This window comes from Rhodamnia argentea, chromosome 2 (genome assembly GCF_020921035.1).
Source record: "Rhodamnia argentea isolate NSW1041297 chromosome 2, ASM2092103v1, whole genome shotgun sequence".
Taxonomy (NCBI): domain Eukaryota; kingdom Viridiplantae; phylum Streptophyta; class Magnoliopsida; order Myrtales; family Myrtaceae; genus Rhodamnia; species Rhodamnia argentea.
The window spans coordinates 31,707,435-31,839,137 of record NC_063151.1 but is presented as its reverse complement, the minus strand read 5'-3'; the positions used below and the strand labels follow the sequence as shown (position 1 = coordinate 31,839,137).

General features: G+C 39.9%; 8 protein-coding genes, 1 long non-coding RNA gene and 2 pseudogenes across 13 annotated transcripts; 4 read left to right on the top strand and 7 right to left on the bottom strand.

The window, feature by feature from the left end:
- Positions 1-46,365: 46,365 nt before the first annotated feature.
- LOC115738239 lies at positions 46,366-48,562 on the top strand. The gene is made up of 2 exons (XR_004015112.1): positions 46,366-46,423; positions 48,084-48,562. It is a non-coding gene; the product is annotated as an uncharacterized LOC115738239 (long non-coding RNA).
- Positions 48,563-49,731: 1,169 nt separating this feature from the next.
- Positions 49,732-53,392, top strand: LOC115738210 (tetratricopeptide repeat protein 33). The gene is made up of 5 exons (XM_030670766.2): positions 49,732-50,098; positions 51,178-51,316; positions 51,639-51,670; positions 52,700-52,786; positions 52,861-53,392. The coding sequence occupies exons 1-5, from the start codon at positions 49,844-49,846 to the stop codon at positions 52,984-52,986; spliced, it is 639 nt and encodes a 212-aa protein (XP_030526626.1). The 5' UTR covers positions 49,732-49,843; the 3' UTR covers positions 52,987-53,392.
- A 685-nt stretch (positions 53,393-54,077) lies between these two features.
- Positions 54,078-59,460, bottom strand: LOC115738193. Of its 2 annotated transcripts, none has more exons than XM_030670737.2 (8): positions 59,250-59,460; positions 59,078-59,171; positions 58,067-58,134; positions 57,064-57,136; positions 55,658-55,770; positions 55,413-55,529; positions 54,581-54,680; positions 54,078-54,394 (listed from the first exon to the last, which is right to left on the bottom strand). In XM_030670737.2, exons 2-8 carry the CDS (start codon positions 59,159-59,161, stop codon positions 54,218-54,220), a joined length of 732 nt encoding a protein of 243 aa, XP_030526597.1. In that variant the 5' UTR covers positions 59,162-59,171; positions 59,250-59,460; the 3' UTR covers positions 54,078-54,217. The 2 variants fall into 2 exon arrangements, with proteins under 2 accessions (XP_030526597.1, XP_030526615.1); XM_030670755.2 differs by having other exon boundaries at positions 55,413-55,517.
- Positions 59,461-62,495: 3,035 nt separating this feature from the next.
- LOC115738219 (transmembrane protein 230-like) lies at positions 62,496-72,184 on the top strand. Its single transcript, XM_048273887.1, has 5 exons — positions 62,496-62,695; positions 63,463-63,635; positions 63,986-64,229; positions 64,333-64,550; positions 72,068-72,184. Exons 3-4 carry the CDS (start codon positions 64,040-64,042, stop codon positions 64,452-64,454), a joined length of 312 nt encoding a protein of 103 aa, XP_048129844.1. The 5' UTR covers positions 62,496-62,695; positions 63,463-63,635; positions 63,986-64,039; the 3' UTR covers positions 64,455-64,550; positions 72,068-72,184.
- LOC115732729 (transmembrane protein 230-like) lies at positions 71,510-72,184 on the top strand. The gene is made up of 2 exons (XM_030663414.2): positions 71,510-71,753; positions 71,857-72,184. Exons 1-2 carry the CDS (start codon positions 71,564-71,566, stop codon positions 71,976-71,978), a joined length of 312 nt encoding a protein of 103 aa, XP_030519274.1. The 5' UTR covers positions 71,510-71,563; the 3' UTR covers positions 71,979-72,184.
- A 5,235-nt stretch (positions 72,185-77,419) lies between these two features.
- LOC115738167 (UDP-sugar pyrophosphorylase) lies at positions 77,420-86,336 on the bottom strand. Its single transcript, XM_030670700.2, has 17 exons — positions 86,077-86,336; positions 85,837-85,941; positions 85,057-85,173; positions 83,848-83,988; positions 83,647-83,746; positions 82,482-82,609; positions 82,317-82,388; positions 82,152-82,216; positions 81,690-81,750; positions 81,415-81,532; positions 80,449-80,573; positions 79,815-79,891; positions 79,142-79,247; positions 78,967-79,026; positions 78,741-78,821; positions 78,136-78,375; positions 77,420-77,767 (listed from the first exon to the last, which is right to left on the bottom strand). The coding sequence occupies exons 1-17, from the start codon at positions 86,182-86,184 to the stop codon at positions 77,600-77,602; spliced, it is 1,872 nt and encodes a 623-aa protein (XP_030526560.1). The 5' UTR covers positions 86,185-86,336; the 3' UTR covers positions 77,420-77,599.
- A 2,247-nt stretch (positions 86,337-88,583) lies between these two features.
- Positions 88,584-95,973, bottom strand: LOC115738117 (ent-kaurene synthase, chloroplastic). 3 transcript variants are annotated; one of them, XM_048274762.1, is made up of 17 exons: positions 95,508-95,973; positions 95,011-95,125; positions 94,758-94,809; positions 94,436-94,515; positions 93,522-93,586; positions 93,139-93,424; positions 92,884-93,064; positions 92,460-92,668; positions 92,260-92,380; positions 92,014-92,111; positions 91,705-91,931; positions 91,479-91,591; positions 91,286-91,384; positions 89,781-89,996; positions 89,559-89,700; positions 89,092-89,337; positions 88,584-88,984 (listed from the first exon to the last, which is right to left on the bottom strand). In XM_048274762.1, exons 4-17 carry the CDS (start codon positions 94,482-94,484, stop codon positions 88,682-88,684), a joined length of 2,355 nt encoding a protein of 784 aa, XP_048130719.1. In that variant the 5' UTR covers positions 94,485-94,515; positions 94,758-94,809; positions 95,011-95,125; positions 95,508-95,973; the 3' UTR covers positions 88,584-88,681. The 3 variants fall into 3 exon arrangements, with proteins under 3 accessions (XP_048130719.1, XP_048130720.1, XP_048130718.1); XM_048274763.1 differs by having other exon boundaries at positions 95,702-95,973; XM_048274761.1 differs by lacking the exons at positions 94,436-94,515; positions 94,758-94,809; positions 95,011-95,125; positions 95,508-95,973 and adding an exon at positions 93,730-93,821.
- Positions 95,974-97,670: 1,697 nt separating this feature from the next.
- On the bottom strand, positions 97,671-100,314 carry LOC125313703 (annotated as a pseudogene).
- A 7,283-nt stretch (positions 100,315-107,597) lies between these two features.
- Positions 107,598-111,024, bottom strand: LOC115738186 (annotated as a pseudogene).
- A 1,330-nt stretch (positions 111,025-112,354) lies between these two features.
- On the bottom strand, positions 112,355-113,863 carry LOC115740165 (NAD(P)H-quinone oxidoreductase subunit M, chloroplastic). 2 transcript variants are annotated; one of them, XM_030673602.2, is made up of 3 exons: positions 113,740-113,863; positions 113,187-113,686; positions 112,355-112,822 (listed from the first exon to the last, which is right to left on the bottom strand). In XM_030673602.2, exons 2-3 carry the CDS (start codon positions 113,655-113,657, stop codon positions 112,634-112,636), a joined length of 660 nt encoding a protein of 219 aa, XP_030529462.1. In that variant the 5' UTR covers positions 113,658-113,686; positions 113,740-113,863; the 3' UTR covers positions 112,355-112,633. The 2 variants fall into 2 exon arrangements, with proteins under 2 accessions (XP_030529462.1, XP_048130551.1); XM_048274594.1 differs by lacking the exon at positions 113,740-113,863 and having other exon boundaries at positions 113,187-113,728.
- Positions 113,864-117,192: 3,329 nt separating this feature from the next.
- Positions 117,193-131,029, bottom strand: LOC115748732 (histone-lysine N-methyltransferase ASHH2). Its single transcript, XM_030685374.2, has 17 exons — positions 127,881-131,029; positions 127,500-127,716; positions 126,705-126,871; positions 126,111-126,190; positions 125,542-125,673; positions 125,339-125,455; positions 124,517-124,609; positions 123,359-123,436; positions 122,115-122,171; positions 120,692-121,391; positions 120,551-120,606; positions 119,996-120,072; positions 119,810-119,892; positions 119,502-119,581; positions 119,018-119,097; positions 118,641-118,686; positions 117,193-118,457 (listed from the first exon to the last, which is right to left on the bottom strand). Exons 1-17 carry the CDS (start codon positions 130,687-130,689, stop codon positions 117,336-117,338), a joined length of 5,994 nt encoding a protein of 1,997 aa, XP_030541234.1. The 5' UTR covers positions 130,690-131,029; the 3' UTR covers positions 117,193-117,335.
- Positions 131,030-131,703: the final 674 nt, after the last annotated feature.

Here is a 131,703-nt window from a genome sequence, read left to right as displayed (position 1 = left end):
ATGCAACCATGGGCTGTTGGGTGAAGAGACCATGGGCTTACCCAAGGATTTGGCCTCTTGCTGAGAGAAGACGATGGCATTGATGGCCCTCTCCTTGAACCTCTCGATCCGTAGTGGCCGCCGCGATTGAGGTTTGGCGGCTGCAATCGGGCGTTCGCATCACTACTCCACGACATTTAATTGAGCCCACACAACTCCAGCAAATAGAGCCAAAACAAGAAAAGGAGAAGCATCCAAAAGCGATTGCTCCCGTACCTCTGCGATCAAGGAGCGAAGATAGCAGAATATGGAGTCTAAGTGGGGAGTTCTGGTCGGTCGCGTACCAAGGACGCGCCGCCAGATTGTTCCCGATTAGCCTCGATCCAAGGCCGCCGAAGCACCTCAAACCTATATGGAGTGCTTCGGCGACCATGAATCGAGCTCGTTCCTTGGTCAAGCACTTTCTGGTCGGCCTCAAATCGAGGCCGCAGAGGCGCAACATTGAAGCAAGAGGCGGGGAGGATCTGTGGTCGAGGCTAGAGGGAGACGATGAAGAAGACCGAGACGGGAAAAAAAAAAACGAAGACAGGGAGATGGACATAGCTTTACTTAGATCAAATATACCTGGTTTAAAAAATATTTTCATAAAGGAACAAAAATAATTTTCATTAAATATGAAATAATTTAAATATAAATTATTATCGATAATTATTTTAAACCGCACGTGCCATCATTCTTAAAGAAATACTTTTTAAGGCTTTGTCTTCAATTAGTTTTTTTTTTTTTTTTAATTTTGCTTAAAAGGGAACGTAACCCATTCACGTGAAGAAGGATAAAGGAATATTCTACTGACAGCTCGGGAAAATTTTCAATTATCAATTGCCATTTCAACAGAGAGAGAGAGAGAGAGAGAGAGCTAATAAGCAAACGTTGGGGGAGCATGTCAGCAGCACCATAGATCAATCGGAAAGGAACTTGCACAATTGAGTTGAACTCTTACATATCGTATCGCCTGTTTTTCTTAATTAACGAGTGGAATCTTCCCCACCTCTCTCTCTCTCTCTCTCTCTCTCTATATATATTCCCTCACATTTTGCGCACGATGAGCCATCTCCATATCCAGAACCGACCAACTTCAACAGCTAGTCAAAACGACATCGCCAACCTCTGCCCTGAGAAAGAAAAACGACACCAACTCTCTCTCCTTCTCTCTCTCTCTCGTCTCTGTGAGTTCCGAGGAAGAGCACGAAGTTGTTTCCTTTTTTCATTTGCAGATGAATAAACACCAACCCAGGTTCATTTCTTTTTTTGCCATAGCCTAAATTCGGGTTCAAAAGTACTGAACTTGAGGAGGATGAGGCGGAGGATGACGATTTAACTGTCACAACCGAATGCTCTGTTTTATCTCTTTGTGCGTGCTCTGTTTCTGCATGTTAACTAGTCCCATGAACGATGGCAAAGAGGGAATCATAACAACAAAAAAGAAAAAAGAAAAATTGAAAGTGCTGAAAGTTGAACAAAACTAGAGTCGTGGGACGAGAGTGGCACTGGAAATGAAACTGAGATCGGACATGAAATCTGTAACCCCCGGGAAAAGGATCACAAGAGAAGGAAATTGGAAACAGGAAAAGCAGCGAAGTAACACTGAGATGAGATCCCCTGAAAGCGAATTCTACAGCTACACAGCAGCAGCAGCAGCAGCAACAAGAAACTCGAAAACAACAAACATTCACAAAGCGTAGAACCGCGAGCAGGGCGATTACTAATTGGGTAGGGGAACGATCCTCTTGGTTGGCGGTGGAACCACAGCCTTCTTCTTGTCTTCCTGGGTCGGAAACGCTTGAGGAGGAGACGAAATGCGAGAAGCGGCGAGACAACTCAGAGCGCGATCCCACATCATCCTCTTCACTGATCTCTGCTTCGGCGGGATCACCCCTCCAGTTTTCCGGAGCTTCTCCAACTCGGGCTCTTCATATTCCTTCGTCTTTTCTCCCATCCCCTCCTCCTGATCTCGTTGCTTCTCCCTCTGCACCTGCTATCTCTCTGCACCAAAACCCCGCTTTTTATCCGTGGAGTGGAGGACAAATTTGGGAAGAGAGCGTGCTTTTTTCTAACTTGGCTTCTCCTTTCCTTATCCCACACGCTTGAAGACAAATCTGCCCACGAAGAAATGACATCACGATAAAGGGCTTAAGGCCGAGGCCACGAGCTCAGCATATAATTCAGAAGATTTTAAGGATCTTATGTTGGTTATCTTATGCCCATTCGACGTCGTTTAGCATCTGACGGGCGACGGCAATAAATTTTCGGATTTTGCCCTACAAGTCATGAGTGATAAAATGTAGTTATGACTTGAATGAATATTAGGTAACTTGGTGAAAAATTCTCACGACGACACCCAAAATACTGACTCGCAGTCACTACATGCATGCGATGATATCTAGATAAGGAGGTCTCTCATCACCTCTTGGACTGGAGTGAAAGTGTGTCAAGCAACTTGAGAGTAATTCAAGATCAGCTTACATAATTTCGAGTCAAGTATTTCGACAATTCAAACTTGACAAGCTGGCAAGAGCCTAATTAAGCTTAATCGAGTTTAGTTTTTGATAACAATACAAATAGGTAAAACTACATAGGATTTAGGGCTTTCAAACTCAAACCTTAAGCTCGAGCTTTTTTCTAAGTCTAGTCGAGCAGGAAATTTAATATTCAATCCATCTTGAGTTGAATTTTCAGCAACAACTTTTTCAATTAAGTCGAGCAGGAAATTTGATATTCAATCCATCTTGAGTTGAATTTTCAGCAACAACTTTTTCAATTAAGTCGAGCAGGAAATTTAATATTCAATCCATCATGAGTTGAATTTTCAGCAACAACTTTTTCAATTAAGTCAAGTTTGAGTAGAGCAGTGTGTCGACTCGACTCGATTACACAGGTATTTCCAACCTATTTTTTGTCACGTAATCGACATAACTTGTGCTTTGTTAAATTTTATTGTCAAATTGCTGAATTAGATAACACGTGGCAGTTGATGGATGTACCAGTTTATGATTTTTACCCTCTTTTTGTCACATGTGTATCGGTTTATAATTTTTTGTGGTATTAATCCAATTTAAGTAAATGAATGGATGATAAATTTGTCACAAGTGTACTAGTTAGGATTTCTGGAGGTCAAGAAATTAGTTTGGGTAAATTTATCGTAAGTGTATTAATTTGAAGTTTTTTGTAGTAAAAAAATTAGTCTGGAGTAAAATTTTCATAGGTATACCAATTTGGGGTTTTTTTGTTCATAATTTAATTTGGGATAATGTTATCACAATGTACCAATTTTGGATTTTTCGTGAAATTAATCCAAAAGAAAAATGGGGGGAAATGTTGTCTTATTAGTTACTGTTCAGCTAAGAGGAGGCACAAGTGAAGTGTTTTTTTTTTATTATTATTTGTTTGAGTTTGAGCTTCAGCAAAAGAATTTTTTTTTTTTAAGTTTCCTGTATAAATTTACAAAATCAATTAAATTCCCAAAAAATATGAGAAAATTGTGCGTGAATTTATGTGTCAGCCTCGGTATTTTGTGAAAATTTCAAGTGTTCCAGCTCTAGAAAAGTTCGAGTGCATGTGCCGCAGACTTTTGATTAAGTGAAAAGAACAAATGTAAAACTCCTTAAATATTTTCCCTTCACCCCCTTCTCCCACTCTCACCCCTTTTCCCATGACGTCATCAAACCTTCGACAGCGGATTTGTCTTCAATCGTCTTCATAATGCGTAGATATGTTTTCATAATGCGTAGATATGTTAAACGTGTGGATTGAGTCGAGTCATAAATGGTTCGGCCCATATTGATTCGACCCGTATTGATTCATCTAACTCGTTTATAATCCATTTATTACAATGCAAATTTCTCGACTCATACCCGACCCAAACTAAATTGCTAAAACACAAACATTTCCATGTTTATTCCAATATGGGAAATAAGATATAAATCTTTTAAAAAAATTATATTGCTAAAACGTTTTGGACAATTTAATGTTTTTTTAAAAGCACTTTCCGGTCAGCCTCAAATCGAGGCCGCAGAGGCGCAACATTGAAGCAAGAGGCGGGGAGGATCTGCGGTCCGAGGCTAGAGGGAGACGATGAAGACCGAGACAGGGAAAAAAAAAAACAAATGCAGGGAGATGGAGATAGCTTTACTTAGATCAAACATATCACGCATCGGAAAAATAAAATGATTCAAAAAATATTTTCATAAACTAACAAAAATAATTTTCAAAATAATTTGAATATAAATTATTGTCGATAATTATTTTAAACCGCACGTGCAATCATTATTAGAGAAATACTTTTTAAGGCTTTGTCTTCAATTAGTTTTTTTTTTTTTAATTTTGCTTAAAAGGGAACGTAACCCAATTCACGTGAAGAAGGATAAAGGTATATTCTACTGACCGCTCGGGAAAATTTTCAATTATCAATTGGCATTTCACTATAGAGAGAGAGAGAGAGAGAGAGAGAGAGAGAGAGCTAATAAAGGAATTTGCACAGTTGAGTTGAACTCTTGCATATCGTATCGCCGGTTTTTCTTAATTAACGAGTGGAATCTTCCGCACCTCTCTCTCTCTCTCTCTCTCTCTATATTCGATCACATTGTGCGCACGATAAGCCATCTCCATATCCAGAACCGACGAACTTCAACAGCTAGTCAAACCGACATCGCCAACCTCTGCCCTGAGAGAGAAAAACGACACCAACTCTCTCTCTCTCTCTCTCTCTCTCTCTTCTGTGTGAGTTCCCAGGAAGAGCACCAAGTTGTCTCCTTTTTTCACTCGCAGATGCATAAACCCCAACCCAGGTTCATTTCTTTTTTGCCATAGCGTAAATTCAGGTTCAAAAGTACCGAACTTGAGGAGGATGACGCGGAGGATGACGATTTAACTGTCACAGCCCAATGCTCTGTTTTATCTCTTTGTGCGTGCTCTGTTTCTGCATGTTAACTAGTCCCACGAACGATGGCAAAGAGGGAATCATAACAACAATAAAAAAAAAAAAAAAATTGAAAGTGCTGAAAATTGAACAAAACTAGAGTCGTGGGACGACAGTGGCACTGGAAATGAAACTGAGATCGGACATGAAATCTGTAACCCCCGGGAAAAGGATCACAAGAGAAGGAAATGGAAACAGGAAAAGCAGCGAAGCAAAACTGAGATGAGATCCCCTGAAAGCGAATTCTACAGCTACACAGCAGCAGCAGCAGCAACAAGAAACTCGAAAACAACAAACATTCACAAAGCGTAGAACCGCGAGCAGGGCGATTACTAATTGGGTAGGGGAACGATCCTCTTGGTTGGCGGTGGAACCACAGCCTTCTTCTTGTCTTCCTGGGTCGGAAACGCTTGAGGAGGAGACGAAATGCGAGAAGCGGCGAGACAACTCAGAGCGCGATCCCACATCATCCTCTTCACTGATCTCTGCTTCGGTGGGATCACCCCTCCAGTTTTCCTGAGCTTCTCCAACTCGGGCTCTTCATATTCCTTCGTCTTTTCTCCCATCCCCTCCTCCTGATCTCGTCGCTTCTCCCTCTGCACCTGCTATCTCTCTGCACCAAAACCCCGCTTTTTATCCGTGGAGTGGAGGGAACGACAAATTGGGAAGAGAGCGTGCTTTTTTCTAACCTTGCTGCTCCTTCCCTTATCCTAAAACGAGACGGAAGATGACTCATGCTCATTGCTCCACAAGACGATGCAATGGGACGGCGTCGTCGAATCTAGATTTCGTACCTACCTACAACATTTTCGACGTCATAAAAAATATTTCCATGTGGTCCCCTTTTACTCATTTGTTTGTTGTTCGTTCTTTTTGCTTTCTCCCGACATGACCGGTGAATTATTTGGGCGCGCCCTCGTTTGATTCCCCTGCGCCCCCTTCACTTTTTGTTTTCTTCATCACTACAAGGGCGAGGGGGGCGGCGATCAGCACTAAAGATTTATTCTTGTCGCCGTCTCAAGAATCTTGTATCCACGCCGGAACGTTTTGTTTTGTGCCATAACTAGTCCATGCCACCCGCGATGCAAACGTCTGAGGTTGGCGAGCATGTCTGTGATAGACCAGACGTTTTCAAGGTATGATAAGCCAAGAAGGTGGCCAAGTTGATTCCCATACCTTGAAGTTTCTAGGTATTTAGGTTGCGTTTAGTGGGCCGAATAAAACTCTGTATCTTATTCATTATTTAGAGTTACACGAACTCTCGATATGACTGGATATAGACCGAACATAGTCCGAATAAAAAAATCCCACCTAGGAAGTGGGATAAATCCATATATAATATGTGAAATTTGAAAAACTAAACAAATTAAAAGCCACGCTTGTGGAATGCAACCCAGAGAAGCCTTCTAAAGCGTTCATGAGCGGACTCCATTGACCACCACTCCTCCCACCAAAGATGACCTACTTCCCGCATTCAGCCGCCAGGAAAAGCGGCGGCGGAGCTAGCCTGCCCCCTCTCTTCCTTTCTAGAAGGTATCCCTTCGAATCTTCTCCTCCTTCTCGTTCCTTCACTCTTCCTCCTCCATCTCCAATATCTTCCCCCATCTCTCTCTCTCTCTCTCTCTCTCCCAAAACCCCCACGTGGCAGCACTAAGAAGTGAGACGCAAATCGCAGAAGACGGCAAATTTTAGTGCTTGACTAGGGATGAGTGTTTTGTCAGTTGGTCAAGGACAGCGAAACGGAGGCGCAGAAGGACATGGCATCCTCGTCGGCAAAGTCAAGGGGAAGAGGGGCTATTCTATTTTCATGGTTTATTTTTAATTTTAATCCAGCAAGTCAAATATTTATCTGAGTTAACGCCACGATAAATTTCAGACCGATACAATCTGTGATAAATTTATATAAAGTTACTTTTTTTACCACAACAAACTCTAGTTTGATACACCTGCGATAAATTTACTTAAAATTATTTTTTTGACCACAAAAACCCCAACCCGGTACTCCGGTGATAAATTTATCCCAAATTATTTTTTTGACCACTAAAAATTCTAAAATGGTACACTTGTAATAAATTTATCTCAAACCGATACTCTTGTGGCAGATTTACCATCCGTTAGTTTTCGTTAAATTAAATTAACACCAAGAAAAATCTCAAATTGATACACGTGTGAAAAACAGATGGTAAAAATTCCAAATTAATACATTCGTCAATGGCAACGTGTCATCCAACTCAGTAATTTCAAGGTAAAATTTAAAGAAAATTAATGAGGGATAAATTTGTCGCAAGTATACCAATTTGGGGTAAATATATCACAGGTGTATCGATTTGGATTTTTTGTGGTTAAAAAAATAGTTTTGAATAAATTTATTACATGTGTACTAGTTTGATATTTTAGGTGATATTAATCCTATTTATTTAGAAAAAAATTATTTGAAATCCAATGTATATCCAGACCGTAACAAACATTGGATAGGATATTTAAAAATCTTATCCGATTTGACATCATCCTATCCAGCAAAATCGTCTGGACGACCAAACCCAACGTTAAGGTTTTCAATAGTATTCTAGTGATGTGGTTTGACTTTTCTTTAACTTGAAACACACGAAATTTACATAATGTGGATGCCAGCATGTAGATTAACATACGATTATTTTTACATATTTTAGATTTTGTTGCTAAAGTAAAAAGTTGCATATTATTCTTTTAAAAGGAGAATTACCATAAAAGTCCTAAAATTATTGAGATCGTGTCAATTAAGTCTTAAACCTTTTTTTTTTTACCAATTGAGTCATAAACCTTTTGCATTGTCTGGATTCAGCCTTTCTAGCTAACTTTAGTCGATCGGTGCTGACGTGGATGCTAGTCGGCGCTAATGTGGCAATTTCTATTTTTTTATTTTTTTCTCTTTTCTTCTTTTTCCTTCTCCTTTTTTCTACATCCAGTTGCCGGATCAACGACCGGCCATAGGCGAGTGGCACTAGAGAGGTTGGTCCTTGCCATGGCCGCGGTGTCGCCGAGTGAAGGTGAGGCTCGACCTTGCCCGCCCCTGGCAAGGTTGCGAGCATGGGCAAGCCTCGCTGTCACTAGGAGAGGTTGGCCTCCTCATCACATGGCGAGGCCCAATTTGGTTGAGGTTGGCTTTCTCTTTTGGCTGGTCGCCGAGGTCCGACAATCTGTTGGAGGGAAAAGAAGGAAGGGAAGAAAATAAATGATAAAAAATTGGAAAGTATTATAATATTATTAAATACTGTCTATGTCGTTGTTGGTTGGCTAAAGTAAGCCGGATGGACTAAATTGACACCAATACAAAAGGTTTATGATTTTTTTGATAATTTTTCCCTATGTCAAGAAGCCCAAATAATTAAGCCTTTAGATTAGATGTTCATGCTAACTTGGCTCACCCTTAATTCTGACCAATTCAACGAATTTTGGCCGGGACATCAACGTAATACGTCTATGTGATTTGAACTTGGTCAACAAGTGTTTCGAGGGCAACCGACAACAAAATTCATGAGATCTTATAGAAACCCGAGAGCGAGATGATTTGCCCTCTTGATCATCCATTAAATGATCTCACAATTCGATTCAACATGACCATTAGCCGCCGGTGCCTATTGAAGATCCACATGGGGTTGGCTTCTGTTTCACGCACCATTGTCTCCCATGAAGTTTTTGACTTTTCCAACCCCTAGTCTACGATAAAGTTCAATAATATAGAGATAGCTTAGTACATGTTACGTCTCACAGGACCCCACTTTTCTTCTTATCTTCTTCCTCTCTCTCTTTTATTTTGGAAAAGTTAGGTCATGGTTGTCCTCCACTGGAAAGAAACTAGAGGCCAGCAAAGGGGATGCGTCCGTGGGGAGTCCAAACTCGAAGATGATGTAACTTATGTCGAGTCGAGTTCCAAATCTCCAAAATTGGAAATTTCTTGCCAAAAAAAGAGGGGTCTGCAATTCTTTTCCTTTTGCCAACAGTGATTAGGGTTTTAGTTGACAACACATTTATTGCATTCACTTTTTTGGGACCAACTTGTAACGAGCAGTGAAACCTAAGAGATTTAACAAGATCATCAATATTAAAGTCTAAAGATATATGGTATGCACATAACACCGACCTATTTCGCTCCACCCATGAGACACTGGTCGGGTAATTCGATTTTCAAATATCCCAATAGGAATAGGACCACCCTCCTCTCTCGGGCTGTCTTAATTGACTTGTGGGTCAGTGATAATCACACGTGCTATCAATTTTCATAAAATGAGGATACAATGTGATCTAACGACCATCAGTATGTCGAGAAAATCATAGCTGACAGATGTGACAATCCTGATACGAATTCATCCACGAAGTAGGTCAGGTTAATGTAAGTTTTATGCGAGGTGGGGTTCTACGACGACATCGAAAGAATGCCAGAAGGGCCCACCTTGTCCCATTTCCAAAATCAATATCTAGATTTTGTGGGGACAGTTGTCGCGCCGTTTTCCAGGAATTTTCTTTGGAATAAAGCTTTTTAATGGATTGGACCCAAGAGATTAGCATAAATAACTCGTTCCAGAAAGTAAGCTTAGTAAGAGGCCGACAGCCAAAGCTAAAAGTGCATATTATAAAAAGGATCTATTTCGATCATTCGGATAACGAAAGCCAAATTAAAGATCCTTCTGTATTCATGTAACCATTTCCATTTATGAACTATTTCGTGGTTGCTCCACCGTTTTGGTGATAAGAAAGCTTTCATGGTTGGCTTTCAATTGTAGCTGGAAAAGGGTGCTTCTCTTTCTGCTCACCTCACGTTTTCTTTCCCTTTCTGGCTTTGAAAAACCAGGCATTCGACCAACTAAAGACAGAAAAAAAAAACGAAGAGAAAAAGTCACGATCCGATCGGACGTAGCTTTTGTACTAAAAGGAAATGTTCTGCTTAAGAAGAAATTATTCGAGAGCATTTATCTGAATCCAGAATTCAAATGCATCGGCGTTTCTGCATCCAATGTGTGGAACTCACTTCGTTTTTCCAAGTTCTCTATTAAATGAGAAGGAATATTGGAAAATTTTTTTAAAATTACAAAACGAATTCTCTTCAGCTGACGAAGATACGCAATTTCAAGCGCCAATCTCACGGAAAGGGGAAAGGAAAAGAAGGGGAAATTAAATGCTCTGCTCTGCTCTGCTTTGCCCCGCTTATGAAAGTAGATGAATTTCCAGGCACCACCGGTTCGTGTCTTTATTTTGAAAATTTTTTACACATTCAGACCCAAAATCAAAATCATTCGGTTGATTCGTGAGGAATTCTTCTCCCAGAATTTGACAGAGACACACACCAAACAGTAAACAAAACCTCGACTGAACATGACTCCGAGATTCACGAAGTTGCAGATGGAAGAGTTGACAGAGACAGCCTTCAGTTTCCTTCCTCAGCGACGCTAACGCTTTCCGGGCAGAGGAAGGACTCGTGCAACTCCCACCATCGTCTTCTTGGCTAGAACCGGTTCAGGAGAAGTGGCCGAGCCGCAAAAGCAGATGCAACTCGCAACGCAGTCCCACATCATTCTCTTCACCAGCCTTCTCTTGGCCGGAATCAATCCTCCTCTCTTGGCTCTGAAAGCCGCCTCTGTTTTCGTCTTTGCCTCCTCCGTCTTCGTGATGCACGGCACCTTCCCTTTAGCGTCGCCGTGACTTTCGCTCTTCTTCATCACTCTCGATCACAGTCCTCTGCGATCAATCTTTTTCTGTTCTCGAGAAATTCGAGCGCCGTAAAACTCTCTCTCTCTCTTTCTGATCTCTGCTCTTTGGATTGGTCATATAAAGAAAATAGCGACAAGCCGCTTTGCTTGGGACCAGAAAGAGGAGAGAAGCACGTTGCTTTCTGACATCTTTTGATGGGATATTGTCGGCTCCTCGTCACTCCCCAGAATGCTTCCTTTGGGCCCACTTCCCGTGGACGTGTCCCGTAAGAATTGAAATAAATTTAGATTGCCTATCATTGAGATTTTCGTGAGATATTTATCAAATTAAACCGTCCAAATGAAAATAGATGGCTTGATTTGAGCCACATCATGTGTTGAAAGAGAAGGAAAAAATGTGGGTGATAATTTTTTTGAGATTTAAAAAATTTTGAATCCTAAACGTAGTTCAAATCAAGCCGTCCATTTTTATTTAGACGGCTTGATTTGAGTAATGTCATGCATATCACGAAAATTTCAATATTAGGCGATTCGGATCCTCGTTGGAGACTCTCAAAACCTGAACAGAGTTGGTGGTGGGGACCACTTGTTCGAAAGTATAATGAAGTACAATGAAGGAAATACATGCTTCTTTTTTTCTTTTCTTTTTTTTTATATTACTCATTCATTCTGACCAAAAAAGGAAAAAAAAAAAAATACACTACTCAGTCATAATTTCACTGGTTCATCGTGCCAACAAGATGTTAGATACACTCACAAATTATAAAAATTAATCGGTCTGATTGAACTAAGTTTTACTTTTGTTCTTTTCACTTAATCGAAAATTTGCGGCATATGCACCCGAACTTTTTTAGAGCTGGAACACTAGAAATTTTCACAAAATACCAAAGCTGACACGTAAATTCATGTACAATTTTCTCATATTTTTTTTTTTGGGAATTTAAATGATTTTGTAAATTTATACAGGAAACTTGCAAAAAAAAAAAAAATCTTTTGCTGACCCTCAAACACAAAAAACAAATTTAAAAAAAGCACTTCACTTGTGCCTCCTCTTAGCTGAACAGTAACGAATAACACAACATTTCCCCCCCATTTTTCTTTTGGATTGATTTCACAAAAAATCCAAAATTGGTACATTGTGATAACATTATCCCAAATCAAATTATGGACAAAAAAATCTCAAACCAATATATCTATGAAAATTTTACCCCGGACTAATTTTTTTACTACAAAAAATTTCAAATTAATACGCTTATGATAAATTTACCCAAATTAATTTCTTGACCTCCATAAATCATAATTGATATACTTGTGACAAATTTACCATCCATTAATTTATTTAAATTGGATTAATACCATGAAAAATCATAAACCGATACACATGTGACAAACATAGGGTAAAAATCCTAAACTAGTATATCCATCAACTGCCATGTGTCATTTAACTCAGCAATTTGACAAGAAAATTTAACAGAGCACAAGTTATATCGATTACGTGACAAAAAATGGGTTGGAAATACCTGTGTAATCGAGTCGAGTCGACGCACTACTCAACTCAAACTTGACTTAATTGAAAAAGTTGTTGCTCAAAATTCAACTCAAGCTAGATTGAATATTAAATTTCCTGCTCGACTAGACTTAGAAAAAAGCTCGAGCTTGAACTATGAGTTTGAAAGCCTTAAATACTACGTAGTTTTACCTATTTGTATTGTTATCAAATACTAAACTCAATTGAGCTTAATTAGGCTCTCGCCAACTTGTCAAGCTCGAATTGTCGAAATACTTTAACTCGAAATTATGTAAGTCGATCTCGAATTACTAGCGAGTTGCTTGACACACTTTCACCCTAGTCCAAGAGGTGGTGAGAGACCTCCTTATCTAGATATTATCGCATGCATCCAGTGACTGCAAGTCAGTGCTTTGGGTGTCATTGCGAGAATTTTTCACCAAGTTACCTAATATTCATTCAAATCATAACTACTTTTTATCACTCGTGACTTGTAGGGCAAAATCCGAAAATTTATAGCCGCCCCCCGTCAGATGCTAAACGACGTCGAATCGACATAAGATAACCAACATAAGATCCTTAAAATCTTATGAATTATATGCTGAGCTCGTGGTCTCGGCCGTAATCTCTTTATCGTGACGTCATTTCTTCCGTCACCGGATTTGTCTTCAAGCGTGTGTCGGCCCACGCACTTCGCACGTTTCAAATATGCTGCGCATTAAAAGAATAATTCCAGCTGTTAGATACACTCACAAATTATAAAAATTAATCATTCTGATTGAATTAACTATTACTATTCACATACAATCATCTTAGCCGGACAGTAACTACTAATACAACATTTTCCCCCGTTTTCCTTTTGGATTAATTCCATGAAAAATCTCAAACCGGTACAATGTGACAAATTTACTATAAATTAATTTTTTGACAAACAAAATTACCCCAAACTAATTTTTTGATCATAAAAAACTTCAAACTGGTACACTTATAATAAATTTACCTCAAACTAATTTATTGACCATCAAAAATCCTAAATCGATGCACTTGTGATAAATTTACATTTCGTTAATTTTTGTTAAATTAGATTAATACCATGAAAAATCGTAAACCGATACACATGTGACGAACAAAAAGTAAAAATTATAAACTTGTACATCGGTCAACTGTCACGTGTCATCCGATTCAGTAATTTGACGGTAAAATTTAACGTAACGTAAGTCATATGGAATTTGTGAACAAAAATGAGTTGGAAATATAGGTGTAATCGGGTCGAGTCGACACACCGTTAAGCTCAAGCTTCGAAAAGTCGTTGCTCAAAATTTCAACTCAAGCTCGATCGAATACTCAATTTCCCGCTTGACTAGACTTAAAAAAAAAAAAACTCGAGCTTCAGCTTCGAGTTTAAAAGCTTTGAATCCTACGTAGTTTTACTTATTTGTATTATTATCAAATACTCAATTCGATTGAGCTTAATTAGGCTTTCACTAGCTTATCAAGCTCGAATTGTCAAAATACTTGACTCCAAATTATGTAAGCTGATCTCAAATTACATGCGAGTTGCTTGACAAACTTTCATCCCGGTCCAAGAGGTGGTGATGGACCTCATTATCCGGCTATTATCGCATACATCCAATGGCTGCGAGAAAATACTTGGAGTGATATCGCAAGGGGTTTTTTTTTTATACCACGGTGCCTGATGTTCATTCATTCAAGTCATAACTACTTTTTATCACTAGACGACTTGTGGGGCAAAAATCGGAAAATTCATTGGCCCCTCCGTTCAGATGCTAGATGACGGCGAATCAACGTAAGACAATATGACGAATTATACGCTCACCTCAGCGTCTAAACCTTAACCCTTTATTCGCGACGTCATCGCTCTTCCGTCAGCGTCAGCAGATGTGTCTTCAAGCGTGTGTCGGCCCACGCACTTCGCACGTTCCAAATTTGCTGCGCACGAAAAGAATATTTTTTTTTCAGTCGAAAATCAAAAGAATAATTCAAGACTTTCTTTTTGATTTTCTCATTTTTGGAGTAAATGTCGTCCACACGTTTATGCCATCAGCCCAGGTTAATTTCTTCGTTCTTTTTTTTGCCATAGCGTAAATTCGATGCTCTGTTTTGACCGTCGCAGCCCGATGCTCTGTTTTTACTTTTACCCCACTCCCAATACCGCTGTTCCTTTTTTCCTTTTCCCCTCTTTCACGTGCTCGGTTTCTGCATTTTAACTTAGACCCATGTGCGATGGCAAAAGAGTTACCGTGGGGGAGACTCCAAAAGGTAAATTGGAAGTCCCATATTTTTCGCACGTGGAAATGAAGCTGAGCTAGGAGATGAAATCTGTAACCTCCGGAAAAGGTAAAAAGGCCGGGGGGGATTCACAAGAGAGGAAAAAGGAAAGAGGGGAAAAAGCGGCGAATTAATTAATTTGCAGTAAGATTGAGATTCCCTGAAAGTGAATTGTACACCCAACAACAACAACAATAAGAAATTTAAAAGTTTGTAATCTCAAAGCGTGGAATCGTGAGCAGACGATTTAATAATTTGGTAGGGCGAAGATCTTCCTGGTTGACGATGGTGGAACCAACCACTCTTTTACTTCGCTTTCTGGGTCCGAACCGCTCGAGAAGGCCATGGAAAGCAAGAAGCAGTGAAGCAGTGAACAACGCGATTCCATATCATTCTCTTCACCGATATCTTCTTTGGCGGGATCACCCCTCCAACTTTATGGTGCTTCTCGAGCTCCGTCTCTGCATCTTCCTCCGTGGTCTCTCCCATCTCCTCTTCCTTCTTCGTCATCGCCCGAGCTCCTCGCTTCTCCTCTGCTCCTCCTTTGAATTGCCCTTTTCGAATGTCTTGACGAACGGTGCCGGTCTCTTCAGCTCCGGTCGCTCTCTGCATCAAAATGTGTTGGTTGATGAAACTGACGAAGCCTTCCCTCCTTTCTTTATACGCGGAGGGAGGGAAGGGGAAATTGGGAAGAGAATGTTCTTTTCCTTTTAACCTTCCTTTTCTAGGATGCAACGAAGAAGGTGCGCTCTCACTCATGATGTTCAACGCGACAGGGTCTGTCCCGTCTAGATTTTGGACCAACCTGTAGCCCCAGCAGTTCTTCACGTTTTCAGCATCGTCAAAATATTCCATCCCCTTTACCTTTTTTTTTTTAATCTTTTCTTTGCTTAGCATGGTGAATTATTTGGACGCCCTCTGTCAGATTCGTTTGAGTACTTAAAAGTTCTTTTTTTTTAATAAAGGGGAAAAGAAACGTTTAGCTCTAACTATGCTCATTTTGGAATTTTTTTAAGAGTCTCTTGCTCGTTCGTCATTACGGAATGTTCGATTTGTGTCACATATTATTTATGACAAAAAGAAATTCGAGTTTGGCGAGGTCTGTCACCTCTTGTCACATACCAGAGTTTTTTAATGCGCAAAAAGGCTAAGTAGGTGGTCAAAATGATTGGGTGTGTCTCGAAATTTCTAAGTACCTAGGGTTTTTTTGGGGATACCGTATAATATTTATATAGATGTTATGGAATCGTATACTCGTATTCTAAAGCATTCTAACTGACGAGAGTAGGTGGTAGATGGATACATTTAGAAATTCCTGTTGGCCTAAAGTTGTGGTTAACGACAAGATGACAAAGACACCTCCAAAGAGGAGGGGCTTGTGGTTAAACGCTTAAAACTGTGTCGTATCGCTTCCAAGCTCTGAGTGCCAAAGTTACACAAATATTTTGGTGCTCCCAAAAGACCAAGGATAGTTGCGAAACACCAAATTCTTTCTTTTTCACGATCGTTAGTTCTAATTCTTTTCTTTTCTTTGCTTGGCTACCGTTAGATTTATAATTGGTTATACGGCTCTGTTTGTTTCGCGAAAAATTAATGATTCGAAATTTTTTTTCTTAAAAACAATCCCTTGCAATGCTTAGAAAGATGAATGAACGAGAAATGCTTTTATCGTCCGAGAAAATGTTTAGGACATAATTTATTATGATAATGAGAATATTTTTCATTGACTCATTATTTCAACCAATACAAACGATCATTTTTAAAAAAATCGTCTTTCGAATTATGCGTTTATCGCGAATCATAATGCATGACCCTTGAAACGCTCATTTGTAAATATACGGCATAGATCTGGATAATTGATGGAAATAGATAATTGTGTTACTTAGACAGAACCGATTGTCCTACGTGGCCGCATGCTATCAGAGAGAGAGAACAATGAGAAGTTCGGTCAAAAGTAATTAGCACGCACTCACTTCAATGATCAAGTAAGAAAAAACTCCTTGTCTTTCCAAATGCAATTTCGAAAAGCATTAGCTCTTCGGTGGAAGTTTGTAATTCAATTTGTTCTCAGGGGATCGGGGCGGTAGATTATGTTATTATAGTCTTTATAATTTAGGTCTCAGTAGACGCAAGGAGTGTGGTAAAGCTCTTGTGGCCAGCTCTTGGTCTGCGAAGATGTGTACTATCTAGATAGATGATCTCCAATCGTTAGCTCTGATTCACGGGTAAACGTTTAGGCTTAAGTGTAGTTGTCACTCTCGCAGTCAAAATTCTGTTGTACAAACTTCCCACGCTTCAAAGATCGTGTGGACACTAGCCATTTTAAAATCCATCGAAATGATATAAAATGGTGAGAATCCGACATAAAAAAAAACCCTTTAACCACATGACTTTTATAGACCCAGCTCAACGCACCTCCTGCTCTTCTGTTGACGTCATGCCTTCCCCGTGACGTCACCACTCTTTTTCGTCAGCAGTTGTGTCTTAAGGCTCGGGTCGGCTTAACGACATTACTAAGCAGGTTCCAAATATGCTGCGCATCGAATAATAATGCAAGACTTCTTATTTATTTATTTATTTTTGCTTCTTCTTTTTGTTTTTTGTAGAAACGTCGTCCCCAAGTTTTGCCCAAGAAGGTCATTTCCGGCTTTGTCCTGAAAGTAGATTTTTTACCCTTAATTTTATTTTTCCGTTTAAAAATAAGGAAGGCATTCCCACCTTAAAAAAAAAAAAAACAGAATCGATTGATGTGGAACCTTGTCTCTCTTTTCCCTCATTTATTGCAAACCGGATAAAGGTTTCTGTATTATTAACAAACTCCAACAACTAGTCAAAACGACATCACCAACCTCAGCCCAGAGAAAGAAAAACGACACCGTCTCTCTCTGTCTCTCTCTCTGTTGTCTCTGCTGGTTCCGCGCGAGAGCACCAAGCTGTTTCGTTTTTTTCGTGCTGGAAGCGGATCAAAACCAGAATTGTGGGACGAGAGTCACACCTGGGAATGAAACCGAGCTAGGAGATGAGAAATCTTTAACACCCCCTCTCCGGTAAAAGGGAAAAACCTGAGGCGATTCACAAGAGAAGATAAAGGAAACAGGAAGAGCGGCGAATTGATTTTAAGTAATACTGAGATTCACCGAAAGGGAACTCTGCACACAGCATCAGCAGCAGCAAACGAGAAATTTGGAAGGACGAAAAGCGAAAGAGCTTGGAATCGCGAGCGGGGCGATTACTAATTTGGTAGGGGAACGATCCTCTTGGTTGGTGTCGGAACCGCCATCTTCTTCTTCCTTGTCTGGGCCTGAAGCGCTCCGGGAGGAGATGAAAAGCAAGAAGCAATAAGACCACTCGCCGCGCGATCCCACATCATTCTCTTCACCGATCTCTTCTTTGCGGGGATCACTCCTCCGGCTTTCCTGAGCTTCTTGAACTCCGGCTCTGCTAATTCCTTCGCCGTCTCTTCCATCTCCTCCTCCTCTGCTTCACCTCCGAGTTGCCCTTTTCGAATGCCGTGGCGGGTGAAGCTGATCTCTCTGATTCCGATCACCCTCCGCCCTGAAAATGTGGTGGTTGGAAATTGGCGAAGCCTTCCCCCACTTCTTATACGCGGAGGGAAGGGCAAACCGGGAAGAGAATGTGCTTTGGTTGAAACTTTGGGACGCCCGAGTGTCGATCTAGATGTCGGGCCTACCTAAGCACTTAGCGGCTCGTTAAGATGTGTTTCCATGTGGTCCCTTTACTCATTTGCTTTGACTTTTCTCATGCCATGCACGGTAAATTATTTGAACCCCCTCGTCAGATTGGTTTGCTTCCGCTACATTCATTTAATTAAATATAAATGCGACAAGTGGCCACATTCTTCTTTTGGAATCGTTTCTTTGGATAGTATCATTAGAGTTTCACGCTAATGATTGATTTGTGTCATAACTATTCTGCACCACCTGTAAACAAAAAGCCTGAGGTTGTCGAGCCCGTCACGAACTAGGTAAACACTATCTATATAACATTAGTTCGTGTCGCTCCACAAACGGGCAATGGCTTGGTAGTTGGGCTTCAATTGGTCGATCTTCAAGTATCGCCGAGAATATGACCACCTTCCTCTCTCAGGTGGTCTTAATCTACTTGAGGATCAGTGCAAAACGAATGTATTTTCAATTTACCTAAAGTAGGGATACAATCTTATCTAATCATTGCTAGTATATTGAGAAAGCTATAGTTGACGACATGGCACAATCAATTTACAATGTCTATTTATCAATGAAGTAGCTAGCTAAGTAGCATCGACATTGACACGCAACACGACACGACACGATACGATACGACACGCAAGTTGGAGTTGGCGAATACTTCGAGGACCATTGTTTCTCACATCGAGCACGCCCACTTGAGTTTATAAAAACTGAAGTATGATCCGACGACATGTGACCCATGCGCACGGAATGTGGGAGTTCAAGGGCAGCACCCCTGACACGGATGTCCTGCCGCCCGATCAGAGGGCGGGGGTTTCGCTCCCCGGTGAGGAATGGCTGCCCCGCTCGTTGGTGAGCGGGCGGGGGTTCGGGGGTAGCGCCCCCGAAACAACAACGGTTTTGAGCTTTTGTTTAAGTTGGCCCATTTGTTGAGATATTAAAGGGGTTTCGGATAAGTTTAGGTTTTGGGCCCGTTTAAAGCATATATATTTACTCGTTTTTGGTTGATTATTGTAACGAGTTGTGCGATTGTAAACCTAAATCATAGTGAAATCTCTTTGCGGAACGTAACCCTATTCTGGGGTAAACCTGGGTAGACCGTGCGTCCTCTAATTTTCTTCTATTATTTGTGTGATCGTTTTCAATCGATTTGCGATACAACCCTTCAACGCCGATACGCCATTTCTCAAAAATAAAAAAATCTGACACGTCGGGGACACATTGTATTAAATATATATTTTTAAATATAAAAATAATAAACGAAGCCAAAACAGGTGTCATATGCACTAATTCGAATCGTAGAGGGCGAGCTTCTACTTATGTCAACAATTTGATAAACTCGAGAATTGTAACAAGAAAGAATGGCTAGAAAAAAAAAAGGGTTACGAAGACTTTGTCCAACCTGCAACCTCAGTTCACATCCAGTAAGCTTATAGAGATTAGAGACCTTGTCCACAAATAAATAAAGATTGCATAGAGAGCCATATGAATCGAATTCTGCCAACATCCAAAGAGCCATATGAATCAAAGTCTCATAAAGTTCACATCCAGTAAGGTTTTAGAGATTTAGTCCAAAAACAAATAAAGGTTACATAGAGAGCCATGTGAATCAAAGTCTGCCAACATCCAAAGAGCCATGTGAATCAAAGTCTCACAAAACTTTAATTCTTTAGGCACAATTTCTGCTGCTTCCACAGGTCTTACTAGGCAAAAAAAGGGATGAGCCTGCATGAGAGAGAAGACAGTTTTTTTCACACAATGATAAGATACAACCTCTTTAAAAAGCATCAGAAAAGCAATATTTTGATCTAATCGCACACAAATTTTTCTCAAGTCCAAAAAACAGGCAGTGTGACTTGACCATATTAACTTCAGCAAACTGAGTCTTAAGTCTGGGAAATAATAGTTCAAGCATTTCCTTCATTATGTCCTCTGATCAACAAGATCACCAAAAATAGAGAAACAGAAACCATTACAAAAGGAGATGACATGAAATCCTTCAAGAATCCTAAAGACATCTCTTCTAGCTGACAAGATTAGCTTTCACAAGAACAACATGAAAATCAAGAAGCCAATGGGTGACTCACCAGTTCTTTTAAGAGGCAGTTCTACTGCACTTTGTGAAGAAATGCTCTCAAGATGTCATTCTTCTACATCTACATTATCCACTTCTTCTAAAAAGACAACAGACTCAATCTCCGTCTCATCAAGTGAAAAACTTGCAACTTCAAGCACCCTAACATATTCAAACGTGTCAAATGCATCTCCGCCAATATCTCACATTTTGGTCTCTCCTTCTGCATATTATGGGCTTTTCTTGATAGAAGACGAAGGTTGTTGTGAATGTAAACCAAATCTTCCGCACGTTTTAGGGTCATTCTATTTCTTTTCACTGAATTCACAAAAGAGTAAGTACTTCAATTCCTCTCAGCACATGATAAAGAAGAAGGTTGTGCAAGAAGTTTTAAGGCTATGCTTTGCGGCATAGGTGCACATGCACCATGAATAACCCATCAAGCCTTAGGATCCATAGCATACCGATTATGAATGAAATCGAATTCTCTAAAATCGCCATAACTACTATGCACCACCCGTAATCATAAAGTCTGAGGTTTTCAAGCCCGTCATCGCCCGTCACGGACTAGGTTAACGCTATCTATATAACATGAGTTCATGTCGCTCCACAAACGGGCAATGGCTTGTTAGTTGGGCTTCAATTGGTCGATCTTCAAGTATTACCGAGAATAGGACCACCTTCCTCTGGAAAAAGTGTCCAAAAAGTCCTAAACCTATTAAATTGATGCCAATTTAGTCCTAAACCTTTTTTTTTTATGCCAATTAAGTCCTAAATCTTTTACATTAGTGCCAACTCAGTCCTAAACCTTTTGTTGGTGCCATTGAGTTCTAAATCTTTTGGGTTAGTGCCAATTTAGTCCTAAGAGTTTTTGCATTTGTACAAGTTGAGTTAATCCGGTCAATTTTGACGTAAAATCGCTAATGTGGACGTCAATTGTCCTACGTCGCACAACCGGCACTAACGTGGATTTTTTTAAAATGTTATTTAAATTATTTTAATGATTTTTTAAAAAATTATATAAAAATATTTAAAAATACTAAAATAATATTAAAAATATCCATGTTAGCGTTGGCTGTTTCACTTAGGACAACCGAAGTCCACGTCGGCGATTTTCAACCAAAATTGACCGGATTAACTCAATTTGTACAAATGCAAAAAGTTTTAGGGCTGAATTGGCACCAACTCAAAAGATTTAGAACTCAATTGGCACCAATGCAATAGGTTTAGGACTTTTTAGATACTTTTCCCTCTTCCTCCCTCGGGTGGTCTTAATCTACTCGAGGACCAATGCAAATCGAATGTATTTTCAATTTACCTAAAATTGGTGATACAATCTTATATAATCATTGCTACTATGTTGAGAAAATTATAGTGATGATATGACACAATCAATCTAAAATGTCTATTTATCAATGAAGTAGCTTTTGTTAATGTTAGGTGGAAGCGTGGAGCTTGTGATGACATGAAAACAATGCTTCAGGAGTCCTAATTTGGTGCCGTCTGCATCACCATCTAGATTTGGGTTGCACCTCCTCATCATGGAGACACTCTTTTGTGCTATTTCCAGGAATTTTCTTAGGAAGAAAGCTTTTCAATGGACTGGAACGAAGAGATTATCATAGAAAATTGTCAAAGAAAGTAAGTTTAGGCTTTGCTTGTTTCACGAAAAATGCGAGTTTTTGGGAAAATGTTTTCTAGAAAGTTATTTTTCATGAAAATGACAATGTTTTTTGGTATTTGGCTAAACTATGAAAAAGTCCCCGAAAATATTTTCCATCATTTGTTACGAAAAGCTAGATTTGATTTTCCTCAATGGACTCCTTTTGAAAAAAAAATCTTTTTCTATTTTTTTTCATTTTTATTTTTAATTTGAATTTTTTTAATTATTTATCTTTATCTTTTTCTCTTGAATTTCTTTTTTATAATTTTTTTATTCTGGTTTCGGCCACAAGCGAGCTCAACGCTCGATCGGTCTTGACAATCTTGGGCTCGTCGGATCTAGGTGAGCTCGAGCTCGCCCAAGGCCGGTGCTCGGGGCTCACCAAATCGGCGAGCTTCGCGCTCAACCGAGGAAGGCGAGCTCAAGCCTCGCAATCCCCAGCATCGGCATCCATAGTCACCATCTTCTGTCGATGGTTCCTACTTCCTAAGGAATAAAGCCAAACGGGAAAAAGATCAGAAGGGCCAAAGCAATTGCTGAAGCAAAATAAAAATCTTATATGCACGTCGATGCATCTATGGACAAAGAAATTAACGCAGGTCAATATCAAACACTATTAGGAGACAATGTCGCGGCTAATTAAAACATGGAAAAATTCCAGACAGATCCCTATTTTCTGATCAGAAAGAAGAAAAAATGGGCAAGAATGTCACTATATGTAGAGCTCATAATTCTGAGTAAAGTTACACTTCGAGTCTTGGACAACAGTTCCAGATTTAGAAAGATGAGGAGGCCATAGTTTTGATATAGACCCAGATGGATCTTATCGAGAGTTACGTTTATGGAAAGATTAGAATTTTAACATACTTCAAATGATATCGGCAAATACAGCATTATCCAAAAAAATCTAAAATTTACCAGCTTCTTGGAGAAAGGACTCCATTCTGTCAGTGCCCACACTTCTTTAAACCATTCTTGGGCGAGCTCGTGCCTGGACTGGCCGAGTCTCGAGCTTGTCGGCCCATGTCATGGCTGATCACTTGGTGGCTAGCCGTCGTTGAGGTCTGCGATAGGCGGAGGAAGGAGTGGAGAAAGGAGGAAGAAGGAGAAAAGAAAAAACGAAAAGACAAAGAAAAAAGAAAAGAGAAGGAAGGAAAAAAAAAGGAAAAAAATTGATAAATTTTTTTTAAAAATAATAAAAATTTAAAAATAAATAAGAAATGAAAAGAAAGTAAAATAATAATAATAAAGAATGAAAGTGTGAAAGAGAGGATGAAGGAAAAATGAGGAAAACATTTTCGTTACTTTTGAAGAGGTTTTTTTCATGGGTGAAAAATGCTGAAAAATGTGAAAAACATTTTCTAGAAAGTTATTTTCCGCGAAACAAACAGAACATTAATATGTGGCTAACAGCTAAGAGAGCGTATTATAAGGACAATCAATTTAGATCATTCATCTAATGAAGCCAAATTAAAGCTACTTAACCCTCCTTCGGAGAGTTAATCATATTTTGTTATCTCTTGGGGGTACTCTTGAAATGGTCTAGTAGTTGGAGTCCTAATTGGAAATTACTTGAATACATTGCACATAATTCTTAGGAACTTGGAAGTAGACAAGGCCACGGGCCGGTTTGGGCCTGGAACCGGCCCGTGGAATAATCGGAACCAACCTGGCCCCTCACAGGCCGGTTACGATTTAAAAAGTTCGGAACCAGGCGGTTCGGAACCGCCAAAAATAAAATAAAATAAAAGGGGAAACGGCTCTTCCCCCCCCCAAACAGCCCAAAATTGAGCTGAATCGGAACCGGCCCTTGAACCGGCGGTTCCGAACCGGAACTGGGACCGCCCATTCAAGGGCCGATTTTTGTTCAAGCATGGCCATGAACCGGAACCGCCGATTCATAAATCGGAACCAGCGGTTCACGGCCCGTGGCCATGTCTACTAGAAAGGCTCACCGTGAGATCGACCAATTAATTTATTTTCCGACGGAACGCTCGATTAACCTTTCGACTAAATCACTTCTCCTTTTAATTTTCGAGCAAAGTTTGCCAACCGCAACAAAGTTAAGATTCCACCACTTCTTGTGGAAGAATTATATAGTCCAAAGGAATAACTACATGGAACGGGATAAACTACTTTTCCCGAACCGATGTTCAAATCGAAAGGCAATTATCCCCGATGAAATTGGAGTTGTGCTAATTCATGTGCGTACAAAATGGTTCAATTAAAGATTTCATGACCCCAATATCCGCGTTCCTTCAATATTCAGATAACTATTTTGTATTGAATGGCTGTTCTTGTAAAGAAGACTCCATATAGCCGCTTTTTATGTAATGAACATGCGTATAGTAATCCTAGGTTTCCTGAATGATAGTCATAGCTGCACGGTCTGTCTTTTTTGGGCAAGGCAACGAAAGAACACTTCATGTTACGAAGACTTTCACCGTTGCCTTCAGTAAGTTTTCTTTAATTGGGGTTGGAAAGGGTGCTTCTCTTTCTTCTCGCCTCTCGCCTTCTTTCCCCTTCTGCCATTGGAAGAAAAGAAGAAGAGGTGGTTTCCGGTGGAACATGATTTTTCCTTTTTAAGTCCTTTTCAAATGGGGAGGCACATTTAGAACTTCAGAAGATTGAAAGAAGCATTCTGACGAACAAATCTCTCTCTCGCTCTCTCTCAATGAAGCCAGACTATAGATGAACGGAAATCACTCAACGAGAACAAACCCCACGGAAAGCGGATGTCATAATGATGCATCCAACCTGCACATAATTCTCTTCAGCTGACTGAGAATACCCATTTTCGAGCGCCAATCTCATGCGGAAAAGAAGAAAAACGAGTTAAATGCTCTGCCCCTTCTCTGCTTTGCCCTGCTTAGGACAATAACGCGAGAAATTAACTCCTGGAGGAGAATTTCTCTTGAATTAATTATCCTCGGAGCCAGACATTGCGAATCAAAATCATTCATTTCATAGTCAATCCGTGAGAAAGTCTTCTCCAGGACTCAGTATTGGTCACAATCCCCAAATCTGACAGACACGCTCAGGGGAGGAAGAGAGAGAGAGAGAGTGTTAACAGAAAGAGTCTTTATTTTCATCAGCAACACTAATGCTTTCCGGGCAGAGGACGGACTTGGGCGGCTCCCACCATCGTCTTCTTGGCTTGAACCGGCTCCGAGCAAGTAGCAGAGGAGCAAAAACAAGAAGCCAAGGCAAAACAAAACCAAGTCACCACGCGGTCCCACATCATTCTCTTCACCAGCCTCCTCTCGGCCGGAATCAGCCCTCCTCTCTTGGCTCTGAAACGCGCCTCTGCTCCTTCCAGCGCCGTCTTCATCTTTGCCTCCTCCATGATGCCCAACGCCTTCAATTCAGCATCGCCATGACTTTCGCTCTTCTCCATCGCTCTCGATCGTAGCCCCCGTGATCGTATCTTTTCTTTTCTTGAGAAAATGCGACTGCCTCTAACTCTCTCCGTCTGTGGGTCTCTGCTCTTCAGCCTGGTTATATAAAGTGAAAAAGCAAGGAGCTGCTCAGGACCAGAAGGGCTTCTTCGGATGGAGACAGCGATCCATTAGAGAGAGCGACAGAGCGTACGTTGCTTCCAGGGTCGGACAATTGGCCGCCAAAGAGTCGATGCGGGACTGCAGCTTTCACATTTCTTCCGAAGGCAAACGTCGGCCCTGCGGATGCTTCTTCTGGGTCGCACTCCCGAAGGCACGTGCCACGTAGGAAAGGATGTTGGTGGGGAACGCTTGATTTTTTTTTTTGGTCCAATGGGAACGCTTGATTGGCTTAGTTAGTTTGATGCGATTTGAGTTCTCAGTGGACCAAAAGTCAACGTGCAGATGAGGTCGCTGGCAAGAAATGGCAGTGGGGAGCAAAAGCTTTCGCTTGGAGAGGGCGGTCAAAAGATTTTGCCCCGATAATAACGATCTTTCTCTCTATTTTTTTTTATAACTAATTTAAGAGCACTGGCATGGAAATCCGGCTATATTATAGACTTATGGAACTGTCCTAGTATAAATCAGTTAACACCTTTCGGCATGTGCAAGTAGACCCGATTTAGAATAATTTGCACACCATTGATGAGATTCAACATTAATGTCAAAGCTACTGCCCGGCCGCAACATTAACTCTCTTTTTCCTTGAAAATTTGAGGAAAACTACAAATTAGGAAACTTCCAAGTTAGTTCCCTACTCTAGGAAAAGTGAAAAGACCATGTGGAGGGCTTCCATTATTTTGACCACTTTCCTATCCTTTTGGCGTGTCGATAGGGCTAATGTAAATGAAAACCGTGGTTGGGGCTCTTGTAATGAAGACAAGGAATATATGTTTGGGTCCAAGAATGGGGAATATCCTTGGGCACTTATTTCCAACTGCCACTCCGTCGGTTTGTGGAGGCCACGCACTTTTTTTTTTCCTCTTTAGGTTAAAATCACGAAGAAGTCTGTTGGGAAACAGCCTTGTAATTCATTTCATTTTGAGTAGGGCCCTGACAATGTTGACATGACCATAACCAGTTGGAAATTGACCACAAGGATAGGGAATTCTCTGATTCGAGTCGAGATTGCAATTAGACAGATCTGCGAACGTGTATGGAAGTACGTCCCATTAAGGTCCACGAGGAAATTCAAGAGTAGCCCCACGATTTGTTTTGCAATGAGATTTTGAGGATCCCGTGCTTTCAGATACAATCAACATTAGATATCGATTATACGTCGAAGAGTTTAGCTTGATAAACGAGAGCACAAATAAAGATAAATAAATAATTGGTGCATTTAATAGTCCAAAAAGTTCGAAACATATTGTATAGCAGCCAATTCGGTCTTAGTACTTTCAATTGTACCAATTTAGTCATAAACCTTTGATCGATTTGTCAATATGGTCATTTCGGCCAATTATTCAAATGATAGATTTAGGACTAAAATTGACAAAATTTCAAAAGGCTTAGACCTAAATTGGCACGATTGAAAGGTTCGGGACTGAATTTGCAAATCGTCAAAAGATTTAAGACTAAATTGGCGCAATTGAAAAGTTTATGATTCAATTAGCCGCTATATAATAGATTTAAGACTTTTTGGACAATTAACCCACAAAACAATTAGATGATGTTTTCTTTATCCTAGTTGTCTCGTTCAATGTTCGTGGCATCTAACAAGGCGTGCGCCACCTAATTTGGCGTGTATTTGTATCGTGTAACTATCCTCAATCTGAGTAGTTTATTTGATAAATGGAAAAAAAAAAGAAGAAAAAAAAATTAGTTTTTCTCTCCGGACAGCATTTTCCCGAGAACATTCCTTAAAAGTGGTGTACGTTAGGATGGGAATCTTTGACTTCCTGCTTGAATCGGGTTTAGTTCTTGAGAATAGAATCTGAATTTTACGGCTCTCGAATATTCCACTCTTTTTAGCTTTTTTTATTCCTCTTCCTCAAATTTAGCAGCTATTGTCATGAGCAAGATTTTAAAAAGTTTCGTCTGGACTCTTGAACATAAAAATTCGGGAAATTCTATGGGAAGAATGGAAGAAAAATGTATTCTCTCAATTTAGGAGAATGAGGGTGAGGAAGGTAGACTCTCCGTCAAGTTTGACTGACTATTATTAGATAGAATCGTATAGTAGCGTCTCACGCCTAAGGTGAGTCATCGGAGTTTTGGCTCCTGCGTTATCGATCCGTGCTTTGCATAATGTCTTTCAACCGACTTGTCAGCAACATACCCCCGATTGGCTCATGTAATTTAACTCTAAACACCGAACACACTGCAAAGGTTTTAAAACATAAAGCGTTAATATGTAAAAATCCTACGTGTGATTTCATCATAATACTTTCTAGTGTAAATTAGGTTCATCATGTAACAACAATTTTTCCTAAGAAAATAACAGGAGGCACAAGACTTAAGAGACTTGCAGTCACAAAACTATTTCTTAAGTAGACTTTCTACTTACTTAAGTAGATAAAGTTACTAATAGGCATGTGACTCTACTGAAAAAAAAAAATGAATGATGGAGACGCTAGTATCATATATGCGGGGTTCGATTCCCGCACTCTGCAAAGAGGATGAGAGTTAGAGATATGATAGATAAAAAAAGTATTCGAAGCTATTGTCTAAGGCTGACGAGCACTTATAGGTGTATTAGGGCGCGCATGGCAATAGTTCTGCTCTAGACATCAACTTCTAGAGAGAAGTAATTTTTTTTTACTCTAGAAGTAGAAAAATGAAACCGCATAATTAAATAAATTTTTGCTTCAAAAGTACTTACGGAGCAGAAATTCTACTTCAGAAGTATTGTCATGTTCAAAGCACGAGTTGACTAAAAGTTCACGAAAGTGGCGTACCAAATCTTAGATCGAAATTATTAATGTCGATTGATGGTCGGCTCGCGAGTTTGCTACTTTGGTCGAACTCTGTTGTTGCCCTTTTCGAATGTGTGGCGGGTGAAGCTGATCTCTCTGATTCCGATCACCCTCCGCCCCAAAATGTGGTGGTTGAAAATTGGCGCAGCCTTCCCCCACTTCTTATACACGGAGGGAAATGCAAATCGGGAAGAGAACGTGCTTTGGTTAAAACTTTGGGACGCCGGTGTGTCGATCTAGATGTCGGACCTACCTAAGCACTTACCAGCTCGTTAAAATGTTTCCACGTGGTCCCTTTACTCATTTGCTTTGGCTTTTTTCATGCCATGCATGGTAAATTATTTGAACTCCCCCGTCAGATTGGTTTGCTTCCACTACATTCATTTAATTAAATATAAACACGACGAGGGACGACGTTCTCCTTTTGGAATCGTTTCTTTGGACAATATCATTAGAGTTTCATGCTAAGCTACAAAATGGTCGATTTGTATCATAACTATGTAAGCGATTAACATAAAACTTTATGTGGAAATTCGATCATTGACGGATCTTTGACCTTCATGATTCTCATGATAAGAAATAAGAATGAAGTCGTATCTTTGTCCATTGCGATTCTTCAAGTGTTGATTGTTTCGTCAAAAAACCAGAGACGATGAAGACTTGATTTCTCTCCTTTAACCTTTTGTATCTTACGTTGCTTCTGATGGAGAGAAAACAAATGTTACGTAATTAACGTCTATTCGTTGATCGGGTAGAGAGAGGACTAAATTTCTTTTTAAACTTGAAACGTTATTCCAAAGGTGCCTCTTCAAGAGGTGCCTTGCATCAAAGCACATCAGATTTGTACCTTTTCAATTATATCTTTTCGTTACCAATATAAATTAATAATAACATGAAATAATTATTAAACCATTATCATAAAATCATATGGGCCACATTTATTTTACATTCTCCCACTTAGCCAATATAACTTTCCTTTCATGGTTTAATAAATACCATAACGTGCATAATAATATCATGCTAAAATTTTTCTTTAAATTGACTATCACGTAATAACCACAATAAAGTAAAGAAGACTAATGCGAGTCATGGCGGTTGTGTGTTATTAATCGATCAGCCCTTTTATGTACTACAACTATAGCTCTCTACTTATCAAGATTTATAAATAAAAAATATATCAATGGTCCAACTATAATGTCTTTGTTAAAGACTATCCTGTCAAACATTATCTGCTTTCATCATGTATAATAAATCAGAAACACACATAAATGAGCTCGGATTGTCAAATACAAAAACTAATAGAGTCATAATACAATATCCTTAGTGACGTCCAATAATGCCCATCGTTTCAACATGTTCATTAAATGTTTTGGGCATCAATCCTTTTGTTAATGGATCTACAATAATTAAATTCGTGCCAATGTGCTCAATTGACACTCTTAGTTTCTGAATTTTTTCTTTGATGGATAAGTATTTGATTTCCATATGTTTAGCACCCGTAGAATACTTGTCATTTTTAGAGAAGAAAACTGTTGCAGAATTATCACAGTAAATTTTTGGCGGCTTGGCAATACTATCGACAATCACAAGCCCCGACATAAAGTTTCGCAGCCATAACCCATGAATAGTGGTCTCAAAGCATGTCACGAACTTAGCCTCCATAGTGGATGCAGCAATGACCGATCGCTTCGCACATTTTCATAAAATTGCACTTCCAACCAAAAGGAACAAATAAGCAAATGTTGATTTCATTGTATCGGTGCATCCGGCTAAATTTAAAAATGAATATCCAATCACTTCAAGATGATCGAATCTTTTATAAGTGAGCACATAATCCTTCGTTCTTTGCAAGTATCCGAGAACTTTCTTTGCAGCTTTCCGGTGATCTAATTCTGGATTACTTTGATACCAACCTAGCATTCCGACGGCAAAACCGATGTCCGGTCCGGTGCAAGTCCGAGCATATATTAAACTCCCAACAACAAATGCATAAGGAATACTTTTCATTTGTTGTCGTTCCAATTCACTTTTCGGACATTGCATAAGGCTAAATTTGTCGCATTTCTAAATTGGAACTATTTCTGCTGAACATTTGTCCATATTGAATTTTTCTAGAATTTTATTAATATAGGCTTTTTGAGACAACCCTAACAATCCTTGTGATCTATCATGGAATATTTCTATTCCTATTACATATGTTGCCTCACCCATATCTTTCATTTCAAAATTTTTAGAGAGAAATTTCTTGGTTTCACTTAATAAATCAAGATAATTAGCAGCAAGCAAAATGTCATCAACATACGTAACTAGAAAGATAAACTTTCTCCCACCGACTTTCATATATATACACCGATCAACGGTATTTTCCTTAAACCTAAAAGAGGTTATGGATACCATTGTCGAGAAGCTTATTTAAGTCCATATATTGACTTCTTTAATTTACACATCATGTGTTCCTTTCCTTTAACTGAAAAGCCTTTAAGTTGGTCCATATAAACCTCTTTCTCTAAATTTTCATTAAGAAATGCAGTTTTCACATTCATTTGGTGTAACTCTAAATCGTAATGATCCATCAAACCTAAAATGATTCTAAGTGAGTCTTTCTTAGAGACTGGTGAAAAAGTCTTCTTATAATCAATACCTTCTTTTCGAGTAAAATTTTTAGCAACAAGTCTGGCCTTATACCGTTCGATATTACCTTTTGAGTCGCGTTTGGTCTTAAAGATCCATTTACACCCGACCTTTTTACATCCTTCGTGCAATTCAACAATATCCCGCATTTGATTCCGATCCATAGATTTTAACTCTTCTTTCATGGCATCAAACCACTTTGTAGAATGACTACGTTTCATGGCCTATGAAAATGAACCCGGACCATTACCAATTCCTAAGTTAATTTATGACTCTTGTAGATAAACCACATAGTCATTAGAAATAGTTGACTTCCTATCCTTTTGAGATCTTCTTAATGTTATTTCTTGTGGCTCAACTACTATGGATTCATTGTCGATATGTTCTTTATGGAGTGATTGATTATTTATTTGTTGTTCTTGATTATTGTTTGGTTGAACAATAAAATCAGGGATAACTTTAGAAGTTTTGGATAAAGGAACCTCCACCCTAACTTATTGAATGCAAGCATCACGCATTCTTTCACTCCTATTGATGTCGTCATTCTCAATGAACCTAGCGTTTCTAGATTCAACAATTCTCATACTATAATTAGAATAGTAAAATCTATACCCCTTGGATTTTTCTGCATAACCAATGAAATAACCACTGGTCATTCTAAAATCTAATTTCTTTTAATGTGGATTGTAAATACGTACTTATGCTGGACAATCCCAAACATGTAGGTGTCGTAAACTAAGTTTCTTATCAGTCCACGGTCAAAGGAAGTCTTTGAAACTGCCATGCTATGAACCCTATTTAATAAGTACAGAGAAGTCTTTAATGCATACATCCACATAAATAGTGATAAAGATGAATAACTCATTATACTTATAACCATTTCCATCAGAGTATGATTACGCTTTTCTGCAACATAGTTTTATTGTGGTGTTCATGGCATTGTGTATTGAGCACAAATGCCATGTCTTTCAAGGAATTAGCAAATGGACCCAGACATTGTCTCGATTCATCATACTCTCTATAATATTCACGACCTCTATCCGACTTTACTATTTTTACCTTTTTATCTAATTGTCTCTCAATCTCTTTAATATATACCTCAAGTGCATTCATATATTGAGATTTATCATGCAATAGATAAATGTAACCATAATGTGAAAAATCATCAATAAAAGTAATAAAATAACTTTCTCTACCAAAAGATGGAACATCAAAAGGATCACATATATCAATGTGTATAATTTTTAGAAGCTTTATGCTTCTTGTGGCGCCTTTCTTAGTGTGTTTTGTTTGTTTGCCTTTAATACAATCAATACACGCCCCAAAGTCGATAAAATCCAAATTTGGAAGAATTTCATTTTTCATTAATCTTTGCATCCTTTCTTTGGATATGTGATCTAAATGTTTACGTCACAAGTAGGCAGAATTCTCATCTACTAAACTACGTTTAGTGTCGATATTATGATGCAAAGTCATTATGGTCTCAACGAACACATTATCAAGTTTAAATTTGTAAAAACCATCACATAAGATTCCAGTTCCAATAAAATTCTCATTCTTAAACAAATTGAAAGATCCACAAACAAACTTGAAAGAAAAACCCGCTGTATCAAGCTTTGGCAAAGAAACTAAATTGCAGGAGAACGTAGGTATATAAAGGATTCGAAACAAATCCAAATAATATCCAGTATCTAAGACTAAACGATAAGTGCCAATGCCTTCAACTGGAGCTTTGTTTCTATTATCCGTGTACACGTAGTTCTCATTTAGCTTTACAGCTTGGATAGTAAGGAATCCCCGTATCATGTTGGAAACATGGGTGGCAACACCCGAATCAATCCACCAAGTATTATGAGAAACATCGGTAAAGTTTGATTCAAAACATACTAAAGCACAAGGCTTACCTTTCTTTTCGAACCAAGCTTTACGCTTCAAAGAATCTTTCTTTAAGTGTCCAATTTTGTTACAAAAATGACACTTAATAAGATTATGCTCCTTATTGTGGATTTGAGAAGCATTAGAAGAGTCATTCGGGATGTGCAGTCTTTTTTTCTTGCTCTTTCTACCTTTCCCACCTTTCCACTTGGAATTCTTTTCGGGCTCTTGAATAAGCATATTGGCCAATTCATTTACATTCCACTTATCTTTTATAGTATTGTAATTCATCCGAAATGACCCATATTGCTCATGAGGCAAGGAATTAAGAATGAACTTCACTAAAAAATACTTATCCACGTTCATTCCCAGAGTCCTTAACTTTGCTATTAATTTCGTCATCTCAAGTACATGCTTATGCATGGTACGTGAACCATCATATTTCATGGTGGTTAAAGTGTTCATTAGTGTACCAAGAAGTGGCTTGTCAGTAGTTTAAGAATGCTCTACCACAAATTTCATATATTCCTTAGCATTGTCGGTTTTGGGAAGAGAATTCTTTAAGTTGTTCGCATCTGTCATTCGCATGAGCATTAAGCTTAGTCTGTTCGATCTTTCCCAAGTTTTATGGAAAGACTTTTCATCATCGCTACTTTCGTCAATAATAGCACCTGGTTTCTCAACTTGAAGTGCTAAATCAAGATTTAGGACACCTAAGTGAAATTGGACTTGTTCACTCCAATCAGAGAAATTTATTCCATTGAATAATGGAATAGACGAAGCGTGCGAATGAAGAGAAACAGATCTGAATACTACAAGTATGCAAGAAAATATCCATACATTAACGCTTTGAGAATATCACAATAATATTCAAATTAAACATTACATTTATATCATAGTTCTCCTTTGGGAGATCCCATGATACACCAACATATATAAACCATAATGATGCTAATAACTTTTATTTGGTAATTACGAATATATCTCATTACAATTTATTTGCTATCTTTGGATATACAAATAAATCCAATAAGACATATAAATTATCAATCATTATGTTCATGAATTATAAGAAATTAATTAACCTTTGGGTTAATCCCGAAGTTCTTATAATAAATGAAATTCAATATATTCATGATACCAATAAAGATCCAGAACATATCAAGTTCAATCATAGCATTAAATAATCATGGATAATTGAATAAAAAGCTATGAATTTCAAAAACTCAAGAAATTTAATGTTTGGCCACTTTGGTGACTAACAAACCCTTAATTTCCTAAGCTTTATTAAATTCATGTGCCCAAGGGCAAAATGGTAAATTCAGCATTCAATGGTAAAATATAAATTTTATGCCTAGGGACAAATCTGTAATTAGATTTCATGGGCAAAACAGTAATTTTGTCGAAATAAGACAAAATAGGGGCAAAAAATTGTAATTTTCCCAAAAGGACAAAATGATGTCAAAACTGTAATTTTCGGAAAAAGACAAAACAGGGAAAAAGACAAAACTGCATGGGGCAAAAACGAAAATTCATGCCTGGGCGTGTGTCAGGCACATGCCTGAGGCCCACGGGCGCGTGTGGCACATGCGCCCTTCCTCCTTCGCGTGAGCAAACGATTTTTTTGTTGTTGCCCAAACAGTCGCCATTTTTCGCAACTCCGACCGTCTCTGCTGTGCCTTCTTTCGCATGAATCTCCACTGATAGCCCACCTTCGATCAAAATAATTGGTGGGTTTTGGAGAACACTCTGGCACGACAACACAGGTCCTTGAATCGACGAAATTGACCCAAAAATTTGGCCGAAATTAAGCAAAGAAATCGGTCGGATACGAATCCTAAACACCCAAACTTTGCCACTCAATTAGCCTCCGGCAATCATCATTATTCGGAATTGATTGAGGGCTTTTGTCACTCATGATGGTGTGACCATATTGTACAAATTTCGGGTGATGGGTGGCCAGAATTTGGCCAGAATTGGCATTTTTTTTCAAGATCCGAAAATTGCTCAATTTGTAATTCATTGAAAACCCCATGAACATTCATCGATAACCATAAACGTAAATTCATCAAGCCTTTATGCACATATACATAACTCATATAATCGAAAAATCATGAGATCCTAAACCTCGCTCCGATACCAATTGTAAGCGATTAACATAAAACTTTATGCGGAAATTCTATCATTGACAAATCTTCAACCTTCATGATTCTCACGATAAGAAATAAGAATAAAGTCGTACCTTTGTCCATTGCGATTCTTCAAGCATTGATTGTTTCATCGAAAAATTAGAGACGATGAAGACTTGGTTTCTCTCCCTTAACCCTATGTACCTTATGTTGCTTCTGATGGAGAGAAAACAACTATTACGTAATTAACGTCTGTTCATTGATCGGGTGAAGAGAGGACCATACTTCTTTTTAAACTTGAAACGTTATCCAAAATGTGCCTTTTCAAGAGGTGCCTTACATCAAAAGACATCAGATTTGCACCTTTTCAATTATATCTTTTCGTGACCAATATAAATTAATAATAACATGAAATAATTATTAAATCATTATCATAAAATCATATGGGCTACATTTATTTTACAAACTACTCTGCACCACCTCCAATAAAAAAGTTTGAGGTTCGTGAGCCCGTCATCGCCCGTGACAGACCTGACATTTTTATGGCGCAGCAGGCCAAGGAGGTGGTGGCCAAGATGATGGACACCCCTTGAGATTTTAACTTGCTTGCCTTCAGATTAGGTGTTTATACTAATCTCGCTCAGTGTCAATTGCGGTCACTTCAATGGATCTTGAGTGGGACATCTATCTTGTTCGTTCATGTGGTTTGGATTTTATTAACAAGTGATGTGGATTTATTGTGACCACTTGCCCCTAGTGTCTATTCAAGATTCCTATGAGAGAGACCTCATGGAAATTTGGGCTTTGCGACCGACCCCCAGGAGATGCTTTATAATAAGTTCTTCCTCAGGAATGATACAGACAAATGTGATGTTACATAGGACCCCAACTTTCTCTCACTCTTCTCTCATTATCTTCTTTATTTTGGAAAAATGGGTCATGGTTTCTATCCACTAGATAGGGGCAAGCAATTGGGACACGCCGGCTAGAGTCAAACATGAAGGTGGGGTCACCTCCATGAAATCGAATTCCAATCTCCAAATCAAGAATTTCTTGAAAAGGGAGAACCGAACCTATAACAACTGTGAAATTTGAGACTCGACAAGATCCTCAATATTGAACTTTAATGGTAAACGTTGTGCACATAACATGAGTTTGTGTTGCTCCATAAATGGGCAATGGTTTGGTAGTTGGGCTTCAATTGGTTGATCTTCAAGTATCGCCGGGAGTAGGACCACCTTGCTCTCTCGAGTGGTCTTAATCTATTGGAGGACCAGTGCAAGTCGAATGTATGTTCAATTTACCTAAAAGTGGCGATACAATCTTATCTAATCATTGCTACTATGTTGAGAAAACTATAGTTGATGATATGACACAATCAATCTACAATGTCTATTTATCGATGAAGTGGCTTGTGTTAATGTTAGGTGGAGCATGTGAGATGACATGAAACCAATTCTTGAGGGGTCCTACCTTGGTGCCGTCGACATCAACAGCCAGATTTGGCTTGCTCTTCCTCATCATGGAGGCTCCTTGGTGCTATTTCCAGGGATTTTCTTAGGAAAAAAAGGTTTTTCAATGGACTGGAGCGAAGAGATTATCATATGGAATTGTCAAAGAAAGTAAGTTTAGTATGTGGCGAATAACTAATAGTGTGTATTATAAGGAGAATCTATTTTATTTTATTTTTCATTTAGTGCAATCAAACATTGTAATGTGTATAACTCATATTAGGTATTTTCAGGTGAGTTAATGAACTTTTGATATCTCTTTGGGAGGTACTCTTGAAATGGTCTTGTAGTTGGAGCCCGAATTCGACATTACTCGAATACACCGCACGTAATTCCTACAAGCTCGGTAGGCTCGCCGTGAGATGAACCGATTAACTTATATTCCACTCGAATGCTCGGTTGACCTTTCGGCCAAATCGTTTTCCAGCAAAGTTTGCCAACTACAACAAAGTTAAGATTTCACCACTTCTTGCTGGAGGATAATACATGGAACGGGATGACCTACTTTCCCCAAATGGTTGACTCTAATGTCTGCGTTCCTTCCATTTTCAGATATATTTTTTTATTTTTTTACTTGATGACTGTTCGTGTAAAGAATAGTCTAAATTACCGAAAATACATATAGTAATCCTAGATTTACTGAAATGATATCGTTAGTCAGCCTCAAACCCTCAGTCATAGCTGCACAGTTTGTCTTTTTTGGGCAAGGCAACAAAAGAACACTTCAAGTCACGAAGACTTTCACGGTTGCCGCCAGTAAGTTTTCTTTAATTGGGGTTGGAAAGGGTGCTTCTCTTTCTTCTCGGCGCTCGCTTTCTTTCGCTTTCTGCCATTGGAAGAAAAGAAGAAGAGGTGGTTTCAGGTGGAATATCATTTTTCCTTTTAAGTTTTTTCAAATGGGGAGGCAAATTTAGAACTTCAAACGATTGAAAGAAGCATTCTGACGAACAAATCTCTCTCTCGCTCTCTCTCAATGAAGCCAGACTGCAGATGAACGAAAATCACTCAACGAGAGCAAACCCCACGGAAAGCGGATGTCATAATGATGCATACAACCTGCACATAATTCTCTTCAGCAGACTGAGAATACCCATTTTCAACCGCCAATCTGATGCGGAAAAGAAGAAAAACATGTTAAATGCTCTGCCCCTGCTCTGCTTTGCCCTGCTTAGGACAATAACGCGGGAAATTAACTCCTGTAGGAGAATTTGTCGTGAATTAATTATCCTCGGAGCCGGACATTGCCAATCAAAATCATTCATTTCATAGTCAATTCGTGAGAAAGTCTTCTCCGGGAATCAGTATTGGTCACAATCCCCAAATTTGACAGACACACACAGACAGGGGAGGGAGAGACAGTATTAACAGAAACAGTGTTGATTTTCATTAGCAACACTAATGCTTTCCGGGCAGAGAAAGGACTTGGGCGGCTCCCACCATCGTCTTCTTGGCTTGAACCGGCTCCGAGCAAGTCGCAGAGGAGCAAAAACAAGAACCCAAAGCAAAACAAAACCAACTCACCATGCGGTCCCACATCATTCTCTTCACCAGCCTCCTCTCGGCCGGAATCAGCCCTCCTCTCTTGGCTCTGAAACGCGCCTCTGCTCCTTCGGCCGCCGTCTTCGTCTTTGCCTCCTCCACGATGCCCAACACCTTCAATTCAGCATCGCCATGACTTTCGCCCTTCTCCATCGCTCTCGATCGCAGCCCCAGTGATCGATCTTTTCTTTTTCTGTAGAAAATGCGAGTGCCTTTTAACTCTTTGGCCTGGTTATATAAAGAGATAAAAGCAAAGCAAGAAGCTGCTTAGGACCAAAAGGGTTTCTTCTGATGGAGACAGCAATCCAATAGAGAGAGATACAGCGTACGTTGCTCTCTCGGTCGGACACGCGGCCGCCAAAGAGTCGATGCTGGACTACAGCTTTCAGATTTCTTCTCGAGGGAAACGTCGGTCCGGGCAGCACTTCGGCGTCGACGTGCCACGTGCACAGGATGGTGGTGGGGACCATTTGATTGGTTTTAGTTAGTTTTGATGCTGCTTGGGTTCTTTCCGGGACCAAAATTCAGCGTATAGAGGAGGTCACCGGCATGAAATGGTGGGCGCGGGGCCCTGGAAAGTGGAAGCTTTCAGTTGGAGAGGGAGAGTCAAAAGATTTTGGCCCGAAAAAATATCTCATTTCTTTTTTAATACCACCTACATAGGATAATTTGGACGTTATGATCATCGTTGTGCTCCTTATCGAATTCTTGAAAGAGTTTGATAAGAATATAAAGTTGTCGCAACCTAAGGCACGAGGGTTTCCTAATCTGCCCACGAGCCATGAAGATTAAGTAATGTGCATTATAGGGTTGTGCTCATGGTGATAAGAATAATAGGATGATACTATTAAATCTTCGCGGAACCGACGGAATCTTGACTTAATTCAACGGATTTACTCAATTATCCCCGGTTTTGAGCAGATTAATTTGACTTCAAGGTACTATGAAGTAGAGCCTAGAATAAGTCCTTGTTTGGTAGAAACAATTTGGTTGAATTGTTTGGGAATGGTGATGATGCTAGGGAAAATTCCAAGAAATGTGGTAATGGGAAAAGAGGGAACATAAGAAGGAATAAGCACGATACACAAGCACAATCGCAACGTTAATTTCCTCGCGAATAATGATCTTCCTTACATGTTTTATATAGTTTTGGCTTACACAATATTACTCTATCTCTATCTTTATTATTATTTTTTTTTTACTAATTCAAGAGCACATGGGTAGAAATCCGACTACGGTAGACTTATGGAACGTCCTAATATGAACCGGTTAAGATAACACCTTTCAGCATTTGCAAGTAGACCCAACTTAGAGTAATTTGCTCGCAGTCGCCGATCGATGAGATTCAAACGGAGACCTCCTCGAAAAGTTGCCTCCAGTGCCCCAACCAATTATGCCAACTTTACAGGGCTCCGAATCTATCTCTTACGTAAACAACAAATTCATTTCCATATTTATCTCGGACATGTAGTATTAAATTCCTAATTAGGTTACTATTCTAAGGGTGAAATCAGTGAACCCCCTTATGACTTGTGTGCTTGATTTGAGCGATCCGAACCAATTATGATAATGTCTACTCTTTGTCCTATTTGAGCTCTCTTAGCCGCCATATTTGAGCTTTTGCCGTGACCGCATCCTCAAGCGGCACTCCACCCGAAACCAACGTCCTCGCCACTATATTTGATGCATCGCTCCACGCCATATTTGGCTCGATTGCGGGGGCGGCCTGTCGACCATGACCGAGCTAGTTCATGCTAGCCTAATCGTCGTTGAAGGAGGGGAGCCCTAGGTGGAGCCAGATCTGGCTAATTGATATGGTTCATATTTCCCAACGATAAGAAAGTACAAGAGTTCATGAATAGTAGTTTGGATTTAGGCCAATCAATAATAACTGCTATATAATTTTATTTTATTTTTTTAAAATTGAGAGATGTAACAGAGAGGTACAATATGTTAATTATAGTGGAATCATTGCTGGACGTATCTCTATTTTAAAGGTGAATCATGATAAAAATCTTGTATTTCGATTTTTCTTTCTCGCTTTTACCCTTTATTTCGTTGTGATTATGCGCCGAATCCTAATAGTGATCGTAACAGAGAACGCGTAAGCGAGATCCGTAGGTGTCGAAAGCAATAACAACGGGGAAGAGGGGGCCGGAGGTTGGCGGCCGAGGGGATCGCGTGGAAATGTAAACGGGCACCACTTGTCTCCGACACCAATGTCAAAGCTACATAACTTTTCTTGAAAAAAAAAAATAGCGAATATACAAATTAGGAAACTTCCAAGTTAGTTTCCCACTCAAGGAAAAGTGAAAAAAAAAAAAAAAACAGTGTGGAGGACCTCCAATTCATTTGACGACTTTTCTATGCCTTTGGCATATCGAAAGGACTAATGCGTGTCAAATCCGACGTTGGGTCTTGTAACGAAGACAAAAAGATAACATCCTGCACTTTATTTCCAGCTACCACTCCGTCGGTCTGTACCATGAGACTGTTAGGACTCCTCTCTCATTTTGAGTAAGGCCTCGACATGACATAACCGAACTAAACCTACCATGTAAGAATTGGACCACAAGGTGGGGGAATTCTCGGATTCGAGTCGAGACTGCAATTAAATAGAACCGCGAATGATTATATTCCATTAAGGTCCACAAGGGAATTAAAGGATAGACCAACGATTTGTTTTCGCAATGAGATTTCGAGTATCCGTGCTTTCACATGCCATCAACATTAGATATCGACGCATGTTGGAGAGTTTAACTTGATAAATGAGAACACAAATAAAGATAGACAAACAATTGGTGCACTTAATAATTGGGATAATTATCCAAAAATTCCAAAACTTATTGTACGGCAGCCAATTCTGTCATAATACTTTCAATTATGTCAATTTAGTCACTAACCTTTTGACAATTTATCAATGTAATCCTTTGGACCAATCATCCACATAATAGGTTAGGACTACATTGATAAAAATTCAAAAGTTTAGGATTAAATGGACACGATTATAAGGTTTATGATTAAATTGACAAATCGTAAAAATCTTTAGGACTAAATTGATATAATAAAAAGGTTTTGACCTGAATTGATCGAGTACAATATGTTTAATACTTTTTTGGACAATTACCCCATGAATAATTAGATGTTATTTTCTTTATCCTAGCTGTCTTGTTCAATGTTCATGGCATCTAACAAGGCGTGCGCCACCTAATTTTGGCGTGTATTTGTATTGTAATAATCATGTTTTTTTTTTTGGTCCAAGTAATAATCATGTTGAAAGCTATTTGGTTTCGCGATTCATTACTTCCGTAGAATTACTTGAAACTTTGTCACACCGACCGGGAAGTACTCTTGCTTTGCACGTCTCAAGAGGCATGAGATGTCGAGTTTGCTTAGTAGATGCTGTTGTTGGGGGTTTTCCCACAATCGATTATGAAATGGGCTGATGATCAATTTATAAGTGCGAGACCTAAGACCACCCAACAGCTGCATGTGGAAATCATGACAAGACACGACGTAATTCTAATGTCCAGTGATCCCGGCCTGGGGATGCGTCTGGTTTCTATGTCTAGGATCGAGGAAGATGTGTTCCAACCCAAAATTTGCAGTGGCCTTCTTGCAGAAAGTTCGATAGAGACATCCTCACACGTAAAGCACGAAAGCTTCGAGGTTAGCATGCAAACGTTCCACTTCGGTTCGATCTTTTTGCTACAAGTGGGTTTGGGTCAATGTCACGGATGACCAAACTCCATCAAGAAAGGAGAAGATGATGTTGTTGCCTCGTCGGTGATGCCGATGGAAAATGACCAAAAGTAGCTGGAGCATCACTTAAAATGCTCTTTACAGTCTAATGTTTCCACTGCTTTTTTACTCGCGGGCACCGTAACTTTAGCGAAAGAATATTTCCACTTCGAGTCCTTTGGAGTCGTCCACTACAAAGACCAAAAGGAGTTCTCTTTTCTTTCTAGGGTCTTACCTAAAGAAGCAAGACTTCCGAACAAACACATCAGAGTTTGCCCACTTTGCAATGGGAATATGCCACCTAATCATGTCAAGTTCCCGAGAATCTGGATTTTGCGGCTCACGAATATTCTAATCTAGTGAACCTTTTTATCTTTTTTCCTCGATTTTCTACCTATAAAGCTCCGACACTCTTTGCCTCTTTGGAGATCTACGTATTGTATCCGACAAACACTCTTTGCCTCTTTGGAGGTCTACATATTGTATCCGACACTCTCTCAATACTCTCCGACATGCGATCGACCCTAATCGGCGCTCCGGACATGCCAGCGGCACGCCAATCCAACATTTCGACATACCATTTTGACATGCACGGATCAATTTTAAGCATTTTTAATATTTAAGTCATATACTTAGTCATCTCAAAATTAATATACTCAGCTAACCAAAAAAAAAAAAAAATCCTAATATAACAGAAGAAGAAGAAGAAGAAGTTCATCGCTGATATAATTCATCATGTATATATAAAAATATATAATTAATATTTAACGTGTCCAAACGTGTTGAAATTTTTTATTTTTTATTTTAAAATGACATGTCGTGTTGTATCGCGTGTCGGTGCTGCTTAGCTTTTTACGACTCATGTAACTTAAGTTTAACTCCGAACACACTGTTTTAGTTCGACCCCTAGGGACAATACCCACCAACCTTAGGTTATAAGATACTCAACTCATTCACCCGTATTGTCCTACACTCGAGCACATCTCGGGAGTAGAGCCGTCAATATAGGTCATAAACCCATATCCGACCCATATTTTGTATAAAATGGGTCTTATATGGGTCATTAACTTTTAGAGATCCACTAAAAAATAGGTTAAAAAGATAGAAGTGAAATTAAATGGGTCAAAAATGGGTCACACGTGAAACCCATTTCTAACCCATTTCGGACCCATTTTGAACCCATTATCGACAGCTCTATCCACAAGCTGCAAATGGGCCAAAGTACTTGAAAGGCTTAGTTATTATTTTTATATTTTTATAAGCTGACCCTCCGTCGGTGCGGCTGACCCCCACCGTATTCAGCCGCCGTCCGCCAACCATCCACCGGCGTCGCCCGGTCGCCGCTATACTCCTCCGTCCCTTCGCCGGCCGCCGCCGTGCTCCTGTTGCCCGCCGCCGTGTGTCGCCGAACCCCATCACCCGCCGCCGCCGATCGCTGTCGTACTCCACCGCCGATATCTCCTCCGCCCCCACCACTTTCTCGTCCTCCTCCTCCTCCTCTGCCGCCGGCACCTTGGATCTCAAGTTCTTCTCCGAGAAGATTCACAAGTTGCAACGAGGACGAGCAGAAGAGAGACGGCCGAGCAAACCCCGTGCAAGAAGTGAATCGGTGCTCCGGATGCTGGAGGAAGGTAGGCCTCACCGGATTCCGATGCCGGTGCAGAGAATTCTTCTGCTCGGAGCACCGGTTCTTCAATCGGCACGACTGCAACTACGACTACAAGGCGGCCGGCCGTGAGGCGATCGCGAGGGAGAATCCGGTGGTGAAAGCCGCGAATATGGTTCAGAGTCCGATGATCCGAAGGGAGAATAAAAAAGGAAGGCTGGAGCCAAGAGGAGATCTAAGATCGAATCTTGCTTTTTCTTTCCCAACAACGATGATGATAACGCGTGAGATGGAAGGTGGAGAAGAAGGGAAATCAGAAAAAATTAAAAAGGTAAAAAATTCCACTTGATTGAAAATATTTTAAAAAAATAAAAAAAATTCGAAAAAATTTAAAAAAGGAAAAAATTTCAATTGATTACAAAATATTTAAAAATTAAAAAATAGGAAAAATTTTCACTTGATTTTTTATTGCAAAAAAGTATTTTAGTAATATTAGTTTTATTTTATTTACTAATTATTTATTATTTTATTTTATTTTTTATTTGATATGAAGTTTTATCTAGTAACATATACGTGTGAAGAGCTTAAAATAGGTTGAATATGATATATAGATTTTATTAGAATATTAGTAGTAGTACGATTTAGTAATATGGGTCAAAATGGGTCGGGTCGGGTATGAGTCGGCTATGGGTCAAGTCCGAGTCGGTTATGGGTCAAGTTGGGTATGGGTTATTGAATATAGATCAAAATGGGTTACACGGGTCAATATGGGTCGGACCATATTTGACCCGATCCAAACCCGACCCGACTCACCCATTTGACGCCTCTACTCAGGAGCTTCCTTTTGCGGCCATGGACCTTTTTGACTTTCTCTTAGAAAACTCTAGTCCTTATTGGTGTAGTAGATGCCCGGAGATCTCCTCACACGATGCAGTAAATGTTCAAGGCACGAGCCGGCTAGTAGTCACTAGTGATATGTCTCAATCTTATGATATGACGAAAGCGGTGTACCAAATCTCTGTCTTGATTAATTGAAAATGATGATGTCGATCGATGGCCCGGCTCGCGACTTTGCTGCTTCGGTTGGACTCTGTTGTTCTCGGCTTCAACCGTATATTCTCTCTGTCCTTATTGAAAAGAAAGAAACACATCAAGACATGCTCCTTTCATTAGCCTCTTTGATTCCATCATCGTCTTCTTCAAATTTGGAGCCCGAGAAGAGAAACGATGATTATTGTGCTTAGTGAGCCATAGCAAAGAAGAAGCTTAGTGAGCCATAGCCAAGAAGAAGTGGCGCGATTTAACAAGTAATCAACCACCACTCTCTTCACTGACCTTCTCTTTCAGGGAATCACTCTCCACTTCTCGATATCAAAGCTCGTCCCTCTCAATACTTCCAGTTCGACGGATATCGCATCACCGCTCGTTCTAGTGGTATCCTTGCTCGGCTTCATCTCGACGGCTACACCAGAGCCCGCAGCACGAGACATTTCGTAACATGGGTATAAGAACGAGTCAAATTACTCGTCCAAATTCCTTCGACGTTGCACGAATGTGGCATATGCTTGACGGAACTAAAGGAGACCCATCAGCTAAACTTGTAGCACGGAAAGAGCTTCTGTTTAGCTGTTCACATTGCCATTACGCAGTCGTGACGGATTGGAAGACGCTTCTAGGAAGCGTCGTCCCCCATAGCAACGACCTCTTTATTTTTGTCTTGGAGCAACAAGTCCTGTCAATGCTTCATTATGTGTGTAATTTGCCGGTTCACTGAATAGAAGTTACTCAAAACGGTAAGTTCTAAGATTCGACGGAGGAGGATGATCGGAACCTGAGAAATAACAAGCGACACTCGTTTGTCTGAATCCAACGCAACATGAGAGGTCGTTGAGAAGCTGAGTATAATGCAAAATGAGGGAAAGTTAGTTTGCTTACCCATTTAAGGGAATGAACAAAGATGGGCAATTTCGACACAATTCCGATGGCATGACCTATGCCAACAGGAGCGCAGGCCCATGGTAAAAGGTGTAGGAATCAATAAGTAGGAAAAAAAAAAAAGTGGCTTACGAGATGCCATAAATTCTTAGATTTTGCTCTTTGGCATCCGAAACTTTGAATTTTTCGCAATTTCATACTTTTAATTAGTGCAGTCATAATCCTCTCATTTTATGATTCATGCTATTACACTATGTGACGGCCTAAATTTCCAGCGAATTATTTATCAAATAGATTTGGACGATATCGAGAATAAGTGTCGAAAATATATATATTTGGAACCGAATTGGGACGTCATGAATTGGAGGCTTCGCGATGGGAAGCTATTTACAGATCATCTGATGTCGAAATTTTTCTAGTTTCGTTTAAATTGGTTCACGTAGGAATTTTAAACTGATTTGCCGCATGAAACCTTTCTAATGAATTTCCCCCAAGCCATTTGCGCCCTATGTGTACCCCTGTACATTCACTTTCCCCTTGAGCAACACTTTTTCTTTCCCTCCCACGTGTCTCTCTCTTCCCCAAGCAGTCCACCGCCTCTTTACACGTCCTACCCCACTCCCCCTAGAGGTAGGGATTTAGCCTCCACCTCCGCCTCCGCCTCCGCCTCCACCTTTCCAAATGGAAAGAGTGGCCACTGGTGCAATTTTCTAGTAGTTAGATATTTAGACAATGTTAAAAAGCCATTCCTCACTCTTTTCTCAGTTTTTGAATTTCAAAAGCGAATTTAAATACTCTCAACCTTAAGTTCATTGTTAAAAAGTCAATTCCACTATAATTCAATGACGAAAGAGATTGTAATGGGCCTGCTACATATAAAAATAGCCTTATTACTATGCAATCACAATCAATGAAATATTCATTTGCTTGGGTTCTAACTTATGTCCAGTCGATAAAATCACACAACCTTTTCGAATATGTGGCATTCCCAAGTAGTGAAATTAAACGAAATAAAATCTACTCATTAGTTCCATGGACATTACTAACAATATCTATGGAGATATGTAAGACTAATACTTTTTCAAGTTTTGGACAAGCTGAAGTTATCGTGTGATTTCATAATATGAATTATGCGACCACCTTTTGCATCCTCAAGTCTCAATTGCTAGACCTTGAATCTCCCAACCGTGGAGCTCGACCTTAATCTTCGGCACACGCTGATCCCCAACTCAGATATGTTGAAGGTTAGGGTTTTCTCCCTCGCGTTTGTGATTGAATTTATCATGAATTCGATTTTAGGGTTTTCCTTTTGGTACAAGATTTTGGCTGAACCTTTGTCCACGGTTCCTCCAGAAGAAGTCTTTACCTTGTATGAAACAGAGGAGGACCAGCTCCTAAAGATTTATTTCCAAATTTGTCCATGAATGTCGAGAACCCCAATTTGGAATGGGTTGATCTGATGGAAATAAAACATTGTGAATTCGCTTGGTGCGTTGCGAATATTCCTTAGGCCTTGGACAAATACATTTTACCATCTTCACAGAGTAATGCGCAATAGATAATTCAGCATGAAGTAGCAGAGGGACCATTCTGTTCATTGTTGTCATTTTCATATTTTTCTTCCTCTTCTGCAGTTTTGGAGTTTAGTAATTTGTTTCAAAGATGTACATAAATGCTCTCTTTTTTCCCTATTCGTGACAAGGTCACAACTACAACAAAACCCTGCAGTGAACATGGAAGTGTTCGACGAAAAAAAAAAAAAGGACATGGAAGTGCAATACTCTTATTCCAAATCCATAACAAGTCGATAGAACTGGAGAAGGCTCTAATAAGTGGCTATTTTCCTCTGGAAATGTGTATTTTGCGGGGAATACTTTCATCTGTTTAGCAGATCTGTGACTACTCTCTCTGCGTCTTTGTGTGGGATGGCTTCTGGATTTGTGGCATTAGTACACATGGACGAGTTGTATGTTCTCTCTCAGGTGATTCTGATCCTTAGAGAAGTATCTCTTGTTCACAGCATATGCATGTGCACGTTGTCTGCCTATGTGTTCGTATGATCTTTGAGTCCTTGACTTCTTCCAGATGACATAATAAATATTGAGCTCATTCAAGTTGAGATGCACATGGAACAAATTTGAAGCAAGAAAATCTATGTTTGGTTGATTGGAGCCTGTTTTGTTTGGACTGACTGATTTGCTTCTTTGGAAGCTGATCTCCTCATGTCTTTGATAAATCTGTCTTGGAATATGTCCTTTGTACATTATTAGGCATTTCACATCTGTTTTAAGTCAAGAGCAGCCCACTTGCCAACTACAAGTGATATATATTATACATGGACTTCAGATACAAGCCCCTCTTTGTGAGGCCTTAATAGTGGTCATTAATTATACTAAATGATTGATTGTGAATGCTTAAGAACACAGGGCTCAAGATTGGGAGCCAGAGAAAATGATGGAGAAACAGTGTGGCTGGTTGACTCTTACGAAGGGCTTGAGATTTGGAGCTCAAAGCTTCCTCGAAATTTTTTTAGATGTATGTTAGATGTGTGCTAGAGTTTTTCTTCCAAATCTGCTTTTTTCTCTATTGATGCATTGGGTGGTTATTTTGTTGAAGTGAGAGATAGAATCTGGTGATTCTTCATAGACAATGGCACAGATGAGATGACTGGGGGTCTTAAGATGTGAGGGATGCTTATATCTTGTCAAATTCGTTTTGAGATTATTTTCCTGTTAAACTGGTTTCACAGTTTCTTATCAATTTGACTGTAGCCATTGACATTCCACATCTCTTTCATGGGTTATTTTCCTTTGATAAGTTCTTATAAATTCCCTTGGATAAAGGAACTGCAGTATTGACTAGCTTGAATATGCCCTGTATAATTGGAATGCGTTATTTCTGCAGGTAATTTGCAGAAGATGTCAGAGACAATGGATTCATTTGGAAAGCAGTTTGTGGACATGGAGGTGCAGGCAGAGTTCATGGAGAGTGCGATGGTAGGTCAACCCCACTTTCCACTCCTGAAGGAGAATTAAATAGCTTGATGTAGCAAGGAGCGTATGATTATGGACTGGATGTCTCCCTCGGTTTGCCACAACCAGCTGCACATGCAGTTCCAGCTAAATCATCAGAGAAGGTCGATGAAGATTATTTTTCAAGACGGCTTGCAGAGCTCAAGGCCAGCGGTTGAGATGTCTAAATTATATGAGAACGAGATGTCATTTAATGTAAAACACATGTTGGTATGGGGAATCCTGTTGGGGGTCCCAAGATTCTTGTTATTCCTGTGTAAATTTGACTGGACTCGAACCCGGCTTCCTATGATCCTTGTGGTATCTAGCATCTACGCCGAGTTTTATCTACTCTGTGAGTTTTCGTGCTCGGCTCTACAGTAATTTTATTTATTAGGGCAATCGCTCGGCTATCGTATTCATTAATACAATATTTCCATAATTTGATTCGCATTTACATAAATAATAAAATGACGAAATATTCGTAAATTAATCAGTATTTGCATTTAACTTTTTTTGAATAATATGTATTTTATATTAGGATTAATAATTTTTTGTAAAATATTTTGTGTTGATAATATTTTAAAAGTAGAAATTTTCAGTTCTTATTAAATAAATTTTTATTTTAGAAGCAGAATTTGTATTTTGTTATCAAATGCTTTTCTCCGATCGAAAAACTTTTGAAGTAGAAGTAGAAGTAGAAAATCAATTTTTACTTCTGAAAACACTTCTCTCCGAAAAATCAACTTCCGGTCAAAAGTTGATTTCTCTACTTCTCCTCAAAAGTAGAAGTTGATTTTTCTACTACCGCTCCAAATTGACTTCTGATCAGAAAAATTCGTTTGGTAACGGTTGAGAATTTCTACTTTTGAAACATTATTAACAAAATTTTCGACGGCGATGGTTGACGGCGGCGGTTGGCGGCAGCGGTGGGGGTGGTCGGCGGCGGCGATGGTCGGTGGGGGCGGTGGATGGCGGCGGCGGGCGGTGGCCGGCAATGGCGGCCGGTGGCGGTCGGTGGCCGATGACGACAATTGGTGGCCGGCGGCGGCGGCAACGGCGGCCTGCAGCGTCAGGTGGCCCACAGCGGTGGGTGGGTGATGGTTGGCGGCCGCAGCGGTTGTGGTCGGTGGCCGGCGGTCGCAGCAACGGTGGGCGGGCGAGGCGGGTGTGGTCCAAGAAGTAATTTTGGAGCCGAGAAGTCAAAATTGTTTACTTCTCAAAGTTGGACAAAAATCCTATCAGATTTTCAAAGTTGGACAAAAATCCTATCATAAGTGAAAAATCTTATCAGAAGTGAAAAATCTTACCATAAGTCAATATTTTTACCAAACAGATTTCTACTTCGATCAGATTTTTATCAAATATATTTCTCTGCCAAATGGGCTTCTGGTAGAGAAATGGAATTTCAGAAGTGATTTCATGTGCACCAAAATCAACTTCGGACCATAAATTTGGTTTCTGAAGTGGATGTGTTGCCATGGGCGTCCTAATATAATCGACTAGTGTTCCACTATGAAAACCGGGAAACCGACCTGTCTTTCATGCTGGGTTCAATCAACAGTTAACCTTCACAGCTTCTCTCTATTGAAATCGAACCCATCAGCTCTGATTCGCTAGGCTTGCTTTAGCAGTGAAGTCTTGGAGACGAAGATGAAGTTGTCGTGGAGCAAGAAGAGCACAAGCACCAAACGCTCTTTCAGCGCCATTTCCAAGTACCCAAATCTCCCTTTCGACAAACAAGACGACGACCCACCTGGCAAAGACCAGGCAGATGCCAGTGTTTCAGGGAATCAAGAACGACCCGCGTCAAAAGCCCTAGCTTTGGATGAGGAGGGGCTGTCATCATCGCCTGATCACCAGCAATTGGCTCGATCGTTTCAGTCTCAAGGGGACAAGCTGGCTGAGGTGAATCACAGTACTATCACACGATTTCTCGTATCTCCTTTCAATTTCTTTTTCCCTTTTTGTTTTCTTGAAATTTCTGATGCTGTGCTGTTGAAGTCGAATTTAACTGACATGTAGAATAGCTCCCTTGTTATCCATGAACGATTTAGCCTGTCCAACCTGTCTGATTTGAGGGGTTGCTTACTGGGGTTGTGCCGTTTTAGTTGTGGGAGCTTGAAAAGATAATTGAAAAGCTGACCTCCATTTATTTGTGGGGAGAATTTCTTCAAGGTCCTTTTTTTTTCCTTTGGAAATTTGCTTTCCAAAGTAAGTGAATTTTCTTAATAATTTCTCAAAGGTGTTTTTGGTTCCTTTTTCTTTAATGTCCACTGTATTATTGGGTGTGGTGGAAGTGGAATGAAATGTCCAATGGAAATGTAATTTCCAGAATTATGTTTCCAGCAGTGGAGCGGTTTGGATTGATGTGATGAAGGGGGAATGGAATGAAATGTGTGGGGATATGGAAGAACAATATGGTCTGCAGTTGCTTGATTAATGTTGATTTGCTGAATATTAAGTTTTTTTGGTAGACATTATGGTAAAAGCCTATAGTTCATCTTTGTAATCTGAGCCTGAAGATCTTGGTCAATTTGTGCAGCTTGTTTTGGGTGTTGTGATACTCCTCATTGTGGACTTGTCAGCCTTCGAATTGGCTTTAAGAGATTCCAACTTTACTGTTGGCTGCTCCTGGCTAGCGTCCTGTAGGCTGTAACTTTGTTTTGGGAGCTCGTGGTAGCATCTTATAATCAGATTATGAGGTTAATAGGACTGCCTTTATGTCTTGGTGGCAAGTAATTTTCTTGGCTCATGACCTTTGCTGCTTCCTGAAAGAGTTGGCTCATTGGCAAGAGGAACCCTTGTAACATCCTGTTGATATCTACTACTGAAAATGTTGAATGGCTTGACTGCTGCTGGATGTTTTCTCATCATTGTTGAGATTGTGATCATTCCCTAGTTTGTAGCCCTAATGAAGGGTCTTGATGTAATTTACTTGTGTAAAATTATCGGGCTTCATTCTTATGGCTTATTCACTTCTGAAGGAGGGAAAATACCGGGAAGCACTGGGGAAGTGGGAGACTGCTCTTACCTTGATGCCTGAGAATGCAGTTTTGCATGAGCAAAAGGCACAAGTCTTGCTTGAGATAGGAGACACATGGGGTGCTCTGAAGGCAGCAATTAGTGCGTCCCAGATTCTATTCCTTTTTCTCTTTCTTCATGTATTTCATCAGATGATTTATGGGGTTCCCTTTTTAAATCTCAGCAGCCCGTAGCAGTGTCAAATAATTATATACAATAATTTTCTTCTCGAGTCTTTCTTTGTTTTTAATTATGTTCTCCACAAACATTCTAATAGTTGCAAATTTTGTTCACATGTAAATTTTCCTTGACCATCGGTGTGGCAACATTAGTATCACATGCTTAAAAGCTTTAACAAGCTTAGAAGTTCTTCAACCTCTGCTGATAAATATCTCAGCATACTTACAAATGTCCTTTCCCCCAGGAGCCACTGACTTGGATCCATCTTGGGCTGAGGTATGTCTGGAGTTCTGGACAAACTCAGGCGCAATTTTATTAGTTATTTTCACACGTGTTGCATGTGTTGACTATGTCATTGGTTGTACATCTTGGTGAAAGTGTTCTAGTAGCTATGAATCTGTGCTGCCAAGTGCATAGTGTTGTCACTCTACTTTGCCATTGTAGGCATATGTATTGTTTGCATTAATTCCCCTCGTTGACATTTCACCTTTAATGATGTTTGTACTTCCCATGTAGATCTATCCCTTATGTTGCTTTCTGTTTTCTATGTTGAGGATGCCAATTTATCATGTGGTATCTCTTTTCTTCATAGCTTTTTCAGTAAGCAGCAGATCTTATTATAAATTATTCACTTTGATGTCCATATGAGAGGTATTCATTAAATCATCTATATCAATGATCATAGCACATTAACTTTATTATCTTTTGGGAGAGTAATTCTGGACAACTTTTCAGCTACCTCTTGAAAATGTTCCTTGGAAATAGGGAGTATTGCCAAGAGTAGCTGTTCAACCTTCTTAGTTTCTACTAAGTAATCTGCGTTTTCTTAATATGAACAACAAGGGGATGGAATTGTATATACTCAGTTGTGGATGGAGAAGGGATCCAATTGAAGGATCTAATTTAGGAGAATATAGCCTAGAAGGGTGCAAAAACATGATTCTGCAAGTGGAGAAGGATGCATGAATACTAGCTAGATGAAATGAAGGAACTTGTTGTGACATTAGCTGGGATAGGTCTCTTTTTCTTGGTCAAGATTGTCTTTTCATGTCCTTTACATGACCTCAAGGAGATTACTCCCTTCCTTCATGGAGACATGCGAAGTCGCTATGTTTGTAGGCAATTTTGTTTTTCTAATATGTTAATTGTTGAACAGAACAAAGTCATTATGATTTATCGCGTGTTTAGCTTTTGTGTCCACTTGATTTTGTCTATGTTCATTTTGCTTACTTTCTTGCTGAAAGAAGTTTGTCGTACTGACAATTCAATTGTTTTTTTTCCTTTTGGAGCGTTGAATTTATGCAGGCATGGATCACCCTGGGTAGAGCACAGTTAAACTTCGGAGAGCCTGATAGTGCCATTGCTAGTTTCGACAGAGCATTATCTCTTAAGGTATGCTACTGATTATTGCTACTCTTTTAGCTTTAGCGTGCAAAGATACTAATGTATTAGTCTCCACATTGCAGCCGGATTGTGAAGAAGCTCAAGATGACAGGAGAACTGCAATACTTCTTGTAAAGAAGAGAAAGCAGCTGCATTTGTCGGGCATGAGCACAGCAAAAAGCCGTTTTGTGGTTGGTGATAAAGAATGAGTCTTTTGGTCCAGATACTGACAAGAACTTTTTTAGGTTCTGGCTCTAGAGGAGAAGCCCATGGCCGTTGCGTATATAAAGGTTTGAGTTCTGAGTGGCTATTATACCTTGTTAAGCTCTTAAGAAGATGCAAGGTGCTTGGAAGAACAATTTATGCAGTCGGACTTTTCTTGTTCGAAACTAGAGGTCTAAAGTCAGGAGGATGCCACCTCTCACCCAATTGAAAGCTGTTGTCTTTAGATATCTCGCCTTTTCACCCTTGCGACAAGGACTTATGTTTCTTCTTGGCTACTTTCTTCTGAATCCTTCTTGTATGTTACGGTACTAATTCCTTTCAGCATAATGCCATCATCTGTTGAAAAAGGAGAAATGACGATGCTTGAGCGAAGGATGTAAATTCACAAAGGATCCGCAATTGTCGTTGTGGCTTTGACGTGATACTACATTTAGGGAACATGTGGAGAGTCGTTTTATACTCTGCCGGATCTTTGGTCTTTCTACTTAATCGTCGTGCTTAGAAATGAATGAGCATTTGTCTCTGTTTCAAAGCTCTTGGCTGAGCCACGATCATGGTGCCTGTACTAATGATTTTGTTCAGTCTTTTCTCTTTTGGGTATTTGTGAGATGGTGGTAATCCATGGAGCACCATCGCCATTTCTCAGGGGCATTCATCGCGAATAGTTCAAATCTAGGAGGACGCAACTTGTCAGAAGTGAATTGATTAACCTAAAACTCGAACGGTACCTAATGATTCTGTCGGTGTTCTTTGCATGAACACAGGTTCTTTATGCCCAAGCAGCAATTACTTCTCGTAGGACATCCCCAACTTAATACAGCTCTCTCAGTGCTTCTTCAAACTCGGCAGGTCTAGTATACAGTTTCCCAGTATGGAAGCTACTTCCCCTCTGCATAGCTAGCTAGTTCTAATGCCAAGTGAAAACAAATTATCGCAGTCAAGATCCAAAGACCGATGAAACAATTGCCACACTAAAACCGCGCAGATGAAGACACTCTTTTGGACGTATCAACAGTGGCCTGTCCATCATTACCTCGAGTGCATCAGAAATGCAGGCACCAAAAGCATTGTTAACTTAGTCGAAAGAACCTTAAAAAAGTTCGATCAGAAGTCAATTAGCAAGGAATGTTTAAGCTACACATTTACACTCACGTTTTCGTCAACATCACAGGATGGAACTATAACTCAACTGACAGAACTTGAGATAGGATTATCTTAAGTGACACGAATCAAAAGTACAACCATAATAAAGATACATGTCATCGCGAAGATCAGAAGCCAAGTAAAGCATGTAGTCTTAGAGCCTTTTGAGTATATCTCCGTTGCTCGTACATTAACCCGATTTGTACTTGCCAAGCTGTGCTCAATAGCGTTCTCTGTTGAATCAAGTATCTGCAATGCAACCCATAAGGATCTTGTCAGACTAAGTACATTGTTGATGGAATAGCCACGGATCAGGGAAATTTCATGATTAAAGCAGCTGTTTTGCGACAGACTTGCAAGATTGAAGCAGATTGCTCAAGTTACTTCCCAGATAAAGAAAAATTAAAAGACACCTAACGTAGTGTCAAGATTTACTTTTTCTGTATTTTGCAGGGACTGACTCATCACGAGGCTACTCTCTTTCAGTTGCCGAGCCAAACCAACCATTTCATCTGTCAGATCCTCTTGAAGCTTTCTGTTGAAAAGGAAAAGGCGCAATCAGAATCTGCTTAAATATACTTAAAGGACAATCATAACACCGAAGTATTGGTCAAATTTTTCAAGCAGTAGCCACAAAGTAAGCTGAAGGTTCAATGTGGAAGATGGGAAAACTAGCTTGAAGAAAAAAGAAGCTTAGGCACACTCAAGGAGAGCATCCAAACTCCCGAACTAAATCACACTCTACTTTTATGCCCAAGAAAGTTCAAAGTGATTCGGCCTTATTTCTACCATATAAGTGCCATAAACTAGTCTTACAGCATATTTTTCTTCAACTTTACTTGACACCAGAGTCTTGAAGTTTTGCTCTACTTTATTCTATTGTGATATTGTTCAGTGTGTATCATTTCAACATATCTTCATACCTCACCAGAATCTTAGATCCTTCAAATTCCATCCTTTATAAAATCTTCGTTTTTTTGAATTCTCATGACGAAAACAAATAACAACCAATTTTTTTCCCCACTAGTAGGGCTCAGCTCTCTAAGTTCTCACAGTGCCCCCATAATCAGGAGTTCGGGGACGAAAAGATTTTTGAAACAGGACAGAAGCAATGCATGAACTAACAGGTAGCTTTGGGTAAGGGAAAACCCCAAACTACAAAGTTTTCTAGTAATATCACAACCATGACTATTTGTCATCACTGACAAACAAGAATGATAAAACCTACCTGTGCTCATCACTGACAAACAAGAATGATAAAACCTACCTGTGCTTTTCAATGTGTGCTTGCGCTGCAGTATCTAGTTTGACAGGTCCTGATGAATCAACTTCATTATGGGATTGAGTCGTCTCTGCAGGACTTGAGGTCGGCCTGTTAAAGAATCTAAGTGACGAATCACAATCACCAATCGGTAATAGCTCATGTAGATTACTTATCATTGATATAAAAGGCACTCTATTAAGTGTTGCAACAACCAAAAAAAAAATCATCACAGAAGTAGATTCACTTACGCAAATCTCCTTCTTAATCCTGATTTTGGGGTAACCGGATCTTCCAATTCTTTATGAGGGCTTTCTCCAGAAGAACTTCCTGGAAAGGGCTCCTGAGACTCTTCCACATCAAGCTGAGAAATGCAAGCACAGTACCATATCATGAAACCTCGTACCGACGGAAAGCAACTAAAACTTTTTCAGTTAAAAAGTGCACTTAAAAAGGAATAGATAAGTGAGTTGACAACCACCATAGGCACATCATAGATGCCTGCAAGACAAAAAAGCTATAAAAAAATTGCAGCAAGCAGCAGCAATTAGCCACCATCTAGTATAATCTCTCCCTCTCTCTCTCTCTCTCTCTCTCTCTCTCTCTCTCTCATGAATAATTGAGAATACCTCTTGGTCCTATCATAGCATCGCCAGTCAATGCTTTTTTGGTGCTCATCATAGGGATAACGACATAAATGGTGCTTGAACTTTAGCCCAATGCACAATTTGGTCTCTAAATTTTCAATTTGTTCAATGTGGTCCCTAAACTTTAGCCCGATGTGCAACGTGATCCCCGAACTTTTGCTATATGTCCAATGTAGTCCCCGAACCATATAAAAATATTCAATGTTGTCCTTTTATTAATTCAAGATTAGAGACAATATTAAACATTTTCATATAATCCAAGGACTAAATTTAACATGTACCAAAAGTTCGGTGACCACATTGAACACATCAGAAATTCATGGACCACATTGCAATTGGGTCAAAGTTCAAGGACAATTTGTCATTTTCCCCTCACTATATTTAACGGGAAAATGTCATGAACATGTAAATCAAAAGCAATACAAAACATTGTGGCTAGAGGGATATTCATGCATCTCTATCAATTTTGTCCCAATTTTGTCTTCCTAAATGAACAAAAGAAAACTATCTAACAAGGTATTGAGGGGCTTCGCCTCTATCCATAACAAAATAGAGGACCGTCCAAGCTTTGACTGACACACAAAACAGTTGTAGTTCTGGATGCCAAAAAATTGAAAAGTATAACTCATTCTTAACAGAAGTTTAAGAGGGGTTCCTATGCCATTAAAAAAATGCAAGATTCTGTTCCATCCGCAACGGCACAAACAGACTCTGCTAGAACCATGAAATGATCGAGAACTGTGAAAACTAGGCATGCATCTACAAGGGGACAAGAAGATTTTAGCCATCCATTTAATTTCAGCTTATAGAATTGCACTTAAAGCAATCAAGACGACGAAGTAAGGATAGCCACCTCCACCAATATTCAGTAATTGCAGGAAGAAGAAAGGTGATATTACTCTATGGACCAAACCGAATATGTGCAAGAGACATGTAGAAAACCAGCAGTAATTGAATCTCAGCTGTCATATAGAAAACCAGCAAAAATTTTAAAAGTCATGTGCACTCACCAAAGTAGCTGATAACTTAGCAGCAATTGCTTCAATCTTTTCAGAATAATCAATCACCATTGCCTTTGGAACTCTGCACCAACAAACCCATGCAATTATCAAGGCAGCAGATCTGATGTGTGCTGATTCAACAAGGAGCATGTTCACTTCAACGACACTATAAAGACAAGGTTAAATTTCATTTTCACGTCTTCCAACAGAGTCGCTAACCTTCGTATACTCACATCTACAGCTAAGCAACAAATGACGACTGACATAAAATTCTGAAGCAGTGAAGGCATGTTTGCTTGTGCGTGCGCACGCAAGCTTGTGCTTGCGTATAACACCCAAGAAAATTATTCTTAATTACAACATTAATTGCATCACTGAATTCCCCCATCACAATGATAAAAAAATTTGGACAAACAGGTAAAAAGATTTCCACAAGCTACAAAAACAATGGAAGGTCATCACTCACCCATTCACAAATCCTCTCACATTTCCAAGACGGATTGAAACATTAACGTACACAATGCCTACCCAAAGAGCAATTATTCTCAAATTCTGTGCTTTATGAATAAGAAATTAAACTTCTCAACGCACATATCACCCAAAACACTAAGCTCAAAAAGTTTATCTCACTGTCCTGGTAACAGATAGACCACATGAAAAAGGATTGTCCAGAACCTAATAAATGACTCCCTCCCTCTTCCTCTCCACCACTCTACAAAACCAGGGAATCAAAAAAAAAATATCAGAATCGCATGCAATATTTAATTGGTTAAATGGGTCGATGGCAAAAGTGTTCTTCCTGCTAGTCCTACTGAGTGAATATAAGAGGCAACAACAATCAGTCTGTGATCCAGCCAACGAAACCATGCCATAGGGTCCACAACCAGAAAAATCATATAATAAATGTCCAACAAGCAGTCCTATGTTTAAAGATGAAAAATCCAAGACGAAATGCTATCTCATTCAACAACAACAGTAAATGACAGAGAGTTCCAAAGGACATGTGAAGGACCTTGGCAACCCATCTGGGGTTCTCTCCTCAGCCAGCTGCTCCAGTTGTTCTCTTAAAGTGGCAACATACTACAAAGCCAACATGACAACAGCATTGTAAAAGTAAAGAGATGCATCTAGCACTTCAAATAACAATAAGGACTAGAACTGAGAACGTCACTAACTAGATTAACAACAGAGCACACCTGAAAGAAACATACGTTGGACTAACTTTTACAGAGGATACTAAGTCACCCTAAACTAATCATCTCCTGGGAGATTAAGTTCATAGATGTGAACTGCAGTACATGTGACTGAACTGGTTTAATTTCTAGATTTAGCACTTGTTTGGAAATTCAATATATTTTCAGTTTAGCCATCTCACTTAGTTTTCCTTTCCTTTTGGCTAGGACATAACGTGGTAGAGGCAACAAATAGTTAGACCCTCTGGGGTTACTGAAAGGATCCTGGCGCCCACTAAGGTCAAAATCAAGCAATCATTGATTACGATAAAAACCTGCAGGAGGACAAAGTAACAGCCATATGACTATCAACAAAGAGATTCATGATGGTCGTTTCCCACAGTCACAATAGAAGACGCCACACTTTGTATCGAAAACTTGTTCAAAGAACCTTCATTGGCTTCGTCCAAGTAACAAATTTCTTATCTGGAATCATCAAACACTAATTGTTTGGAGTAAGTCGCCTAACTTTTAATTTAGGGTAGCTCCAGTCCTCAAGAGTCATTAACTTTACCCTTTCCAAAACAAAGTTAGCTTTCACAAGAGGAACTGTGTTAGCTCCGACCAAAGTCCAGTCAACAAATCTTGTCTCCGTCTTTGATTGCTCATTTCATCTTGGGTTTTTTTGTCCCTGTCAGCTTTGTTTGCACACCCTCGTAATGCAGACTCGTCAGAGCAAATTACTCATTGGAATCCATCCGCGAGAAAATCTCCAAAAACACAGTGTGTTCAATTGACGATGGATAAAGACAGAGAACAATGACCGGCCAGGTTTCAGAGGGAAGACATACGTGAGCAAGTTTCGCTTGATTCTCTTGCTTAGGTGCAGCTGCAAGTAACCTCCTCAAGTTCACTTCTGTCCTGCTGATCCCCATTACAAAGACCCTACATGTTGTACAAACAATAATGAATTCCTCCGGGTGAACCAAAATAACCTCGAAACATGTACAGGTTGCAGGTTACCAAAATCACTCGTTAGCCTGCGATTTGCGATCTCGAACGCGCGCTCCGAATTGAGGATAGCCGGCGATCTGGATCGCCGGACGTGGCTTTCTGTTTGATTAATGAAAGAGAAGAAGAAGAAGAAGAAGAGGAGGAGGAGGGGGGGGGAGGACGACGACGACGAACGAAGAAATGGGAGAAACCGATTCGAAACGAACACCCTCGATTTTGTTGTTTTAAGGTTTTATTCCAAATTGCTGCTTCTATAGATGAAAATATTGACATGGATACTTTCAATTTTTTTTCATAATATCTCTCAAATTCTCTCAAATTTTTTCAACCTGCTGAATCCTAGCTCAATTCTGTCAATTTTTTGAATCGCCTAACCATTCAATTTTCTGAAAAAAAAAATAGCAAGTGGAAGAGGAGCTAGTGACAGGGCAAAGTGCCCAATGACCTCATAATCAATATGATCCTCATGAGTTTACATATTAGGTAGACAGTGATAATAATATCAACTATGTTCTCAACGCCGAGCACGTCCCAACGCAAGAAAATCTTCATCTTTTTACCGGCGTCGAATAAATGTCGACAAAGAATGAGCCGGAACAACAAGCTTGGGAGAGTACATCCAACTTATGGCAATACTTCGACAAGATACATGTAAGCGGAGACAAGTACAAGATAAATTGTAAATATTATATGAAATCATACAATTTTAATAAAGAAAACAGCTATGGAACATACCGTCGGCATCCGACGCAAAAACATGCAACGCAAGCGGGGATCGACACTAGGCAACAACAAATTTCCGGATACGCCAATCCTAACACTTATCTTTTATTTCGTTATAGTGATGAACTTTATAAAGAAACATTAACTCGATATATTGTCATTGAATATTTACCTTTTACTACTGGTGAAAATTTTGGTTTGAACTTTTTGATTAACACTACATGTATTCTGCAAGCAAAACATATTCCGAGAACTACTCTTAAATGTGAACTTTTTAGGGTGTATAAAAAACAAAAAAAGGCTTTGCAAAACTTTTTTACGGATTTCAATGGACATGTGTATATAGGTAGCAATATTTGAAGTGATCCCTGGAAAATTCATTCTTATATGGGTATACATGTTATTGGATAGGTGACAATTGGAACATTAAAAAAAAAACATTTGCATTTCGAGTGCTTGATGAAAGGCACATCGCCAATAATATTTATAGAATAATTAGGCAAGTTTTAAAAGAATATAATTTGATTAATAAAGTTTTTCAGTTGGTTTTGATAATGCCGTGTCAATGCAACTTCCATTCTCGATTTAGAAAATATTTGTAAACCCTCTTTTGGTGGATAATTTTTTCATATTAAATGTGCTTGCCACGTTTTAAATATATGTGTACAATATGATTTACAAATTCTTGAGGCTTTTCTCACCCCAATAAAGAGAGCAATTAAATTTTTATAGAGTCGTCCCCAAGTTATGAAAGAATGGGGTAGATTTTGTAAATCATATGGACAAAAATCAAAAAGACTTTCAAAAGATGTTCCGACTCATTGAAGTTCTATCTACGAGTTGTTTCATCAATCTTTTGCTTATAAAGATTTATTATGTACGTTTATTTCAAATAATGTTTCCGAAATTACTTTACTCCCTCGAGATTGGGTTGTTTGCAAAAAAAATTTAGATTTTTTGAAAGTTTTTAATGATGCAACTTATACTTTACCCGATGTTTATTATCTTACTACGCATTTATTTTTAATAGAATATGTTAATATTGCTGGTATTTTTTGTGAATATGAGCAAAATGTTCAATTAGCTCCGACTATTATAGCAATGAAAACAAAATTGTTGTATTATTATGCCTACATTCCTCTTATTTATTTGATTGATATTGTTTTCGATCCATGTACTAAATTAGATTGTTTGTATGATTATCTGAATGATTATTATTATGATTGTTTACATTTAAATGAAACGGTAGATATTAAAACTATACAAGTATAGGTTAAAAACGCTATAATAACATTATATAATGAATTTTATAGTAGATATGATTTAGGTGATAGTGGATCTTCTCAACCTAGTGGTTCACAAAAGGAGGAGAGTGGTAGACTTAGTCAATGGTACAATTTATTAATTAGTAGACAAAAAAGATAAAAGGAAGCAACATGTAATATTTCCAAATTAGAAAATTATTTTACCATTTTTTTTTAGTTTTGTGATTTCGAACACAACACATATTTCAAAATTTTGGAGTGGTGGAAGACTCATTCAACCCAATTCTCGGTCCTCGCTCTCATCGCAAGACGGATGTTAGCAATCTCTTCTTCCACGATTGCGATTAAACAAGCATTTAGTGCTGGAAGATTAATTTTTGACGACCTCTGTTCAAGATTAAATCTGGATATGGTGGAAGCTCAAGCTTGTGTCCATGATTGGACAAAAGTTAAATTTCGACAACAAGAAATGGATCGAGACGACGAATTCTTCAATGATGATAGTGGAGATACTACCGCCACGGGTACCACAACGGGTATCGATGATTAATGATAAGGTAAGTTGAGGTTATTAAAGGTAAAAGAACTACATGAGCTTTGATTCTTCTATCCCCAAGAAAATATATAAGCGCTTAATGATAATTCATTAAGTTTAAGCCCATTCCCTCTCTTTTTTTTTTTTCCTAAATTTGATTACAATATACAATTTGATTACAATTTATAATTGATAATTTTTTTAATTTCATAATTTATTACTCGAACCGGGCCTTGAACCAGCCCGAAATCGGAACCGCTTCCTTAAGGGCCTGTTCCGGTTCCATCGTGGCCACGAACAGGAACCGCTGGCTCATGAATTGGAACCGGTGGTTCATGATCCGTGGCCATGCCTACTAGTGACTGGATTGCGTGACCCAGAACAATTCTCTTGCATACAGGCAACCTCTGCCGAACGACATCTGAGGTCGCTCAACGAGCTGACGATGGAAATCGTGCGAACCTAGCTATCAACAGCAACATTCAAGCAACTCGATGATTGACAACTGAAATTGTCGCCTGTTTAGGTCATGCAACCCTTACTTAGTCGTCGCTTGATCTCAGCCGCGACACGACCAACAAGGGTCTTTTGTCTCTTTTATTGACATTTGATCTCGTCCAGTTACACAAAACGAAGCACCAAAATTCATCCATGTCGTTAGTGCTGACGTGACCTTATGCGTCAGTCCGCGTCGGCTCCTTTTAGAATTGTTAATAGCTGCTTCATAAGATAAAAGATCAGATGTACATCGCTTCCCATTTCGCTTTCAGAGGCATTTCTTCCTTGGGCCCGCAGAAAACCCTAATCTCCAAACTCAAGCCAATCTCTCTCCATCTCTCTGCCGAAGCTTAGAGAAGAACCAAACTCAACACCTTCCAACCTCGCCAGGTCTGATCGCAACATCTACATCGCACCACCACAAGGAGCTCGCGGTATTCTCTCTCTCTCTCGAGCTCTCTCTCTCGAGCTCTGTGCTTGCTCTCTTGCGCGGTCCGTCGGAGCGAATTGGGGCTGGGGGGTTGTGTTGAGGGGCTACGTGCACTGGGCTGACCGCTTTCATTGTACAGATGACGATTTGAATGCTAGTCTGTTTCTTTTGCTTGCTTTCTTGCTTGTGTTCTACTTCACAATGGATTGTTTCTGTCGTGCGTCCGTGGACAGATTGTGTTTTGTGAGGGATGTAGGAGGGCAATGCTTGCGGGGGCACCGTATCGAGATTATAGGAAGCAACTAATCGAGTTTTAGGGTGGGGGGGGGATAAATGGTTGAGCTGGAACCTTGTGGGTAAAGTTTGTCAATTCCAGCAATAATAACGTCGAATGATTCTTAAAGATGTGGCATATGAAGTTTAGAAAGATGTCAAATTTTGGGAGTATCAACTAATATCAGTATGTACAGGACGAGAAAGTGCTGCTCTGTCTTTTGATAGAATACTGAAATAAGCAAGAAACCTTCCTCTATCGGGCACTTAATCATAGTTGGAGGAATTGCTATCAAATTAAATCTTGAAAGTCCATTTGGCTGTCTTGAATTTAAACATGCATTGGAAACTAAATGGAACAATTTGAGCATCCTTCATTGCTTGAAAGAAGGAAAATAAAAGAGAGTTGTTAGATTAGTCTAGGTAGTATTGATGCTCACACTTGGAAGCAATTAAAATCTATCCCTCTTCGAATACTTTGTGTCTTGTATTGTGGAGATTGAGGAGCATTGCGTGCCAACTGTAGAAGTCCTTGACAAATTCGGGAGCAGCTTTCCTCTTTTAATTCTCACGTGTCTTCAACATGCACTTCTGAGGTAGCTAACAAGGAGCAGAGATCTCTATGCTTATGCTTTGAAGGTTTAGAGGCTTCAATATATTATAGGACATTGGTTTTCTCTCTCTCTCTAAACATCAATGGGTGTTTTGTAGTTGGCCTACTTTGTTCTTCTACTTTTAGTCTTCACTCGAATTTGTTTGTCCGTCGAAGATTTCTCTCTTGGTATGCTCAAGGCGTGCAGCGTAAAGGCATCAATTTGTTCAAGGAAAGTTAGTTTTCCATTTTTTCCTTTCGCTGCTGACTGGATTATACAAAAGTGGGGCATAGTCTACCAGAGACTACAAAAAAAATGAAGTATTTGTATTGAGTTTTATCGGAATGTGGTATTGAACCATGCAGTGACACTAGCTAGAACAGTGGTATTGGAAATTGGGCTGTCTAACTCTTTGTCTGGATATCCAGAAACAGTAGCAGCAGCATCTTTCAGCTTCAATCGCCTTCAGCCCAAATCAAGAAATGGCTTATGTAGATCATGCATTCTCAATTTCTGATGAGGACATGATGATGGAGACCACTTATACTGTGAATAACAGGCCCCCAATCAAAGAGATTGCCCTCGCCATATCTCTTCTTGTTTTTGGAAGCATTGGCATGGTCTTGGGCATTATCATGGCTTCCTACAAAGTTGGTGGCGATCGAACCCATGGTACACATATACACATGCCATTTTTCTGGCAATTATATTTCTCTTTCATTTTCTTTATGAGGATCACGTGATTTATTCTCATTAACTGAAATGGTTTTTCCAGGGGTGTTCTTCACAATCTTGGGGTCAATCTTGTTCATTCCCGGATTCTACTATACCCGCATTGCTTATTATGCGTACAAGGGGTATAAAGGTTTCTCATTCTCCACCATACCACCTGTGTAGAGGCCTTACCTGTCATTCTATGATGACAATGCTGTTCATCATGTATAGATCTTTCTTCCCCGCCTTTCTTGTTTCTCTTTTCATATGTTAAGCTTTGTCTGGGTTGATGTCCGATGAACAAGCACAGAGTGTACAAACAATATCACGTTGCTATATATTGGACTTAATTCTCTTTTCCAGAGGCTATGTTTAGCACTTTCTTTGGACTCATCACCAGAACTGAAATCTTATTTCTCTCTCTGTTTAAACAAAAGCTGTTACCAACGTTATTGAGCTCCCATCTGTGCATCTATTGTGCCTTTTAAAGGATGAAGGACTCTCGTGCTAATTTTTGTGCTTTCCGTAATTCATCTTTCACTCTTTTCCCATTTTGTAACTCCATTTCCATGTTAAAAGTCCCACGTGCTTCGCCGCATTAATGCACTCATTGAATTGAAGTTGCTATGCTTCACTAAACTCATTTGAAGGAGCAATCCATCATCTTTCAGGAAACTTTACTCCCATATCAAAAATAAGATCCGAATATCATTGACAAGAAAAGTAGATTTGTTTTCCTTTGGCCGAAGAAAATGTGTGCGGAGTGATGAGCCAAGACCGAGCAGAGCAGCATTAAGGGAAACTAAATGAGTTCGATCGTGACAACTGAGGAGCTGTAGGATCAGTTTCCTTTTAACAGGAGAAACGATGAAAACTAATATTGGAGGGAAAGCACTTTGCCTGTTACTGTTCGGTTAAAACATTCAAGTACCGGCATTGAACTGTTTTTCCGAAACCTCTCGAAAGCCTCTCCGAACCTTCAGATCAACCATTCAAATCGCTTTTGGGCTATACGAGGAACACGGGAAGAAAATGACTCGAAGCGATGGGTAGCCTCCAAAGATTCTTACGTCTTTCTGATCTCCTTGTTCAACTCACTCCCTTTTCTGCTGTATGGATCATGCAGCAGACTTCTCTGCTCTTGAGTTTCTTCATTTTTCTACTTGCAAGGAACATACCCTACCGGATCGATATTCTTCTGTAAAGTCCAAATTGCACCTCGGGGCAAATGATTGAGCTTTCAAGAAAATTTAATTTTGATACTTTTCAAAACAGAATCAAATCTTAGACCACCGTATTGTGGATGATCCACGAACTCAAACAATGATGCCCTTACTATGTCGAATGATTCTTTTCATGAATCATCGACGCAAATTCAAATACTACAAATACTATATGTGCCGCAGTCCCGTGGCTGCACCATTTAGGTCCGTATCAACTACACAATACATCCCTAAACCCAAGCAAACGAAAATGAAAGGATGGTAAGTCTCGCAATAATCAGTCATTTGAGTTTACTTTGAATGAGCACAAAGTAGGATAGCAATCATGAATCGACGATACATGGACGAAATTACACGATAAATAGGTCGTTCAACTATACATTATTCGTTAATCATATTACATAGGGGCAGTAAATCGAAAAAGAAAAAAAGACGAGACTCGGACAAAGGAAAAACAAAAACACTGATCTGGAGAAGATTCTGCACTTTTAAGCCATGCTGATTTTGTTCTTTTTTTGATTCCTCACTCCATACTAGACTCTGACAAAGGAAAAACAAAAAGACTAGACACGGACAAGTTCTGTTACACCACGCATTTCGCACCCATTTGTAAAGAACTACGATGTTCTTGCTACCCGATCATTGTGTCGACAGAACACGGAAGGAGGCTGATCAGCAGCTGGGTGATCTCAGTTGTCTGGGGTCTACCGCAGCAGATGCACTTCAGTATCCCGAGCAAGACGCCTCCGCGAGCCATCTGGTGGAGAAGTAGCGAACCGAAGAAAGAAGATCACAGGATGGATTCGAAAGGAAGCCGAGAGAAGTGATGCAAGAGCTCCTGATTCATGAAATCTTGTGGGAGACACCAGATTTAAATAGAACACTTACTGAGCCAGGAAAAAGAAAATGCTGTGAGCTTCTGTCAGCATTTCCATTGCAGTTCTCATCACCTTCCACAACCTTACGTGAGATTAAACTTAGAAAAGCAGAGATTGTTCTTCTTTTCTTTGCTTTTTGTTTCTCAATCTTTCCTTTTTCATTATTGCATGATGCGGATACATGATGGGAATCTACCATTTTTTTCCCATGTGAACATGATGAAAAACTGGGATCCAGTAAATTTCTAGACAATATCTGCCCTGCTTTTCTTGTCACCCACGGTTGGATGCACCAGGTTCAGGCGAGCCCAATGCATCACATCTTAAGATCATGTGGTTCCCACTAGAGGCTTGCACAATCCGAGGCGATGGTGACCGAAGCCAAACGCGGAAAAAGTGACCAAATTATCTGCCAAGCAAGTGAACTTGCGGGCTCGTTTCCTGGATGAACATTCTTCTCGCTTGGTATCTGCAACTCGTGTAAATGTCATGTTCCTTGATTTTGCCACGATGGGTTTGACAACAATAGTCCTCTGCTAGTATTTTCACATTCTAAAGTTGATGGGGAAAGAAGGATGGCGCGTTCAAGAATCGCGTCGAGCAACTTCTTTCCTTGCGGGATGTTTTGCATTATGACTTTCGGGTCGATCAAATAGTTCGGAATTGGGAGTGTCTGGGTTCGTATAAGGAATGGCCCTGCTGGTGTATGGACCCATTATCCCTCCACGCGAAGACGCTAAGAGAAAGCTGAAACCCGAGACAGTCAGGAGAGATGGCGTGTTCGCATCTTACGGCAAGTTCAGAGAAGACGATCGAGAAATCCACAAGAAACATCAACTAGGAGAAACGAGCCTGCAAGTTCAATCACATGGGATCGCAGAAATGCAGAGGAAATGTTACCAAAGATTACAGAGGTGAAGACATCCCCCGCAGCCTCAAACTTCCACTGTAAGTTCAGAGAAGACGATCGAGAAATCCAGAAGAAACGAGCCTGCAAGTTCAATCACATGGGATCGCAGCAAATGCAGAGGAAATGTTACTCAAGATTACAGAGGTGAAGACATCCACCACAGCCCCAAACTTCCACTGTAAGTTTGTGGAATTTGATGAGACTTGCAATGGAAATGTTAGCCTCATGTTCGCTTTATACACCTATATAAGGTAATGTGACCTTGCTCATCGACCCAAATCAAATTTGTGTCTTCCATCAGAAATCATCTTCCTCAATACTATTACCCTTCCCTTGAAGAAGTTCATCTCTCTCTTCCAAGATGGCCGGCCAATCGAAGCGCAGGGGAGGCGTATTGCGCGGGATATTGAAGATTATCGTCTGCGGCAAACCTAACTAGCAATGAGGCTGCCTTGGCTCGATCCAATAGTCATTTTTCTTTGATGTAGACCCAATGTTTGTGTCGAGGAAATAATTAGGTGATGTTGATATTACAAATGTATCGGTATCTTGTGATTTGTATCCGTACTTAAACAATATTGTTGAGTGTATTGATATGTTGAAATGGTTGATGCGCTAGTGCCAACTCTTGTCACGACGACGTGATATCAATATACTTTTGCTCGAGTTTTATACGATGTTCCTTGACCTCTGAAATTTTGATTAGCTAAAAGGGTGTACTTCGTAGGGGTGTTCATCACTAGGTACGGTTCGACTCGGAGACATTTCGAACCCAAACCAAACTTATCAATTTGGAAAAATTCGAAACCAAACCAACTAAATCACAATTCAAAATCAAGTCAACAACTTCGTTTGATTCGGGTTCAGACCATGAAGATCAAGTTCAACACACAAATGAAATATAAATCTTGTAAAACAACTTAGTTCAATCACTAGTAACTTTTTTTTTTTTTTTTGTGGTCGTAAATCACTAGTAACTTGAAACTCAACATTCAACCATAACCATTAAAAAAGCAAAAGCAATTGTCCATAACAACATTCCTTAACTTCTGAAAAAAAAAATGCATAGGTAAATGCAGAGAAAATTGTCCAGTAAATCATAGGATTTCTAATTTTCTTTCCTGTTAGTGCTCAGCTTCTTCCTCATTACGTTGTCACTGTTCATCCGCCGTCGCCGCCGTCTCCACCCGCCATCAAGCCCTGCGTTTCCCCCCAAAAGCCCGCATTTTCCCAACAACCAAAGCACCTTTGAGTCAAAAAGGAGGAAGAAAGCATCCAAACTTACCCAGATGGACGGCGTCTTCGACCCTTCCGAGGCTTAAAAACCCAGAAGAAGATTCTTCACCAGACGATTCTGGAGGGCCTTCGAGATCTCGGCCACGCTGGGCCGTGGCGTCGAGCTCGGGGACCCTGGATCAGGACCCGCAAGGCTCTCAAATCTGTAAGTTCTCCAAACATCTGAGGAAGAAGATGAAGAGTAACAAGGTCGGACAAAAATATTGAGCGATTCCCGCTTTACCTGGAAGAAGATGTACGGCACGGCGGAGCTGTTCGTCGTCGAAGCAGAACTAGGGGGTTGAAGACGGAGGAGGAGGTTCGCGGTGAGCCTGCATTTGCGGCGTGGCGTGGGTTGCTTTTGCTTCCACCGGACAAGACAAAAATGTGAAATTTGTCTCCAGGCTTGAGAGAGGCATAAAAAATATCGTTCGAATGGAGCTCGAGCTCTATATGAAATATGGAGAAGATGAACTCACAGCTTCTCGTTAATAATCTGAAGGATCGTTTCCCAAAGGGTTACTCCAAGACTCAAGAGCAGCTGTGAGTTCTTCCTGTAAGTTGCATCCGAAGAGACCCAGCTTGGAAGTTGGTCGACGTGAGCACGGCCGGATATTGCCTCAACTGGTCATCGCGGAGGGCCGACCCGGCGTCGGTCTAATTGCTTCCCGAATTTGAGCTTGAACGTGGAGGCTCCGAGCCGATCGCAGTTGCCAGAGGTTGAAGATGAGAGATAGGAAAAGATGAACAGAAAAAATAAAAGAAAAAAAAAGAGTGAAAAAATCAGAAAATAAAACAAAAATAAGCAAAAGGACCTAATTTCATTTAGGATTGTCCTAGCAAGATACCAGTCATGCCACGTTGAGCGATCAATATTAAAAAATATTAAAAATTTTATGACTCAAATAAACAAAAATTTAGTAATATTGAATAATTTAAGATTGGATCAATATTTATGCAATATATTTATGACTATTTTAGTAATTTTCTTTTGCTCAAAGTATAAAGAAAAAAATCTAACAAAAAGCTTTATTCTACATTCATGATCCATGAAAAATTACCCCACTTAAAGGATGTGTTTGTCTCGGCTTTGGAGGAATGCAAAGCCATTTTCCTGGGAAGCTTTGAGTGGAGGTGTATTTGGTGAAAGGAATAATGTTTGAATAATTTATTTTTGTGTATATTTTGTAAAGCAATTTCGAAATGAAAAAAAAAAAAAAAAGCATAAGGCAAACTAGCAAGCATTGACAGAGAAGGAACGAAGGCCGCCGAAGGCGACCATTAGGGGCCCGTATGAAATCACTTCAAAAATTCCATTTCTCTGTTAGAAGCACATCCTGAAAAAATATGTTTGATAAAAACCCGATCGAAGTAGAAATCCATTTGGTAAAAAAATTGACTTCTAGTAGGATTTTTCACCTCTGATAGAATTTTTGGCCAATTTTGAGAAGTAAAAAATTTTAACTTCTCGGCTTCAAAATCACTTCTTGGATCACACCCGCCTCCGCCGATCACCGTTGTTGTGACCATCGGCCGCCGGCCACCGCCCACCCTCCGTCGCCGGCCGCTACGATCGCCGCCGCCGATTGCCGACCCCCGACGCTACCGCAGCCGCCGTCGACCATCGCCGCTGAAAATTTTATTAATAATGTTTCAAAAGTAGAAATTTTCAACCGTTACCAAACGAATTTTTCTGATCAGAAGTCAATCCGAAACAGTAGTAGAAAAATCAACTTCTATTTTTGAGGAGAAGTAGAGAAATCAACTTCTGATCAGAAGTTGATTTCTCAGAGAAAAGTGTCACCATGCGCACCCTAGCCAAGCGAGCATCGGCCGCTTTCTTGCTTGTGTTCTACTTCACAATGGATTGTTCCTGTCGTGCGTCCGTGGACAGATTGTGTTTTGTGAGGGATGTAGGAGGGCAATGCTTGCGGGGGCACCGTATTGAGATTATAGGAAGCAACTAATCGAGTTTTAAGGGGCGGGGGGGGGGATATACGGTTGAGCTGGAACCTTGTGGGTAAAGTTTGTCAATTCCAGCAATAATAACGTCGGATGATTCTTAGAGATGTGGCATATGAAGTTTAGAAAGATGTCAAATTTTGGGAGTGTCAACTAATATCAGTATGTACAGGACGAGAAAGTGCTGCTCTGTCTTTTGATAGAATACTGAAATGAGCAAGAAACCTTCCTCTATCGGGCACTTAATCATAGTTGGAGGAATTGCTATCAAATTAAATCTTGAAAGTTCATTTGGCTGTCTGGAATTTGAACATGCATTGGAAACTAAACGGAACAATTTGAGCGTCCTTCATTGCTTTAAAGAAGGAAAATAAAAGAGAGTTGTTAGATTAGTCTAGGAGTATTGATGCTCACACTTGGAAGCAATTAAAATCTATCCCTCTTCGAATACTTTGTGTTTTGTATTGTGGAGATTGAGGAGCATTGCGTGCCAACTGTTGAAGTCCCCGACAAATTCGGGAGCGGCTTTCCTCTTTTAATTCTCACGTGTCTTCAACATGCACTTCTGAGGTAGCTAACAAGGAGCAGAGGTCTCTATGCTTATGCTTTGAAGGTTTAGAGGGTTCAATATATTATAGGACATTGGTTTTCTCTCTCTATCTCTCTCTCTCTCTCTAAACATCAATGGTTGTTTCGTAGTTGGCCTACTTTGTTCTTCTACTTTTAGTCTTCACTCGAATTTGTTTGCCCATCGAAGATTTCTCTCTTGGTATGCTCAAGGTGTGCAGCGTAAAGGCATCAATTTGTTCAAGGAAAGTTAGTTTTCCATTTTTTTTTACCTTTTGTTGCTGATTGGAGTATACAAAAGTGGGGCATAATGAAGTATTTGTATTGAGTTTTGTCGGAATGTGGTATTGAACCATGCAGTGACACTAGATAGAACAGTGGTATTGGAAATTGGGCTGTCTAACTCTTTGTGTGGATATCCAGAAACAGTAGCAGCAGCATCTTTCAGCTTCAATCGCCTTCAGCCCAAATCAAGAAATGGCTTTTGTAGATCATGCATTCTCAATTTCAGATGAGGACATGATGATGGAGACCACTTATACTGTGAATAACAGGCCCCCAATCAGAGAGATTGCCCTCGCTGTATCTCTTCTTGTTTTTGGAAGCATTGGCATGGTCTTGGGCATTATCATGGCTTCCTACAAAGTTGGTGGCGATCGAACCCATGGTACACATATACACATGCCATTTTTCTGGCAATTATATTTCTCTTTCATTTTCTTTATGAGGATCGCGTGATTTATTCTTGTTAACTGAAATGGTTTTTCCAGGGGTGTTCTTCACAATCTTGGGGTCAATCTTGTTCATTCCCGGATTCTACTATACCCGCATTGCTTATTATGCGTACAAGGGGTATAAAGGTTTCTCGTTCTCCACCATACCACCTGTGTAGAGGCCTTAACTGTCATTCTATGACGACAATGCTGCTCATCATGGATAGATCTTTCTTCCCCGCCTTTCTTGTTTCTCTTTTCATATGTTAAGCTTTGTCAGGTACCAGTACTTCATTAGTATATAGACTGTTGATGTCCGATGAACAAGCACAGAGTGTACAAACAATATCACGTTGCTATATATTGGACTTAATTCTCTTTTCCAGAGGCTATGTTTAGCACTTTCTTTGGACTCACCACCAGAACTGAAATCTTATTTCTCTCTCTGTTTAAACAAAAGCTGTTACCAACGTTATTGAGCTCCCATCTGTGCATCTATTGTACCTTTTAAAGGATGAAGGACTCTCGTGCTAATTTTTGTGCTTTCCGTAATTCATCTTTCCCTCCTTTCCCATTTGGTAACTCCATTTCCATGTTAAAAGTCCCACGTGCTTCGCTGCATTAATGCACTCATTGAATTGAAGTTGATATGCTTCACAAAACTCATTTGAAGGAGCAATCCATCATCTTTCAGGAAACTTTACTCCCATATCAAAAATAAGATCCGAATATCATTGACAAGAAAAGTAGATTTGTTTTCCTTTGGCCAAAGAAAATGTGTGCGGAGTGATGAGCCAAGACCGAGCAGAGCAGCATTAAGGGAAACTAAATGAGTTCTATCTCGTGACAACTGAGGAGCTGTAGCATCAGTTTCCTTTTAACAGGAGAAACGATGAAAACTAACATTGGAGGGAAAGCACTTTGCCTGTTACTGTTCGGTTAAAACATTCAAGTACCGGCCTTGAACTGTTTTTCCGAAACCTCTCGAAAGCCTCTCCGAACCTTCAGATCAACCATTCAAATCGCTTTTGGGCTATCCGAGGAACACGGGAAGAAAATGACTCGAAGCGATGGGTGGCCTACAAAGATTCTTACATCTTTCTGATCTCCTTATTCAACTCACTCCCTTTTCTGCAGTATGGATCATGCAGCAGACTTCTCTTCTCTTGAGTTTCTTCGTTTGTCTACTTGCAAGGAACATACCCTACCGGATCGATATTCTTCTGTAAAGTCCACATTGCACCTCGGGGCAAATGATTGAGCTTTCAAGAAAATTTAATTTTGATACTTTTCAAAACAGAATCAAATCTTAGACCACCGTATTGTGGATGATCCACGAACTCAAACAATGATGCCCTTACTATGTCAAATGATTCTTTTCATGAATCATCGACGCCAATTCAAATACTATGTGTGCCGCAGTCCCGTGGCTGCACCATTTAGGTCCGTATCAACTACACAATACATCCCTAAACCCAAGCAAGCGAAAATGAAAGGATGATAAGTCTCGCAATAATCAGTCATTTGAGTTTACTTTGAATGAGCACAAAGTAGGATAGCAATCATGAATCGACGATACATGGACGAAATTACACGATAAATAGGTCGTTCAACTATACATTATTCGTTAATCATATTACATCGGGGCAGTAAATCGAAAAAGAAAAAAAGACGAGACTCGGACAAAGGAAAAACAAAAACACTGATCTGGAGAAGATTCTGCACTTTTAAGCCATGCTGATTTTGTTCTCTTTTTGATTCCTCACTCCATACTAGACTCTGACAAAGGAAAAACAAAAAGACTAGACTCGGACAAGTTCTGTTACACCACGCATTTCGCACCCATTTGTAAAGAACTACGATGTTCTTGCTACCCGATCATTGTGTCGACAGAACACGGAAGGAGGCTGATCAGCAGCTGGGTGATCTCAGTTGTCTGGGGTCTGCCGCAGCAGATGCACTTCAGTATCCCGAGCAAGACGCCTCCGCGAGCCATCTGGTGGAGAAGTAGCGAACCGAAGAAAGAAGATCACAGGACGGATTCGAAAGGAAGCCGAGAGAAGTGATGCAAGAGCTCCTGATTCATGAAATCTTGTGGGAGACACCAGATTTAAATAGAACACTGAGCCAGGAAAAAGAAAAGGCTGTGAGCTTCTGTCAGCATTTCCTTTGCAATTCTCATCACCTTCCACAACCTTACGTGAGATTAAACTTAGAAAAGCAGAGATTGTTCTTCTTTTCTTTGCTTTTTGTTTCTCAATCTTTCCTTTTTCATTATTGCATGATGCGGATACATGATGGGAATCTACCATTTTTTTCCCATGTGAACATGATGAAAAACTGGGATCCAGTAAATTTCTAGACAATATCTGCCCTGCTTTTCTTGTCACCCACGGTTGGATGCACCAGGTTCAGGCGAGCCCAATGCATCACATCTTAAGATCATGTGGTTCCCACTAGAGGCTTGCACAATCCGAAGCGATGGTGACCAAAGCGAAACGCGGAAAAAGTGACCAAATTATCTGCCAAGCAAGTGAACTTGCGGGCTCTTTTCCTGGATGAACATTCTTCTCGCTTGGTATCTGCAACTCGTGTAAATGTCATGTTCCTTGATTTTGCCACAATGGGTTTGACAACAATAGTCCTCTGCTAGTATTTTCACATTCTAAAGTTGATGGGGAAAGAGGGATGGCACGTTCAAGAATCGCGTCGAGCAACTTCTTTCCTTGCGGGATGTTTTGCATTATGACTTTCGGGTCGATCAAATAGTTTGGAATTGGGAGTGTCTGGGTTCGTATAAGGAATGGCCTTGCTGGTGTATGGACCCATTATCCCTCCACGCTAAGACGCTAAGAGAAAGCTGAAACCCAAGACAGTCAGGAGAGATGGCGTGTTCGCATCTTACGGCAAGTTCAGAGAAGACGATCGAGAAATCCACAAGAAACATCAACTAGGAGAAACGAGCCTGCAAGTTCAATCACATGGGATCGCAGCAAATGCAGAGGAAATGTTACCAAAGATTACAGAGGTGAAGACATCCACCACAGCCTCAAACTTCCACTGTAAGTTCAGAGAAGACGATCGAGAAATCCAGAAGAAACGAGCCTGCAAGTTCAATCACATGGGATCGCAGCAAATGCAGAGGAAATGTTACTCAAGATTACAGAGGTGAAGGCATCCACGACAACCTCAAACTTCCACTGTAAGTTTGTGGAATTTGATGAGACTTGCAATGGAAATGTTAGCCTCATGTTCGCTTTATACTCCTATATAAGGTAATGTGACCTTGCTCATCGACCCAAATCAAATTTGTGTTTTCCATCAGAAATCATCTTCCTCAATAATATTACCCTTCCATTGAAGAAGTTCATCTCTCTCTTCCAAGATGGCCGGCCAATCAGGGGAGGCGTATTGCACGGGATATTGAAGATTATCGTCTGCGGCAAACCTAACTAGCAATGAGGCTGCCTGGGCTCGATCCAATAGTCATTTTTCTTTGATGTAGACCCAATGTTTGTGTCGAGGAAATAATTAGGTGATGTTGATATTACAAATGTATCAGTATCTTGTGATTTGTATCCGTACTTAAACAATATTGTTGAGTGTATTCATATGTTGAAATGGTTGATGCGCTAATGCCAACTCTTGTCACGACGACGTGATATCAATATATTTTTGGTCGAGTTTTATACGATGTTCCTTGACCTCTGAAATTTTGATTAGCTAAAAGGGTGTACTTCGTAGGGGTGTTCATCACTAGGTTCGGTTCGACTCGGAGACATTTCGAACCCAAACCAAACTTATCAATTTGGAAAAATTCGAAACCAAACCAACTAAATCACAATTCAATATCAAGTCAACAACTTCGTTTGGTTCGGGTTCAGACCATGAAGATCAAGTTCGACACACAAGTGAAATATAAATCTTGTAAAACAACTTAGTTCAATCACTAGTAACTTTTTTTTTTTTTTTGGTGGTCGTAAATCACTAGTAACTTGAAACTCAACATTCAACCATAACCATTAAAAAAGCAAAAGCAATTGTCCATAACAACATTCCTTAACTTCTGAAAAAAAAAAAAAAAATGCAGAGGTTAATGCAGGGAAAATTGTCCAGTAAATCATAGGATTTCTAATTTTCTTTCCTGTTAGTGCTCAGCTTCTTCCTCATTACGTTGTCACTGTTCATCCGCCGTCGCCGCCGTCTCCACCCGCCATCAAGCCCTGCGTTTCCCCCCAAAAGCCCGCATTTTCCCAACAACCAAAGCACCTTTGAGTCAAAAAGGAGGAAGAAAGCATCCAAACTTACCCAGATGGACGGCGTCTTCGACCCTTCCGAGGCTTAAAAACCCAGAAGACGATTCTTCACCAGACGATTCTGGAGGGCCTTCGAGATCTCGGCCACGCTGGGCCGCGGCGTCGAGCTCGGGGACCCCGGATCAGGACCCGCAAGGTTCTCAAATCTGTAAGTTCTCCAAACATGTGAGGAAGAAGATGAAGAGTAACAAGGTCGGACAAAAATATTGAGCGATTCCCGCTTTACCTGGAAGAAGATGTACGGCACGGCGGAGCTGTTCGTCGTCGAAGCAGAACTAGGGGGTTGAAGACGGAGGAGGAGGTTCGCGGTGAGCCTGCATTTGCGGCGTGGCGTGGGTTGCTTTTGCTTCCACCGGACAAGACAAAAATGTGAAATTTGTCTCCAGGCTTGAGAGAGGCATAAAAAAATGTCGTTCAAATGGAGCTCGAGCTCTATATGAAATATAGAGAAGATGAACTCACAGCTTCTCGTTAATAATCTGAAGGATCGTTTCCCAAAAGGGTTACTCCAAGACTCAAGAGAAGCTGTGAATTCTGTCTGTACGTTGCATCCGAAGAGACCCAGCTTGGAAGTTGGTCCACGCCAGCACGGCCAGATATTGCCTCAACTGGTCATCGCGGAGGGCCGACCCGGCGATGGTCAATTGCTTCTCGAATTTGAGCTTGAACGTGGAGGCTCCGAGCCGATCGCAGTTCCCAGAGGTTGAAGATGATAGATAGGAAAAGATGAACAGAAAAAATAAAAGAAAAAAAAAAAGAGTGAAAAAATCAGAAAATAAAACAAAAATAAGCAAAAGGACCTAATTTCATTTAGGATTGTCCTGGTAAGATTCCGGCCACGCCACGTGTGGGACGATCAACATTAAAAAATATTAAAAAGTTTATGATTCAAATAAATTTTTTTAGTAATATTGAAAAATTTAAGATTGGATCAATATTTATGCAATATATTTATGATTATTTTAGTAATTTTCTTTTGCTCAAAGTATAAAGAAAAAAATCTAACAAAAAGGTTTATTCTACATTCATGATCCATGAAAAATTACCCACTTAAAGGATGTGTTTGTCTCGGCTTTGGAGGAATGCAAAGCCATTTTCCTAAGCTTTGAGTGGAGGTGTATTTGGTGAAAGGAATAATGTTTGAATAATTTATTTGAAACTGAATGGACAAACTAATAAGAAAGAATAATTCCGATAAGCCAATGAACTTAAAGTGGTTGGTAATCTAGATCAATTTGGTTCAACTCATCAGTTTTCAGGTTTTTTCTTTTTTTAAACATCCCTCTGTCTTGCGATGGTAGGACAGAAACAAATATTTACATGCTCATAAATTGGAAAAAGTACCATCACGGATATACGTTTCTTTCTTAACAGACAACAAGTGAACTCAAAATATCATTTGCCTTATCTAGGATTACATCTGTTTTCAGTAAGAAGTCCGGAGAAAGAAAATTTTGTCCTGATTTATTATTACCACCCTCCTCTCAAACCTCTAAGCAAAATTTGCCAGGCCCGTCGAAGGTCTTCTCCAGATGCTCAACTTTGTCGATCCTGAAGCCCCTGATCCTGATTTCTTCGGGCACCGAAGTGTCTTTGTAATCAACACTTTCGAGGATCCACCCTTTGTTCTCAACCCTAGCTTTCACTGTAACCTGTAAGGAGAAGAAATGCGCTTTCTAGCGATGAGACAAAGGGAAAGAGTTCCAAAGATTTTCGACATCCAGACAGTAATTGGCGTTCATGCGTAACAGAGACACCATTATAAGACATTGAACTAGCGATAACGTCAAATCACAGAAGTAAAGGGAAAATGTTAAATGGACAGGCCGGTTATAAGACTTGAAAATAATCGTCCCAATGTGTAACAAAGAGAGAGAGAGTTTCCACTGGGGCCAAAGAGAGCTGAATGTCTTGCGTGAAAAGGGAAAAAGAGGAAATGACAAGCATGGGTGCTCTAGACACAACTTGTACATTCAGAACTTTCTTCCCGAGATGCATGGGTTAGTTTGTCACAACATACCTCTGCATCTTCTCCAGCATTGATGATGAGAGCTCCATCCAAGGAGAGCTCCTCAATGAAAATATCACACCCATTAAGGAGCAGCGTGGACTTTTGAGAAACAGAGCAGCTTGAACTGACGTTTCTTCTTACGTCCGAGAAAGTCAGCCCCCATTTTGGCTTCCATACAATTCGAGGCCATACCTCCACCTCTTGCCCATTGAAAACTTGCGTCACAGGATCATCTACTTGAGCACCAGCCTGAATTACAACTAAAATTAGCACCAACAGAAAAGCAAGACAATGGGAAAAAAGGACCGTGAATGTGCATTTGGACAAAATTTCCTTGTGTTGATGTCAAAGCTTTCACAGATGCATACATCTTCTCAAAAGAACTTTCGCATCAAAGTCTCAAACTGGCATATATATTGACAAGTGTTTCGCTTTCTTGAAGTATGTCATGATTTAACGGCTAGCAAAATCATTTGGTAACTGGAGTGGAAATCAACTCACGGGGAAACTGGAGACTGGAGATGATGCTAAAGTTTGCAAATCAATTCACAGTAGAAGATAACACTTAAGCAACATTAGAATCTTCATACATTTCAATGCAAATAAGCAGTTACCTTTCTAAGAATAAGGCTGTTTGCCTGATATATAGCCATTTCTCCAGAAGTTGCACTATGATATGGATTTCCTTTCGGAACCTAATCAATTTGAGTAATCATGGATTTTATCAAAGCTTGAAACAACGATTTAAAGAAATCAATTGTCAAAAATAAGAGAAAGGCAATCCTGGAGCTCCAGAATCAGTGTAGGATGAACATTGGGAAATAAAACAACAGTTTGTACCTTTGCAGCATCTTCAGGATTGTTCTTGACTGGTGCATAGGCAACCCATGCATCCATCACCTAAACAGTAATTTGGTGTCAACATATCTGGTTTAGACTATGCCAATAAGTTCGTACGATAAGCTATCTGCATCCCAAAATCTTGATTCATTTTTGCTTAAATTGATGAAATTACCGTGAACCCAACTCTTGCAGTTGGAGGTAATGTTTTTGGGTAGTCCTGCATCATACATTCGAGTCGGGTAGAGGACTTAAATGAAGTTTTGCTGGCATCTTTGTACCTGCATAAACAATAAGAATTTTAAAATAAATGAAAAGCAAATAAATGCCAGGCCATTCCAATTATAGATGTCATCATACTACACATATAAAGGCTTCGTCAGCCTCACTGCAAACGCACAACAAGACTCCTATCCATAACTTGAGGCATATCAACCTTTTGCATTCACATTCAACGAGATAAAAAAAAGACACTTCTTTCACTCTATACAATTCCAGTGGATGCTGCAACATCCAACTCTAATATAGATATCATCATACTAAAAATATAAGGGCTTCGTCAGCCTCACTGCAAACACACAACAAGACTCCTAACCGTAACTTGAGGCATATCAACCTTTTGCATTCACATTCAACAAAAAAAAAAATAAAACAAAAAATAAAAAAAGATACACACTTTCGCTCTATACGATTCAAATGGGATGCTGTCACATCCAACTCTAATAGAGAGAGATCTCGACTTTGTTTTTGCTTTTGCCAAATAATATCATCTTTCAAACGATCAACTGAAAAGCTATTCAGAAAGTAAAAATTTGACCAGTAACAACATAAGGTAAAAAGAAGATTACTTTGGATTAACAAACTCCTTTATGGCACCTCCTGTTTTTTTCAATTCTTCAATGTATGTACCGAGTTCCAAAATCAACTGCAAAAAGGAGAAAAATGCAGTCTTAAGAATTACTTGGCAATATACAACCCTAGACTCAGTAAATAAACCAAACTACTAAGTTCCACAGAATAATAGAACAGCATTCGTCCAATTAGTGTCATGCAAAAATATCGACTGATAGCTGATAGACCTATTAACAGAGCGAGGGAAACACAGAAACTCTGATCTGAATTCTAGAAATTCCTTTTTCATCTCAAGCTTGAGACATTTTAAACAAACATAAAGATGATAAATCAGGTATCTTCTAAGTCTGTCATACTATGGTCAGTTAGTCCAATTTTGAAGAACCATGGTTAGTGTCCGATAGCCATGTTGGACTAATGTCATTCTGCATGTACACTGTGATTTACAGTGGAGTGAAGATGAAATGGCAAAATGAATCCTAATAGCTCACACAGGATTACTTACCTAGCCAAGTGTAGAAAGCCTATTCATAACGGAAACTGGAAAAAGACCTCTTTCATTTTTATCAATTTAAGAGTACGATTTAACAAGCATGTTATAACACTATAAACTTTTTGAAAGAAAATTACTTGATTTATGTTCCCTGGGAAAGGAGAAAAACCGGTCTCATCATTCACATCTCCATCCGGATAACCAGTTGCTCTAAGCAAGGGATCCAGCTGATTGTATTCCACATTTATCACCATCGTCCTCCCTAAAATAGATTTTTGAGGAAAGCAAATTAAACATGAATTAATCCTTACCAAAAAAAATTAAACATGAATTAACCTTGTCATGGAGAATGGGCTAAGAATGTAATCGTTAAGAGAGTACATATAACTGAAGTATTAAAGAGTGAGGAAGCAGCATCTGAACATCTCAAACGTACAATTTCAGAATATTTCATTGTACATTCTAGCATCTAGTTCAGTAAACTGTTTGCATCGTTCACTGACAATTGTAAGATATCAATGTAATACCAGTATCTCATAATATCACATAAATAAATTTTACAATGAATGACTTTGTCAGTTGACATCGAGCGAAACAACTGCTCAACCCTAGGTTGCTGAAAACTAAATTTCCACATACGTCTCAGCAAACACTATGGCACTCATACAATTCAACCAGTCACACCAGAATCTTAGCCAATACACAGTTTTAGATGATGAGTAGACTGCAAGAAAAATCAACAAGGAGTGGAAGTCCTTCAGAACAATTTTTTATGACAGTATCTCATAGTATCGCATTCCTAAAATATGCAACGAATAATTTTGTCAGTTGACATCAGAGCAAAACAACTGCTCAAGCCTAGGTTGCTGATAACTAAATTCCACACATTATTCTCAGCTAACGCTATGCCACTAATACAACTCAACCAGAGACAGAAATCAATGATGATCAGATAGCAAGAAAAATCAACAAGGAGTTAGCCCTTCAGAATAGTTCTTCATAAGCAAAAGAGAGTGTTGGGATGTTTCTGGCTTCTTATAAACAGTTTTTTTAGTTATATGGTTCTTATATACAGTTAGATAACTACTTCCAACAGTAAGTACCATCTGCATGAGTAAGTTTGGCAATTCCTCCAATAGCTTCTTTAGCTTTTCGGGGAACAGCAAGAGAGTTGACATGAAATTGTCGGATGGCACTGACACCCAAAGATGCTGGGATTGCCTGCATTACACGTGATGGAGGAGTTAATTAGTCGGTTTTACCGCCTCATGAATGTAAAATCGGTCATCTATCTATTATATCTCTGACCCTGAACCTGAACCTGAACCTGAACCTGAAGAGACATACCTTAAACTAATCCACTAAAAGGAAACTATACCTTAAACAGAAGTCCATTTGTATCTTGGAAAAAGATGACCCATTTCATACCAGCATCATGCCTGGGAAAAATGCCAAAAACAGTTCAAGTCTCAGAAGAGTGAACTCAAATAGCTTCTCGAGAGACATCTTGCCACATCATTCTGTAACCTCTAAGCATATTTAAGCTAGGTAAAATCCCAGGTGAGATTTTTCTGCCTGTAGCAACGACTGAGGATATCAACGCAGCAACTTAAGCAAGAAGCAAAATCACATCATTATTTCCTGCCAAATTGTCTGTTTTCCCAGCAAAAAAACATCCACCGCTGGGTTCATATAACTAAAAGTATGGAATGGCATTTTAAATGCTTTGTACAAAGATAGGCTAGTGGAAAGACATCAGGCAGGTGTACTGGTATAGTTTGATCGACAACAAATGATTTGAAAAGAAAAGTAGGTACACTGGTATAGTTTGATGACATACCACAAATTCAGAAGGCCACTAGAGTAAAGAAGTGCATGAACATCACCATGCCCATGAGGTTTGGTCTAAAAGGGGAATAAATAAAAGGAATCAGCCATAGAGCAAGATTCTTCCAGTTCAAATTATGACAAATCTGCACATACAAAACCATGACCCCAGCCTTACCTGGATTTTGTAGTTATCTTGCGGATCCAGTGCAAGCCTTGCATCATTATCCGCCAAGCATGCAACTTTTTCCTGCATTATTAGGAGCAATCAGACTGCAAACTTTTAGAATGCACAAGCATATTAGAAAATCCTGGCAGATGTGGTGAATGAGAAAAAAATTACCTGTTTCAGAAGTTTAACTTGAGAAGGTTGCATTCCAAAATAACCATTTGATTCCAACAGCTGTAAGGTCCGTGCATGAGTATCGTCAGATGTCATGATAACAAAGGGAATCTGGGTGGCACATCCATCTACAGATACAGAAGCATAATGATGTTACTATATAGGAGCAAATTCTTTTCAAAGATGCATCAATTTCACAGAGAAATCCGGAGGAACTTCAGAAGGAAAAGTTGATACTGAAACAACTTTGGTTCACAATGACACATAAGTCAACAAGGAAATATTTAAGGGATTCTGCAGAATCAGGATGAACAAACTTGAACACCTATTGTTAGTTCTTTAGATAGAGATGCTCTTAGCCAGCCTGTCTCCATAGTGAACTTTAACAGACAAGAAAGAAAAGTTGTCACGCAACACTTTGGAATTTATCCAGTTCTAGAACCTCATTTTTGAAAGACCATATCCAACAGACCTTCAATTTCCTTCTCAGATAGCAGATAACAAGAAGAACGTGTTATTGATAGATTCAATGAACCCAGAAGAGGATATTAGGTTGTTTGCGATAAAACCTTTTTTTTTTTTAAGGATTAGTCCACATGCTTGGTTTGTGCAATAAAATCTCTCCAACCTCTAAAAAAAAAATTGATTTTTTTCCTCCCTTATTAAAGATGGGTAGCTCAAAACAAATGTCCGAAAAATTCCAAATGACGTAGTGCTTCAGTTCCCATCTTCTGATTAGCCTAATTAATGCTGGCATTACAGCCGATAACTTGTAGAGAACACTAAATGAAGTTAACAGGAGACTCACTTTCTAGCCAAGACATGCCATCCAGCATTTTAGCTGTTGGAATACCCATGTAGGAAACTCATTTTCTGAAAAACTCCTGGAGAACTGCACCACTTTGTCTCAAGTGGTGGATTTGGAGAGAACACAACAAACAATAGTTTGAATGTTTATAATCTTCAGTGGCTTCAATGCCGTCCTCTTTTATTCATCTTTGGTATCCTTGTTCTGATTCCCTAAAGTAATGTAATGTCTTCCTTTTGCTTGTTTGTGTTTTTTTTTTTTTTTTCCATCTTTGTCATTGTAGATTCGTGACATACTAAACGTTTTCTCTATATAAAAAATCCTTTATGTATAAAGGAGAAGTATAACAAAGCAAACCTTCAGCCAATGTACAGCTAGCCTCTTGTAAAGCAAGAATCGATTCAATGTAATGCTGCAGGAAACATGTCCCTGAAGTAGTCTCTGCTGGAAGAGCTACCTGCAAGATGTAGACAACAACCAAGAAGAAAATAGACACCACTTGTGAAGACCTCGATTCCATAGCATTGTGAACTAGTGAGATCATAGCATTGTGAAGACCTTGATTCCATTGTATCCAAGGCGTTCCCCAAGTCCACCAGCAACAAGGACAAATGCAGCTTTTCGAGCTTCCCTCACGCCTGTCTCCTCAAAATTGATGAAGTTCTCATCGCCAAAAGTTAAAACCTCTCCATTTGGAACCTAAAAGATGACAATATGGTACTTTCATGTTCAGTTGATCATTTCAAACAGTTTGAGCACTTGGCAGGGGGGAAAAACAAGAAGCTTGTGTATGGCAAAACAAATATTGCAAAAGATCACAACTAGATGACAAAGCAATTTCTCTCGAGAGTCATAAACAGTTTCACAAAGGTGCGAGCAAGTTCCAACCTAATTACGTGGAAAGCAAAATGTAACACAAAAACCAGTCCAAATTCTAAACCAAGTACACCGTATTGGTCTATCAGGGATCAGGTCAAACCAGCCCAGTACAACTGCAAACAGAAAGGTCCTGATTCGTCAATGCCTCAGTTTCACTTATTAAGATTGGAACCCAACTAAGAACTTCATTTATCGAATAAGCCCAAAGTTTGACATCTTACAAGCCTCTTGCACACACGTATCTATCAGAACTACAACTCATACACGGATATACTATATGGTTACAATCCTCTACTGCATCACACCTCAAGTATACAACTCTGTCGTATTTTAGAGGTTGAACTACTGTAGGGAGGTTGCTTTCTACTTTTCCACCAAACCTTTTCTTTTCTGGCAATAAACTTGAAGTACGAGTCAAATTTCCCCATGTTCAAATGCACAGAAAAGAGAAGGGGGAAGGAGGGGGGGGGCGCGCGGCAGTTGTACATATTCATCTCAAAGAAGGAAACTTCATCTAGAGAAACCATTTGACGAGAAAACTCTTGGCCACTTATGATCACAGTAACTACATTAAATCCAAACCGAGAACACTGAAGCTCTTCATAATCAAACTTGTACAAATGGAAGCTCTGTCATCAAGATATTCAGTTACATCAAGTCTACTGCTCTGCACTTCACGCGTTGTAGCTCTTAAAGAAGCTAATGAAAGTGCAGCAGCAGTCTTCTTTCAAGTTAATAACGAATGTACGGTAAGCAAACAGTTCATACTTCAAAAACAAACAAACTATCCAGTGGAAAGTCTTCATTCATTCAAATTTCATTCTTTACAGCTCTTTGCTTCCGCGAATATAATTAAGCTCTACTAAATATCAAATTATCATTACTTACTGAAGGTGTGAAGCCATCAAATGGGTTCTTTCCTGCTTTTGAATCTGCCAAGAGTTCCCTCGCGGTTTTAATGTACGATGCCAAGCCTCCCGGATAACTTGTATCGAGCCTAGCCACCTGGAGAATACAACCACATGACAAAGACTCAAGAAAAAGAAAAGCATTCTCTAAAAAAGACAAGCAAGTTCAGGCTTCAAACTTTCCATATTCGACGCATACAGGATTGTTAATGCAGACTCCAAAAATCAAGTAGTAAAAGCATAAATCAGGTCTGAAAGGTAACAAGCACTCCTAAAAGCACGGCATACATATCAGTAACAGGAATGCAGGACAGCATCAGCAGAAGCAAGCATAGCTCATGTCTGGTATCTACAACTCCATTTAATTGGGAAAATCATAAAATTGATGTATATCCCTATCCCGCGCGCTCTACTATTAAAGAGGATAATCAACAAAAACACGAAAGTTGACACGGCAAATGTTGTGGCAAAAAGATCGCCATCTAACCAAATGACTTCCCATACTAGGAAAAGAAACAAAAACAGACACAAATAAGCTCCGCTTCACTAAAGATCAGCTAAATTGAAACACAAAACTAAATACATAGGGTATAACCAAATTGTAAATTACGCCACACATGTCTCCCTCACCGAAGACAAACACAAACAAACCGTAAGTCCATGATTTACCACAGGTCAAAGGAATGAGAATAAATTTAACATTCTCCATGAGACTCGATCCGGAAACATCAAATCATCCACCGAACCACCGCTTGCGTACCTGCTCGAACAAGGCCTTCTTCTGATCATCATCGGCACCAGGATCCGCCCAGTGCTCGAACACGTGACTCTGCCCCATCTCCACTAGCAGCTTCGCCAGTTCCACCTGACCAGACAACACAACACCATCGCAACCGGACCAACCGTCACAAGGAAATCCCCCAACCTACTCTCGCGCTCACTGCAACCGAACGAACCCCACGACAACCCCACCGACTCAACACTCCACAGAGCGACGTACCTGGTCGGGAGACAGGACGAAGAGGTTCTTCCCGAGGCCCGGAGGAGCGGACGCGACCCAATCTTCACCGACGTCGAGCTTGGAAAGCGATTTGGCGAGGTACGCCATCGTCGGAGCAAAGTAGATACGCGGAAGGGACACCGATCTGGAAGGGCTCGGGCGGAGTAGAGGAGGAGGAGAGACGAGAATGGGATCGCTACGGGAGTGATTTGAGTCGGTGAGCTGGAATTGCTGTTGCTGACAATCATTTGCATCTGTCAAAAGAGATGCCTTTGCCGTTTTATGCGTTGCTGCTTGCTCACGCGATTGGGCTTTCCTGCCCACGTGGGCGCTTTGCGATTAAATCGGGCCCACCACATCGATTTGAATCTAGAGTTTTTCGATCAAAAAAAAAAAATCTAGAGTTTCCTTTTCTTTTTTTCTTTTTTGCAGTCTGATAAATCAGTTGTAGTGAAGGCATTGTTAAATCTTTACCGACATTGTAACGCAGTGTGTCCAACTCCGTTATAGATCTGGCAAGAAAAATGAGTCCTAGATCTAAAAATGCCTCCCTGAGTGAATGGGGAAATGTAGGGCCTCGATCCACACTAGGCCGACTAAAGGAAGGGGAAGACCGATCGGCATAGGGGATAAAAAATGACTGTAAATTAAATAGATCATTGGAAGCTTTCCAAGCCGGTTGATCACACGAGAACCATCCACTTTGTCCTCGACCACATCTTTGGCCCCTAAAATTACGTCCACTATAACTCCCTTGAAACGGTGGATTGGGTGAAGTAGCATGACCAATCAAAGTATGACGAATATCATATGAAGATGAGGCATTCGATTTTTGGAAAAATCATTTTTCTTGTATGAGGAGGCGTGACCGCAGATCACCGTAGGAAAGAATAATAGGGTCATTGGTGATCATTGTAACAAAAGGATCATAATCTAATAGAAGCCAATTGAGGTCTTGAATCACCAAGTCTTTATCAGAGACGCAGAATTAATTGCGGTGAGAGAATCGGCAATTGACTTCAAATGTCAAAGATAATCAAATATTGATCGATCGGGTTTCTTAACGGCGTTCTGAAAATCAAGCTTTAATCCAATTTTCTTGGCCACGCATCGATTAGTAAAGTGTCGCTCCGGAGCGAGCCAAATCTCTTGAGATGTCCAAAGATCATGAGCTTCACGGAAAATCTCAACTGTGAGGGTTGAGTTAATCAAACCGCAAATGCATTGATCCGTCTTGAACCAAATGGAATAAGAGGGATTGGTCACCACAGTACCATTCTGATCATTGATAATCTTCTGCGAACACGGAAAAGATCCAACCACATATCTCAATATATCATTACAGATTAAAATCGGTTCAAAATGGGATTTTCACAAAAGATAATTTTCCGCATCAAGTTTAATGGAGACGAGATTAGTGATGTTGGGAAGAACAAGAGATGGGGAGGCTAATTGCACGGCGGTAATTTGAGCAACAATAGAGATCGGAGCAATAGAGAAAAGAGAAGAAGAGGTGAAAGTGAGCGGTATATTATTAAGAAGTGATGAGAAATTGGGATTAACTGAAATAGAAGATGATGGCTAAATAGATGATAGAGAAGAAGAAAAATTCACAAATGTATTGAACATTGTTGAGGCAGTAATTGGAGCAAAGGAAGTGTTGATTTGGAGCAAAGATATTGAAGAACGTGATGCATTTTTCTGCTTTGATACCATCTTGATGTTTAGAGTCAGAGATAAACAACGACATAGTATTTATGTATTTATATGAGTAACTAATTACAATAAGCGTATAAATAAACACAATTATAGAAATATCCAAATATACATATAATTACACGTTAATAAGTAAATTGTAAAAAATCGATTAAAACTTTGAACCTCTAATTATTATTCACGCGAGAAATTTTAGATGATCCACACTCATGATTTACCAAATTTTCCTTTTATTCCTAAACTCCCTCCACCTCCAAAAAAAAAAAAAATGCTTACCTTCGCTCTATGCGAAATATCGTGGTACCACTTTCAATTATTCTAGAAGCTTAAATCGTTGAATGTTTTAAAAGGTCTGGAAAGATTCGAACATAAGATCTCTCACTCTCATACCATGTGAGATTTTTTGGAACCACTTGCCAACTGTTTTAAAAATTTATTATTATGTCACTCTACTCAACTCCGAGAACTTGCTCAGTTTGAGTTTGCTGAACCTCGCCGTCCCGAGATAGAGGCAAGGATGCTGGAGAGGAACGCATAGTCGGGCAGGCGGGGGCGAGGTCATCTTTGTCATTTTAGTCTATATTTGTTTAGTAGAAGATAAACAATTTAGAAAACATCTTCATAAAAATAATCGCTTATATTGCTTACAAAAATAAATAAACAAAAAATATTTCCATCGTCAATAGAAATATTTAGACATGAATTATTGACGATAATGACGATATTATCAATCGTAAAACAAATAATCGATAAACAAAAACCATTAAGTAGGATATGATCACGCCAAATGTTAGTTCATATGGTCATGCAATATTCGAGTGCAATCGCCATTCAAAACAGACAGACAATGGTACTATAGGAGTTCTCTGCTCACTCTGTGTCAAGTCAATTACAGTTCATTTAGAGTGATCGGTTGATCAAGGAGAGCTTTGACAGCACTAGTCTTTTCATCTGAAGTGAAGCCATCATCATCCATGTAGAAGAAGTGCAACACGGTGCTCATGTTCCAAAATAAATCCTTGCAAGTTCTTGGAACTACGCTCTCCTTTTCTTGCAAAACCAACTTTAAGAGCTCCCTCCTCTTGCGGGTGATGATACCGTCGACCCTCTCCGTGGCCTCTTTCTCGCTGGTGCCACTCCCATCAAGCATCTGCAATGTCACCGCATTCAACTTCCCTTCCTTGGATTCCCTCTGCAAAGCAACAAGGACCAAACTTAAGAGAGTATCTGTAGTTACTGAGTTAATCAAGAGGCCGGTAAATCCTCTCTTCAGCTCCTTGTATGAAATAAAGCTCGGACCTTGAAACCCTGCATATCATTCAGAAGGCGCCCACAAGTGCTCGTCAGCCTGAATAAGTTGTGGTACTCGAGGCTTTCGACCTGCTTCTCCGAAAGTTTAGGACCAACAAGGTAGAGAGTCGGGAGAACAATAGGTCCCAAAGCAAACGAGACAAATCCATTTGCCATGTATTCATCCACCGTCGGCACTGCCTTCTTTCTTGTCCACTCAGCCTCCACCAACATAGATTCAAGCAATTCTAACCACTGCAGTGAAAGCCTGGGGTGAACATATCTACAAAGGACTGCTTACTGGGAAACAAAAAGAACATTAAAGGATAATGAAGCTGTCGTCCATAATGTCACATGACATTAAATTGAAATTGCATTTTCCACATGCAACTCTTATTTATGCAGATTTCCAGGAAAAGAACTATACATCTTAGAATAAACATGATAAAGTAGAGATGATCATGAAGTCCACTCACAATTTGAGCCACATGACCCGTCACGTTTCTTCCTTGCCATGTCACTGCTTTGTCTCCAATCTCAGAAATAGTAGAGTGGAGTGCTGAAAATAGGATTTGAACTTGCTCAGAACAGCAGTCAGCACTCAAGTTAACATTCCACCTGAATTAATCCGTCTCCATGCAGTTAGTCAAGTTGTGGCGCACGTGCACACAGAAATAGATGGAGAGAACCAAACTTACTTTTTAACCAACTGTATAAGATTTTCAAGCTCCTCTGCAGAGCCACCAACATCAAAGAAGTCATCAACCACTGTTGTGAGGACACCATTTTTGGCCCAAGAAATGCGGGCCTCTGATAGTAGAGGCGACGAAAGGGTTGCTGCAGCAGAAAAGTAACAATATGCCAGCTTCTGTCGGGCAAATTTCAGTTTGTCTAACCTTTTCTCTTTGACCCATCTGTCAGAAAGGAAAAGAAACCTATAATACTGCAAAAGGTACCGACTCCCATTCTAATTCCTTAGATGCTGGAGCCCTTTGGGAGATTTCCGCTACGTATGTTAGGGGAGGGATGAGAAAGTGTGCTACAAACACAATCACATCTGGATGGAGGGAAAAAGATGGAGGGAAAGGATGAGGAAAATTAGGAGCAATCGGTCCTTCGCTTTTATGTATGCTTAAATCCCTTCAAGTTCGACCAAAGAAAAAATCCCTTCGAGTCTCTCCAAAGGTGGAGGAATTTGGAATTATTTGTGTATTAAAAAACAAACTTATTCTTCATTCTCACTTAAGCCCTTATTTTACACTTCAAATACATATTGCCATAGGAGAAATATGCGTTCGAAGAAAAGCAATTAGGGCTTGCATGACGACAGGGAATTTGAAGCCTGCCAAAAGCCCGCCCTGCAAATTCAGTGCCCACATAATGATTCTTCTAGTACATGCCACAGCAAGAAGAAGAGGCGCTTTAAGAAATTCCAATCAAATCCTCCAGACAAAGAAAATGAATATGGAGATTTCTCCGCAAAAGGAGATCCCTAGGCAAGAAGAAAAAGGACAGATATTTCATCTATGGATGCAAAGGACACTTTTGCCAAAAACTATCCTCTGGCTAAAGGGAAAGGCATGCATATGCTGCAAAACATTGAAAGCAAGACGGGAGTATCCCTCCAAGAAGATGTTTTGAATCAGTCGTCTCTATGGGGGAGGAGCCTTCTAAAACAATCATCTGCGCCATTCAAACATTCCCCGAAGCCAGTGATACTGACTGGTCCAGTGAGCCAGATCCAGATGATGGTTTGTACTCCTTTTCACAAGATCCAAAAACCCCAAATATCTGTAGAATTTGTAAAATTTCCTGTGATCCTAGACCATATATTCTTATTCCTTTCTTCCCTTATAAAGATGACGAACCCATCTCAGAGGTTGCATCCAAACAACCTAATCTCTTCAAATCCTTTCCCTTCTTTTTTTCTCTTAAATCTTTCTTTTCCTTTCTAATCACCCCTACCAAACATGATGTTGATTATCCACATTTAAATTACTATGAATAGCAGTTATATAGATGTTGAAAGTCTTATTAAAAATGAATTAAAAATGAAGCCCCAGTTAATTTTCACATTGCATTTGAAGCTGTGATCCAAATCAAGTTTTGCCACAAGAATCAATCACCTCAAAACCATGGCAGAAAATCCAATAAAACAGCTGTTTCTACATCTATCTACCATGATGGTTTCAGAGATGTACACCTTGCCAGATATTTGAGTTCTTCTTGGCATATTGCTTGACAGTTGTTGAAGTCATTCACTGCCAGATTCAGGAAATCTTTGTTGCAAAAATTATAGGACCTACAATAGGAGACATGTATCATATCAATCAAGTATGAAAGATAATGGAACTTTGATAAACTAAAGTAGATAAAATCAATTAAGAGGGCAGTACCGGAAACCACATTTTAGAACTCTCGTACTGTCTATGTTGTAGAGCTCTATAGTTCTCCTGTTCGCTACCCTTTCAAGGTTTGCATGGAGAGGAAATCTCAGAGCATCATCCACCTGAAATGTTTACTAATAATTATGGAATTAACCATAAAAATAGCAGCAGGAAGAAAGTGACGACACAAATTTCCTTTGAAAGATAGTAGGGACAATCTCAGGAGAAAAACTACCTCTTGGCTTAAATAACTCTTAAGTCTATTGGCATGCATTTCACCAGTGTGCAAACCCTTTCTAAGAAAATCACTGGTCCAAGAATTGATTTTATCCAGAATAATGTCATCGTCATTGATGATCAGCTGTGAAGCCCTATACAATTCCAAGACACAGCCAGCATCCTTCACATATCCTTCAAGTGTATTGCAAAAATGATCCTCTTCAGCAAATTGACTTAATGCATCTACACCACATGCAAAAGCAAAATTAATGTTTCATCGATCCATAAAATAGGTAAATATTTAAAATCCAGTATAGTATCATACCTGAAGAGACATCATATCCATGGGATCGCAGTATCCTAAATGCCATTGCGGTGGTGGCAATGTCCTGAAATATCTCTTCTTCGCCCTGCAGCCAGCATCTGTATGTTGTCTAATGCCATAAGAAAATAAAGCTAATGCTTTGCTTATTTGGCAGGTAAAAAGATCAAATACTAGACTGAAATTGATCCTCGGAACTACTTGCAAACAAAGCATACCGAGTGGGTTTGCACTAAAAAAGAACAGCACCTGTAAGTGTCATCCAATACGTGAATTATTTCCTTCCTGAAATGACGATCAATGCCCAATCTCTCCAAATTCTCTATCATACATAGACGAGCATATATTTCCAAAGGATAGATTGTCGGAACTGACCATAAGTAGATACACAAATGTCAATAGTTTATCCAGAGTAGGCAATCATTTGAAGGCTTCTGCAAAGGAGTAACCTGCATCACCAAATTTCTCTAGTACTGATTCAAGGTAGTGTAGACAACTGGCATTTTGAAGGTGAGTTAGAGCAGCAGCTGTGGTCGATGGTGAATTGAATAGCGACCCATTTTTCCGTTGATACTTCATAATCATTTCCCAGTCTGCTGAACTTCCCATTCCTTCCGCAACATAAGACAAGTATCTTCCACTGATCCCTGATAAAACTCTAAGAAGACAAAGCACCACAGAATTCATTGGTGCCTATGAATGAAGTTCCTATATTACTTCCAATATAGCTTACAAGTTTTGTGCATAAAAATTATTTCACAGGCCATACGAGAATAAGCTTTGATCAACAACTATAAGAACAACTTAGGTTATGCTTTGCACATTGGTTAATTGAAAGAAAACTAAAATGGGAAGATCGGCAATATCTTTTACCTCTTCACTTCCAAATTTCTCTTGTAAGACACAGAATCTACATCGGCAGGTCTCAAGGGAAGGTTTAAATTTAGGCAATCAGCCTGCTCAATCATGCCAGAAAGTAAAATATTGAATCCAATTGGTGTATGTTGCCTGTCATCGGTTACAGAAGCAGAATTCGAAGCGATATATTCAAGGCCTGCAATCAGAGTATCATCCTGACTGATGGGTATACATATGAAAAAGGTAACGGGCAAGAAAAATCTAGTTTACCTTTGGTTGTCTGTCTTTCACCAACTCCCCACTGCTTAAGTGCAAGGACACATGCTAAAGTCGATAACAAAGCATCCTTGATTAATAATGGATGCCGATCAGGGAGACCCCAAGAACCATCACATGATTGATTATTCATCAACCAACTCAAAGATCTAGGGAAATGGGGGCTTTGTGGAGAACAAGGTGAAGGGACCATAGCCACCCAAGCAGTGTCATATGAAGAAAGAGAGAGGTCAACCTTGTTAAACATATCACTTATTCGTTCTTTACTTCCTTCGGCCAACTGCAAGGACAAACATACAGTTTCATGCAAATCGTTGACTAGATATCAACTTAGGAAGAACATAAGCTACAAACAACATATAGTAAGATCATCGTACCGCAATGGCAACACATGATGATGATTGTTTAACTGATTTTATTCCAAAGTCCATAGGAACTGCTTCTGGCAAAGAATTAAGATTGAATGAATTAACGAAAGAGTAAACTATGAAGGACCCTAGAAAGGGCAACTTGAATGATTTATAGTTTAGACTGTTGGCAATACTTGATAAGGGAAGTAAGCATCACAGATCACGGAAGACACACTGGAATAAATTCCAGAGTTACTGGAATGAGTAATGGAGATATGATACTTAAACATGAATGCCATGCCCTCCATTGCTTGATGAAGTGCTGGCTTGAAACAACAATCATACGCAGAACCAAATGAAGTGCCACGACCCTAACCCCATCAACATGAGGCCTACACACAGAAAAGTTGCATTTTCACTATTTAGCTCTGAGAAGAACCCATATTCACTTGTAGCTTCCCTGCCTAGCAACACTGTGTCCTCATCAATGAAAACATCTTGCTCAATATGCATCGTAATGGAGATAGTTTATTCTAAAATCTGTTGGAAACAAGAGCCAAGGTATCACTTGGGTATCCCATCTCTTCATGGGCTAGACAACTTGAATATGATGGTAGTTATGTGTGAATGTACCCAGAAGAAGAAGAACTAGGTCAATCTTTGTGATTTCCATTTTCCATATGCTTACTCACATTAGGTGGACACATTCTGTTTATAGGATCACTGAATGATGTACTTGTCAAAACTCAAACACGACATCAGAAAGCTCATTTATGAGCACATAATTAAGAGCTGGCAGAAACTTTAATGTTGCTCATATCCAGTGGAATGGGCAAGGGTCAGATAAAGCCAATACACTCAAAGCCCGATTTGCTGAGCAGCCAGAAATCTTTAAAATCATGTGCGTGTGTGCGCGTCCGAGAGAGAGAGAGAGAGAGAACCTGACATAGGAGCAGACAACCCAAGATTATAGGAGTGTGAGAGTGTCATGGTAGAACAGTATGAGAATAATCAGCAGCACCTGCATTAAGATGTAGTTCATCAGCCATTATAGAGGCTACATCGATTTGTCCATAGAAGTGCTTAATAGGCGCACGCATGAAGAGAGAGAGAGAGATTATCAAATGGATTTAAAGATAATGAGACACCAAAGCCTTTGAAAGTTGCAATTTGATATGGATACAACTACTGCAAGATGCACATCGTGAAAAAATAGGTTTATGAAGCTAGAAAACTCTATAGTATAACAATTGAAGAACTCACCTGCTTTATTTGGTAGTTTCTTCTTAGCTCCAACACCAATGCAAGTTAATCTCTGCTAGGGACAAGGAAAATAAGGAGAATGCTAACAATTTGAATCAGGGGAAAAGTAGTTTACAATGACAAGCTGTAGTCTGGAAGCAAAAATAAGAAGACCTAAATCTCCTTGGACTAGAGCCACATAGAGTAGTGATTCACAACTGAGACCACAATGTCAAGCCACTAAACACCATACAAAGAGAACAGATGGACTTACCGAAGCACATGACTAAGGAGGAGATGGATGATCAACCATGCCATTTGAATGCTGCAATTTCAACTCGTTAGGACAGCCCAGCAGTCATATAGTGGTAGGCAATTGGGCAGTCAAGCTGAACGAAGTATGTATTCACTGTCTTGGCATCAGCAACAAAGAGCTTGACGACAAACCTTGATGGTCAAGGGGAATCTTCATTCTTTGCAGTTGGGTTTCATATAGTGAAGCTGTTATATGCTCTTACATCCCCAGATAATGTATCCCATATTTTCAGGGCTGTTAAAATTTGCAGACCCTTCTGGTCGTACAATGCATAAATATCATTTGCGCGAAGAACAAATCTCAAGCTGGCATCACATGTGGGCGAAGCATTTCAACAAACACGTTGCACGCGCCAAAGATAAGTAACCTAAGTATATAATATACATTATACTAGACATGTATTAAAATATCTCACACGAGAGAGAGAGAGAGAGAGAGAGAGAGAGAGAGAGAACCTGTGAGATTGCGGGATTGTAAGAACCGAGGTGAGAACGGAGAGAGGAGTATGAGCAAAACAATTCAACGATCACGCTTACTTCAAAGTTCTATCTTTTCCCATCCACAAAGTTGGAAATTAAGCGATGAAACCTTCAAATCCCACCTTATTATTATGATTGCCAAAACGCGAAATGCCGTGATCATAACTCACGCTTGTGAAGAGGAAATTCTCTTTTGCTGCTGTCCGTTGGTCGTCGTAAGACTATCGATTGCAATTCACAGTCAATTTCACTTCCATCGGCACCCAATTCGCAACACCAGCATTTCAAAAAACCATCATCACCGTCACCTCCTCCACCATTGATCACAGCCAGATTAATTGCCTCGGGTGTACTGAAAAACTTCACTTCTCATCACTTCTTCGTCAAGACATTGTCTGCGCTCGATAAGATTGATCGAACACCATCACGACACTAATGTCAAAACGTTCAGTTGTTCACAGTAAAGGCAATAGGCATACGTATCAGCTCGTTTCGTAAATCACCTTCCTAAAGTCGATTTCTGTATTCCGTTACCATTTTTCATTTGCCCAAACGCATGCGCCCCCCAAAAGGGAACGACTTTAAACAAATATGGACAGCAGAAGACAACTAGGTAGTTGGCTGAATTGCTTTGCTTTTGGACTGTATTCGAGGAAAATGTCTGGGGAATCTGTCTCCCGGATGCTTGTGGGGCAACTCGTTCAATACCAATTCCAAAGATGCTTAGTGAAATTAGACGCTTTCGTCTTGTGCTCTTCTTGTCTGCTTTCGCTTAACACAATAATTACCAAAAAAAAAATCATATATTTATTGCGATTGTGTCAATTTAATCTTAAATTTCTTTTTGAAATTGACAATTTATGATTTAAGCGAAAGCAGACAAGAAGAGCACATGCTTAGTGAAATCGCCTAACCATTTTTGTTAATTTTGTCTCACACTTAATCGCATATGCTTCGCTTGATGCAAACATTGAGAGAATTGGGAGGGGCCACAAAAGATGTACACGACTCATAATTATTCACGTCGGTTGTGGCCCTTTTGCCGACTAAACCGAACTTCGTGAACTTAGTAATTTTCCCTTTGTACTTTGCTGTCACCAAATACTAATCATCCCATCAACCATCTGTACTTTCCGACTAAGAACTCCCGCCACTTAGCGAATGTAATCATCGTCGCGTCTCGCTCGATCTTTCTTAATTCGAGTCGGCGGTAGGGGGTCTTGGGCAATTTTTTTGGTGTCAACAATGACGAAGCAAGTTACTTCGTATTTAAGCACTCTTCCCTAGCGTCTCGCTCCAATTGCTTCGGTCACTCTTTTGTCATTTTTGATGCACACCTTCATCTCCGTCGTTTCAAGCGTGTGAAAGAGCCAGAGATACGCCAATAGAACAAAATGGGTCAATTTGGTGAATCAAAGTCTGGTGGACTCCAGCAATAGACTGTGCTGATTAAATAATGAATGCTGATGCGTTGTATGAATTGGACGAAATCTCTTTTCATTGGGACCAACTTTGGACTCCCCATTCTGCTTATCTATATATGTTGGTGTATTTTATTATATGTCTGAGAAAAAAATGTTCAACTTTATTTGTCTGCCGAAAATTCAGGTCTAAACGGGGACTAAATTAACGAAATTGAAATGTTTATGACTAAATTGACCGTCGATTGGTTAGGTTTAGGACTTTTTGGAAATTTTTCTTTCAAAGAGCAGCTCGGCCGTATGCCTTGGCCTAAAATTCTGGTATATGGTTACTCAAATCTAAACTTGTTTTCGAGAGAAAAAAACCGGTAACGGACAAATTGTTAGTTTAGTACACTGATAGTAATTCACCACGACAATGTTAGCGATATACCAACATGAAATGTAATAGCGAGTTACAACATTTTTTTTTTTCAGAAATTTACCATTTAAAACAAGCGAATTTCGTGTTCTTTCTTCTCATAATATCATCCATGCGACTCAGCCACATCAATGTAGAATGCAGAGCGATGTTCTCAAAGGCCGAAGTCACCGCTTTGGATGCTATTAGCTCTGATCATAGCCTCTTGCTGTTAACACCCTCGGCAGAAACTATAAAAAGAAGAAGCAGAAGAAGAAGAAGAGGGAATTATAAAACAATCTCGCTGGTCATTAGTGCTCACAGCAGTGAACCGGCAATGGCGGAATCCGCCGAGGCCGCCTTGTTCTCATAATCATTCGAGTCAGACAATGGCGACTTGCCTCCAAAGCCCGCTTCGCAACCAGATGCGAAACTTGCCGCCTTCTTCATGTTGTCAACGGCGAACTTAGGGGGGCCCTGTCGTACTTTGCTTGCTCGAGGGCACCAAGTCGCTAATGATATATTTGTACGACTCCTCGCAAGAGGTCAGCGCATGCTTAGTCCCATGGTTGGGGGATTTGCCGAGCAAGTCCTTGATTTTGGTCACAGTTAGACTTGGCGTTCGGGTCGACCTTGTCGACCATGATTAGGCCTAGGGTTGGGGTGTCCGCGGTGCAGCTGCGGGGGATCGGACCTGAGAGCCAAGACGCAGAAGTCGACATGCGGCATCTTCTTGCAAGTGTCGTCGACGAGGTCGGCGGATGCGAATGGGAGGATGACGATGAGAAGAAGTTGATCCTTTTAACCGAGGTCGAGATTGATTCCTCCTATGGAAGAATTGAATATCTTTACCATAGCACCATTTAATGACTATCCTTTCATTTTTCTTTCCTTAAAAATGGAGGGATATAATCCAGACATTAACAACTTTTGTTATACCTGGCTGTTTTGCAAATTATGTTGCCGCACCTCGGGCAAATTTAAGGGTCCTTTCCTCAAAAACTCTACTTTACCTTCACTCAAAACAGAACTAAATGAAAGTACGGAAAACTCCGACCAAAAAAACAAACCAGAAAGTATGAAAAACGTAAAACTATTTATTAAAGAGGATTACGTGTTAAAGTCTTTAATATTAAATAAAAGTCGGATTTCAAACATCCAAAATGAAGTGAAAGCAGAAAACCAAAAATGGTAGATCGCATTTAGAGGTAAGCGATTTTAGGTTCCACCCGCAACCTGAAAACCGCCGTCGGAACATGTTCCTAATTTTTTTAAACCTGAAATTTACCTTATTTACTATGCATACCCTACATATCTTGAAACCTGGACTTACCCTGTCATAGGTTCCAAAGTTTGCCCGGGAACCGACCAATTTTCTTTTATTACACAACACGCGTTGTGTTCAATGAGATTTTGGAACAATGTAAAATTGAAACTTTAAATTTTATATTGACCCACATCGACTTAGAAAACCTTAATTGTGCTGGACATATTAAAGCGTGCCAATAAAATGTATTCTCGGTGCTTATCATCGAGAAATCAAATGTCAACTAGTGAAAAAGAAACTTTAAAGTAAACAGAGATTATACAAATCTTAAGGTTTACAAATAAAATTCAAGATCCCCCTCCTTCTAGAGTGTCCGCCCGATGGAAGTTGCGATGGTTGGATTATTTTGTGCTGAAAAAGGTTGCCTCTACAAACAAAGAACACATGAATGATCCCCCCATAATTTTCGCTTCCGTTACACATTTGTCTTGCCGGACCCATACATAATTAATTAAATGCAAAAATATGAATTGCCAAGCAAGCCAAGAGCCATTAAAAAAAAAAAAAAGTTTTTCAGTTACAAAAGTTCACGAGTTAAAACACCTTCCTCGTCATCCAATTAGTGTATTTTGTAAAGGCAAAGGCTAGAGCCAACAAAAAACCAATGGACAGTGTCATCTTATTGGTTTTGTAGGTTCCCGGTTCTTAGTTCTCAGTTCGGTTCTCAAATTCTCAACCCGTTCCTAAAAATTTGGAACCGAAAATCGGACCAGGTCTCACTAGAACTTGGAGCTGGATTGGTTTCCATCTGTCGGGTTCTCCGGTTCCCATTCGATCACGCATTTATCTTATCAAACCCATACATGATTAATTAAACGCAAACACATGAATTGCAAAGCAAGCCAAGAGCCGTTAAGAAAAGAAGTTCGTCAGCTACATAAATTCACCAGTTAAAACACACTCCTCGACATCAAATTAGTGTGTTTTGAAAAGGCAAAGGCTAAGGCCAACAAAAAACCAATGGAGATGTCACCTCATTGGTTTTGTAGGTTCCCAGTTCTCCGCTTCCGGTTCCTAAGAATGTGAAACCAAAAACCGGACAAGGTCTCCCCAGATCGGTCCGATTCTCAAGTCCCCGGTTCTACTCCGATACAATGTTCAACCCTAATTGCATCTTTTTTTTTTGGGTAAGTTAATTAACAAGAGACTGTCTTTTTTTTTGGGGGAAAAAGAAGAGAGTACATACATAGTAGATAAGCATTCATACTTGTCATAAATGGGGTTTGTAGAGAGTAATCTACCCTAATTTTATACCCTCTACTAGCCATGGTTTGTGATATTAAGACATACAATTCTTTAATAAAGGAGATTTCGTTCGCTGGACTCGAATAAGAAAGTTACTGATATTTATATCATTCAAATTCCATAACTCGACCATCTTTCTTAAAATGATTCAACAGTCCAATCTCCATGACAAAAAAAAAAAATCTCCATGGAATAGACTGGTCATATGAAGTTACAAAATGTCAGTCCAACCTACCTTTATTACTCTATAGTCTAAGGTCATTTCATGCATTAGTCACACTGAACCCAATAGAGCAAAATAGCTGCAGACCATTCCATCGTCAATCCCGAATAGCAATGAAAAGCTTTGGCTTGAACTTGAAGACCAGTGTCATAATCATCATATGCCATTGTCAGTCGTAGGGATGGCGATGGGACTCCGAGAGGTCATTGTCGGATCATCTCATCATCCTTGTTGATGTATAATAACTTTCCGACACACAAAAGGTAACAAGCATTGTTTACATGTATTTCATGTTCCAAGAATGTTTGGGTCCTACACTTACTGTACACATAAAATGATAGTGAAAACTAGGCTTGCATTTTTTTCACTTTTTCCATGGCTTTGACATTCTCTTTTTTATGTGTTTTGACCATCTTATCATTTGTTTGGTCCACTACTTCCGATACAAATTTATATGTTTCATTTTTTTTTTGTCAACTCTTTTATTTTGTTTCTTCTTTTTGTCTTTACGGGTCCAATTTTCCTCCTCCTCCTCCTCCTCTTTTTTCTTCTTCCTTTTCGCGTCTCGCATTTCTCTATTCTCTTCCTCACAGGGCATTCCCTCTGTATTCCTTTGACTCCTCCTTCTTCCAGAAATAACGATGTCCTCTGTTAATTATTTATGATGTCAATCTCATTGTCCTCCACACTTTTGCTGGCATTGACATTGGGCTCACAGATGACCTCCCCAGCGAGCCCATTTTCTCCACACCGACATTGATTTACCATCTATGAACCTAAAGCTCTCATGATGCGTTTGATTCTGCTTTGGAAATGGGTTTTGGGAAAATGCAAATAACTTTAGCCTCAGGGGCTTTAGAAAAATGTAAATAGCATTTGGTAAAAATACTTTAAAAAGAAACTTTGCGCTAACGAGTATTTGGCAAAAAAATTTGCAAAGAGGCTTTCCTACAATACTTCTTCTTTAAATAAAAAAGAAAAGAAAAATCAAACCTTAGGGCTAAGGCCACCGGCAAGCTAGATCCGGCCCCGTCCAAGGGTTGGACAACCCCTAGCAATGGTTGTCCGAGTCGCGCGACCCCAAGCGGCCCTCGCTAGGGTCGCCCAACCTCTAGTGGTCTCGATCGACGGCCGCCGACACCAGATCCGGCTCGTCGGCGACCTTAGCCCTAATATATATATTTTTTAGCCCTAATATTTGATTTTCCTTTTTTTAAGCAAAAAGATGAGGGGCAAAATCGAAATTTGAAAAAATTGATGAGCGTAGTTTTGGAAGAAAGAATCCTAAGTCAGCATTTGGCCAAATGCTAAAAGCTCAATATTGGTCCATACACTGGCATTGAGCTTTCGGGCTTTCCAAGGCCAGCTTTCATCTCAAAGCCCCTTGAGAATGGCTACCAAATGCCCCACATTTTTCTCAAGTGGTTATGGGGTCCCAAGGGGCTTTGGGAAAGCTAAATCAAACGCACCCTCAAAGACGCTTGGTGATCAAGTAAATGTTTTTGTAATTTTTATTACGATCCTAAACTAATCCTATCTTGTTCTATGAAAGAAAAATAACAATCAATTTGCTGAAAGACGATGCAGTAAGTAAAACACTCAATGAATTGAAAGTGGTTACCTAAGTGCAGAAATGTAAAACCCGCTACTCGTCGAATAATGAATATTACATGGCCTCGTTATTATGTCTCGAGACATGATCCTTCAAAAGCTTGCTATTTAAAACAAAGGTGAGCCTAAGTCTAATGAATTGATTAAGATGAAGCCTAGGCTGAACTACCCTAATCATGTATTAAAATGTGAGATTAGGTCTAATTGAAATTTATTAGCTAGTATATATTATGATTATCCTACTAAAGTCTAATCTAGCCTATTGAAAACTATACTGAGCTAAGGTCAATACAAAAATTAAGATCAGCATGGACATTGGTCTATCATCTCCTCTGGCTCCATTCGTCTGCCGCTTCCATGGGTGTTGCCCTTGATCACCAATCACGCAAGCAACACAATTAGCAAAGTTTATCAAATCGGGAATTGAATGGCCTCGGGATTGACCTTTGGATTTATGCATTTCGAATTTCCCAAACCACCTCATAAATTGACTAAGGCTTCATTGATTAAGATTAGTGAAAATTAGCCATCACTTGTATTAGCAAAGCAATGGACTATCACTAATACCCTAATTAATTCTAATCAACCCAATTAGATTACCCTTTGATCATGCATTCGATCTCAATCATTCACATAACATTCACATGCCAAATGTCTAATTTGGCATGCAATTAGGTCCATTGGCCTTGGGAATCATCAATCAATGAGTGAGCCAATATGGATCATTTATTCAATTAAGGTCAGATTCCGACAATTATGTTTTGATTCAATTAATCTATGAAATGGATTCCAATTGAGGTGATTCAAGCATCCTCAAAAAGCTTAGAGTGTGTAATTCAATGTTTATTTAGACTACTTATGTGATGTCCCAGAACGTGACCACACGTATCATCCCTATCCATTTATTTATTTTTACGTATTTGCATGCGGGAGCGTAAAAAAAAAAATCATTTCACAGCATCATCATCCACAACACACGTTCACATGAGTTTACTAAATACATATGCATCATTTATTTTGTACCGCTAGTTTACCAAATGTACATGTCAATTATTTATATTTTACAAACATAGTCAACACATCATGTAATATAGTATAACATAGACCTAGGAAGGGGTTAGGGACACCTATCTCCTCTACCACACTCCTCCATCATCAAAAGTCCGCCTGTGTAAACATTAGTCAACAACTACGGATCGATAACTTCACCCATCGATAGGCCATCATCGCCGAACCCTGGAGGACCATCAAAACCTCTAATCGGTCCTACTAAATGGCCCTCAACATTAAAGTACCAGGCCACGTAGAGATGAGGAACCTATTGCGCAAGTCCCATATCTATCCATACGAACATTGTACACTTAGTATATATTAAAGCTTGCTCGGCCACAAAGACATCTTCATAAATATACTCTACATGCTCAACGGCTCTAAAAAGTGGTGGCCGATGATGCATCTTTCATATTTGAGAAAATAAAGGGATGAGTCGAGACCTAGTAAATGAAATCTCTAAGTCTAAGATAGGTGATCTTTTTAACACTCAACTTGGAATTCACCATCACTAGCATTCAAGTAAAAAATAAGAATGTATGAACATTCGCATGATGACATATCATGATATTGTGTACATGATGCAGGTCAATGTCACATTGTGTCACAATGCACCAGTATCACCTTGTGTTTTAATCACGCAATTAAATGTATAAACGTGAGCATCCATCGTTTTTATTACTTCATCTTCCATCTCGAAACTTCTGGGGCTTCCCGACACATGGGGCATCTCAACTTCGAGGCATCCCGTAACATCCGCACACGAGGCATCCCGACACATGAGGCATGCCACTCCGTGGCATCATCGCCACCTCAAGTGGACGACGAAACATAATCTTTTACATAATTATCATGCAAAGATATGCTCGATATATATATATTTTTTTCCAATCTCATTTCCCCAAATTATCGTGCATAAATATGTTCACGCATCACTTCATTAAGCATATGTATTTTCATACATCATTTTGGCATCCCAAAACATGAGCATGTCAAAAATTTCAACTCGTTCTTTCATAAAATGAGAATATATTTTTTAAAATATTATTTTAATCGGGAACTCCATGTTTGGCGACATCAAAGCAGAAAAATCAAGAACTTCCACAGTAATCAGCGAATTCATGAGAGCGGCAACTTTAGTTGTATTTGATTTGATTTTATTATTATTATTTTATGTTATTTTATTCTATTATTTTACTATTTAATATTATTAAATTATTATAATATGATATAATTATTTTAGTAATACAATAGTGGTCAGCCCCATAATTCGGTGACATTGAAGCAGATTCGGTAAACTTAATGGGACTTTCGGTCAATATTATTGACTATTGGTCATTCGGTGGCTTTTTTTGTTTTTTTGTTGTTAATAAATTATTTTACTATACTGTTGACTTTCGGTCAATACTATTGATTCCTAACCCCACCGATTCCTTTCGCTAACTTCCATAAACAACTATTATGTAGAACTTTAGTGACTTTGATAGTATTTCATTCCCATATCAACAATGAAATTAATAACTACCCGTATATATATATATTCACTCTTTTCATCCAACGCATTGCCGATTCTAAAAAATATAACAGTCCAACACCCATTTTTATCAAATCAAAACGTAACAATTCAGTAAATTAACTGTACTTGTCAAATCTGTTCTTTTTTTTTTTTTTTCATGCATACCTTCGAGTGTAACTAAGCTAATGAGCAACAATCAACCAAGTCTAGGGCACCAAGTAGATCATTCTAATTTAGCGCTTAGAGTTTTCACTTACCTTGAAAGTAACTTGAGCCAAAAATCGACGCTTTAATTTCCTTCAAACCAAATAAACAAAATCGAAAATCAACGTATGTTTTATTTCGAAAATGACAAAGTTCTTTAATAGAAGTAATAAGAATCAATAATATATCTCGTTCGAAATTGAACGACAAAAGTAGAAACTTTTAATAACACAATCGTGGGACCTTCGTTCTATTCATAGCGTTGGAAGCGACAGAATGGAGAGAGTGAATGGAAGCTGTTATGTGCAATGAATGAGTGGGGACCTCACTACCTTTGATATAAAGAGCTTCTTGCCCATTCGGCGAGTAAAGAACAAAGGAAACTCAATCGTAGTTAAAGGAATTAATTGTTTTGGAGTTAAAATAATGATTGTGAGAGCATGTGGTCCAATAGAATTGATTCAAGTGACCTCTAAGTTTATAGGTAGGGCATGTGACTTTATTTCATTTGCTGCAAGAGGGGATATTTTGATGAATGTAGGAAGAAATGGTTCTCCGTTGGCCAAGTTTTGGAATGCCTCATTTCTCCCAAGCTTCATCGGCAAGCTGAGGGACGAAGTGCTCATTAGTTGGCAAAAGAAAAAATCACTACGTAAACAAAAATTGGTGTTCGTTTCAAACATAGATACGTTAAAAAATATTTCAAACCTATCAAAATGTTTTGGCGAAATTTACTGAACGTAAATAATTATATATATTTCAGTAAATTTAAAATCTACTACGTAAACTCGAAGCGTATCGATCTCTATTAATAATCAATTGTATTCCATCACCATTCTATAAAATTGATATGAAACGAATATCGAGTAATCAAAACATATTTCTTGAGACTCATAGACACCGAAATATATTTCGTGTGTCCGCTAAACTATGCAAGTCACCGAACTTAAATTCTCGCGTGTGAGAAATATCGCCTACGAATTTCTACACAATATAAGGTATGGTAGAAATTTTCAGGATGTCACAACTTAGCCCAATTGTGACCTGAAAAATCCAAAATAGATCAATTAATCCTTTCAAAAATTGCGCAACAAATATCAAAAGATGTTAAAAAAATGTGCCAAATTTTGAAGACAGATTTTTTTTTTTATTTGGATCGGATTGCAGACAGTTAGATCTATGTATTTTCTACAACTTTCATGTTTTAGGTTTGTGCAAATTAGTCCTCCTTCTTAAACAATTTTATCAGTATTCCCTATGGACTCAACTGCAAACTGTTTTATAGGCCAAAATGACCTTATCCAATATTCCGCACGTAAGAACCTTTAATTCTTGCTGAAATGCCCTCGAACTTTCTAGTATACTATTTTAGAACACAATGAACAACTTTTTTGTTCTGAGTTTTTGCAAAAAAGGAACTCAAACTATTTTAGTTTTATGAACAAGTTCGGAGAAAACTGGAAACAAATTTTCCGATCAAACTCAAAAATTTTAACAGATTTGGAGCTTGGGCTTTTTTGAGTAAATGAACTTCAATTTGTACGAAAATTATACCATCAGAAAAATCCCGATCTCGGGGAGAAGCGATACCTCATGAAGATTTTTGAAATTGGGAGCAGAAAAAATTCTAAAAATCGTTTAATGCATAGAGTTCAAAACTATTCCGAATTTTTAGATTTCCCCAAAAATCATCTAACTTGTAACTAAGCTAAATCAGGCATCTAGAAGCATATTTTTGGCACCTGTTTACACCTGTCCGGTGAGTTATCTTTTTCTCACAAAGTATAGAAAAATGGGCCCAAAAACAACAAAAATAGATAAATATGTAAATTCGCATTTTGTAAGTTCCGGGAAGATTATCAAAAAATTCATAAACCTATTATAATTGTGTCAATTTAGTCCTAAACTTTTTTGCGCCAATTCAATCCTTTTTTTTTTTTTTGCAATTGTGTCAATTCAGTCCATTAAAAAAAATTGCTTTAATTTGTTTATTATTGATTGCTTTTTCAAGCCTAGATGCGAGCCCGAGTTCTCAATAGCTCAGTATCCTCCCCTTCATCGACAACCAGTGGGTGTTCAATGATATGCCTCTTAGGCAAATCCGTGCTAACAACGCCTGTTTGAGTCGTATCCATGATGTATTAGCGTTTTTGTGTATCTTTATTTGATTTGTGGATCGTTAAGTAAGAGTTCGTAGCATCTCGGCTGTGCTCCGGCATCTTGCCAGCAGGGTTTTTTGTTTTTTCATTTTTTCTTCGGCCCGGCCGGCCACTTTGGTTGTGAGCGGATGTTCGGCACTTGTGGTGTTAGGTCTTGATCCGGCCAATGGCAATGACACCATTCATGGATGGAGACCGAAGGTGATGGTCGAAAATATCCACAAATGGTGACCGAGGCCGGTACCCAATGGAGGAAGTAACCGAGAGTGCTCATCATCGAAGGCCAGAGACACCGATGCCGGGTGTTCCATCTTCAGCTCATTTCCGGATTCACACCACTTCTGATTGGATGTTAATCATTGGGATTTAATAGCTTTCATTAGTAAACGTAACACTTCATGGGGCCTCCGAAAGTCATATGTAACCTAAGTTCCCAAGAGTCCCTTTCACACGTTATCAGCCACAATAATGGTAGTTTCATCCATTAGAAGTCATGCTATAGTCTCGTCATTTACCTTGCAATAGCCACCATAACTAGATAAATTAGCATTTAGAAAATTTTAGTCAATAGTCACGAGTCAAACAAGCAATACTAGTATGATCAATCTCTTCATGGCTCGCTTACTTTCTGTACCCTAAAAGACTATATCGTAATTGAACTATTCGAAGCAATAGTCGATCCGGGAACCCCGCAAAAAGTCGAGGTTTTCGCGAAAAGCTATGAACTTTAGCTTGGTTACTCCCCCCTTTGGGGTCATAGGCCAAAACAATGTCCTGCTTTTGGCCTTGAAATCACTTCTAGAACATCACCGAGCACCAATGGTTTTGCTAGAGGATCATCTAAACCTTAGCAATGTATCAACAATGTCTCGATTTTAGCACCATTGAACTCTAATAGAAATTGATTGTAAGTTGTACATGTACGGTTGATAAGTTGCCAAAAGAAATTTCTCTCACGGATCTCAAATGTAGGTGTATATTACGAACTGGTATTAAGTATTACGAGTAGTGTTAAGCTCTCATTATTTACACCGGCATAAACAAAGCCCCATCCTTTTCCTAAACAAAGACATACTAATGTTTGTGCTCTACTCAAGAGCTGGGTTCATCACGGCCTTGTTCATGCTCCAAGCTTCAAGAGTCTCAATCATGATCGTCCGAGTCCCATTGTTGAAGGCAAAGAGATGCGCGTTGTCAAACACCGCAGAGTCGAGTACACCCTAGATGTGATGCACGTCTTGCCTCCGGCCCTAAAGCTCTCCACCACGGAATGATCAATCTAGACATTTGCATCCGGCATTACTATTTTGTATACAATTGACTGGATGCACATTGACTAAATTCCATCTAATTGTGGCGATTTTGCAATCGACACTCCAATTGGAACAAGAATTGAGTTAGGAATTGATGATGGATTGTATCACTTACCGGACTCCTCGGAGAAATCTTCCCAGCACTCAAATCCACGTCCACGAAACCGGCAAAGGACGATTTATAGATTCCCGATTTTAGAGACGAGCTGCATTTACCCCCCGGAAAAGGAATCAAAGACGTGATCACAAAATTGGTCCATCAAGAAGCTTATTTTGAACAAGAAAAATCGAATAAAATGAAATTGATTATAACAAACCTCCTTCCGTCAGAGCACATGAGGACTTTGTGCTTGCTCTGATCATTTTCTTTGAAGATCCTAAAGAAGGCAGAGGTGAACTCTTCCAAGTACTCGGAGGCCGAATGGCCCGACGATGCCGGGAACTCCCGAGCCCTTCCGGCCACGAGGCTCCCGCGCATTCATCCAACTTGAATTGAATTGATCGGCCCCGTCCGTGCTCGAGAACTAGAACACCAAGTCCACATCAGCATGTGTACATTTAGAATGGCAATATAAACTTGTATGAGTTTTCTTCAATTAAATTGCGGCGCAATGGACTAAAGATCATAGAGCAAGTCTGTAAACCTGAGCGACTCAAATTCCCTTAATCTGGACATGTTCACCATTGTTGAGCTCAACACCGCTCATGTGAACATCTTGTCCCCACGTAGTCCGTAGCTCTTCGACGGGCCATTGCAACAATTGTTTCCCATTGCTATCAAGCCATATTTTCCTTGGAATGATTTGCATCAAAGAAATAGAAAACGAAAAATTAATCTTCAAAGAGGAGAAATGATAATCTTTTTCATTTTTGTGTTGTTTTCACTAAACAGTTCTTGAGAAATGATAATCAAGAAAATGAATTAATAGCCCCAGAAAGAAGAAAGAGTAAATCTATTTAATCACCCGAATCCCAGCCCATCCCTTGGATACAACATCCTACTCATTGGCCCAACCTCACAAGACCCTCCGATTCTTGGCATGGTTGAAAAACGTCTTGGAAGTGTAGAAGTTTCCTTAGTTGTACCTCAGCCCGCTCCACCCATCAGCCGAGGTGTTATTAGGCACATATTTGTCCTTATCAATGTGATAAGTCCCGACTGTGTAATACTCATATCGTATCGGGTCGAGGCTCACCTTCAAGACGTGCTTCACGCCCTTGCCGAGCGCCAACGTGTCCATCCCATCGGTGATGTTCTTCAAAACAGGGAAAAGTTAGGGCACACCCACATGCCAGTGTTTAGTTTGGTGCCAAGTACAACGGGTACTTTGCCTTGATCCAGTGGACGAAATCCCTGCTCTTGCATAAGAAATTCACATTGGTACACATGAATAAATGAATTGTATAACGTCAAGAAGCTTGAATTATATGAAATACGAGTTCTAACATAACATATGAAAAACGAAAAACATGTTTAGTGTACACAACATTTACAAATATGGCATATGAATGATCACTCTATCAAACCGGTTCAATGACAGCATACAATTACTCCATCCAACATCTCCAATGGCACTTGATAACAGCCTAAAGATAGAACAATATTCAACTCACATCACAAACATTGAAGATAGAAAACTGAATGCATTTTTCAACAAAATTCTTCACTTTATCAAGGATCATCGACCTAAGTTTCTTGTCCGTAATCGTGCGCATTTGTAAGATATTGTGTAAGTATCAATAGTACATGATAGATAGCACGCCTTGCAAAACTGGTTTTCTGTATGCTAGAAACTCTGGCCACAGTAAGGTCAAACAACTTTCGACCAACTTGATGAAGTTTTACTTGTACAAATATGCAATCCCCATATTCTTCCTAATGCTGCCGACGAGGATCTTCCAGTGCCTGCCCTCAAACCACGTAGTGGTTTGGTCACGAAACTCGCTGGCATTGATGCCAAGCCCAAGGACGATGAGGGGGTTGTTGTCGGGCTTGGTCCACTTGCGGAGGTACGAATCTGAGGCATTGGCAGGGATGGCATACTTCTAGACCTGGCGGTTCTGGATGTCCTTGCCGATGTAGAGGATGACAGGGTGGTTTCCTTGGAGGACAGTGGCGGACCCAAACCAGCACCCGTTGATGTCGAAGGGCTTGGTCGAGTAGATGGCGATAGGGAGGGCCTGCCAGTTGTTGAGGTCCTTGGACACCAAGTGAGCCCACATTATGTTGCCCTACTCCGCCACTTTGGGGCTGTATGAATAGAACAGATGGTGGAGTCCATTGAAGTGCATAAGTCCTGCGAGGGGAGGGGGGGGGAAGGGAATTCATCATTTTCCAATCATATATTCAAAAGCTCCTTTGGATATGTTAGCATTTACATCACAAGACAACCGTTGGAACAAAATGTAATCAATCTAGCAACTAACATTAGCAAACGTTTACAATATTAATTACTTTTTGAACTCTTTCAATCCAAGTGATACCGATAGCCATCTAACATCATCAACCACAAAGGCTTTGATCCAGTGGTATAATGACTGCAAGACAGTTTTGTAACGGCATCTATAGGATCATTTCGCAGTGCAGCCGATTATGTCAAAAGACATTCTCGTTCATTTCTACCATCTTGATCACTTGCTTGACCGAGAAGTTTTATGGTAAATGGCATATGGCCATTTCTAACTCTACGAGCCATAAGAAGTATTCCTTTGGGCTAATCTTACTATTTGCCAAGGGTTTTTGCTTCTGGCCTATTTCCTAATTTTGTTCACGACCAAGCCACTAGGAGAAGCAAATGAATGGGGATTCCGGAAACATAACTTACCATTCGGATCTGCCGGGTCGTCACATTCCAGGTGGAGATTCGGAGTAGAGCCAACAAACAGAGGAATGTAAGTTAGGTTCAGTCGAAGAAGCGAGTGATATCTCTATAAATCGAAAATGAACGGAACATGGATCATACCGTTCATCCAGTTCCGGGGAGGCTGGAAGTGATAACCCATCCGGTGGGCAGGCTTCACCGGGACCGCGGCCACCCCCTCTGCACTGTCAGAGCCGAAAGCCACGATGGCGAGGAGGAGGAAGGAGAAGGCGAGGGTGGAGAGCTTGGGAAGAAAGGGGGAGGCTTCCATGCCGAACTTTTGGGGGGAGATCGGCCATGTCGCGAGCTTGGTTTTTTTTTTTTTCTGAAGCTCTCACAAAGTGGAGAGGGTGTAAATGATCATCTCCAGAGAGCGTTACCGTCATCGTCTTGGTCCATTTTTTTTGCTTCCCTGCTGAGTCTTCATGGTCTTCCCACATGCCTTTCTATTTCGGGGCAATCGTTTGCTAAAATAAGTAAGAGGTGCTCTCAGCTATGCATCTGCCCCCACTAGGAACGTCCATAATGGGCGTCCTCCTTTTAATAACCTGATACTCATAGGTGGTCCCTCGATGACCTCATTGGTTGGTGAGCTGTAGTGAAGTGAAGTGATCCATTTCTTTTTCTTTTTTAACCTTCTTTTTGGTATTTTTTCTTGATAAATTGACAAAATACTTTCGATTTGAAAGTCGTTCTATTTACGTGAAAAGATTTTAAAGATTTACAGCTATTCTCAACAATGCCTGTGAAACTATAAAAATTTTGGTTATCTCTCTTCCTACAGTTTCACCCCAACAAAGGCCCCTCAATCTTTTCATATATGTAGAATAACTTTTCAATCGAAAGAATTTCATTTATTTATCATGAAAAAAGAAAAAAGATATTCGACACCGGTAAAAGAAATTATACCTATCTTCAGTATCCGTTTCTATGGACATATTCGCCCACAATAAAAGGTGTTAATTGGCCGGAGTTAACGTCAATGTGATATGGCAATGGGAAAAGGTCTCGGCACACCGAAGGCGACATTTCGCGAAAACTCAAAAACATCGGCAGAGCAGAAGTAAAACTGCACCGGAGAATAGGGCATTCCGACTGCCTTAAAAAAAAAAAATTGGAGAAGAAGGGCGTTGGATAGAGTCCAATGACCACGGTGGCAGCTTAGGGGTTTTTGTTTTCATCAAGCAGAAAAGAGAGAGAGCCAGCTTGCTTTGTGTACAGTGAAGAAGGATTTGTGACCCATACCACTTAACCATTTCTGGGACACAGAATATGTTTCTACACCTCGCGGCTCTCCATGTCCACTACAAAGATGAGAGCCTGGCAAATTTCATCGCGGTTCTGTTGTGGCCTCGCGCAATAGAGAAAAACATGCCAAGAGAGGTCGAAGATCGGGCGATGCAGGATCGGGTAACTGTAGCCCAGACGAAACTCCTGTCCCCCTTCGGGCAGAGATTCGCGAGCCGACTGAGAGCCATATGAGTTTAACAGAAGGACGGACGATATTGGATTTTCTTCAAAAAGAGTTCAAGGGCTCGTTGATCCAAAGTGATGGTAATTCATGGATTCGATTTGAAATCCCGACAATATGTAATTTAGAGATCGATTCACAGTAGCTTTTTAATAGCCGAGAAAGAGGGAAAACTCCAGATACAAACCTCATCGTTTGCTCGGATGAAACGTCTAATTTCTTACAAAGTATCTAAGTTTCGTTGGAGATTTGAGGAAAGGCAACTTCGGTACAAGTGTGTGTGCGTGTTTGTTTCTGGTTCTCATTGTGCATCAGGAATTTGGCCGTCAAGGTTGTTATTGTTGAACAGAATCCTGGGCTTTCCCATGCTGAAATTGAGCACTCTGGCGTTCATGTTGTACTTGATCTCCCCGTCGTACAGCAGCTTCCTTATGTAGTGCTCTATGTCCGACCCGATCAGCCGAAGCGTGTACTCCGTCAGCGGCGCGCCCTGGCATCGGCAACCCCCGCAATTTCATCAGTTTATGATTCACCGAAAGTGCTTACTGGATTGTAATCTCGCGTGATGTACTAAGTACTAGTAGCAGTCTAGTATATGCCGGCCACCATACGACACGAACTCGACCATCCTTTACTCTCCCGTAAAATCATGAAACTTGAGATTATAAACGACAGGTCCTAGCGGTCGTGTAAAGCAATACTACAAACTGCAAAACGATGCACGCACGGAAAGACCCCATATATGCTTTCTAAATACCATTTCATGTGAATTTGCATAACGATGACGATGAGAAAATTCAAGAAAGCAGGCAAACAAAAGCAATGCCTCGTTCATCGAAAAGGGGGTACGATACCTCGTAGTGATCAACGAGCTCCTGGAAGTAGGAGTAGACCATGTTGCACGTCTCCGGGGTCCACACGAACTCATTGGTCGGGTCCAGGATGAGGGTGAGCTTGTCCATCTGGCTCTGGTCGAACTCGCAGGTGACCGGGTCGATGTACGCGGCGTAGATCCGCACGTGCCGCGTCGTGCTGCTCAGCCACTGGCCCCCGTACTCGCGGCTCATGTTCTTGCTCTTGACGTTCACTTGCGGCTCGACCGGCCTCAGCCTCGTCGCTTCCGGCCGCGTGGCCTTCTCCTGTCCCGGGGAGGAGGCTGCTGCTTCTCGAGGGTCTTCCTGCTCTTGGACTTGCGCTTGCTGCTGAGCCGAAATGGTGAACGGGCTGCTGCTGCTGCTGCTGCTTTGGCCGAATTTTTTGCTTTGCCCGAGCCAGCCTAACATGGAGAATTTTGTGGATGCCATGTAAGAGGATGATGCTGCCATTCTCTGAATTGTTGATCTTCAAGGAACAGAATTTCTGGGTACTTGAGTTTCTTTTTTTCTTTTTCCCCTTCTCTTTTGGTAGTAAGTTTTACTGTATTTTGCAAGAAGAATAGGATTGTGGGAGTGATTGGAGGCATGGTACTGGCAAAGGCACAAGGAGAATTGGTGATCCATTGATTTTGTGGATAAGGTTTCTGGCAATTGGCGGGGATGTGCAGGCTCTCCGTTTGTGGTGAAGACAATTTTAAGGGGAAAGACAGAAAAATAAATAAATCAAGGAAAACGCTTTTCTCATTAGAGAAAAATAGGAGGAGAAAGACAAAAAATGAACACTTTTTGATATTTTGACACTAAGTATGCGGAGTTTTACCTTCTCCATAGCATAGTAAAACTGTATTTTGTGCCTGAATTTATTCGGCCTTGCCGGAGAATACAGTTCGAAATAAATTGGACTAATGCCATTCATTTGTGGCTGCACCATTGATTTTGCATAAAAAATAATAATAATAATTCAGAAGCAATTTTCTTTTTAAATCATTACAAAGCTCTATTTGCACGTGAAACATAATTCCATGATTCAGACAAAAACGAATGGTGGTCGTGGCTGGTAAATAACGGGGTAATCTCTTATTTTTTTCATGGCAGTTTTCACAAGCAGAGCAGCGGAAAAGTTACTGCAAAGATCAAGAGAAATCAATAGGAGCGAATTACCGACATCAGATACCATCCACCACTAGCTCAGCGCTACAAAGCAAATCTAGCTGCGCAACCTCATCATTGCCGCTTCCAGCTAATAATAATCACGTCAACGGCTTCTGACGTATGACCGACGTATTGAAACGGAAAGAACCCAACGACAACAGAACAAAAATTGAATTGCAGATTCCTAGACTCTTTATCATTGAAGGCACGGTCGAGACGAAGAACTGTACGAGTCGAAGCCTCTTTCGTACATGGCACTAGAAAGAATGCCCTTTTTTTTCCGACTTCAGTGGAAGATGGTGGTCACCGGATACTCCAAGATGGTCCTCCTTCCACTCGCCACAGTATATATGAACGCTTCTCTTTCCATTTGAACGAGTCACAATGGATCAACACACTCCCCGATCCGCACATCATCTAGTCTCGTAAATTAAGACGCGATACAATACACCGATTCCCATTCCAACAAGATATCTGAACATGGAAATCAAATTCTCCACGTCCAGTCACTCGTGAGAGCAAAAAGCTCTCGTATCGTCAGTTTGTCACATCTTTGTTCCTTCGTTTCTAAACAGACACTACATTTCCTCTCCAGCCAAAAGGAAGTAAGAACCACAATCGGAATTTCATCTTTGTTTCAGGATAACAACAAATTAGAGGATGGGCTTGAGATACTACCTTATGGGGCAGATCACAGATGTACCCTTGCATAATCTTTTTGCAGTCCAGAAACTCCAGCACTATATTCCTGTCAAGTAATCCCTATTTAAACTCTACAAAGCTGAACCAAGACCACACGATGATAAAATAGGGAAATTTCACCTAGGCTTTCAGAGTCTTATTGCCTGCCTTGACATGGCATCGTAAATTCCATTCTAAAGACATTCGAGATGCCATCTTACCGAGTGTTCAAATCATTAGTTTGGTCCCAGAAACAAGCCATTCAGCGAGCTTGACTTTCAGACTAAGCTCACCTCTATGCAAGTAACCATGTACTACGAGAGTAAGAGAGGAGATTCGGCAAATGAGCATCAAAGGGGGTAGCATCTCTTACACGAAATGAGTCCGAGAAAGAAAGGAAATTCGGTAAATGGGCATCAAAGGGGGTAGCATCTCTTACACGAAATAAGTCCGAGACATTGAGTCCATGCAAAAGAATATCCTTTACTCATGCATTGTAAAATCGAGGAATCAAAAAAAAAAAAACAGAAAAAACAAAAAGCCACGCCCACAAACACGCACAGACACTATCCTCCCTTGTACGAGGAGCACCAAAAAAATATATTTCGAACTCCAGTTTTCCAGACTGAGCTGGCGTTCATAATATTCAAAAAAGCAGAAGTATGACGAACATACACTTTTATTTTGAAAAGGAGACCAACCGAATCGGAAATAATATCAGCAACACAAGTGCGATCCCAGAATAGCCTAATGCAAAGAGGACTGAAGTCACAGTTGGCCGTGATTGTAATGTCCCCCAGCGTCATAATACCTCTACAAATCATGATTAATTAAAAAGAAACTGCAAATACACATAGGAATGCATTTAATACTTCCCAAGTTGGATACCAATTAGACAAAAAAAAAAAAAGTTGCATACCAATTAGATCTAAAATATATAAGTATCTTTTAATAAATTACTCCCTCCAGCATTACTAGATTAATCTTCGTCCTTATGACGAGGGCAATTCAAACTCTTGAGCATTCCAACTAATCTCAAAGCCACCAATGTCCCTCACTCTGCAAGTACAGGGTGGGTCTGACCCTACAAGGTGGCTCCGCAGTAACTCAAGAAACCAGGCCTTCCAAATCAATGCGTAGATCAAACATTGCTATTCAGGCTAAAAGAGATGATCAGCCTTCCACCAGAAACTAGTAGCAAGGGTATACCACAACGAAGGGCGTGCACTTACAACATGAAAACAAAATTGCGGCTGGCGAAGTGGACTCAATTACTACACTAACAGAGAAGTCAAAAAAGTCTTTCAGAAACTTCACAAGACATCGCTTCCGTACACAATATTTTATGCGGAAGGGTAGGTTACAAGTGCCAAGGCACCACAACATTTCTTCCATTTATTTTCATCTAACAGGGATGAAATGTTGTACTGCATAGACCGGCTGCTAACATATTTTATGTTTAAGAAAGAAAGAAAAAACAAATTATTAAAAAAAATTTGGTAACAAGGACATAAACCCATTAAAGTAAACATAATTCACCAAAAATGAACCTACATGGGACATAAAACCAAAAGAAAATATCTAAAATCCTTCATCTGAATCCTTCGAACCAGCTTGCCTTTTCAACTCGGTGAGACGGGCAAGAAGAATTATCACCAATTTCCACGAGTGCATGATGCATTCAATTTTTTTTCTATTTTATGTATTACTAATTGTTCCAGAGGCAGCGATGGACATGGATCAAGTTAAAAGGGTACACAGACCTACCCTATCCTTCCATTGAGTTGGAACTTGGAACCATGTTCCCTCTAGTATTCATGTGAACCTACCATGCCAAGTCAATTCCGCAAGTTTTCTTACACCTTCCATAGAAGTATTCCCTAGTTAGAAATCATAATTCAAGAAATCGATTGGGAAAGTGCAATGCTCGAGAGATTTGATATGAGCAATAACTTTCCCGAAATCATCAATAGGTCATAGAGGTAATCTTACAGCAAACACATGACAATCATCACATGAACAAGAATGTGTAAGCCATTCACGAGGCTCCAGATTTTCACTGTACAATAATTATAATGAACTTACCTTCTTTGCTGCAGAACAAGCCACATATCCAAGAAGAAATCGTCACACTCAACTGATGAAGGGGCTGTAAACTCTAAAAGCTGAATCAGATTTTCATTTAGAGAAATCCACAAGTAAAAGAATTGAGATACATCAAAGTATACAAAAAAATGAAAAATAAGAGCTTTAGATATTTCCAATAAATCGATAGTGATTTTGGGGCCGCAGATGCTAGCGATAATTGCCGTCATCCCTCCGCACTTTACAATTTAAATCATCCGAAAGGTCCCAATTCTTCTGCCCGTTCACACCATTTCCTAAACCTATGCTGCACATTGCACTTTTTGAGTTGTTTACAGAGTATCCCCAGCAGTTTCTTTTCCGAAGCCACGGGGGAACTTTAGTATTGGTCCATTTCTGTTGCCTGAAGTACCTCCTACTCAAATCCTGAGAGGAAATCTTCACCCGCTTAAACATTTGCTGGCTATTGGCACATGTACCCTCTGAATCTGCTAGGTTAGAGGCGCTTGTCCCAGTGCTGCTTTCATCAATGAAACTAGCTTGACTGCACTCATCCACCTGCGCTGTCTCAGCAGAGTGGACAGCGTTCTGAGAATCATCATTTTGTGCAGGCGACTGACGCTTCCGTTCTCGAGGAAGTTGGGGCAATGGAGGAAAAGGATGAAAGGGAATGCCAGGAGCAACAATCCAGCTCTCCATGCTTTCGGCCTGGGCTTTACCCAAATGCTGCAGAAAATATAAGGGAATTCCATATGAGACAGGCAAACGGGAAACAAACTTCCCCTGTGGATTCCCCGCAACCACATTGAATGGGCAGTCCGAGGGGTAAACATTTTCATGAGAGACATCCATCCCCATTGAAGTATTAGAAGACAATCTAGATGTGTCAGGGGGAGATGAAAATCCTGGAGGAACATCTTCACAGCTGTTACGATGCCTTCCATCAGCCACAACAGTTTCCCCAAGAGAAGACTCAAGGCTGACAGACCCAGGACAATCTCTTTTTTCTTCAGACACTTGTTCCTCGTGCTGTGAGAACCTTGGATGTTTAATTGGCTCCGCATCCTGATCCCATCTGCTCTTGCGCTTGCGGATTTTTTTACCATTAACCAAGTTGTCTTCAGCACATGATGTTCTGCCACTATCCTGACTAACAGGGGCAACCATAGTTGTTGCAAGCATTGGTTGCCTGAAGGAATCAATTACTTCTGTAGGTCTTCCGCCCTGATCGCGCCAGTCATTATGTAATGCCGAAACCCTGTCAGCAAAGCCAAATTTCCTGATAGGTTTAGGAATCCATTTATCCCTGAAATTTCTTGCAATTTGATGAACCTGCATAAAAAAGGGAAAAATTAAGACAACTTTCCCATGTAGAAATTTAGTGCAACATTTAAGATAGCAGGAAGTGAGCAGTAAGAGATCCAATAAGAGCTCCTCACCAGAAGAACAATAAGGAACTATGCGAAATAACTAATTCATTTGCAGTTCATGGAAAGGAAACATTATAAAGTATACCTGCTTGTCATCATGTTCCGTCAGTGATAAAATAGACTCCCTAAAGCTGCAGCCAAAGATAAGCACGCATACTTTCAGTATCATACAAGAGAAGGAAAACAACAACAAAGAAATCACAATGAAAAGAACTCTTTATAGATATAATAAACAACAAGTTGTTCTGGTTTTGCAAGAAGAAACCTGCGAGTATATAAAACAGCTAGAAACAAGACAAAACAGCTTTACAGACTTATGAGGGGTCTGGCAAACTGAGTGGGCATGAGGCATCTGTTGAGATCTACTAATTTAGATTTTTATGTTGTCGAGACATAAAAGAGGAGCAAAATGCGGAAATTCTAAGCGTCACAAGACAATGAATAAAGTCAGATGCATCAAACCTCTCCATTCCAGGACAAGGAGGGCCACTAGCAATGTGCTCCAATGTAAGGACCTCCCTCACTGCTAAATACTCCAGAACCTGCAAAGGTCATTTGATAGCTCACTCAGCAATCCTTGTCTGTTTTCTTTCAATGGAACAAAGGAAAGATAAAATGCACATAGAAACTTATTGTCTAATAGTTTTCATCTAATTAATTGTAAACTTCCTACACTTCACTAAACAAGGGATTCCATCTTTGTGGTTGAAAAATTTACATCTCAATTTAAGAACAAATTTTGGATGTCTTGAAAACCAGGAAAGATACGATTGAAATGGACATATCCGAGGAAAAGTTGAAATAGGCCCAATTGAGGAAAAAATAACAGTAAAATGGTATAGAGAGGTGAAACGGTGTTTTTTGGATGCTCCCGTGAATTCATCAGGTATCAGATCAATCAAGCAATATAATAACTCAAAAATACAGACATTATTGGTGTGAGCACCTTGAGAAGCTTTCGAAGTATAGGGATCTTTTTAAAATCTCTCCTGTATTGTTTCATGATGTTGTGAAGCATCTGCAAACCTGAAATGACAAATAAAGATTTTTCAAAGACATAAGCAAGGGTGAAGCAGTCTAGAGCTAATTCTAAGACTCAATTAGGACATTATGCACCATGCATACACAGCCAAATTGCACTTGCCATACAGAAACCAGTCTAAAATATATGCGCAGAGGCGCATGCAGAGCCCTCATTACCAGTAAGATCTATAAATGCTTCAAATATGCAACAAGAAGAAAGAGAACAAGTACCATTTTTGCTTATAATATCAACTAGTACAACTCGGGATCTAGTTTTCAGAAGTGCATCAAGGATCATTGAAAGATCTCGGTTGCTGAAAAAGGGAAGTGTAAAAAATAGTCAGTAACTCCTCAGAGAAATGATAAAACAAGAAAAGAATATACCAATACCAAAAAATCACAGTAAAAAAAGCAGACCTCTGGATCGCTTCGTTGCCTCTATCACCTGAAGCTGCAGTGAGAAATAGGAGCTTCAAGTAACCTTTAGGAGCATCCTGTTATAACAAGAAGCAAAGCCAAATCCAAAATTGTGCTCAGCCGTAACTCATATGATAAGTAGAGAAAATTATCAATAGCTGAAATTAAAACAGTATTCCAACACAAAAAATCACATACATAACTCCACATGAGCACAAATGACAATACGACATCTAGAAGGCATAAAGTGCCTGCTGGTGACTATCAAAACCAACAATGGTGGAAGGTTCTAGGATGGAAATTAATCAGAACATTCGAAAATGGTCTTAAGTACTAATTCATTAGGCTATGGTGCGTGGCACTTGCAGCAAGTATATATCATTTAAAGCTAACACATATCGAAATTATTTAAGCTAATAAAAGAGGATCACAAATTTAGAGCTAATATTTTCATTTAAAGTCCCATGAATTTTTCCGGTCTTCTTCTGGCAAGATAATTTATGAATACTTTTAAAAAGTTCAAACAAATGGGCTCTAGAGCTACTTGGTACTCACTTTTCGTTTGCTTATCCCACCATCAGCATCCAACAACTCATTAAGTTTCTCTTCGACTGTGAACAACAAAAGCAGGTAATGTTAGATAACTCCACCCATGAATAAGCTTTGACATGAGTAGCAAATTACAAATTCTCCGACCTCCTTCAAAGCGGCTGGCAGAAGATCCTTCAACTGCTTTTCTGGGTTTGCTGAAAACCATCTGGGTCTTGTGGGCCATCCCCTGAACTTTGTCCATGTTAACTGAACTACCACTGTCTTTACTTTTCTTGATAGAGCCTGATGATCTAGATTGTTTCACAAGAGGATGTAACCTCTTATCAATTGTATCGAACTTCTTTGTCCTGCTGCTGTTTGCATCATCATGATGTAATTTGCTTAGTGGCTTACTTAGAGAAGAGGCTTCAGATTTCTCACTAGCATTCCGAACCTCCTCGGCGACAATTTCTTGCTGAGTTGTGGACACAGATACACTTGCATCATCATTTACTTGTGGAATAATATCAACAGGTAGATCGGAAGAAGGGACTTTTGTGTTTGGATCCCCATTATCTACTGATGTTCGCGACTTTCCTATATCAGCAGCAGACTGATCCATTGAGCTCTCATATCCTGAGGTGATTTTCCTGCCCAATTGATTCAATGGATGAACCATGCCGCCATCCTCACGAAGCATAATGGGTTCTGGATATTCATCATCTGAATCACCTTGAACGATTACTTCAGTATTAAGTGGATCACCACCTATGTAACCTCGACATTGTGGTGAACCACAAACGCATTTTTTAGCTGCAGCACCAAACACCCTTACATAGTTGTAATCAAATGTAACCTCTTCACCCTGCAAAACGGTAAAAACAATGAATTATAGGAACTGTTGTTGCATAAGTAACAACATCCAGCTAGAAGACACAGTTGACGTAGATAAGCAACACCTTTTTTTACTCTTCTCGGTGAAAAAGGAAATGCAACACTTTCATTTTTAATCCTCTTTGACCTTTCTATTCCAGTTTCCTTCAATAGCCTCACGCTTATTTTCATTTCTTTGCTTCCTAGCCAACTTTAGAAAAATGGGATCCACAGTGATGAAATCAAAAGTGACTTAACAGCTGAAGTTGACTGACAAAGTTCTACTTGCAGAATGGTTCGTGTTGAAGTTGTTATCCCACATCGCTTGACAACGGGTCCTATATGCTATATGCCCTTTATATTCATGCGGTCTCCCTCTACCTATCAGCTTAAGCGTTTGGATAGGACTTTCTAACAGTTCTCAAAGGCACTGCACTACATTAAGCATTGAGATTTTATTTCAGTATTAATGAGAATCTAAAAACTGTCAAGATTTAACTGATTTTTTAAAAAAATTATAAAGAATAAATGCATTGTATTGATACATCATCATATAACCGATTATCCCTAGTAGGAACTTGACAGCATTCAAAAATGTCCGCCGCTTGCATATGACACAGGTGCACATACATAAAAACCAGCAAGTCAAACACAATAATTGTGCTCTCATGAAATTTTTAGTGGTAAAAGCAACAATATCAGAAACACTTCTTACCTTCTTAATATCCCTTACAGCAAACAATCCAATGCAAATTTCTCCATTCACCATCCACTGTTTCAAAAAATTTACAAGTTAACACTAGATTCATAAAGACAATTCATGGACAGAGCTTAATCCAGTGAAAACAAGACTAACATGCAAATAAAGAATGCAAAACCCAACAATAGCAGCAACTCTCGGCAGAAAATAACACGAAATAATAGAGAAGTTGCCCAAAAGTAAGCTTTAACAGAAAGAAACAAAGCAATCCAGGAACATGAGGCCAACTCAGCAAATTGATTCTAGCCCTTTCTGGGACAGAAAGCAGATATTGATCAGCATCACCCAAACAATAATTAATTACTTATAGCCTAGTATCTTTCTGAATATTTCTAAAACTTTTCAGCCAACCGTCTCCCACAGATAGATGCACAAGGCTTGACCACCCAAAAAGTTATACTTTTAGGCTAACTTTATAGTGAACTCATGTTTAGCAGCGCCAGTGGCAGGAACACCTCCAGAATCACAAATTGTCGCTTGAAAATCAGTTTACAATTTGACAAAAGAAAGGAAGAAAGAAAGTTCCACAAGTGAATGAAAACCAATAATAGTAGCCAATAAGCTATTCGTGAGAATTCAGAAAGAGGAACACTTAACTACCCATAAGCAAGAAGATGCTCAATATGAACAGGTGGAATGGCTATAAGCTATGATTATGACATCAAACTTTGATTAAATTTCAAGTCATCTGAGTGAGGTCAACATATCAGAGTAGTCGTCATTATTAAGAACTTTTTTCTGCCACAAAGAAACTAAACCTATCTCATTAACATGTCATCTCAGAAAGATGAGACATCAGAGAGGGTTTTTTCTCTTTGCTAAACGGCCTTCATAAGAAAGTTTAGTTGGAGGTTACAAAAAGCTCCAAAAAGGCCGAAGTCCCCGTAAATAAAAAGCCCTTCATAAATGTGCAGATCAATATTCTAACAACTCCATGGTACTTGGACAAGAGAAATATATTTGCGGTTACACACGCTGAAACTGATGAACTTGCACTTCTAACCTTGTTTCATATGACCGAGAAAAATAAATGAGGGACAGAGACAAGGGGTGTTTGAGGGAGGTGTGTGGTAGGGGAAAGAGGGGGCAGATCATTTAAATAATTTGTGACACAGATAAAAAAAAAATATGCAGGGCCAAGACAATGTTTAGAGATTAACAAGTACAGGAGAGGCACTTAAGGTGGATTGGCAGGTCACCTTCTCTGTTCGGCAATTGGGATCACAGCTGTGGTTGATGAACCGCCCCAGGTTCCCTTTGGCACACGCATCGATAACCTGAAAGGGTGGAAAGAAGTCATGGATTGAAAGAGAATGTCAGGAAAGGTAGACAGAAAGGCAAAGCATGAAGCAACCTTAAAGATGTAACTGCAAAAAAAGACAGCCCAATCATTACTGAAGACATCTTGCTTTGAAGTAAAAAGTTACAGGACTGATTCCATTCAACATAGAAAGAAACACAAACACCCAATCTTCGCGAGTGCTTAAAGAAACAGAACTTCAAAGTCAATGAAAAGTTCACCAAGTTAAAGAAACACATGAAACTCTACAAGGGTTCCATCACAGAGAAGCCCAAATGCAGAAGCCTGATAGCATGCCTATGAAGCAGGAACCATTTTAAATTCTGAATGGGATTCTCATTCTAAACTTCGTAACAGTGGAAACTGAAAACAACTCTTGCTCATTTTTGTGATTTTAAAGTTCAAGCGAGGAAAAACAAGATGAAAAGATAAACTCGATGTATCCAGAGGATAAAATACTTCCAAGAATAATGCATAGCTAAAAAAGTCCATGAAAATATCTTGGAAATTAATTTGATCCATCTCATTCCAGTGGAAATGTAGTTGAGACATTTTTTGGTGTGGGTGGACCAGCAGAAAAAGGTCTAATAAGTAAGGCACAAGGGAAAGCCTCCCGTGTGCAGGGAGAAACTTAAGCAGTAAGCGAAGGTTTTCTGTTACTATTAAAGCAAACAAGCACATATAGTCCATTCTCAGAACAGTTAATATCATCGAAGATACTTCTGTCACATTTTCTGAACACTGTTTACAGCCAATTAATTAAGGTAGTTTTCTTTGAAAAGCATATCTAGACCGAAGATTTGAGAAACATCCACCAAAATAGGGAAGATAATAGATTTCACTTTTCAAGAGCAATAACCAACTTGAGAGCCATAATCCTATTCAGTCAATTTATGCCACCTGGCCTTAAAAAAGAGAGCAACCCCCCATTGCACAGTCTATCAAATTTTAAATAAAATCATTAAGGCTTCAAAATTCGTACTATTAAGAACAACCCGGTGCTATTTTGCAATGGGTATCATTACTATTCTACAGTCCAAATGGGATAGATGCATACCTCGCTACCATTCAGTGTCATAAAATAGAAATGCTTATGACCCTGGGAAGCATAATCCCTCTGTCGTGACTTATATGCAGGCATATCAAGCACCTGGATGTATCAAAAATAGAAAAGTCAGCAACAGATGGATTGCAGGTGCAACAGAACTGATAAAAGAACCTAAAACCTCATGCTCATACATAAAGCAATAGAGCATTAACCAAGAACTATTTATTCTTGTAAGGATAAAGTTAGAACAAAGTAACAAGTATGCCAAAACAAAAAAGCAAAATAGAAAAGATCAAGGCACAAGTCAAACATCAAACCAAAGTGGCACTTCACATACATAAACTATAAAGTGCCATTTCAATGAAATTATCTCTCTGGCAAACAACAAATGCCTTCCTCTAACGATCAACTACAAAGGTTGTTGGAACTGAAAGGCCAAATTTTCCATAGAATGGACCAAGAATCAAATCCTGATCTTAAATTTTAGTCCTTGGGGTAAAATCAATAAGTAGAGGAAACTCAGTAAAAACTTCATTCGGCCAAAAGATAGAACAATGGCCAACCAGCATTTCCTTTTCTAGGATCACATAAGGCATAAAAAGTTCTTCCAATCAAATTTTGCAAAATAAAGTCAACAGGATCACCTCAATTACCAGTATGAGAAACGCCCAAAGATATTTCCCCCTAATTCAACGCATAAGTAGGCAAATTCAATTTATTCAAAATTCTTACTGGCAGACAGTCAAAAATAAAGTCTGGCAAATACAAGCCTAATAAATCAGACAGCAGAACAAACATAAAACTCATGTGCATTACGAACTCCAACATTACCTCTCCTACATATTCAATTATAAATCCCCCCTTGGATACATCCTCTAGCACCTGCAGCCCATAACCCTTCTTTCCACATCGAAGCCATTGCATTTTGGCATACTTGCGTTTCTGGAACTGTGGATGAATCCATAATTTCAGATATAACTCTGAAAACAGATAATAGCAAGATGCACTGTCCCTTCCTCGGCAAAGTACATTACCTGTTGATTTGAACAGAGGTCCCCACAAGGGCAGGTACCTTGAACACATTCAATGTTCAGCATTCGATTCAGGCATTCGTCTCCACATCCCATCTTGCCATTTGAAGGTGGTTTGCAATGGCAAACCATTATCTAGAAACAACCACAGTGACGACGACAAATCAAGATGACATGAATGACCACAAACTTCATGTGCCTCATAGCAGAAAGAATATAAAACTGAGCACTATAATACTACAAAGAAACAATCAAAACCAGGCAACTGGCCAAGAGAGAGATTTAATCAGCCAAATCTTCCCTCCGGGACTGAATCCAAATCAAATATGAAGCGAAACAAATGCTACAAATGATAGGAGCAAAATGCAAAATTGATCAGAAGCAGTAGCCAGGATTGGCAATCAGAACCATGGTTAAAATCCTAACAGCCCTGACATGTAAGATTTTCAAAAAGGTTCAGGATACAAGACATCAATCATGACGCGCAGCTAGCACAATGCTAAAACCAGGCCAATTGTATATCAATTTAAGCAGCCAAGTTCCCACTCAAATGACAAGAAACAGATGTTCACCTCATCAATTGTTTGAGTTCTCCTACTCCGGTGCAGAAAGTTATTTGATTCTATCCGAACAAAAGATGACTTCTGGGGAACTGCAATGAAGATACATAGAGTCAAGTACAGTAAAAGAATCAGAAAGCAAAAAATCACCTCAATTTAAGTGAAAATGCAACCACATGCCCTACACAGACAAACCTATAATCAACTCAAACTAGGACTGCCCCCAACTTAGAAAAGCCCCACCTCCTCCGTAGATTTCAGATGCATCACATACATTGTTTTTGTTGATAATGTACCGTTGACCACATAGAAAACTCCAAAGCAAAAAACCACGCAGATTAATTAGCTTGCAAGTTTATTTTCTCCCACAAACTCTGATTTGTCAGATTGTCAGTACAATAATTATGTCAATTATTCAACAAGCGTTCTTTCTAAGCTCACATTTGTAATTTTATAAAGTCATTACCATCAGGGGGGAAGGAAAAGCTCTGCAAGCCTGATTTAACGACTTGGGGATTCCAATAAGATGAAGAAGAAGCTAAAAGAGAAAATGCAAACCAATCCAGTAAAATTATCGTATATATCTAGCAATGACATTAAGAAAACCTGTCAAGCGGCTCAAACCCAATTCCTTATAATTGGGACGAGCAGTGCCCTCGTCTTCTTCACCAGAAGCATCTGATATGTCCAACTCAGCATTTATATCTGCATTTGACTTCTCTTGAGGGATTGAACAATCAGCGAAAGATGCGTCCGTGTTGTCTTTACAGGTCCTACAAAAAGAATCAGTGAAAGCTACTAAGCAATGAAATAGAAACCAAAGTAGTTTACCAAGACAAATCAGGCAGAGCATTCTGTTGCTTTTCCAGAGTCAAGAGTAATCTTGTCAATGTAGACATTTAGATACATATGTTCCATGCGAGAAGCAAATAATTGTTCTGTGGTAATTTCAACACACTAAGTATCATGAAATTAGACCTTATAAGGCCAAAAAATGAAGCAAACATATAGTTCTTCAAAGGCACCAATTTATCACCAAAAAGGAGCAGTAATCCCACAACCACTAAACGGAGGAGGTGTTACCTCCATGTCCTAGAAAAAGCAACTAATAGCAATGTTACTTTATTTCTATTGAGTTAATCTTCAGCTTCAAAAGTAAAATATATGTCAGCGAGGCCAGTACAGCTGTCACAAACATGACAAGAACCAACACAGAGCCAATAATTATAAAACTCGATCCTTTTCACTGGAGGCATTTCTAAAGGTGATGCGTATGTATAGGCTGACTGTTGCTCCCTAAAATTAGACCATGCGATGCTAGAAATCAAAATCTGAAGCTAAAACAATTCTAGAGCCAGACTATCATCACTATGGTAAATAAAAGAAAGAACTATAGTGTACCAATTGCTATCTGTATCTTCAATAGAATCTGCAAGTGCAGCTGGTATCCTTCTCCATTTGTAGCAATCATCACAACGAACCCAAGCATTACATAACGGTACGCGTTGCTCTCCTGGATCTCCTGACACTGTCCCTGATCCAGGGATACTTATAGGGACTAATCCAGCATCAGAATTAGAGTCGATTTTGTTAACCTGGTCACCGGCTATATCACAGTCTACAATGCCAATTTAACAGAATCAGAAATTCAAATCTCTTGAGTAAACTACTCTATCTACCAAGGCTACCAAAAGAGTTACATTCAACATTACAAAAATGCTATATTTTCTTCCCATCAGCACAATCGGAGGATGAAAGCAACAACTATTAAAAGCTAAATACCTGCTTCCATGGGACTTTTCACTTGAGACAGGGCGCGATTATCAATGTTTTCGACCTTTACCCTGTTCTTTCCCAACGGGCTTAGCCGGTTTTCCTTCCTGCTCTTGCTAGTATTGGAGATTTTAGAGCCCCGCTTATAGACCCTGCTAGATTTTGCACTATGAGAAAGTTTACGTCCCGAACTCTTGGTGGAGCAACTTATTCCACTAGTATTTTCAGATTCAGATAGTCCAAGACTCGCATCTATCTCAGGGAATGTCCTATCAGCATTATCCACTTCTCGGGAAGCTCTAGCCACTGCAAACCCAGCCTCTACTGATGAATGTAACAATTCACTATGGCTAAAGCATTCAAATGAAGCATTGACTGTGGCCGATGCAGTAATGTCCTCTTTAGATAAATGGCAATCACTCAGATTCTGTCTGCCACCACATTTCTTCGAAGATTTATCCTTGTGTGTATGCTTTGAACCAGACAAACCATCTTTCAAAGCATGATTAACTCGGCGAGGCACCTTAATTTTCTTTTTTCCTCTTTTGGAGCCATCAACATTTTCACAAATGGCAAATTCTTGAGCACAAAGTAAAACAGCTTCATCAATGTCTTCCCTAAACCCTTCACAGTCTTGGGCTTCTGGAACTAAATTAATTACTTCTGAATCAGGAGAAGTTTCAGGATCCAAATAGCCACCATCAGCTGTTCCTCCAGCTGTTTCAATCTCTGCACAATCAGGAATCCCAAGAAAATCTTCCGTAGCATTTCCAGTAGACTTTTCTATCAAACCGGTGTCTGAGTTTTCAGTTTCCAAACCTGAACTCAAGCGAGGATCAGCAGAAAGAAGTTTTTCCTTTGAACTGCTCTTGCCCAGACATCCGTCTACCCTCGATTTGTATTCACCATCGTTGTCCATTTTGGGAACCTCAGCATTGGTTCCGTTGAATGATGTCGTCGTACCAGTATTGGCCACAATGCTGACAGGTGGGGCAGATTTAACAACCTCTAGTACATTTGAACTACTTTGAATGGGTCCTTTGCCCAGTTTTACCTTCAACCTGATACGTGTGGATGAACCACAACATATTCCATTGGAAGAGTTTGGGTTTCCAACTTGCTGATCCTTCATCTTCTTATCACTTTCTCCGCCAGTCCTAGCTTTACTTCGTCTTTGGCTTTTCACTTGCCTGAACCCCAGCCCATTCACCCGCTCAAACAGTTGTGAAACATTTTGAAGTGCACCCCAGGGGGAAGAACGGGCTGTTTTGGGGAGTGATGTCCTCTTCTTTTTTGAAGCCTCACTAACAAATTCTCCAGTTTCGAGAAGGCAAACTACTTTGCTTGCATTCCTCGAGTTCCTCGCAGCCCTTTTTGCCTGAGTCTTCCTGCCTGATTTACTTATTCGGCTGCTCTTCTGGGAGGATGATGATACGATTTTGGGGCCTCTGGTCTCAGAGCTATGATCAGACTGAGTAGAACATTTTCCATCATCTGTGCCATCCTTAAAATGGTCAACCTTAGAGTTTGGAATTATAACACCAGCTGAAATCTCTGGCACATTTTTCAGCTTCAAAGAGCAGTTTATGAATGTCGAAGATGGCAGACATGAATGCAGAAGATGCGATTCAGCAACAGTGAGCTGAGAAGTAAATTCAGATGCTCCTTTCCCTGAACTGCTGCCAGCACTTTCGTCCAATTGTCCCTCACATTCACGTGAAATTATAAGTTTCTCTTCTGTGAGCTCTGCATCATCTGCAGCAAAAGCAATGCCTGGATCAGGTATTTCAATGCCTGAAGAATCAAATGTTTCAGGACCGCCAATAACGTCCATATCCCTATCCTCAGTCCTTCCCTCCCAAGGCAACAAAGTGTCCACAGGTTTTTCTTTCCCACACGTCGCATAACCAGTTGAAGTGGATATCTGATTGCCTATCTGCACATCCATCTGACCCAAAAAATCAACTCTTTCTTCCCTATACTCCGAAAAGACCTCCAGAGAAGGCCCCCGAGCATTTTTATCATCCTTTTGCCTATTCTCTGCAACAAAACTACTTGCAAAATCATCAGAACATGAGGGTTCCAACGTTTCATGGTAACTTTTTGAAGGCAATAGCTGGGTGCAGGTAGCGGAAGCAGTATCCCCTTTTTCACTCGAGAGAACAGCAGCATTGCTGTTCACGTCTTGGCCATCCTTCAGGTCCAAATGATCCAATGAACCAGCCTCGTTTGCAGAAGGAATGACACCAGCTTCTGAACATGATGAGATTCTGCTAAGCGTATAATCCTCCACTATAGCTGAATCGCCATCGTTCTCAACCATTGAGACTGTTGACTTCCCTGATAGAGGGAAGGCACAAGCCTCATCAGGCGTCGTGGAATCATCCACGGTTCCAGTAACTTCTTCCGATGCTATTTTACAACCCACCAACGATACGTTTATGTCACAGCTACTGTCTTCTTTTCCCATAATCATCTGGTCCGTACTGTCGTCAATGCTCAGCTTCACTTCCGAAGACCCCTCGACTCTGTCATCAGGAAGACCGGCCACATTTTCACCATCCACCTCCCCATTCTCTACATACGAACAACCGATCGTAGTAGCTTCATGAAACGAACCGACGCCACTTTCACCGCCCTGCAAAACCAACAAACCGCCACCTGGCTCGGTATCCCCGCTGGCCAAACCGTCGTCAACGCCAATCCCGTCCGTGTTCTTCCCCGCAATGAGACAATTGACTGAATCTGTACAATTATGTTTCACCTCCTCCATTATACCACCATTCGAACCGCCCCCGTGCGCCTCGTTCAACGTCATAAGCGAAGGCCTCGTCGAACCACCAATACCACCCCCGCCTCAAGCGCCGAGCCGCTAGAGACCGGACGTTCCAGATCGCGGGTCGCCGGCGATCTGGAACGCGAACTTAGGCGTCCCAGGCTACCGGCATAAACGAAGGCTGTAAGGTGGAGGAAAAATTCGACAACCAATCACGGTACTGTTATGCTCGTCGCGAACGTCGGAAGGCAACCGGAATCTTCAATGGCCATCAAACGAGAGAGAGAGAGAGAGGAGAAGAAAGTCGCGCGCGTCTGCAAACCCTAGACCGCGAGAGAATTGTTTTATTTTTTTCCTTTGGCAAACTAGAGCACGAGAATAGATTCAATAGAACGAGGAAGAAGGAAACGTGGGAAGCAGCGACGTTGACGATCACGTATGGGCCTGGGCTTTTGAAGTCTGGCCCACAAAAATAAAGAAAAGAAGGAACACTTCATGGGCTTACTGGGCCGACGATAAGCGATAAACGCCTGCTCATATATGAGCCAGGGGATTACACACTCGTTGGCGAAGGAAAAATAAAATAAAAATCTTGTCTATGGTAGGGGTGAGCAACTGAGCATCACCTCATGATAAGATCCGGAAACCGGAAACGGGGAACCCGACCGAACCGGCCATAGAAACGGATCTTATTCCAGGTTCCCACGGCTGTAAAAAAAAAGTGGAACCTAATACTATGCGATTCCATTCATCATTCCTAAGTGAGAATCGAACCAAAATCGAAAAACTGGATCGAAAACTGTGAAAGGGGAACCTTTTTATGTTGTGTGTTTTGAACTTTTTTACAGGAATTTTTATTATTGCATTCACTTTCGTTTTGCTTGACTTAAAATGAAAAAAATAAATAAATTGACCTTAGAACCGTTTTGTAAATTGATTCCATGGTATACAAAGCACATTTCGGATCCCAAAAACTGGAGAATCGGCCTCAAGAAAGTAGATTCCAGTCTGACCATGGATCATTTACCCTAGTATATCGCATCACTGATAAATTAG

Coding starts and splice junctions, on each gene's coding strand:
- LOC115738210 (XM_030670766.2), top strand. CDS start 49,844: ATGAAGTTGTCGTGGAGCAAGAAGAGCACAAGCACCAAACGCTCTTTC. Junction 50,099..51,177: donor AAGGGGACAAGCTGGCTGAG/GTGAATCACAGT, acceptor TCACTTCTGAAG/GAGGGAAAATACCGGGAAGC. Junction 51,671..52,699: donor TGGATCCATCTTGGGCTGAG/GTATGTCTGGAG, acceptor GAATTTATGCAG/GCATGGATCACCCTGGGTAG.
- LOC115738193 (XM_030670737.2), bottom strand. CDS start 59,161: ATGGGGATCAGCAGGACAGAAGTGAACTTGAGGAGGTTACTTGCAGCT. Junction 55,530..55,657: donor GGATTAAGAAGGAGATTTGC/GTAAGTGAATCT, acceptor TTCGTCACTTAG/ATTCTTTAACAGGCCGACCT. Junction 54,395..54,580: donor CCCTGCAAAATACAGAAAAA/GTAAATCTTGAC, acceptor GTTGCATTGCAG/ATACTTGATTCAACAGAGAA.
- LOC115738219 (XM_048273887.1), top strand. CDS start 64,040: ATGGCTTATGTAGATCATGCATTCTCAATTTCTGATGAGGACATGATG. Junction 64,230..64,332: donor TGGTGGCGATCGAACCCATG/GTACACATATAC, acceptor TGGTTTTTCCAG/GGGTGTTCTTCACAATCTTG.
- LOC115732729 (XM_030663414.2), top strand. CDS start 71,564: ATGGCTTTTGTAGATCATGCATTCTCAATTTCAGATGAGGACATGATG. Junction 71,754..71,856: donor TGGTGGCGATCGAACCCATG/GTACACATATAC, acceptor TGGTTTTTCCAG/GGGTGTTCTTCACAATCTTG.
- LOC115738167 (XM_030670700.2), bottom strand. CDS start 86,184: ATGGCGTACCTCGCCAAATCGCTTTCCAAGCTCGACGTCGGTGAAGAT. Junction 83,747..83,847: donor TTGGATACAATGGAATCAAG/GTCTTCACAATG, acceptor TACATCTTGCAG/GTAGCTCTTCCAGCAGAGAC. Junction 82,610..83,646: donor TAGCTGTACATTGGCTGAAG/GTTTGCTTTGTT, acceptor CTGTATCTGTAG/ATGGATGTGCCACCCAGATT.
- LOC115738117 (XM_048274761.1), bottom strand. CDS start 93,802: ATGGAGGGCATGGCATTCATGTTTAAGTATCATATCTCCATTACTCAT. Junction 93,065..93,138: donor TGAAAGACAGACAACCAAAG/GTAAACTAGATT, acceptor CTCTGATTGCAG/GCCTTGAATATATCGCTTCG. Junction 92,381..92,459: donor AGAGAAATTTGGTGATGCAG/GTTACTCCTTTG, acceptor ACTTATGGTCAG/TTCCGACAATCTATCCTTTG.
- LOC115740165 (XM_030673602.2), bottom strand. CDS start 113,657: ATGGCAGCATCATCCTCTTACATGGCATCCACAAAATTCTCCATGTTA. Junction 112,823..113,186: donor AGCTCGTTGATCACTACGAG/GTATCGTACCCC, acceptor TGCCGATGCCAG/GGCGCGCCGCTGACGGAGTA.
- LOC115748732 (XM_030685374.2), bottom strand. CDS start 130,689: ATGACGTTGAACGAGGCGCACGGGGGCGGTTCGAATGGTGGTATAATG. Junction 126,191..126,704: donor GGGTTTGAGCCGCTTGACAG/GTTTTCTTAATG, acceptor TCTTCATTGCAG/TTCCCCAGAAGTCATCTTTT. Junction 123,437..124,516: donor TGACACTGAATGGTAGCGAG/GTATGCATCTAT, acceptor CCACCCTTTCAG/GTTATCGATGCGTGTGCCAA.